General features: G+C 41.3%; 2 protein-coding genes across 5 annotated transcripts in view; one reads left to right on the top strand and one right to left on the bottom strand.

Annotated features, from left to right (window-relative positions):
* The window catches only part of SHH (sonic hedgehog signaling molecule), a 13885-nt gene extending 67 nt beyond the window's left edge, over positions 1–13818 (top strand). The window contains exons 1-3 of the mRNA XM_030943969.1: positions 1–469; positions 5180–5441; positions 8940–13818. The exon at positions 1–469 is cut by the window's left edge and continues 67 nt beyond it. Coding sequence (XP_030799829.1) covers positions 161–469; positions 5180–5441; positions 8940–9649 — 1281 coding nt within the window. The 5' untranslated portion in view covers positions 1–160 and the 3' untranslated portion in view covers positions 9650–13818. The remainder of the gene's footprint in view (positions 470–5179; positions 5442–8939) is intronic.
* Positions 13819–32910: 19092 nt separating this feature from the next.
* Positions 32911–134848, bottom strand: RBM33 (RNA binding motif protein 33). 4 transcript variants are annotated; one of them, XM_030943752.1, is made up of 19 exons: positions 134628–134848; positions 122953–123031; positions 119241–119289; positions 117307–117383; positions 114526–114817; positions 113349–113459; positions 106468–106639; positions 101521–101726; positions 99405–99711; positions 93802–93860; positions 77789–77948; positions 76560–76891; positions 75691–75933; positions 74610–74897; positions 66010–66651; positions 52531–52734; positions 50967–51155; positions 39837–39925; positions 32911–39654 (listed from the first exon to the last, which is right to left on the bottom strand). In XM_030943752.1, exons 1-19 carry the CDS (start codon positions 134653–134655, stop codon positions 39606–39608), a joined length of 3576 nt encoding a protein of 1191 aa, XP_030799612.1. In that variant the 5' UTR covers positions 134656–134848; the 3' UTR covers positions 32911–39605. The 4 variants fall into 4 exon arrangements, with proteins under 4 accessions (XP_030799612.1, XP_030799613.1, XP_030799614.1 ...); XM_030943753.1 differs by having other exon boundaries at positions 52531–52731; XM_030943754.1 differs by having other exon boundaries at positions 99405–99561.
* Between the last annotated feature and the right edge of the window lie 9331 nt (positions 134849–144179).

The following is a 144179-nucleotide window of genomic DNA, read 5'->3' as shown; positions in this document are numbered from 1 at the left end:
TCCGTTATCAGCGACCTAAAGCCTGCCATTCCAGCACCTGTCTTGCTAGGGATCGGTGGATAGTATACGATTCAGAAAGCAGACAAGGACATAGGAGGAGAGAGAGCTCTAGAGAGACAGCCAGGGATAGGCACAGAGAGCTTTGAAGTAATTGGATTCAATGGACGAAATGCTGCTGTTGACAAGAATTCTCTTGGTGGGCTTCATCTGCGCTCTTTTAGTCTCCTCTGGGCTGACTTGTGGACCAGGCAGGGGCATTGGAAAAAGGAGACACCCCAAAAAGCTGACCCCTTTAGCCTATAAGCAGTTTATTCCCAATGTGGCAGAGAAGACCCTAGGGGCCAGTGGAAGATATGAAGGGAAGATCACAAGAAACTCCGAGAGATTTAAAGAACTAACCCCAAATTACAACCCTGACATTATTTTTAAGGATGAAGAGAACACGGGAGCTGACAGACTGATGACTCAGGTAGAGCCACAGAGATACCTGTATTTGTGTTTGTTAACCTCTCTGAGCAATCCTAAAGGACGCATCTGTCTTAGTATTTTTGAAAGCCCCCCCCTTTCCCTCCCCCCCTCCTCCCCCCGCCCCTCCAAACTCGACTAGTTTTCCCATTGAATGTAAATACCATCTATCCAGCCAAGTTAGCCGGGGCTGGAGCTGGAGATGTTTCGATATTTGGTGGGGGAATCTGTGTGATACTTACAGTCATTACCGTGCCATGGCGTTCCCTGTAACTTGGTTAGAGATTGCTGTTTGCATTTGTCCCCAAGGATGCACTTTGATCAAACGAATTGCATACAGCTCAGAGGACCCCAAGTGTATAGTGACCGCCAGGCCACCCACTCATTATTACAAACGCAGTCCGCGGTTGCTGCGCCTGCTGACTTGATTTTTTTCCTCTATATATTTTATTTAATTTCTCTCTTTTTTTCTTTTCATTTCATTTTAACCTTCATTATTATTATTGTTGTCGCGAGCATATTCTAAATTTAGTAGGCATGCAGTCGTGCACTCACAAAAGGCAGCTGAAGCCGGATCGACCATTCCTCATCTGATTCCGTATTATATAGCTCGCATTGCAATACCATCATTTGCAATTGCGCCCATCAGAGAGTAAATATATTGATATTTCTTTAAGGATGCTCGCCGCCAATGCTCTGGTACTTCCATAGGGGAGGGACTTGTAACTTATCGGCATTGCATCACCTTCTGTTTTAAAAAATCTGATGGCACAAGGTTTACAACTGGGTAAATATTGGATTTCGGGTGGAATCGGGTTGCGGAACTATTTTATGAACAAAAAGAAAGAAAGGAAAAAAAGATAAAGGCTAGAGAAAGAGAGGGAGAAAGAGAACCGCTCCGAGTCACCTCGTAATTATAATTCATGCTCAACAGAGAGCTCAGCGAAGTCAATTGCTCTGCTAATCCCGGAGTTTCAGAAACTACATGCAATCTAGACACTGGAAATGGGTTTCCTCCAAATATAGGTCAACAGCGCTTTTTTAATATTAATACATTTAAGCCCCACCTTCAGTGCTAGAGCAGGACTCGCCTGGAAGGACTAGGCGGGGAGTGGACGCGGGGAAGGGGGGTGAGGGGTGGAATTTCCCAAACTCTCCCCGTTCCTCGGCCTGATTTTCCGCACGTTGCCGGGTCTCTCGGGGCGAGGGACCGGCGGCCGCCACCATCTCTTCCCGACCACCTTAAATCGCACCGCACCTCGGAGCGCGGCGGTGCCTCCGCCCGCCGCCGCCGCCGCCCCGCGCAGGGCTGCGGAGCGGAGCGGAGCGGGTGCCGGTCCCCGCTCGGGCGCGGCCCGCGCCCCTCCGCGCACCCGCGGTCCTCCGCCCCGGCTGCCTCCGGAGCCGCATCTCTCGCATTTTCAGCTCCACTTACTCCCCTCGCGTATCGATCGCGGCGGCTCGGGTTTCACCCTTCCCTCCGCAGCCCGGCGGCAGCGGCGGCGGCGGCGGCTCCCGCGGGAGACGGGCTCCCGCCGGGGCTCGGCGCATCCCTCCCTGCGCGGCTGCGCCGGTGCGTGTGCGCGGCGGAGCGGAGCGGGGGCGGCGGGCGCGGGGGGAACCGGGGCACGGTCGGGAGCGGTGGGCTGCGGGCCGGGGGCGGACTGCGGGCTGACCCCGGCCCCGCGGCTCTCCCGGGGCACGCAGCGCCGGCTACGCGGCTGGCCGCTCCCGCTGCATTAGCTGGCAGCGTCTGAACTCCTGACCTTCTGTCAACTTCCCTCAGACGAACGAAACGAAAACAAATACTTTTCCCCCCCCCTCTCCTTCAGTGCTTGTTCCCGTGCCTTAGACACAAAGGGGGGAGGTGGGCTGAGAGCGGCGGGGCCGGGGAGGCCGCAGGGCCGGGTACCCGGCGGCAAAGAGGGGAGCGAGCTCGGGGAGCGAGCGGGGCTCCGGCACCCCGGGCCGGGCAGGGAGCGGGGAAGCGGAGCGGGGCCGGGCAGCGAGCGCGCTGCCTGCCCTCGCTCCCCGCTGCCCGGGCACGGCCGGGTCCTCGGCGGCCCGGGGCGCGGTTCTGCCTCTGGCCTCCCTGCCTTGCTTTCCTCTCCTTCCCTCTCTCGTTCGGCCGGCAACCTCTAGTTAAATCCCAGCCTTTAAACGCCGGCTTCGGGAGCCCTTCAACCATGGAGAGATCTTTCATGGACAGAATCGTTAAACTTGCAGAGTGGTTGCCGAATGCATTAGTCGCTAGTTAATATTAACTTCAGAAGGGTGGGGGGGAACGCAAACAGAGGTAGGTAAGTCAGGTTCTCAACTTTGCAGGTGACACCAGCAGTTTGCTAAGGGCTCCCCCCTTCCTCCCTTTCCTCCCCCCGCCACCCCGGCCATTGGCTGGATTGGGGAGAGAGATAAGGAGGCCAGGTCAGTATGATAAAGCTGGAATTTGTATGAAATAAAATAGCAATCTCGTGTAATGCAGGCACACAACCAGTGCGTGATGTGAGGAATTTAGAGATCAACTTGGCATTTAGGAAGCCCACCAGGTTGTTTACACTGACAGGTACCTGTTAAGTGTTTCCTTCAAGCAATTCATTTGTGAAGAGATTAGGAGCTGGCAGGAGAGGGCTTGTTGAACAACTTTGCCTCCACACAAAGCGTTAGTGGAGGCAGCCCTGCTGAGCTTCACGGTGGCTGAACAGAATTGGGCTTGATTTGTGGCACACGACCCGATGAATTAATAAATAGTCTGGGCTTCACGGCTTTTGACTCTGACAATCCAGCTCAGGCAGTATAAAAGGGAGAAAAGTCCTTTAGGAGGCCGTTTCTTCTTCTTTATTTCGCTTGGAGCCGGGGAGTGGTGCTGGCAGGGCCGGGGCGGCCAGAGCCTCCCGGCGCTGCCCGCGTCCCTGCCCGCGCCCGCTCCTCCCGTGCGGGGCACGACATCGCCGTGTCGCGCAGCGCGGTCACCTTATCAACAGCTGAGACGTTTGATCCTTCTCCCCCTTTCCCCTGTAAATCAGTGATGGAGCGTATCTATCCACTCAGGTGTGAGAGGGAGAGAGGGAAAAAATAAAATAAATCAAACTCAACTTCCTTGTGCCACTGCACTTTGCTGCCGGGAACGGTGCCGAAACCCAAACACCCGTCTCTCTCCATAAAACGGTAGGCCAGAGAGTCCAAAGTGAGCTCGTGACTGTGTTTTATATCTCTCGGGGATTTTTATATCTCTTTATATCAACCTGTATGTTGCTGGAATCACTTTTATGGCTGTTGGGGAATACATGGGAACTTCCTTGCTAAGCAACCTTGTCACGTCCCTAAAAGTAGCGTCGTCGGAGTAATGGAGGTGCTTTGCGTTCCTGGGAGCTGTGAAAGGGGAACTCTGTGGTCTTTTATTGACTGTGCTGTGAGCACGCTGCGGAGAATAGTCCTGCAGAAGGCCAAGCATAGCAGTCAGGCCAGCAGAAGTGTGGGAAGAGCAGCTTACTGCATCCCGCCGTGGCTTAGAGCCACATCGGTATTTGCATCAAGAGAACTACGTCGGGTAGATGCACCTAAGTTGTTTTCCTCTCAAAAAGGAGGAAGAAAGCTGGCAACGTGTGTGTTTCTAACTGTACCTTTAGTCAAGTGCTTTTCAATGCTTTCGGTGCTGATTTCCTGTTTCTGCCGGGTTGAGAGTCCTTTTTCCCTGACGCCACTGTGTCTATTCCCCGCCTGGCAAAGATGGGAAACTCCCCAAAACTTTCAGGGTTTCAGCTCACCTCTTTTCCCCACTTTCCCCTGTCCTGTGTCCCTCATTACTCGATCCCTACGTGCTCCCGGTGCTGCTGGGCCCAGTTCAGCCCAAGGAAGGCTGGTGACTCTGGAGGGTCAATGAAAAATCCTGCAGTATTTTCTCCACGGAGCTGGAAGGGTTTCACTCCACACAAAGGGGGTCCTAGCTTGCATAGCATCCCTGCTCCGCTTAACTTCCCTCCTTGGCCCTCCCTTGCTTTTCATCTTCCCACTAAGAGCTATATTATTGTATGGATTTGCTCGGCTTTGTAGGCGAGCGCCGATGTATGTTTGAAGCAGAGTGAATGCTCCCAGCCCATGCAGCTTTGAGGGCTCTAATGAGTGATGGGCGAAGGGAGAGAAGAAAAAAAACACCCCTCCCTCCAGCACATAAAGGCTGTTAACATGTATTGATACCCTTTTCAACACAGAATTAAGCTGAAAAGACCCGCAGAGACATTCCGGGGGGGAATCCGTGACTCTGAGATATATGGCGAATGTTTGTTCTGAGCAGAAACTTTGCTCTCGGGAAGGGACAGAGCACTTAGCGGCAGGAATTTGCTCCGTGCAGGTGCCTTTGAATCGCCAGCGCCGGCAGAGGGAGGTCCCCTGTCCCCGCAGCAGGTGCCAGGGCAGGGAAAAGGTCCGTCCTTGTGGGTCTTCGTGGTGTTTGATCCTCTGTTCATCCCGTGTCCCCAGGTTTCACTCTCCCCCTCCTCACCTACCTCCCCGTCCTTCCCTGGCAGTGGAGGTGAAGATGCTCAGCCCTGGCTGAGCCCACCCTGGGGTGAATTTGGCGGGAGGGCAGGAATGCCGCCTCTTTGGCGGGAGAGGGATGCAGGATGCGGCCCAGTGGGTATCGATAACGAAGGGGGGGTGTTCCCCTGGCTGCAGCACCCCCACAATGACCCCTTCCTATCTGCCCGTATCCCCGCAGCGCTGCAAGGACAAGCTGAACGCTCTGGCGATCTCGGTGATGAACCAGTGGCCCGGGGTAAAGCTGCGGGTAACCGAGGGCTGGGACGAGGACGGCCACCACTCCGAGGAGTCCCTGCACTACGAGGGCCGCGCCGTGGACATCACCACCTCGGACCGGGACCGCAGCAAGTACGGCATGCTGGCCCGCCTGGCCGTCGAGGCTGGCTTCGACTGGGTCTACTACGAGTCCAAGGCGCACATTCACTGCTCCGTCAAAGCAGGTAAGGCGGGCAGCCTGCCCAGGGACGTGCCGAGGTGGGGAGACATCCCAGGGCAGTGACTCAGCGCCCTAAAGCCTTCTGTGACCTGTCTCTGCCGCCGGGCTCCCTTCTCTCGTCCCTGCAGGGTCCCCATCGCCCGGCCTGCCCTACCGGGGCTCCCGCAGGGATGGGAGCAGAGCCCCGAGGGCGCAGCCGGCCTTCCCCCGCCTCTTAGCGACCCCGTCGGAGCAGAGGTGGGGGAAAGGAAAGAGTGAGGGGGAAGGAAAAAACAAAGCCCAGCCAGCTGCAGCAGATTTTCACAGCACTTTTATTTGGGTGATTTGCTTGGCCAGCCTTCCCACGAGAGCTGCGTCGCAGCCACACACCCTTCTCCTCCCCCCGTGGGGTCTGACGCTTTCCCCATCCAAGGAGCATGTTCAACACAAACACTCGTGGCCGTCTCCAGCCGCCCCGCTGGCTGCACGCCTTACTCGCGAGCGCTAATCTCCGAGGGGAAGCCGGCCAGGAAAATAAATAAGTAACGTGGTCCACAGCCTCCTTCAGCGGTAGCCGCTAGGAAATTCCCAGATAGGGATACACATACACATAATTTTTTTTCCCTCCCCTCCCCTGTGCTTACAACGCCACACGCTGTCTCAACTCGGGAACAGCTCGCAAGAAATCCCCGACTCGCAGAGTTTCTTTTCTTGACACTTGACACGTTTTTCGGTGGAGCAAATCTGTCAGCGAGTGACAGCCCCCAGCTCCACCACCTCCCTCCATCCAGCTGCATGACATCGAAAGCTCTTTTTAAGAGCGTACCCTAGCCCAGCAACCTGCTGGATGTGTCAGGAGACACTTGGTTGCAAAAGAAAATAATGGGCTTTCTTTAAATATAGCTGTTTGCTTCAAACCCAGCACCCCACGGCAGGGAAGCAGCCCAGCCCTGCCTTGCTCACCTGCAGGAGGGCTTCATGCCCCCCCCTCCTGCCCGGAGCTCCCCAGGGGCTGAGCACCTCTCCTGGCCCATGTGGGCTTTGTCCTGAGAGCCTGCTACTGCTTTTGTTCAGCTCCTGGGTCCTTTCTAGGCAAAAAGAGGCCCTGCAAAACTGTCAGCTCTGTGGAGATCTGAAACTCCCCTTTCAATAGCCAAGATGGGCTTTGTAGCGCAAGGTGTCCGATTGTGGTGCGCGGTGACCTTAGGCCAGGCGCACCTCCTAATCCACCCCAGGGGTGTTTCACAGGAGGGGAGCCACCCCAAGCTGCTCATTGAGATTCGGCACACAAGGACTTGGGGGCAATATTTGGAGGGTGTCAGGCAGGGTCGTGTGACTGTACGAGGCAGGCTGAAGGGAGCAGGCTTGAATTCCACTCTCTCAGCCTGATCTTAAACTGTCCAAACCTCATTTCATGACAGAGCATCTCATGAGAAGATTAAATCCCATAATGCCAGCAGGAAGATTCTTTATCTAGATCTCTGTTTGCAAAAAGTATGATCCAGGAGACTGGAATGCAAAGAAGAGTTCCCCCAAGGCCTGAATTATTGTCACCAGAACAGAGGAGGGAGAGGCAGGGGTGGTAAAAGGGACATTGATAATGCGCTACAGCAAGTATTTAGAGCAAGCTTCTACATTTAAAATTCAAATACAGATCTTGAGTGCCTTGGAAAAGTGGCTCTGCTGTGCAAATAGTGCTTGGAAGGTCCTGGGTTTTTGGAGAGTATGTGTGTGAATTGGCACATAGGGTTTCTGCACCTGAACAAATAGGGAGGGGGAGAAAAGGGGGGGAAGAAGCTGGGAAAAAATGGAAGTGTCCTCTCTTCCAAGAGTGTCTGCATTTATTACATGAATCAGAATGACAATGCTGATCCTTTATTGGATTTTAATTAGAGAACCCAAACAAGCGCTGCTCAAAGAAGCAGATTTTCACACCTCTGCCAATTCACTGGCATGTTTGTAGAGCTGCTACACTACTACATCTATTCATCAAGTCCCTGAATATGCAAACAAAGCTCTAGCCAGACCTTTACTGCCAGCTTGTAGGAAGGTGTAGTTTACTAGCAGAGGCCTCCACATAAAGCACATAGCTTGTTTGTTGCCATATCCTCCCTGAAGAGGGAGGCCTTGGAGATCTTGCTGCTTCATTTCTGAAGGAGAAGTGATAAAGTCATTAGCAAATCAATAACAGTCTGATTTTCACCCTTCCTGTCCTTCCTGAGAAAGTCATTAGGAGACACTACAAGGACTTGTCTAAATCATAGGAATTTCAGTAGCAGCCACAGAGGCAAAATATAAAATCTGTCCATCTTTAGGAGCTAAATCAGCAGGTCTCTTAACTGGTATAGGGAGTAACTGGGAGAAAGCAGAGAAAGGCAAGGGAGGGATGGGGAATCTCAACATTTGCTACCATGACATAGTATGGGGTATCAACCAATATTTAAAAAAACAGAGTGGTTAGGAACAATACAAGTCCCTCTGTTAAGACAGAGATCAGCCTGGAACACAGCAGACTTTTTTTCCCACTACCCCACAGGCGGCTGAGCTTCCAAAAAGTGATTTGCAAGAGAGACATATTCTCATTGCTACTCTTGCTTTCTTTAAGTCTGAGATTGTTCCTCTCAGTAGCCCAGGAAAGCAGCAACAGCTGCTCTAAACTCTGAGTAACTCCCAAGAACTAGAGGAGGAGGCATTTGCTTGGGCCTGGCACAGGTGTTGGGCTGCTCTGGGACCACATGCTCTGAGGCAGGGAAGATCACGCTTCTCCTAGGAGGGAGGGAGAGGTTTCTTTCTTTTTGAGAGAGGATTGAAGCAGAGTGCTGGAGATGCCAGGCAGGGGTGCTCTGAGTGTGGGATGTGCCTCGGTAGCCACCATGCTGAGCAGGAAGGCTGGAGGCAGCATGGGGGCTTGTGCAGCATTATGCAGGGGGATTTGGGAAATTTGGGTTGTTGCTTTGCAGTGGCAAAATTTGTGTGCAACCTGGGGCAAAGTCTCCTCCTGTTCTCTGCTGTTTGCTGCCCTAGATGTGCTCCTTGAGTAAGAGCTGATTGGGGACCCTGAGCATTGAGAGCACAGGCACTTGCTTAGAGAAGAAACTTTATGCCAGCAAAACCACTCGGCTTTGAAAGCCTGCAAGTTATCTGGCATCAGGTGTCAGTGCAGGGTAAACAGTAGCCAAATGGGAAGTTCTTCCAGAAGAGATTTTGTTCTGGAACAGTTTTCTCAGTGGAAATATTTTGGCTCATTTCCTTTATGAGACAAATCACTCTTGTAACTCCTAACCCAGAGAAGATTTTACACTGACTCGAATCTGGCAGGAAGGGGATTCTTACTTGACCCACTGAGTGCAAATGGGGCATGCTCATAGATGAGGGTGGAGGAATTTCAGAGGGGAGTCTGGCCGTGTCCTGAGCTTTCTTGGTGGGTTGGGGTGGCTGGGGAAGTGATAAGTTCCTGCATACCCCCATACCCCAGCCTGGCATGTGCCTCCTCTAACCCTGCTGTGCCTCTCTCCTTGCACAGAAAACTCTGTGGCGGCCAAATCCGGCGGTTGCTTCCCTGGCTCGGCCACGGTGCACCTGGAGAAAGGTGGGACCAAGCTGGTGAAGGACCTGAGGCCTGGAGACAGGGTGCTGGTGGCCGACACCGAAGGCCGTCTGCTCTACAGCGACTTCCTCACCTTCCTGGACCGCGAGGACGGCTCCCACAAGCTCTTCTACGTCATCGAGACCCGGCAGCCCCGGGCCCGGCTGCTGCTGACGGCCGCTCACCTCCTGTTCGTGGCCCCCCAGCAGAACCAGTCCGAGGCGGGGAGCGCCGGCAGCGGCCGGGCGCTGTTCGCAAGCCGCGTGCGGCCGGGCCAGCGCGTCTTCGTGCTGGGCGAGGGCGGGCGGCGGCTGCTGCCAGCGGCCGTGCACCGCGTGTCGCTGCAGGAGGAGGCGTCGGGAGCCTACGCGCCGCTCACTGCCCAGGGCACCATCCTCATCGACCGCGTGCTGGCCTCGTGCTACGCCGTCATCGAGGAGCACAGCTGGGCGCACTGGGCCTTCGCTCCCTTCCGCCTGCTGCAGGCCCTGCTGGCCGCCCTCTGTCCTGCCGGGGTGGGGTCCCCCATGGGAGACCCCACGGCCCCCGGCATCCACTGGTACTCTCGGCTCCTCTACCGCATCGGCAGCTGGGTGCTGGATAGTGACTCTCTGCACCCGCTGGGCATGATGGTGTCGTCCAGCTGAGGGGACCCCGCGCCATCCCGGCAGGCTCCAACGGAGAGATAGACACACGGAGGGGGAGAGAGAGAGAGAGAAAGGAGAGAAAAAAAAAATAGAAAAAAAAAAAAGAAAAGAAAACACTAAAAGGAAAAAAAAAAGGAAAAAATACATATTTTTAAAAGAGAGCACGGATTAAGACTTAAAAATAATAATAATTAAATAATAATAAATAAGTAGGACAGTCCAAAGTAGACTTAAAGGGAAACAAAGACCCCTGGAAGTTCTGTTCTGTTTAGTTTATAAATATATATATATTTTTATTTGTTCTTTTGTTTTGTTTGTTGGTTGGTTTTTTTTTTTCCTCCTCTCCTGGATATTTATTTCTTTGGTATTTTGAATAGATGTTTTAAATGATATGAACCGGACCTTCAAGAGCCTTAAATAGTTTCTTTGATAATTTATTATCATGTGAACTGTACTCACAGGAGAAAAAATTATTTTGTGAGGCCAAGCAAAACTGCGCAGAGTCTATTTTTCTACGTGTCACGTGTGTCCTGACTTTCAGAAAGCAAAATTCTGTACTTTCCCATCTCTCCATTACATCGCTCTTTCATTTCAGCAAGTCTAAAAAACAATCAAACAAACAAACAAACACACACAAAAAAGACAAACTTCATGGGGGTCCGTAAATTATATTTTTATACACAGAATTGTAAATTAGATTTTTTTGAGAGATCAATACTTAACTGAATCACATTTCGTTTTTTGAAATAGTGTAAAATATGAGAATATATTATTTTAATTTAAATAGTTGCAAATGTAACATCATTTCCTGTATTGTTTTCCATGTTTTGCTTTGTAAAAACATCATTTGGCCACGTTCATGGAAGTTCATGGAAGTCGAGACTGTTACACAAACTTTTTATTTGCAAAAACCGTAAGAAACTTTGTTATTTTTAACTTCAGAAAAAGTTTATTAGAAAATAATATTTTTTAAAAAGCGCACATGGCGGCAATTCTGTGACGATGGAGATGGTAGTTTGTACAGAGGGGGGAAAAGGATGTTTTGCATTAATAAATTGAGAAATAACTGCTGTAAATTTACTAAAATGTATTTTTGAATATTTTGTAATAGTTTTAATAGTTTTATAGAAATAAAATGTGCCATGCACAGTTTGGTTAGTATATAATAACTAAGAGTTCCTGGTGCATCCCATTTATTTTTTTCCTTTTTGCTTGTTGGTTTAGGAAACATGATACCTAAATGAGTGCCCGTTATTTTATTTAGATATGTTGCTTATAACATTTAATTTTGGTACTTTAATTAAGGAAACGAATCCATCACATCTGTGCATAACCTGGAATCTCTTGTACTGACAGTAGAACCTCACTTATTTGCACGAGTGACCAGGAGATGGGTTTCCCTTTGCCAGAGCCCTGGCTCCCCATCCCTGCTCAGGCAATGCTCCTCTCTTCCAGCTGCAGCTGACTCCATGCCCACTTCCCAGTCTGGAATGGAGACTGTAGACGGCTCTGAAAATTGATTTCTGAGGATACTAAATCAAGTTTTCCCTTTGAAGGGCATTAATGTGAAGGCAGGCAGCTGCCTTTGCCTCATGGCAACCCTGGGATTTCAGTGGGCTTCAATCTGGGTGCCCAGAAGATGGAAATCTGAGGGAGAGACCTTGAAATCTGAGAGAGAGACATTGGCTTTGGTGAGTTAGAGGGATTCCCATGGCTGATGCTGGAAGAAGGATCATGAGATCCACCAGATTTCACTGGCTGCTTTGAGTTACAGCACAGAGCTTGGGGCCACTGAGAACAGAGCAAAACACCCTTTGCAAAACAAACAAAAGGATAAAGATTTGTTCATTTATGCTGAGAGACATTCCTTAGCTGTAATGCAGGAGTCTGTCCCGAGCCACCCATGGGTAAATGTGCTGGAGATGTATTTTAGAAGCTGAGTGGTGGGGCCAGTGTTGCATCCCCTGCCTGGTCCCAGCCTCAACCCACCCTGAGGGAATCATCCTTGACAGGTGCTGATCAGTGAGGTTCTGCTGCACCCTGTGCTCCTCCATTGAGGGTTTCCAGGATCCCTTTAAAAATTTTGCAAAACATTGTGTGTGCATGTGTGTGCGCGTCTGCGACGGGACCGTGCTGGAAGGGAGCTTGCCTTGAATGTCTTCTCACCTTTTCTTTGGTTTCCATTACTTGCCAGTCTAGGATGTTCACCCTCCAGGCCTTTTGCTCCAGACACAGCCATGTTCTCTGCTGGGATGGATGGCATCTCCACGGCCTCCCAGAATGTCCCTGCCTGGGGCCATCTCCAGAGAGTGTCGACCATGCTCTTCCACGCTGAAATCCCAGGAGCTTCTGGAGCGCTGTCAGGAGCTGGAGGCCGAGTTCCACGCACGAGCACTGCTGTGTGAAACCCTGACAGATGGATGTGGTTTCTCCTTCCTGTCAACCTCTAGTCCAGCCCCACTTCCAACCTCCAAAGCTTGGACATGGCCAGGGTGATGAAACTTTGGAGTGACCCAGTGTGCTGCAGCACCAGGAGAGGAACCAAGCCACCCTCATGCCTACCCAACAAGAGGTATCACAGGGGACTGTGTACTACCTGGTGGGTGCTGAGGACCTGCTGCCCACCCCATCTTGGACTCTGCCACCTCCCTGTCTTTGGGGTGTGCTGAGGGCTGCAAACCCAGATGATCTGGAGCATGTTAGAATGTGATCGTGGAACAAATGAGTCTCTGCTGTAAGAGTCTGGCCTTAGTTTGGCAGCATCTGGTGTCTGAGCTCTCTTACCCTGTCTCTGAGAGGTGGCTGCCATTTTTTAAGGCCTCTAAACTCAAAGAAATGACCGTGTTGGAAGGTGCCTTCTCCAGAGGTCGGGTGGTGGAGGTGTTTAGGGGTATCAATGATCAAACTTAAAACCACTGGCTGGAGAGCTTCAATTTGAATTGCAACTGAGATATTAAAGAGCCATCAGACCAGAGCCCACATTTGTGTCAGGGCAGGCACATGCCTGGATGGGACCACACCAGACATTGCCTCATTTAATCTTCACCCAAAGGCCAAGATGAGCTCAGATCTTTGTGGTGTGAGAGAAGCTGAGATGCTCTTACACCAGGATCAGCCTGTTTCACTGAGCAGAGAAATGCTGTGCCATGTTCTCCATCGCACTTATTCCAAGCAGCTTTACCTCTTCCACTCACCATGTCTGAATTCCACCTCTCCCTCTGGCTCCTCTCATCAGGATCACCCCTCTGTGGTGTGTTAGAAGTGCTTCCTTAGATGGGCCAATCCGACCCACAGCCACAGCTCTTGTATGAAGGATGTACTGTCATAACCTTGTGCAAAACATCTAGGAGATGTCACTGTCCATTTTCAGGGTCCGAGTATGGCAATAGTTTGTATAAAATGTACACATAGTGGTGGCTACAGAATAGTTTATGACTAAATACATATCTATTACTGTCAAAATAATGTATAAGAATGTACTTGAAGCTATTATCCTTGTGCTCTGTTGTCTGAATAATTAAAGAAATTACAGAGACTTCCTGAAATGTCTGATATGTGATGGCATTCCTATTGCACACCTCTGAGGATTTTATCCTGATGACATTGAAGAGTGGGGATCCTGTGGGATTTGGTATTGGACTATTCAAACACACCAGGAATTGTGCTGGTGGGGCTTCATGTGGTGGCCACAGCCTCCTTCTCCTCCCACCTACAGCCATGTGGGCAGTCTGTCATTTACCTGTGAAATATTGCGTGGCTCTGCAAAGCCAACTCATTTGGAAGGGTTCTACGGGGTGGCAGAGGTGCCCTGAAGGGCAGCCCACCAGCAGCTGCCTGTCCTCTCCACGTCCCCCAGCCAAGCCAATGTGAGAAATGACCCTAATGAGACCGGGGCTAGTCTGTGTTTACCTGACCAATAGTTCAAGCAGTGCCCTGGTGCTCAAACCCTCCAAAGGAAAGCTGGGATGTGCCATTAAAGAGGATCACATCCACAGTGCAACTAAAATCCAAGCACTGGGGTGAACCAGGTGTTCCCAGCCAGGTAGCTGTGCTGTGCCTCAGCTCTTTGTGCCCTCACATGGGAAAGTTTGCCTAGCTGGATCTTTAGACATACATGCACATATATGTCTACATATATAATATTATTATCCTGATATTAGGAGCTCAGCACATCCCACCAGGACATTAATATGTTTACATTGGCCCTCCTGAGCATTTCCCACCATGCTGAGGCTGAGCAGGAGATGTAAATCAGCCTGGCTGGGTGATAATTGGGCAGCAGTTTTGCAGCTCCAGTACAGCATCTATTTCAATTACAGGGGGAAGGAAACCAGAAAGAGCATTTTATCTTACTCATTACTGCAAGCCATAAGGGACCACTAGATTTCTTAAGCTTTTGAAATTCTCTCTTCAGCAGTTTCTGCCTTAAAACTAGTACAAACTTAACTGAAAAAAAGGTCAATTTTCCATGTACAGAGCCCTTCAGAGCTTTCAAAGGAGCAGTGTTAATGTGATCCTTGGCCCAGGAGGGCTGAAAGGGAAAAAAATAATCTTTAAAAAAAAGCATCTTTACAAGCAATGGGATTGTCTCAGATTTGATAGGGGCCCCACAGCCACTGTTTGGGCCAAGATTGTTAAATATAATTTTTAATGCTTTGCATTTGGGGTGTTTGGACTTACGTATTTAAATAATTTTGGTTTTCAGGGATGAAAAGGAGTGAACAAATGCCAGAAATATGAATTTAGTGATCTTGTCCTGGTTCCAGTGAAATCAAGAGTGGCATCCAGAGGTGATTTGGGTGCACAGGCAATTGTGCACCTTAAAGCTGAGTGCAAGATCCTATATAACTTCTTTTCCTTTCATTTTTGAGTGAGAGTAAGACACCTCTTCAGAAAAATATTACTGCAAATCAGGAATGATTTGCCACAAAGTCAGGAAATCTGTTTGGGGTAAAAATATTTGTTTTGATGTCCTGTGACCTAAATGTGAAATAAATATTAGATTTGCTCAGTTTGGTGTGAACAAATGTCCGTTTGTATTACTGGGGAGGAGAGGTGACAAGGGATGCTCTGCGTGGTGTGACTGTGGAGGGTTCCTTGGCCACCAAACTCACATCTGGCTGCTGCCCAAGGGCAGGAGGGGTTGGGCATGGACAGGAGAGCAGGGATGCTCTGAGAACACCATGTACTTTGTGCAGCTCTGCTCAGCTCACTGGACTCTGGGAATGGCACAGGGACCCCTTCCTCCTCAGCCCATCTTTGGGGCAAAGCTTGCCTGGAGCATATCACTGGGACATCAGGATGCCTCCCTTGGAAAGGGGATGTGCTCACAGGGAAACCATATTTGGGAACGCTGGATCATTCCAAGTTTTGAGACTTTTGATGGCATTGTCTGCAAGGGAGTGGATGATCCATCTGTGTGCAATTACAGCAACTTCCTTTTGGTCTCATGACAGACAGACACTGTGTCACAGACCTGTCACAGGCTTTCCCTGGGTGGGGGAAACTTATTTACAGGCAGGATACAGATCAGGCTTTGTCTAGCTTGGAGCATTAAAGCATTTCATGGGCCTTTTGTTCTTTTTGAGCAGTATAGGCTGTAAGCAGCCCCTGGTGGTCCCAGGTCTCACCTCAGCCCACACTGGGCCCGCTTAGAACAATCTGCTGGAGGCCACCCTCTGTCAGGTCCCACATGTCTGCAAGGATGGAGGGGCTCCATCCCTCTGAGCAACTGGCATTGTTAAATAAGCTAGCAGTTTTCCTAAGTACAGCAGCCTTGCACCCCATCCACCAAGAATCTTCCTTTATAGTCTCCTTGCATTCATTCTGCGACGAAGAAGACCAAAGAGTTAAAACAAGATTAGTTTTAAGAAATCCAAGACTCAGAATCTGGGACATTCAGAACTCTGCCAAGCTCTGCTGCTGCTCCTGCAGCCTGCCCTGAGCACAGAGCTGAAACCTCACTCACCCAGCTCACCTCTTCCTTGTAAGTCAGCCCCATCCTGTTTTCTACAGCAGTGAGAACTGGTTTTAATTATTAGACAGTAATGAATGCAAATAAATATTAGTCTCAGGATTGCTCATGAACAATTCTCTTGGAGTAGTCACTGGTTGGGTGTAAGCTTTGTTGGCTTTGCCAAATGATGCCCTTTCTACTCAGCAAAGTTCTTCTGGAAACAGGAGTGTAATAAATGTTCAGTATCAAACAAGTCTGTTCTGGCAGAGTGTTTGTGTGAATAACCATTTTGTGCTAACACCAATGGAGGCTATGGGGTTCACAGGCATCAGAAAGTTCCAACTGCCATTCAAATATTTGCAAATAATGCATATGTGATCCCACAAATAACAACAAACCAACCTGGTTGCTTTCATTGAGGAAAATGATTATGAATCACTGTGTACTGTGGGCTCAATCCAACAACCACCAGCGTCAAAAGAAGTTTTTCCACAACTTCAAACAAGCAGGGAGCTGAGCTGTGTTTGCTCAGCTTTACCTGGTGTATCCAACACTCTCATATTGCACCATCAAATAATAGGATTTATCAGGCCAGTAAGAATTTCCTAGAGCAGCCAAGAGTGGGCACATTTCACCTTCTGCCTGCAAATGTGCAGCTCCCACTGATGTCAGCAGGGTTATGTATGGGCAAAATGAGGTCAGACTGTGTTGCCCTACTTTATGTGCCCTGTGGTATTACACTCAATTAAGTTTTGTCTCCCAGGACACAGCCTCTCTCCCACTTAAGTCACCAGGAACTTTGTCACTGCACAACAGAGCAGGAGGAGGCACGAAATACCAGTCTTTGATCCAGAGTGCAATGAGTTTTAACCCATGTATTCAGGAACTTTCAGCTGCACTTTGAAAAGGGTGGGTTAGATTCAGAAAAAAATAAATACATCCATAAAAATCCAACATGGGGCATCTTCAGGAGAAGGTAACAGCTTTGCAAACTCATCCAGAGCCTCGCAGAGTGTAGCAGACTCAGCAAGAGCTTCTTGCCAAGGCAGCAGGGCATCTTTCCTGCCCTCTGCCAAGAGCTCCCCACTGATCCCTGCAGAAAGATCCTGAATACCATGGGCAACACCTCTTAGGCAGCACAGCAGAATCAGTCACATCTTCTGTGTGGGTGACCACGTGCTTGACTATTTTGAAAATATTAACCACTGCTTATGAACTGAAACTATAAATAGCTGTAGGAAGGAGAAAACAGTAAAAAAAAAAATTTCCTCATTGCAGACAAACAAGTTGCCAGAACAATGCCAGGCTTTGAGTGAAACAGGTTTGGTCCTTGCCCCTTTGATGAGGTTTCTTCTGATTTTGAGCAAGTAGCTTGTTGTCCCCCTGTCTTTACCAAAGATGGGCGGAAAAACATCTCTGAGGATACTTTTCCACAGTCTGTGGGGTCAACATGATGAGAAACACAGTGAATCAGATATCAGATATCTACTGCCCATGTGCCACTCAGAGGGATCTCCTCTGTGGGCACATGGTGAAATGCAGGGACTATCCAAAACCTTTACTAACAAATAGTCAGACTATTTGAAAGCCCTCTTAATTTATACATTAGTAAAAATTTCATTTAATTTTTAGATGTCTCACAGCTGCAAGTATTAGGCAGCTTATTATCCTTATACATAAAATCAGCATGCTTCCTGCCAGATCTTTAATTCCATTCTAAATACCTTTGGAAAAGAGGATAAATGGCTTTTTGCACGATGCTAAACTCTGCATTACACACATACATCACAAGGAGGACCCACAAGCCTTAGCCAGATCAAGGGTAAGAAATTATTTTGGCTTCTGATTGTGTCTCCACCATGGAGAGGAGATCCCTGCTGGCTGGAGAGTCTGGCTGGACAAGATCTCTGTGGACCAACGAGTGAGCTGAGACACCAAGAGCTCACAGAGACAGCTGCAAATATGCCTGAGCGCAGGTATCCTAACCTTACTTCTGAATCCTGCCTAAAATGTCATGTCAGCCTTCTGCAGAGGCTCCCCATGGAGTCCCAGGCTACATTGGGAGCATCTCTGTCTCATCCATGGTTCTCATGTGGGGTGCATATAGACTTTCCTTAGCTCTGCACAGTGACCAGGCTCTGGGCCCAGATGTTCACCCCTCTCTATGTTCTGTGCTTGGGTAAGCCCAGTGTAGCCCAAACCCAGAGCTTTATCTGGGCTTCTCCACTGCAGGATTAGAACTTCAGAGAGGCCACAAACCTCAGTGCCTCTCTTTCCAAGAGCAGGGCACACTTGTTCAGCCTTGCCTGTGTAGGTATAAACACCATGCACATACAGCCCAGTTAATTAAAACTATTCCCACTCAATTTTCCCCTGGGGGAAGGAAGGGAGAAGATAGATGCTCATGGGAGGGGCGCTCATCACATTGCTTAATGTGAACTGGAATGGGACATGCAGTGCTGTGGGGATGAAAAGCTGTGGGGGGCTGAGAGAGCATGGTGGAGAGCTGTCCCTGAAAAGAAATTTCCCTTAATGTGTGCAGTGTGGAAGGGAAGGAGTGATGTGTTTCCAGGAGGGAGAACAGGAGACCAAGACCATCTGCACCCCAAGACAAGGAGGCAGGGATGGAGGCTTGCCCTGACACTGACCCAACACAGGATTCTTGCTTGGGACCTTTGGGGATCTTGGGAACCTCCCACCTTCCAAAGCGCAGTTTTTGGGCAGCTCATGGAAAGGACAGGAGAAATCCCCAGGGCCTGAGTGTGGGCAGGACACAGCCTGGTCTGTGCTCTGGTGCAGTCTGAGTAACTCAGCTCTGCCACCAGGAGCTGTCCTGGGCACCAGCCACAGAACAGCCCCAGCTCTCCACACTCTGCTCCAGAGTCACTCGTGGGAGTCACTGGGGACACTCCAGGAGTCACTCACAGACACACCAGGAGTCACTGGGGACACTCCAGGAGTCACTGGGGACACTCCAGGAGTCACTCACAGTCAGTCACACTCATGGACACACCAGGAGTCACTGGGGACATACCAGGGCCTGCCTTTGGGGTGTGTGGATGTGCAAGGGCTCACAGGGAGCAAGTGCAGATGCCTCAGGAGCTCAGGTGCCTTCCAGCAGGTGCTGAACAGTACCAGGGGCAGAGGAAAAGCTGCAGCTTTGTGGGATCTGCTGGCTGCAGCCAAAGCTGACCTATGTGCACCACCAAGGTTCTGGGCATGCCAAGTGTTCGTGCCTTTCCCAAACCAGGGTTAAACCAACTGCATTTAGAAACAGGCAGGATGCTGCCACTCCTCAGGGCAGGGGGATGTCTCTGTGCAGCCCCTGCCCCACCAGGGACTCAGCATGGAGACATCTGGACAGCAGTGGTGCCATTCCTGAGGGGGATGGGCCGTGGGTTCCTCACCTGGGGCTCAGGCTCTTGTGGACCTGTGACTAAAGAAGCTTGCAGGGTAGGACCAAAGTGTCCCCAATGTTCAAAATGAGAGAAAAGTCAGATTTCATCCTATAGGTCCCCAAATTGTTGCTTTACAAATGTAAAAAAAAGGCCAAGTCAGGACTCCCCTTGGAGCTGCTCCTTGCACCAGGGAAGTGTTTTGCCTGATCACAAGGTGTTCCTTTTTAGGGATGGTTTTTTCTCTTAGCAAGGAAATATCTGTACTTTGTTTATCAACTGGAGCAAGGAATCAAATACACCTAAATGTTTCTTCTCATTTGGATGCAACTGAATAAGCAGGAAAATCAGAATATCTTCTTGTAGATTATACATTGGAGCTATTTTTTCCCTATTTATATGGATCTTGACAGGACAGAACTATTTATTGAGAGTTAAATAATGACATCTGCTATCAGGAATATCAAATCCGGTAGAAGATGTTTCATATTAAAATAGAAACTCATGGCCAAATTTCCTCTTGATGAATACAGACACAGCTTTATAAACTTCTTCAAAGTTTCATTCTCTACACCAGAATAAAATTCAGCTCAAGGAGGTTCTGTTAACACTTGTCCACATGTGCAGAAAGAGTCTGCTTTAAAAAAGTGTCTCACAACAACAACAAGAAGAAAAGGCAGAAACAAACCCTCAGACCTTTCAGGCTTTGTTGCATTAGGTGGAATCAAAGTGACCTCTAGTGATTCCCTGCTAACCGTGCAGCTTGGCAGCTGCCTGCGCTGAGCTCAGGGGGCGACAGGGGATGTGTGCTGCTCTCTCAGCTGCTAAAAATGCAATCAATACCTGATTAATGCAAAATTACGGCGATTAACAGCCCTTACAATAGCAATTCTTACAATTCAAGTGTAGAATGTTTTCCCAATCTCTACCATTCCTTTCCATGCAAGCTGTGCATTGTTAAAAGGGGTGCTTTTATCAGTCTGCTAAAAATCAGCAACACGATGAATTTATTAGTAACTTATCATCCATGTGTCTTCTGGCACTGCTGACGTGCTGTTCTGTAGGAATAGACAGGATAGGAAGTGCATTAGATTTGTGATTTAACTCATTTGTTCCTATTTTTTGGAACAGTCACAGGCTGATCACAAAATTATTACCAGTTGTGTAGGGAGGGTTGCTGTGGGACTAAGCCATCCCCATCCCCAGGTTCAGCCAGAGAGATTATCACCTCTGCAAGGTCATCTTTCCTCCCCCAGACTATTAAGGGTTTTTTTTTTAAAAAGAGCATAAGAGAGAGAGGATGTTACAATTCATCAGCGGTGGGGGAAATGAAAATTGTGTATCAGCCAAATTATGTCAGTTTACCATGAAAATCAATACCAAAGGGGGTTAGAAATGGGATGTCATCATTCAGAGGCAATGCAGGAGAAGATCTGTCAGCAGCAAGACGGCTGTGTGCTCTGTCCTTGTGTTCCCCAGGGATATCTCAGGGTTGGGGAAGGCAGAAAAAATCATTGATTCCTCTGGCACAGGAGATTGGGATGGGCACAAAGGAGATGCTCAGGAGATGCTGAGCTCTGCTGGGACTCAGAATGTAGATATTTAAAAACAGGCCTTTCATAGATCAGATGTGTCAATCTCTGAATCAGAGCTGGGTGAAAACAAGGACCCTGTTCCTACCAGAAGAAAACCCACCCAGCTGCTTTGGTTTCCTTCATGAATCAGAGAATTTATCTCTGACCTCTGTTTTTTTCCTGCCTTACCTCTATGTCCATTAAAGACCATGAGGTGTGACATCTGCAGGAAGGAGAATAGGAACATGGCTTCTGTCTTGCTCTCTCTCCCTGCTCTCAGCTCTCCACGATGGCCATACAGAGAGCAAAATGCAATTTAAATCATTCCCAGGGCTGATTTTGCATTCTCTGTAATTTTCATGGGGGCTGTGCCACAGCCACTGCAATGGAATGAGCTCCCTTGTTGTGGTCAGTACCAGGCTGATCACCCACTTGCAATAAAGATCCTTTTTTTCTCCTGGATTTGTCAGCACCTTCCACTCCCACCAGCCAGCACTATTTGAGACATTCCTCAGACATATTTCAGAAGGATTTCACATGGAAATGAGGAGTTCTGCAATGGGAGTTTCCTGACTCACTGTCTCAGCCTGACCCTCTGCCTGCTCACCAGCCCTGTCAGGGATGCTGGGGACCCTCCTGCCTCTCTGGGGTGTCCATGGTGAAAAACCCAGCTGTATTCCTAAAACCCTCTGCTTTCTACCCCCAAAATGCAAGGCTGGACCTGAGTGTTGGGCTGTTATTGCCAGAGTATGATTTCACCTGCCACTGCTCAGGAGCATCTTCTGAGTTCAGCCTCCTCCATCCTGAGGCATGAAGCACTTGGAGGAGTAACATGATGCATGTGTTTGTCCAGGGCTAGAAACCAGCCAGAGAAAAACTATTTGTCTCCCAAAAATGAATCCAGCCACCAGAGAGTCCCAGCCCAGGCTCTGCTCTGCCTGGGCAAACCTTCTGTAGAGCCATGACTGGGGGCCAAGCAACAGGTCCCATCCACATTTCTGTGTGAAGTCAAATATGGCTCAACCTCTGTTTGCTTTTAAGGCTTAGAGACTGAAGGGAAACATTTTTATTTGTTGTGAGCAGCAAAAACAATAAAAACAGGTGGATGGGAACAAGCAGGGGGCTCAGCACGGGATAATCTGCTGCTAACTCTGAATTATCTTTTAGGCTGAGGCATCTTTATTGGTGTTAAACCAAAACAGAATCCTTCTGTGCATCAGTTAATTTCTTTCACAAAGAAACATGCACATTTTATTAAGCGCCTTATAAATTTCATTTTCATTTTGGATTAAATGAAATCATTTTAATGAAAGGCAGCAGCTAGAAAAATGCATTTTGTCTTGAAAGAATCACTTTCTGGTAAAGCACCATTTCCTATTTTTTAAAGCCAGGACTGTGATAATCCAAATACTTGCATAGCCTTTGGTTACCAACCCTGAAAGCTGTAAAAATATGATTTATTTTACACATGCATGCTGTGGGTTTATTTTTCCAGCTAAGGAATGAGAATACAGAAGCTAGTTTCACTTTTGTGGTCTAATAGGTCAGTGCAGATTTACCATTTTAAACATGTGCAGCCATAAATACAAAACAAAACAAATTGTTGCTGCTGCTGTGATCCAAACCCCAAATTAAAAACAAATACAAATTAGAAATCCCCTTTAGAAACCTCATCTGTCTAAAGCTGCTGAAATATTGTCTTGATGACAAACTTCTCATATAACAACACTGCATAATAGGTTGACCATTTAGAGTATTTTCACTAAACTTTTGTTTGTTTTGAATACCCTCAGAGGCATTTTTAAATTTGACTCTGTGAGCATGTGTTTGCATGTCAATTCCAGATTGTGTTGGTTTTTTTCAAGTTATCTTCCAGCCTTCGTTGTCTGCAGCAAAAATGTTAAACATGTGAACCTGAAATGTTAAAAAAAATAAAATAAGGAAATTTAAATAAAACTTGCTCTTGTATTTATGCCACGGTAAAGTTTGCACAGTTGAAATTGGGATCAGGAGATGATTCAAAAGTAGCAGAGTGGAACATTTAAATTCTTTGATACTGGAAACCATAAAAAAAGTGTAAAGCAGCCAGCTAGGTGCCAGCCCACCCAGCTCAGCCTGTCCACAGGAGAATCTCACCCCAGCCTTCCATGGGCACTTGCTTGAAGAATGAGAAACATAGGAATATTTTGAATATTCACATAGTGAATATATTGAATATTTTACAAAAGGTTCACTGCTGCCTGAAGGAAAGCTTTCCTAAGGGAAGGAGTTTGGCAATCTGTTCCTTAGAAAATGTCTTGCTGAGTTCATTGGGACTGGAAGCAATGGTGGGTGCAGGAACAGAGGCTGCCCAAACAGCCTGGAGAAAGCAGTGCTGCACATTGTGCTCCTGCAGATTCCTCACAGCCATCTCTGCAGACCTGGGCTTTCTGCCTTGCTACCCCAGAGTGGATTTAGGAATGTCAAGGGAGAAGCAGGAGAGAGGAGGGGCAGCCCTGGGGCTGAGGAGTCCCTTCAGCTCCTCCCCAGCATCTCCTGCAGGGGCTTCCAAAGGGAGGAACCTCCAGACTTCCCTCATGCCAGAGGGCAGTGAGTCAAAATATTATAACTACACAAGGTTCCCTGGTCCTGGTGGGGCTGCACAAGCTGCCAGGCACATTCTGGGTCCAAAAACAAACAAACAAACAAAAAAGTGTTTACCAACAAAACCTACAGTAATGGAAAGGACAATGCCTGAAAGCAGAGTGAAGCCCTTTGAAGGTGTTGAGATTAATGGCTCTTCTTGCTGCATCTTCCTGTGGTTTAACCAATTTTGTGATAGCTCTGAAGTGTTGAAAATTCATTTCCAGTCCTCTTCAAGCCCCCTTGCACAGGGCAGAACCTGACACGTGACTGCAGGCAGATCTCACTCCTGGAGAGCAGCTGGCAAGACCCTGAGTAGCAAAGAAGCCAATCTCTTTGGAGTTTCACAAGGAAAATGACTATAAACCAGGTTTTGTAGCTTGATTTTGCATAGGAATAATCTGAAGGCTGTTGAAAAGTCCAGGTAAAGCTGTGTAGGGATAGTTTCATCCACCCTGCAGAGAGGAGCAAGTCAAAACTAAACTGAATGTTGAAAAGCACTTTGCTGTGGTTTCCAGGAAAATGCTGATACTGGACATGGGAGGGAGAGAGAAGTGGCTCATGGATACAGCTGGAGAATTACTGGAACCACCACAGAAATTCAATTTGGCCCTTTAAGCCCTTACCCAAGCTGCTCTGCACCCAGGAGCAGATGGGAAGCAGCATTTGGGATGACACATCCAGAGGGGATGATGTTCCACAGGTCCATCACATCAGCTGTGTTGGCAGGGCAGCTGGGAAAGGAGAAACTCGAATTTGTGGTAGGAGCAGAATGTCTGAGCAAGCACAAGCCAAATGTCTTGACCCTGGTATTGTACAAAAAAACAGAGCAGGTTTTTGATGAAAAAAGGATCAAAGATTGAGAGGCAAACAGAGAATGGGATTTATGGTACCAGAATGGGTCAGTTAATGTAGAACTGTTCTTTGATAAAGTCAGCAGTTTTATTTTATTTTTAGAGAGAACAATTGATCTAAGGTGAGTTTGCAATGATGTTACATTAGTATGTGCCACCTCAGCCTGGGAGGGTGGAAACAAGCAGGGCTGATGTGCAGGCTGAGGGCTTGGCAGTGAGGGGCTCTGGAGAGCTCACTGTGAAAATGGAAGGAGGAGACAAATGGATTTCCTTACACATTGATTGTTTCACTTATCTGCTCCAATGTCCTGGCAGAAATTTAGGAGTGTGTGATGGTGGGTGACAAGAGCTGACACAGTCAATAAATGTGACAAAAATACTCACCAGGAAGCCTGAGACAACCTTGACCAAATAATAGAAATTATAAGAAAATGATAATCAGAGGTGCTCCTTGTGAGTAAAAACAGTTATTCCTGTTATAAGTGCAAGGCAAGAAGGGAGACCAGAGTCCCTCAGGCATTACCCACATCCATGTATCCATCAGGAATGCATCATGCCTGTGCAAAAATCCAGCATGATGCTAACAGGTGTCAGGTGAGGCATTTCCACCAGAGCTGGGGGGAAAGCTTCGGGAAGAAGCACATAGGCACAGGAAAAAAGGGGGTTTGAAGTTGAATTGCTTTGCTTAGAACTCAAGTGACTCTGATGATGATGGAAATATTCTATTCTATTCTATTCTATTCTATTCTATTCTATTCTATTCTATTCTATTCTATTCTATTCTATTCTATTCTAATTATGGAGATATAGGAAGGAAGTCAGGGGTTGTGTGCTCTGAAAGAGGAAGGACTGGAGAAAGGCCCTCTGCTGGAAGGCTGCTCATCCTTTGTGTACATTTACACTGGTCAGCCACACCACCCATGGAAAAACAAACATTCAGCAACACATCACATCGCTCCAGGAATTTCAACAGGTTTCACACCTATCTCTACAGCTAATTACTTGTTACTTAAAGCAGTGTTTTGTCACCATGATATTTTATGAAAAAATCCCTTCACCAGGATTTCTTCTCCTGGGAAGCTTCAGCTTCTCCATGTTTTGCTGCTTCGAAATGTGATTTGGAGAATTGTTTACCCAGCATGTGAATTGTTTTTAATTAATGACCAATCACAGCCAGCTGTGTCAGGACTCTGGTCAGTCATGGGTTTTTATTATTCATTCTTTTCTAGCTTTCTTTAGGTATCCTTTCTATTTCTTTAGTGTATTTTTATAATATAATATAATATAATATAATATAATATAATATAATATAATATAATATAATATAATATAATATAATATAATATAATATAATATAATATAATATAATATAATATAATATAATATAATATGTAATATAATGTAACATAATACAATAGAATAGAATAGAATAGAATAGAATAGAATAGAATAGAATAGAATAGAATAGAATAGAATAGAATAATAAATCAGCCTTCTGAGAACATGGAATAAAATTCTCATCTCTCACCTCATCCTGGGGACCTCACAAGACCACAGTGTTTACCTTGCCCTTCCACATCAGGAGAGGTTTCCAGGCTGACCAGCCTGACCTCCGGGTGTTGCAGTAGCAGGCAGGAGATGGGCAGAGCTCAGGGTCACATTGAAATGCCCATCCCAGCCCAGGCTCTGGTCCATCAGCCCAGGGAACAGGGGTTTGGCAGGAGAGAGCTGCAGGACAGATGTGCACACCTGGATGGGTGTGCAGGTGAGGTGCCTGGGCACTCTCACTGATGGCTGGGGGTTTTTGGTGCCTGCACTCAGGGCTGGTGTGGTGTGGGCAGGAGGTGAAGCTGTGGCCTCAGCCAGTGTGGGCTGCTGAGAGCAGCCTCAGGCCAGCTCTGCTCCTGCCCAGGAGCAGCACCCCAGCACCGAAGGGGGCACAGGGCAGCCCCTGGTGCAGGGTCCAATTTTGGGCAGTTCCTGCATGGACAGAGTGCACAGCTCAGAGCCAGGGCCCAGTTTCTCCACAGTATGATGAAGGGACTTTTGTCTGGCCAAACTTGAAGCCTTTCCCTTGTCCTCTTGTCCACTTTGGCGCCCAATTCACCATTTCTCATAGCAAGTTTCCTTTGGTTCAAGAATCTGCTCTTTAATATATCCACAGTTATTATTGAACTAAAACCTTCCCTTTTCCCAGCTTCATTCCAGGTAAAGAAACTGACAATTAACCTGATTCGGTAGTGAGTTAATTCATTTAATCTCCAGGTGTCCTTAATCTTGAAATTAATACCCCTAAAACATGGCTAAGCAGCATTCAACCTTCTTCCTTTAATTATGTGTATAATGAAGCTCATTTAGGGAGCAGCCAGCAGTATGGAGACCACACTGCAGGTATTGCCTCTCTTTCCCCCCTAATCCAAATCTCCTTTTCCAGGTTAATATGAGAGTCAGGACTTCACTCAGCACCAGCTGACAACATTGGTCCTAAAATGTCTAACATGGCACAGGGGCCTGTTAAATTTTGGTTCTGTGAAATATGAAGAAGAATCAGTCTCAGTGGACCCAGCTTGTGGTGTGTTATGGTTTTTGCTGCCCTCTGACTGCAGGTAAAGAAATTTCAGAGGCAGCAGTCTCCTCCTGCTCCCCCCACCTCTCCCTGCATTAATCTGCTGCTCTGCCACACAGGACCCTGGCATCCCTCAAACGCTGCCAGATGTCATGGCATGGACCCTTCACCCACCAAAAGTCCTGGGAGTCCCTCCTGATGGAGCTACTCAGTGTGAAAAAGGTGTGTGAGGGAAAACCCAGGGAGCTACAGACTCTGAGTTCAGTTCCTGGAAAAGTTATGGGGAGGATTATACTGAGAGCTACTGAAAGGCATTTAAGGAATGATACAATCACCAGGAACCATCCCTGTGGGTTCACATGGGGAAATCCTGCCCTCAGTGCTCATGTTTGAGCAGACAATGAAGCTGGGAGAGCTGCTGGGCCATGCTGGTGACCAGGAGCTCGTGAGGGACTGATGGTGGGTGGGGAGACAGAAGCCTTACCTGGCTGGGGCTTTTCATCTGATGGGTGGGCTGGGTTTGCTTGCAGGATTTTTGGGTTCTTTCAGGGTATTTTTAGGCTTTTGGGGGTATTTATTGACACTATTTTGATAAGGCAAGTACTTCTGTGCTCAGTAAATCACCTGCTTCACTTCAGTGCTGTGAGAGGAGGGGAAAGTGAGGATGCAGCAGCTGCCAGGTATGAGGTGCTCAGAGGATGCTGCCTCTGGGGCTCAGCAATCTCTTACACCCTGCCTTGTGTGCCCAACCTGTCGGGACCCAGGACATTCCTCTGGCTGCCCTGGAGGACTCCAGACCCTGGCAGGGGGCTCAAAGATCTTGACACAGAGTAAAAAACACCTGTGGCTTCGATTTTAGCCCATGGAGACAATTACCAACTTTGTGTGAAGATTTACAAGCCACAAGAGTTTGAGTAGAATGATAGTTAATTTATCAGAGGGTGAAAAAGTAGAATTGGGGGGATTTAGAATGGGGGTTCAAGAGGCAAGATGGAGGAATCTGGGTGTGTCCTGTCCTTCTTCTCCTTCTTCTTGTCCTCCATCTTCTGCTGTGATGGTGACACTTCTGGATTGGTTTAGAGTAAAGACAGACTGTCTAACATAGGTGATAGATATTGGAAAATTATTGTAAATAAAGCACACGTAGTTCGTAGTATAAAAAGATAACACCACCCCAAGGGCAGTCACTGTGCCACAACCCGACCTGCTGGACAGATCTCAGCAGGTCAGAGAAAGAATGGAATGGATAAGAGAAAATAAACAGCCTTGAAAGCCAGAACTGAGGAATCTCGACTTCTTCTTCGGTCGTGGGGCTGGGAAAAAAGAGACTTTCTAACACCTCAAAAGTCATCTCAACCACAGAAACCTGAGACCACCCCATCTCCTGAGGCCAAACCGAAGGGGAGAAGTCAAGAAGGCAGCACCTCTGAGCAGGAGGAGCCCAAACTGATGACACCCTGCACTCACTGTGACAACCCACAGGACCTCGGACGCTTCACGGGTTAAATTCTCCTCTCAAAAGGCAGAGTCTCACCAGAAACAGCCACAGGAAAGAGGAGCAATGAAACAGAGAGTGATGCAGAGCCTCACTGAGCTGCTCCCCCATGCTGAGGCTCCACCAAGCCCTGCTTGCACCACGGTGGCTCTCGGCAGGCATCTGGTGAGCAGCGCCATCACCTTCTACAGACAGGTGAGGGATGGCAATGACAGGGACAGAGCTGTCAAGCTGCCAGCAGAGCCTCCTCAGCTGCCCTGAGTTGGTGCCTGTTTCCCTCAGGCACACAGCACAACCCTGGATGGGCTGTTGTACAATAGCAATTAATTAGATTTCAGATACATCATCTTCAACATATCCAAAGTGTTTGCACTGTCATCAAATCAGTGACTCAGCTAATAAAGCCAGGGAAATATAGAGGCATTCAAGCCATTGCCATCATGCTCTTGTGTTTGACCTCATGTTTCTTGCATACTCAAAATATTTAGGGTTTGGTTTGTGTGTGTGTGTTTTTTAAGGGTCCAGTATAATCTGTGAGGATGCAGGTTTAAGACTGGAGCACCACAACCTTACTTTTCCTTTTCCCTTTCCTTTTCCCTTTCCTTTTCCCTTTCCTTTTCCCTTTCCTTTTCCCTTTCCTTTTCCCTTTCCTTTTCCCTTTCCTTTCCTTTTCCTTTCCTTTCCTTTCCTTTCCTTTCCTTTCCTTTCCTTTCCTTTCCTTTCCTTTCCTTTCCTTTCCTTTCCTTTCCTTTCCTTTCCTTTCCTTTCCTTTCCTTTCCTTTCCTTTCAACAAATGCACTCATCATATTTGTTCCTTGCAATTGATTGGACAAGAAGAAAATAAGCCAGGTGCTTTTAGATCTTAATGCACATCTCTGCAATAAGAGACTCCCTTGCTTTGAGATAAAACATGCTGAGAGCCACTTGCCAGTTTTAATCAATAATGCAGGGAATATCTTTAATATCTTCGCTCTGGGCTCATCCCTGCAGGAAGTTGTGTCAGGGTTTTGAAGCTCCCTGGGAGCAGAAGGGCAGGAGGGATGTGCTGAGTCACTGAAGGGCATCACCCTGTGCAAGAAATCCCTGGAGCAGGATGCTGGCACGGGGCTCAAGCTGCCAAAATGTGCCACCAAATCTGCCAGAGAGGATCCTGCCTGCTCCGGGACAGCCCCTTCATCAGCAGCATTCAGTGTGAGGACCCATTTCACCTCCCTGAGAGGGGGTAATTATTTCTTGTCAGTCAGACTCAATCACTGAACTCCCCACAGCTGGTGGCAGAGAACCATTTAGCCTCATTTACCACCCTGATGGCCTTTTAGCTCTCCCACATTTCACACGGGCTCTGCCATTTCGCCCATAAATTCTTCTTTAAAAAAAAAAATCATAAAAATTTATGAGGAGGTAAAAAAAAAGGGCATAAAACGGAGGCAGCTAAGAGAAAAGGTACTAAAATTTTCAAATGAGATGAGGTTATGTACCCCCAGCTGTTTCAAGTGCAGTGATTGAGGGGCTGGCTGATGAGGGATGATTACATTCCTCCTGCCCCTCACCCCCATTAAAAGCAGTGTGCATCCTCCCCCTGGATAGGGCTGATTAACAGCAGCAGAGGGAAGGCTTGGAAACAACCACATCTTCCCCATTTTGATGCAATCTTTGAATTTTTCTGAGCCAAATTAACAAACACAAGCCCTTTGCAATAAGCCAGAACCTTTTAACAGTCTGAAAGGTCTAAAGCAGCAGGAACTGTGGATATCACTTGGCAGAGAGACCCTTTTGTGGCAGTATTTAAGATGGAAAATATATAGAGAAATTATCTTCTCATCAGTTAATTGGGATTTGGCTTCCAGGACTGGTTTTGCCACACAAAAGTCCAGGCTAGAAGCAGAAAAGAGCATATTTACAATGCCAGGGTTCTCAACCTGTATCCAGTCCCCATGACTCAGATTCTGCATCCAGCTGCTGTTGGCAGAAGTGCCAGTTTCAATAATAATGTTAATAATTATAGCAATATTTTTTTTTAATAAGCAAATTATAAAAAGTGATGAAGAATTGACTGAGGGCTGAAAGAGCAGCCAGGCATTCCAACCCCCTGAATATCTTTTGTATCTTATCAGAACAAATGAAAAAGCTGCCTTCCACTTTTTTCCTTGGAAGCTTTTAGCTATTTCCCCATTCCTCAAGTCCTGCAGTGGGATCCATGGTGATGAAGGCTGTGGAAGGCACCTGACTCACTGCACAGATAAATGTAGGAAAAAGTCTCCCAAACCCCCCTCCCTCTGCTCTTACTGCAAGTAAAGACTGTGCGCTGCTGTACAGGAGCACCACACTTACAGAAGGCACAGCCTAATTTGTTTGAGACCCTAGAAAACATTCTAGACCCTAGAAAACAGGATTGGAAAAGGTTGTGGGGCTATTCAGTCCATCCTCATGCTGTCTAAAAATCCTTCTTATGAAAGGAGAATCCTCTCATCAGTAATTTAATGAAAAGATTGTTAATTAGGTAACAATCAGTAGCATACAGGACTAGAATCAGAAGAAATAGAGATGCTTAACTCCCATGTTCTCCCCACAGCATCCCCAATGCCAACAGCATCTCCACAGAACAATTTTCCTGGTCAGCATCTTTAATTTTTCACCAGTTGAAGGCACACATTCCCCTGGGATCTTTTCAGAACAGCACAGATGGGTGAAAATATTTAATGTATATTCAGCAGTTACCAGAATTGACATCTGAAACCAAGGAGCAGTGGCACCGTGTGACCAGTCAATTCTCATTGAACCCAACTAAGGATGTTTTCTGTAGCTTAAGCCCTGGTCTTTGAAAGGCTGAATGTGTAGAGCAAAAGCAGAGGAAATCTTTGATAGATGAATCATTCAAAAAATCTTCCCCAAATAAATATTCACAGGGTGTTACTACTTAGGGCAGTAGGGAGGTGGTTGATTGGGCTGCAATTTTTGAAGTCCAGCATTAAATCTTCATGCCACACATCCACATGCTAATAACTCAATTCTGGAAGTGCCTGATGCATCCAGCCTAAAAAGGCAGTAGTCTTTTTCCTCATAGATCACTTAATCTATAGATCAGATATCTGCAATTAATTCACTGCTCTTCTTCTTTTCTCAGTGACTCTTACAGCAAAAATCCTTATTTAGTAATACCAGAGTGCATAGCTTTGCACTTTGCAAGATTAAATTTAATCTCACCTCTATTATTCTAATTCTCCAGCTCATCCAATTCCTTTAAGATTCTCTGTTCCTCCTCCTCAGCTGAGCCCTCCCTCATCTGTCTCCCAACACGCTTGGTGAGCACGCTCCAGCTCATCCTGCCCAAATCATTACAAATTAATTAGGGTCAATCAAGACCAATTTCTGAAGCACACAACTAGGCATCTCAAGATTTGATTTTAAAGGTTTGTTTGCACCTCCCTTGGTCACTCCCTTTTTATCCCCTCAGTAACCATTTTTTAGCCATACTGATTTCATCCCTCTCTCCCTGGCTGTCAGTCTTCCAGCTCCCAAAGCTCATCCCTGCATGAATCCTGCAATCCTACAACATTACAAATTAATCAGCAGCAGAACATTTTAACTTCTGAAGACCAACAGACTTCTATGCCCAATCCCCACGTGCCCCCTTGAAAAGGGAGCTTGTTCTTCCCCTGTGCTGTGCAGTGTTCAATCCATTCAGTTAAGGGCAGGAGTGGACTGGAGTCAATGCTCAGTGGTGCTTCAACTTCATTAAAACACAAATTCCAGCCCCAAGACTACAGACTGCTAGGGGCAGGGAAAGGTGGTCCAAGAAGTGAGGAGACAGGACTCATTAAGTTTGGATTTTGAGGGATTTTGGTGAGGTTTACTTTGGTTTGGAACCTTGTCCAAAGGAGCAGATGTGGAAGAGGTGATGCAGTCGGATATTTACAGGGTGCCCCTACTGTTAATACATGACAAAATCACAGGCTGAAAACTAAGTTGTAATTTTGCTCACAAAGGTGGCTATTCTTACATATTTATTCTGAATTCCCTATTTAAATCACTGAATCAGAGGCAATTTTTTAACCCTGATGAGCCTTCTGAGGTCACTGTGTTGCTGGTTGCTGGTGCCCTCCATCGGGCTAACCTGGGGTGTCCTTTGTCTGCCCACATAACGAGGTTCTCCTGAGATGCACCCCAGTGATTTTGTTACAAGCTAGCAATGCTTCCCTGGAAATGCATACACTGGATCACAGGTGCCACTTGCAGTGGTGCCATGATTTTTACATTTAACTATGTGAATAACGTTATAAAACCCCTATGAAGTGCAAGACAGCTGATTCTGACCTCTTTTCTTGATCTACAGCAGACCAGTGGAATTAGCCTCCATTTATGTTGATATAATTGTGTTCAGGAAGTAACTGATGGTTACCAAACTCAGCTTGCCAAGAGTTCCTCTTTATGGCATGAATTAAGCAATATTTGAAAGTACAGATCTTTCATTAGACATGTCAGTACGGCTACAAAGCACCAGGAAAGCTTGAACACTCACAGGCTTTCCTCCTGTATGTATGTTATCTCTTTAAAAAGAGATCCCTCTTATCTTCCAGATCCTTTGAACCAGCCACACAAGCACAAGTTCCTTTTACCCTCAGCCACTTTTGTTTCCATCTGGGGCACCTTTGCACAGCTGGCAAAGAACCCTGTGCTACGCTGCTGATGTAAAAGCAAGCCCAGACATGATACCATAATAAAAATGGTAAAACAATCCAGTGTGTGAAGCCTTTTTTGACAAGTTTGAAGTCGTACATCAAACAACAAGAAGCAGGGAATGATAAAGATCCGGTTTTATTGACATATTTTAGGTACAATAAATATATTTACATGTTCACATTTCAAACATGGAAATACATGTAAAAAAACTTGTACACGAGATCATCTTTGTGTTTCCATTTTTACATTCACCCAAATAGGTAAGACAAAGATCTCTTATGCACGTGGAGGATTTGGTATAGTCCAGTTTTACACTCAAGCAATCAGCAGTGCACACCTGGTGCAGATGATGCTGTAGGAAACACGAGGCAGATGCACTCCCAGTGCAGTCAGTATGATACAGTCGGCTGCTGAATTTATATCCTGAACTGCTAATAAACAAACTCTGCAATCCAGATTAGAGCAGTACATTTGAAATGATTCTCAAAACACCCAGATACAGATAAATATGTATCTATATATTTATATAAACACTGCTTAGGACTTTACAGGTTAGGAAGGATCACATTCAGTAATAGTAATAGGAGGCAGAATCGTGTCGACAGTGTTGGTATTTCTACGTGGCAATAACAAAAAGTGCTATTACTATCACTGAATTCAAGAACAGAGCTCCTGAAAAAGTGAAAAGGATAAAACAGTTGTTAATCCTGTTTAGCCTGGCTAAATGCTCAAGCATGTAAAGGAAATGTCTACATTCTCCAGCATGGGGAAAAACTGCAAAGCAAAAGTGTTAAGTGATGTTTCTCCAGTGCTCTGGGACGGGCAGCACAGCCTAAGGGGTGACACCTGTACCAAAGCAACCTCAACTTCAGGCACCAGAGTCTGCAAAGGAAAGTATGGTAGGGTGGATTTCAGAGCAAGTCATCTAGGGTTCAAGTACTCTCAAAAGAGCTGGAAAAACAGAAAACAGAGCAAAAGATTGAATGCAATGCACTCAGGGAAAAAAGCAGAGAGATGAACAGGGAGTGAAAAGAGCAGGAATATAACAAGGACACAAATGGAAATGGAAAAATGGGGGTAAATGAGATGAAAATGAGAAAAAGCACAGCAGAGGCAAAGGGTACCACAGGAAAAAAGAAAGTTGACTTAATCCAAGGGCTCCTTTATAAATAAAATTATATGCAATGGTGCAGAAGATCAGCTGTGAATAAATAACGGTTAGCATCTGGTCTCTGCTGGATCTGTAAGTAAAAATGTCTATTAATTAGAAGTTAAAATGCTGAAAGAAGTTTCATCATCTGAAAAAGAAAACCTGCAAACAAATGGTTTTGTTATTCTCAAAATAGAGATAAAACTGCAAGGTTCCAATCTCAGCCTGACAGACACTAGGAAAAAAAAATACCATGCATATTAAAATCCATTCGATGCACACAAAGAAAATCCTGAACAAACACAACATCAATACAGCAGTGTTGGAAACTGTGATCTTCCATGTGACTACACACAACATTGCAATACAGCTACATTTAACTGTACACAGGTTCTTTTACAAAAGTATTTTTAATCTGCAATACTGTTTAAAGTTTAGATGGTAAAAACCACTGAACAAAAGTGCTGCTACATAAAATAAAAGCAGTGTAACCTGTTGAAAAAGTGTATCTATAAAGCCCATTTCCAGTTAGTTAGAAAAATCAGTGAACCAAGAAAGCAGAGAGCAACACAAGAACCTAAAAGACCCTGTGAGATTAACTTTCACCTTGAGGTTTTCTTTAGTGCAATAAGGACCACACTTTCCACCAAAGTAGAGAAGTAGAAAAGGGAGTTTGTTTGTTTGTTTGAAATTAAAAAACCCAACCCTGCCAAAAGCAGCATTATAAAGAACAAAATGATCCTTCCCAACCATATTGTACCAGAAGTTGGCATACCCAAGGATCCAATATGAATCTGGTTTTGTACACAAGCCCCTGTGCTCATGTGGACAGTAAGTTATCTCCATGCTTAAAAATCAGGTTACAAAAAAACCTTACAGAAAATCCTTAGGATTTGATACTAATTTAAGATAAAATACTTTCAAGTATTATGGTTATGAATTAATTAGAGGACAAGGCATGATTTAAGGTAACATTGAAACAAAAGCTCTATGTTACCCTAAATGACCTTATTAATACAGCTAACGTTCTGCAATCTGTTTAGGATTTGTTTCCTTCACATTTAATTTCTCATCTATCATGATGCTAAAAAAAGAAACAAAAGCAATAGCACAAAAAATGCATTAAAAAAAAAGGTTTATGTCTCTCTGAACAAAAAATGCCTTTTTGACAGTGAACAGGTGACACAGATTTCTACCTTCAAGTACCTTGACTCAAATCACAGACACAGTACTACACAAAGGACAGGAAAAGCACAATACTATGCCAGAGAACAAATCCAGGGTATCTCCCAAGCAGACAAAAAAACCCCACAAACAAACAAACAAACAAACAAAACAAAACAAAAAACCCCAAAAAAACCAGGCTAAAAAAACTCTCAAAAGAACCCCAGAGCCTCCCACCCCCTCTCAGCCCAAGTACAGGGGTGACACACCCACACACACATACAGCCACACAGTTATGAGTGCAGAAGTGCCTGCAGCAGCTTCCAGGGAAACTGCATCATTTCAAACTACACAGATAAAAAATACTGTGTGTAAAAAAAGATAAAAAATACAGCACCAAGTTTTTTTTTTATCCCCAGTAGCTGATGTTAAAAAAAAACCAACTTTGAGGACCTCCAAGGTTATTCTGAAATAACCTTCAGTTTTACTGTCATCTGTGCCCTTGCAGAGCAAACCTAACATTAGTGAATTAAAATGCTCAGTCTGCTGAGCATTTTAAAGGCTAGAAGGACTTCTTTACAAAAAAATCAGAAACCTGAAGCAAATCTTCAGATTTAAATGGGGGGAATAAACTAGATATCCAAGGATACCTTGCAGAGGGGGTGCCTGGATCCACTCCTCCTTCCCAAAGTCACACTGGGGATATGTGTGGGCTGAGGACAGCATCCCTCTGGCCATGGAAATGCTACAGACCTGTCCTGGTCCCCCTGTCTGCAGCAAGGGCCCTGAGCATCCCCAGCACCACACCACAGGCTGGTGTGGCACTGATAAGGGGTGGCACTGATAACACTGGGATGCACCAACGTGCCACCAACCTGCCCCACATGTGAAATCCGAACTGTGCAACCAAAACAGCCCCAACTTTTGAGGACAGCATTACACCACAGACCTAAATTTGTACCTGCAAACAGCACAATGGAACAAACCCAGAGAGACCCCGTGCCTTGGTCTGACAGTGTTTCCCCTCAGAAGTTAAAGGACAGAGTTGTTTTAGGGGTTTTTTTAATTAAAAAAAAAACAACAGAAGTAGAACATTCAACTAAAATACCACAGATCATATGGGTAGTTCAATATTTTAGTCAAGGCAAAATATGAATAGTTATAAAGTGAATTTTCCAGAGGTACAAGATGGAAATGAAATAATTTGAAAAAAAAAAACCAAAAAAAGCTGACTTCATATAACCACCTACTGGAGTTGCCTATTTAAATAATTATAAAATTATGCTAATAAAAGCTGAACAAATAATACACAGATCAGGATATATGTATTGACTTACTAGCATCTTTATAAAAATTTGGAGATATACACAAAAACACATCAACATTTATGGAATCATATCCATTTAAATTTAGATAAGACAACACAAAAAACTAACAAATAGCTAAGATGTGGTTGACTGTAAGCACTTTTGAGTAGCATTTTAATTTTAAAAGTTCAATATTTACATACTACATTAAATGCCTTCTCTTTTTTTCCATTTTGCATCGTATTGTGGATTCACTACAAAGAAAGAACAAGATAATGGTTGCAACAGATCTTCCAAGAAAGTTAACTTAAAATGCTCAGATTTAACTCTGTGCTGGAAGAGAACACATCAAGAACACGTCTGTCTAGCTTTACCTCTATTTCCTTTGGGTGTTTTTGGGAGGAGACAACAAATGGATCTAAAGGAGCTGTATCATCCAAACCAATCAATGCCAAGAGATCCACTTTTAAGTTATGATTTGAGAAGTAAGAGAACACAAACATTTTAAAAAATGACTCACCTAATTGCTACTTTTGCTACTGAGTTTTTTAGGACATTAGAGAGATATGGTGACAACACAGGGGGTGAGTATGTATGTATGTGTATAATAAAACAAATATAGACATACATACATAAGGTAGGTTTACATGGAGGAAGGTACCCAGGTACTGCAGTAAGCAGCTGAATTAATCCCCAGCAATCCACCCATACCCTGTCTATGCACAAGCATAAATCTCCTGCAACTGCTGTTAAAGAGGATGCATCTACTCATTAAACAGGCATTGCTCACGTCACTCCTTCATTTAAACAGATATGAGGCCATTTTGTGTCTTTATTCCAAAGCCACACATTTGTCTCAAAAAAAAAATTTTAAAACCCAACTGAATAAAAATTTTTAAAACTTAAGTTGGCTGAACCTCAGGCTCTTTGGGATGGATTCAAAACCCAAAGCAGGAGTGTTTCTACAAACTTCTTTGACTTTTGAATCAAACCCATATTCTTAGGCTCCAAGAAACCCTCTAACCCCAATAATGTTTGCTTCTGACAGGACAGCTGATCAACTGCAGATGTTCCTACTGCTGAACTCAGCTGCTGGCCTGTCTGGAGTTTGCATCTATCCCAGATTTCCAGGCACGCACTACTGTAACTCCAGAGATGTTTCCTTGTCCTGCTCACTGCAGAGAAACTGCTCCCTAACAGGGGGATGAGCAACTGCTTAATGTCTTGTTTTAAAGATCATCAGGTATTTCTTAGGAATAAAAGTGACATAACCTGAGGAGGCAGTGTAGGGGTCCCAGAGCTAATGGTGTGAGGAGTTAAACAGCCTGGGGCTGATCACCCTGCAGGTCCTTGGGGCTGGTCCCACTGGGCACTTCCTATCTGCAGCTCTGTCCTGGGCTTGGCTCTACCCTGAAGCACTAACAGCACTTCATGTACAGCAACTGTGGCTGTCATTAAATATTATGCATGAATTATACAGGTGGGTGTAAACCCTGCCTCCACAAAAAGCTCCTCATTCTGTTACTGTGTCTTGACACTAAGTTTTAAATGGACTTCAAGAATATTTCCTAAGCACCATGTTATTCTAAATTATTTCAATGAACAGAGAGCAGGTCTACCTAGAAGTCTTTTGACAGTACTTATTCCCTCATTATTTTTGATAACTTTTACTTAATTGAAAATCTGGACCAAAAGTGGAAGAAAGCCAATTAGGTATCTGTGCCATTAAATCATCAAAAAAAAAAAAGATACTATTAAAAAAAGGTTCTATAAATTTGCTTAGCTCATCCCTTCCAGCTTGGCATGCCTATTTTGGACCCCATTTGCAGCTCTTTTATTTCATATCCATAGTGTTCTTCTGCAGTCACTCAGGTAACAAACCTACATTTCTGCAAGTCCCCCCCTTCAAAAAGCAGGTGGAGTGCTTAAGAGTATTCCTAAAATAAAGCATGAAGCAAAACATCATGGTCTAAAAACTAAGGAAATGTTCATAAAAACTGGAATCCAATATAAAGATGACATTTTAGTAAGTTTATTCAGAAGTAACTGAAAAAATTGTTACTTTGGCAACCCCGTCTGGATGGCTCTAACCAAAAGGAAATATTACGAATTTTACTTTGAATAAAATATAAGCTCCTTAATGTTTTCATGGCATTTTTGGGAACTGACACATTCATCAGGAGATCCACAATGTCCTTATAGTCCTTTATGTATCAGGAACACCACATCAAAACAAGTCCCTCCAGTTATGAGTTTCTCACGGTTCAGCATTAATGACAAAATAAATCTCAAAGAAAAAAACCTGATCAAAATAAAGCATGAGGCAACCATGAAACACTAGGCCAGAAGAACTATCAGGAATGCACCACTCTTCCTGCATAACATTTTTGAAGTGACCCACAAAATACTTCTTTTTCCTTGCATCTGGCAGAGTTATTTAAAACAACCTAATTACAACTCAAGAGTTCACTACCCCACGATGCTACTGAAAGGTGAAGATCCTTGTTTTTAAAAACCAAGGGAAAATACAGCAGTGTTATTCCTCCTACACAGGGTTTTATGGAATAAGTGGAGTTGGAAAGAGAAAATGGAAGTCTATGTTGGAATAGAAAAACACACAGACTTATTTACAAAGATCAAAACTACAATTTTCCAGTGTCACCTCCAAAGCTTCTCAGCAAACTGCTATTCAGCAAAGCAGACCATGTTCAAATCTATGTAAGAATACCTTCTGTGCTCTCAGGTATACAATGCAACTAATTTGTTTAGAAAAATGAGTTTTCATTCAAATACCTTGCACTGAAGATAAGAGCAACCATTATCAAATATTCTTTGCTATTCTTTGAAAGTTTTTCAAATCTTTCGCTGTAACCGTTCTCTCTCAAGTCACTGTGGTCACACAGTAGGATCCTGAAGAACAATGTCTACATGCATCAAAAGCATTTTGGAAAAAAAAAAAAAAACCTCTATAATTCCATGTGGTTACAACAGAATGTGAAGAAACTGAACAGAAATTCCACCTTTGCAGATCCTCTCGAATTCACCTCTCCTGGAGGTCACCTTGGTGCTTTCTGGAGTTCAACAGAGCAGTTACAGACTGAGCTGACAGGGTTCCAACCCGATGGATTTTCCTCTGTGAGTCTGTAGCTCCACAGTACACTGAGGCTGGTGCAGGGGCTTCTCTCAGCAGACATCACTCCACAATCAGTGCCACGTTGATGTGGGACAGATCTATCATGTGCCTGTTAAGAGTTAAAAGAAAGTTAAATGTGATGCTCAGACTGATTCGGGCATGGAGCTTCCATGAAGGTCACTAATCAACAGATGCTTGACTGGATTAAAGAAACACTGAGCCAGAGGAGACTGATTTTATCTTCTGAAAGGAAGGAAGGACCCATGGTGGCAGCAGTGCTTAATTATTTACCTGTGGAATTTCTGTTGAAATGCTAAAGCATGTGCTGGCTCCTTGAACTTTGCTATGGCTTTCCGTTGCTGAGGAAGCATCTGTAAACTCTGCAGAGACAAAAAAGCCAAAACATATTTTTAATATTCACTCCAAGATCCACCTCACAACAGCAGGAAACCGACTGAAATTTTGTTGTAGTCTTTATTCAGAAAGATATTTCTGTTTTCTTTTTTTGGGCAATAAAAGAATAGATTGGAAAGAGACTTCTGAGACTGCAGTTGGGGTCCCATAAAAGAATAGATTGGAAAGAGACTTCTGAGACTGCAGTCAGGGTCCCAGCTGATGGTGTTTGAGTTGGTGCTTTAAGCAACTGTACCACCTGGAAAACCCAGACTATCACTTGTTAAGCAAAGGTGACAATTCTTCAATTCAAGAGCAGATGAGCCAAACTCCCACCAAGTAAGAAGCATTCAACTGGTCAGAGATCAGCTGCCCACACAAGCACCCGGAGTCATTTAGCTGATGTACATTAAGGGATCAGGGCTTTCCACAGGTTAGGCAGGACAGAAACAGAAAAAAGTGATAAGTTCTCTCAACTGCACATCCTCATGCTGTTTTGATAAAACAAGTGGCCAGCTTTTGGCAGACACCACCACAAAACCCCACTGAGATGGATTAGGTCACCACATCCAAGTCCTCCACACAACACACATGTCCCCAGACAAGTCCATCTGAAACGTGCCTCCCAACCATGAGAGAGCAGTTCACAAAGCTCCAGCTCTGACAAACCCCCTGCACAGTACTGAGCCCTCCAAAACTCCAGCACACCTCAGCCAGGACTCTGGAGAACTCATGTCCTTATTCCCTGCTTGCAGCAGGTCAGGCTGACCCCAGAGAGCAGTCCTGTGGCCTTGGTTAAGAGATGTTATCACACCTATGAAGATTAGAGCTTATGCTTTGAGTTAGCACTTCAGTTAAAATAGAATAATTTTCCAAAAGACACTTGAGAAATTCAAGAAGATGAAGATTCACACATTAAATAGCTACACATCCAACAATCAGTGAGAACATCCAGCAAGTATCCAGCGTCACAGAATACTCAAGATGGAAATATGATCCTGAAATCCTGCTGCCTGTGAACACAGGCCAGAGATTTCAGAGTAATGAGGTTAAAACAGATCTGAAGGCTTCAAACAAAATTTCACAGTACCACAGTGATTCCAACATCTCACAGAAAGTTCTGGATATTTAATAGCCTATGCTGCAGCACATTAAAGGCAGAATTGCTCTGATTCAGCTTCCAGTTGTTCTTACAGCTTTGGATGCAGAATAAAGAATTATTAATATTCTACTTTTCTCTGAGTTTCTGCATAATGGCAACACAGTTTTACACTGAGATATATATATACACACACACAGACACACAGACAAATGCATGTATATGGACACCTTAAAACTGTTCTAGATTATGACCTCCTGATGGATAATATAAACATAATTCTTTGCTCCTGTATTTTGCCTGGAACTCAGCTGCATCCCCCACCCTTGGATGATGGTCAGTCCTCAGGATTTTAAACTTTGCCTTCAAAAATTCTGTATCACCATCTAGACTGTTAAAAAAGCACCATAGATCTTTGGAGGAAGCAAGGATTCCTCGGGAAACAACATACAACCCCACTCAACACATTTTGAGGGTGACACACTTTGGTATCTCTTAGTGAAAGAATTTTTAATCCCACTAATCTGTTCCCTGTTCATTCAATCTAATGGAGCATTTTAAGCAAGATGTCATATGCCTAGAGGAAATTTGCTATTAAAATTGTCTACTTCTATCTTTTTTGAACACCTAAGACTCTCTTGGTAAATGTGTATTTAACAAGAGCCATGGCACCTGATAAGTCAAATTTCTTTGTATCTAAGCCTGACAATTCAGCTTTGCCACTTTCTGTAACTTACCTATCTGTGATTTTGAAGCAATTAATTTTGCACCTTCTTCTAACTGACAGGAAACTTTCTCCAGGAAAATCACAGATGCTTAGTATTTCCACCAGCCTGTGATTTCAAAGTGAAAGCTGAGTAAAAGTTAAGGGATTCAGCAAATCTGATAAGCATCAGTAGGTTAATTTGCATTTTATAGTTTTTAGAAAGCTGCTATGATGAAAAGGTATAGCTAAGTCACTGCAACTTCTCAAATTCTGAGCTGGTAGAAATAGGATTTAGCTATAACAAAATCTACTCAGAGGATGATCTTTATTTCTTTTTAAATCAGAATGCTCTTGACACAGTTAAGCACATTTTACCAACAAAAATGCAGTCATGCAGCAAAACACAGTGGTGAAAGACCCTGGATAAAGCTCAATTCACCTGCAGGTTTATCTGCAGGAATAAGTGACAGAGATGCTGAAGTTTGTGTTCTCCTCCCTTAGTGATCTCACTTTTTAATGATTTATAGAACTAGATCTTAACACATGTTTTCCTGACACCAGTTTTCTTGCTAAAAAAGAAAGAACCATGAACTAAGTAAGTCCTATCACTGAGGACTATGCTTTGAAGACTAAAAATTAAACACAGCCTTTAAATAAGATTTGGAAAGAACAAACTTTAAGAGTTGCTAACAAAAGTATCTCTGAATTACAACTGAAAACAAACCAAAAATCTCTTCTGTTCAAAGAAGTCAACACTTTTAATGAGAGAAAAACCTGTTTGAACCACTGAAAGGATGAATATTTCAGAGAACAGTTCAACAAGAGGAGCTGTACAAGAACCTAGGGATGCACCCTGCATGTCCTGCTGCCAAACTGATCCTCCCCACAATGTCAGGTCTCACTCAACTACCACAGCAGACTCTCCCAATGCTTTATGCTCCAGACTCCTGTTGTGATCAAGTGAAGAAGAGAAGCTGCTTTTGGTGACTTTTCCCACAAGAACTGAGATATTATTGCATTAATATTCTGGAGAGGTGCAAAAGTAAAATTTGATTTTGCAGTTTATACAAGCATGATGATGAATCATTAACAAGTTTCTCAGTAATTAGCATGTAAAAATTGACTAAAGGAAGACATTCTGGTGTAACACAGACTTATTAACAAAATTAGGCAAAGCATCTAAATATTATTATAGATAACTTATTTATACTTTCTTATGAATTAATATGCTTATCAACTGACTAATTTGGGTACTGTGTTCTTCACTGTATTACTGCTTTATTTTCTAAAGGAAAAAAAAACCCCAAAGCAATCAAAACACTAAATGCATTTTAATACTCAACTGCTTCGGCAACAAGGCATCAGTTCTTGGGTAAGTTTACTGAAAAACATCTTTATCAGATTTAATTTCACTGGTCAATACAACTATTGAAACAAAAATCCACCAATCTGATCCTTCACTGAACTGCCTAAACACAACCCATCACCCAGCTTGGGGTAAGGCAGCATCTTCTCAACTGCAGCTGCAGTTACACATGCCTAGATTTAAGACTGAGAATTAAGAACTGCAAAACTAATGTTGCACAAACAATACTGCTCCAGTTGGAAACTGTCTCAAAAAAAAATAATTTAAATGAGTTTGATTCAAATTCTCAGCCTCTGCTGCACTCAGACTATGTCAGCAAAAATGATGCATAATTACTTCATGTTTATTAAGGTACATGAGGTATATACATCTTCCTTGGGTATAGATAAAAACCCCCTTCTGGTTCTGTTTTAACAAGAGACAATTACTAAGCCAAGTTAGTCTGAAGCTGTGACCATGATCTGAAATGCCACCATCTTTGCTGTGTTTTCAAACAAATCCTCATCTATCATGACTTGCAAGTGTGAACATTATGCACCCAGCTAACAAAGACTTATTTATGTTCTGATTTTGGGACAATACCTTCTTACTCACTTAACGACCTAAGCCCTGAGCTTTATGTTTTAAGAACATTGATGATAAGGCACACAACACATTTGACACAGGTGCAGGGCCTGAGCTGCTGCCATCCCATCCTGAGCAGACAGGCTATGGGCTGGGCACAGAAATTAAGAGTTCCACTTCAGCAGAAACTTGAAGTAAAATAACTGCATTCTCATCCTACTGGATTATTTGTGTCTTTTTGAATTTGGGGTGATTTGCAGTTTAGAGCTGATCCTACATCTGGATGATGTTAACAGCTACAACCAGAAGAAAACTCCCTTGCGTACCCTGTGGTATTTTATTATCCCAAAATTTTCAAGGCATTATCTCAAAGACTTACTCCATCAGCTTCTGCTTTTGTTGATTCCAAACAAACAAGCTAGAAAAATACATCCAAAAATTAATTCATTTTAAAAATCTTAATCATGTATCTTGCTAGTTTAACACACTTAAACTTCATCCTTTTTGAATAATTTGGGAGCTTTTTTTTTTTCAGTGATAACATTCAATACCCCCTCTCCCCTTCTAAAAACACATTATTATTTGAAAACACAGAGGCACAAACACCACTGCTGATGGGCTCAGCCTCAGGCAGTGCTGGGTCCATCCTGCAGTTGGTTGGCATTGACTCAATCAGACACAGGGGAACCTTCAGGCAACTACTCACAGAATCCACCCCTGTAGCCCCCCTACTATAAAAACACAGCCATGCAAATCCAACACCCATTTCTCAAAATGTAATTCAGTGTGCTGTTCTTAGACCCGAGGCAGCACCACACACAACAAATGCCAGCTGCTCTCTCCTTTTCAAAGAACAAACATTCCTACAGCAATCCTTGGTCTAATGATCTCCATTGTAATGACAAAACACATGGTTCTATGTTTCCCAAAGCATGATACCTCAACAGGAATTTGATCTGAGTTTAGTATTATTCTGTGACCTACAGATTTTGAAAGGCCAGTGGTGGGAGGCAGGGGAGGATGCAGCTCTGCCTCTGGAGACCAGCTGGTCCTAGTGAGCATTGCTTGATTTACTGGGAGGGCCCTCACTCTTCCTCCACAGGAGACTTCCCTACTGCCAACTGTGCCACACCAGAACCTCCTGTCATGAGCCCCTAAACTGAAATACCACAATCCTCCCAAACGTCACAGCTCTGAGAAAACAACTTCATTCACATCTTCTCTTTAAGTTGACCTAGTCAGATGTTCACCAGAGGATGAAAACCTCTCCTGGGACCCACTCAGGTGGAAAGGATTGACAATACACACAATAACTTCCAAGGGATTTCAAGTGACTGGTTACTTCACAGATTTGGCTGTACAGATCTACTTGCAGCAGCTCCTGATAGCAGCCTGAGGTCACAGGTATTCTGAGCATGTGTGACTCTGGAGGACAGAGATTACATTCTGACATATTTCTAGCATTAAAAATAAAAAGCTAGTTTAGAGTGAGGAAGAGTATTTTACATGGAAGAGATTTAGGAAGCACAGAGCTCATATTGATCTTGACTGTCTGCTTAGGAACTGCCATGGAAAGATGCAGATCTTAGGCTGAATGGAAAATTCAAGAAGCCCAGTATTTCATAATCATACTTTTGATTGAGAGTTTGCTTACATACTATTTAACTCAAAACCTTAAAAAATAATCAGCAGCTCTGGCTTTTTCTGCAACTGAACTACTAAAGCATGAATATCATAAAAGGACCATTCCTTCTAAAGATATTTCCTTAGGCCTGAAGATCTACACTGCCCTCAAATATCTCCTCTATCCAAGGTCTGTAATTAAATTTGCACTTGTACAATACTGAAATAGCCAGTAGGATCAGAGCAGCACATTAATGTCTAGTAAAGCTTCACTGCAGAGACAAAGAGCAGGACATCCTCAAGTACAAAGCAGGAGACTGCAGAATGCAACACCTTGGACACCAGAACTCTGAGAGGTTACACAGAGAGCAAGAAGTGAAAATGGAGATAACAGAGCACTGGGAGATGGAGACCAAGCAGGTAGGAATGAGACTGGAGCAAGCACTTGTTTCAACCATAGGAGACACATGGGAAATGAAGGTTTCCTCCTCTACTTAATTTCTCTCACTGAAGTAAATGTACTGCCCAGCAGGCCACACTTTCAGTTCACCAGTGGGTTTGGGATTAGGGGTGCCAGTTCATATAAACTATTAAAAACCAGGTCTGTGCAAAAAGAAATCAAACTTCCCCAACCAACATCATCTCTAGTCTGTGATCCAAGCTGTTCTGCAACAAGTCAAATAGCAGCACAGCAGGCACTTTCTAAACAGAACAACCAGATTCTATTTTTTCTTCCCTCCCATCAATAAATGCAGACATGTTTTTATTGTCCCCACAGTCTCCTGATACCTGAAGCATCTTTCCTGGCAGTGACACTTCCCAGCCATTACCAGCAGGCACAGAGGCTGGGACAGAATGTATTTATTTCACTCTCAGCTGTTGCAATTGATCTCTTCCACCTTCTGTTCCTCCTTTCTGCTTTTCTGACACCTTTGACTTCCTATTATTTGCCCTTAAAAGTACTCAGCTTTCTTTTTCCATATGCAAGGTCTCATGAGGGGAAAGGCTGTTCTGTGAATGACTGATTGATGATTTATGATCATGGTTTATATTTTTGTTTGGTTTTTTTGGGAGGGGTTAGTTCTGGGGTGGTTATGGAATGGTGATGATGGTTGGTTATTGTTTTTGATACTAGGAAATATAGAGGAAGGTTAATTGAAAGTGTATTGATGATAAGTGATTTGGATAATGTAGGGATATATGGTTTAATTGTTGAATTAAAAAAATTAAAATGTCAAGATAAAAAGAAAATTATATGCGTAAAATGGGATTTAAAGGGCTGGCTGGGGCTGCCTTTACAGCAGCCCAGCACTAGGTAGCACTGTCACTCCAGGAAAGCAAAGGCAGGCACATCAGCACTGGAATTGCTTTTCCTTTCCCAGACCAGAAATGACAGTGTTTGCAGAGCAAAACCCTCATTTGTAGAACTCCTCACAGTACACCTACAATCCCAACACTCTCATCACCTCTGATAGACAACAGTCTGCTTTTCCATTTCCTCTTTTTTTAAGCATCAGAAGTTATAATCTTAAATCTTCAAATACTGAAATTTTGCACTGATGCTTTATGTTTGCACATATTTGATGTACAAAAACATGATTAAAGATTATGATGATAGATACCTCCATAGAACAATTCCCTCAGTACTCAAATTATCTGAAGATCTAGAAAACAGTTTATCTGCCATCATCCCAAAAAAGCTCAATTCATCTGAGGGTGGCAATAACTAGCTGAACACAACTCTCTCTAGACAATACAAACATTAAACCTGAATTTAGGAGCACAAAAAAAAAAACCAAACACATAAGTGCTGTTTCTCATGACCTTTGCAACTTATTAGTAATCTACTTTATCCAGTGGTTCTGGATGGATGTGCATTGAATGTCACTGCTTCACCACCATCCTCAGGAGGTTTTAGTCTGGTGATGTGCACAGAAATCTCCTGAACTTTCCAACACTTTGGAATACATAATTTTATTTATTTATTTATAACATGTAATTATTTTAGAATCAGCAATGAGATTTTACTGGAGGCACATTATTTGCTTCTGAAAACTCATCCTCTCCAGAAAGAGCATGAAAGCACAGTGTATGCTGGAGGAAGCACTTCTGCTAATTTCATCATGTTTGAGCTGGAAAAGGCAGCTGTAACAAAGAGGATGTTCCTGAAGCCCCGAAGATTTTCTTATATTCAATGTCTTGAGAATCTTAATGGTATTTTTTTTCCTATGTCAATAACACCTTTAGTGAAGCAGGGATGAGAATTAAAGAGTTTCAGTGATTAGGCAACAGAAGGTATTTCAAAGGTTATACATGGGAAAAGATAATTCTATCCATTTCTAGGGTATAGGAAGGGAAAATGCCAAATTTCCAACTTCAACTCTAAGTTTCCCCCATCCTGTCTTATGCATGCCCAGTTGTTCCCAAACTGTGACTCACTGACACCTCAGTGAAAGCTGATGGCAAAGCTGGGAGCACTGAACATCATAAACTGAGGGAAGTTTTCAACTTCCCATCCCAAGGTTTGTGCAAGGTACTTGTACCTCGAGAATGATACTGACAAGGAAAAGCTAAAAATAAAACCCCAAGCCTTTTGGACCCAGAAAAGCAAAGTAACCTCTTCCTCCCTGTTAACTCCATTGATAGATTATAGACTTTTTCCACAACTTTAAACTGTTATGCCAGCAAAGATTCACTTTCTGAGGAAAGACACACAGGATGATCACACTGTAAAACAAATTGAGGATATTTGGAACCAAGAGCTGGTGTGGGCTCAGTTGCTTTACAGATGCCCCAGCATGGAAGGTGAAGATGAAGCAGAGCTCCTCTCCCAGGAGGGACAAGTGCTTGTGGTCTGTTCTTCTTGTCAAAGAGCAAGGAGCTCCTTGGATTTCTTCCTCCTCTCTGGGAACTCTGTCTCAGCCACTCCCACCTCCAAATCCTGACTGCAGCAGAAATTGATACATGAGATACTCAGATTTCTGAGCTGTGTCTGCATGCTGCTCTAAAGCAAGGTGCTTGTTTAGCATCAGAGGTGCTTGTTTAACTATGTCCCACAGTTTGGGAATCCTTACCTTTAACTAGGCATTTGGGGGGTGGATATGTGTCCTTTCAAGACACTATCCAGGCATGAAGAGAACTCCCTAAGTTTTGATTCAGATTTAAATTTCCTTTACAATTGCAAAACATAAGCATGAATTCAACACACTTATTTCCCGTGGAGACAAATGAAATGAAGAATCTTGATCTCAAAAGAATTCAGTTCCTTAAGGAAAATTTTGGTGAGTATAATCAACAGCTGAAGACAGGATATTCTACACCTTACAGACTGAGTCAGATAGAACTGACTCTCCTTTCCCTTCCCCTACTATTTCTTCAGCTCCATCAGAAACCAGCTAAAAACCTGGGCATCTTGGCCTGATTTCAAAAAAAGCAGCTAGAATTTCACACTTTGCTGTTGTCTCACAACTGCCATCTCCCCAAATACCTCCTATTTCAGTCCATCAAGCTGCAACACTTCATCTTAGAGGACCAGAGCTGTGCACTACCCAAGATCTGTTTGCTGTGGTCCATGCCTCCCACACACACTGTCCTCACACAGGAACCCCAAAGCCTGCATGGGAAGAGCCCTTTCAGCCACTGCTGGGCTCTTCTTCAGCAGCTCCCTTCAGCATTCCTCCCTGCAAGGCCCCTTACATGAAACACATATTCAAGGAAGAATGAGGAAATAATTGAGTGTCCCTTTGCTATCAGAACCTCCTGACCCTCCCAGCTGCAGGGGATTTTGTGCAGCACTGAGCACAAACAAGAGTTAAAACATTAATTTACAGCCAGGAGAAAATCCACTTTTGTACTTCAGGATATTGACCTCTTTGAAAATCTAGCACCACCTGTATAAAACTAATTGCTGTGGATAGCAACAATGCAGATTTTCAAACATTCTGTTTTCCACTTTTGTCCTTCAAGTCACTTAAAATTGTTACTGCATCTTCTTAATTTGGTGCATTAACACTTCTGTGGTGGCACTTCTCAGGGTATCATTAAAAAACAAAATCAAAAAGCTACATATTACAGATGGTGGAACCAGACTCATATTCCTCCTACAAAAGCATCACTTTTTTCCTGCATATCTCACCATTTGTACTTGTGAAACATCATTTAGTCTCAAAACAAGCCAGGGAATTTCAAGCCTTCTACAAGTCAGACTTGAAATTCAAGTGCAGAATTAGTACAAGATCATTCTGCATCATTAGCTAAATTCAAGCATCATGTTGAAGCACTACTTCTAGATTTCTTGTAAGGAAAATGGATAATGATTCAGAAAGCATAATTTCCAAAGGTACAGTTGATGCTGCTGCAAGAATACAAGTTCTGGAGGGCACAGATATGCATCAAATCCCACTAGAAAATGAGTCATTGTTTTTTTTCCTGTAAGTACATCCTTCTAAATTGGTCTGTGGCATTGAATTGAGAGACCAGGGTTTGGAGTCTGCTATGAAACAGCAAGTACTGAATAAATTTTTTAGCACATTCTCAATAACTTCTCTCAATTGTGAGATTTCATTGCAGGGTTTCTATTAATCTCCTTCTAATATTCTCATGCAAGATTTAGCAAGTAAACACTGAATAAATGTGCTTTGGAACTGTATGAATAATTTCCTAGAGTACTACAGAACACAAAGGCACAAAGTATTTTGTGAGGCTAGTTTTGCTTTCCCAAACAAATTAAACCTCTCTGAATTGATGACGTAAATAATTCAGCATTATTCCATTTACTAAATTAGGAACAAGTGAGGCAGAATGTTCATTTTTAGGAGAGCAGTCTGTTTTGCAACAGAGAGATGATCCTAGTAATAAAGAATTCTCACAGAACACCTCCAATTCATGCATTGCATTTGTCTGAAAATGTTGTTCCTGTCAAAAGGCGATAAATTTCTCACCTGTATTTTTCATTATTCATTGACTGATATTTTTAAATGCAGTAACAATAAGTCAGAGAGGGCCTCCTAAGCCTTTCACTGCTTTGAAAACCTCCTGCTTTCCTCAAGTCATTTACCTGACACATCAGTTCCAGGAGGCAGTTTGTGAACAGAAGCTGCACAGCAGATACAAGTGTGTGCATGTCATAACCTTGCCCGCAGGCCCCTAAGGAAGAGAACCTTCTAAAAAATTAAGGATCAATAAAATTTTCCAAAGAAGACTGAAAAAGTAGAGGATGCTGCACAGTATAAAATGTCCTCTGGGTCATTAGGTGCTTGTACCCCAGGGCTGCAGTGACAGGAAAAGGTAAATGTCAAAAAGGAGAGTAGGTGCAAGTCAACGATAAACAAGGACAGCACCCAAAATACATCTGCTCTGATATGACCATCTGGCTTCAACAACCTCACAGAATGGACAGGCTTGTATTACCTATGAAAATAACAGAGGAACTCCAAAATGAAGGAGAGTTTTGCAGCAGGAATGTGATGGTTAGCAAAATCCTGCCGTGCCTCCTGTGCTGCAATATCATCACGTGCTTGCCTTTGCTACCAGGTGTAGCTTGTGTGGGTGGGGGTGCCTTCAAACATAAATTACCAATAAACACGCATTGTATTTAGTGTCAGGGAATTAACTGAGCTTTCTGGAATGAAAGCCTTTTGGCACAAAAATGATAAACCAAGGTTGACCTACCTGAATGGGTCCCACTGACATCAGCAGGTTTTTCAGTTGGACATCAGTAGTTGATGAAGAAAGCCCTTCAACTGACACAATACAGGGCTGAGGTTTGCACTCCACCACTCGCAGGTTCTGTTTATTTGGCATCAAGCGTCCTCGGCCCATCTGGCCTGCTACTCCTCTGCCTCTGCCGTGCATAATGACCTGCCAACAACAAAAGTAACAGTATTTTGATTTACTTACCCACTGACTCTGTGTGCTGCACTTGACAGAGGATAAAAAAGTTGGCTATTTACTTGAAGACTTGATTAAAGTACACGTTGATTTAAAACAGCTTGTTGCTGCTTGCCAATTTGAAAGGCCATTTACTAACATATTCCTCCACTGCTTATGCAAACCTCTTTTAGCAGGATAAGAAGTTATATATTGAGTTATATATACTGCATTCATCCTAGAAGCCTCAGCTGTAGCACAGATTGATCAACCATGCAGTGGAGGATCTCAGACAAAAATATATAACCTAGTTTTCAACACTGATCACATCACCAGCATGTGTTCAGCTCCCACATTTTGAGTATGGACAAAAAAACCCAACAGGTGATCCCTCTCCTTCTTCTATTCTTAACCCATAGTTAAATTTAATGTACTCACAAGATCAGCAAAGTGTTTCAAGCACCTTCAATCTCTACTGCTACCAAATCTTTGTTTTATTTGCATAAGACTAAATAACTTTAAAATAACTTTTTTCAAAGTTCCTTTTTCCTGTACTCTGGAGAAGGAAATGCATGGATTTAATTCTTGCAAATTAAATGCTGAACAATAAGAGAGTGGAAAAATAACAATGAAACAGAGTAACAAACATCAAACAGAGTTAACACTTAACACTGAGTCAACATTCAACAGAGTTTCTTGATTCCTACTTGGAAAGCCTATGATGGGTAATAACTTTTCATACCCTTCACATCTGCAACAAAACTTTATCCTTATATGAAACAGGAAGATTATGGCCAACAGTTCAAAACCAAGAACTTAAAAGCCAAAATGCCAGCTACCTTCAAGGAGTGTGCCAGCTTGAAAATGCAGAGAAGGCACACACTGCTGCCACCCTGACCCTTCCCTGCCTCCTACCAGTGCATGCTCAGGGCAAAAATCAAGTTACAAGATCACCAACTGTTCTGAGTGGATCCAGCAAAGAGCATCCTGAAACAGTTACTGTGTGCTCCTACATAAGCAGCAAACTGCTAAAATGACATCTTAAGCACAATTTCAAAACCCACTTGGTTTTAAAGCTAAAAAGCACACTGGTTACCATCTCTTCCAGTAGCTGTCTTGGGACACGTGCACTTCCCCAGGGAGTGCTGAGCTGGCCAGAACATCAGCAGATAAAGCAACCTGCAGGCACAGCCAGTCTGTGCTGGATACAAACAAATCTCTCTAGATTAAAAGCTTTATATGCAATTATGCATCTCCTGGGTCATGCAGCCCTGCGCTAGCAATTGACAAACAGAATGCTGGTTATTAATAAAGCAACACAGCTAGACAGTGAAACTTCTAGCACCAATATGCATCTAAAAATCACCTTTTTAGGTTGATGGATTCCCTGGATGTTTTTGACTCCTTGAGGAGCTGGTGAATGGATCTGTGCCTGCTGCTGCTGTTGGTGCTGCTGCATTCCCTTTGTCAATGTGACCTTCCGCACTGGCGGCTGTTTCGGCTCCGGGGGTTGCTGAGGCCGCTGGGGTTGGCCCTCGGGGTGAAAAAAGCCAGCATCCTCTCCCCCCTGCTGAAATCAACAACACAACAGCGGCTCAGGGTCCAGGCACTGCACACCCTTGCCCTGAGCAGGCTCCTGCCACATTCAGCTCATTCAGAGAGTGTCCAGGGCTCTGCCTGCTAAAGCAAACTGGTGGCTGCGGCAGGCGCGTGCAAAGGCTCAGCCTGGAAATTGCACTTCAGCCTAAAATAAATCTGTGCTAGCTGAACAACAGTTTAATTTGTTCAGGTTTTATTATAATTACAATGGTCAATCATGTCTTTTCATGTTTTCACTTCTCTTTCCAAATTATTCTTCCTTCCAGGTTACATGAGAACTATGGTGTGTGTTATATTTTTATTACTTCTCTTTTTTTTAAATATAATGAGAGACATACACATTACAGAAGGAAGAGCAAAGAACTGTGAAGGCTGGAAGAATCAGGAAAATGTTCTGCTCATCTTTAAGCCTCCGACCTCTCTTTAGTTAAAAAACTGATACTTATTTTTAAGTGCATACTCCTTCTCCAACTTCTATACCAGCAGCTTTTTAAGCAGTCCCTTTCCTTGGACACTGTCTGTACTTGGAACAGTTCCTCAAGGTGGTTTTTTGTTTGCCTTACAAAGCTCTTATATTTGTAATCACAAACACAGTGAAACACCATCTCAGTGTCTCTCTCATCCAAGGTAACTCTTGCCACAACATCTCTTGGTGCAATCAGGCACAGTACAACCATGAGCTTAAAAGCACTGAAATTATTCCCTTCCACTGCCTCTACACAACAGTTCATTTTTTTCCTAGAAACAGGTGATTCTTGAATTTGTGTCTGCCTGTCCAGATTACAACAATCACTGAAAACTCCATGGAGCACGAACCACAGAGTCTGACAAAAGATCAGGTACTTTTGCATCCATGACCTGCATTGTATTATTGCAGTTTCAACAGCAGTATCTATGCCTTGACAGGACTTCAACTTCAGACCTCAAATACTAATGAACATTTTATTTGCAGGGGGAAGGCTTTGACTAACTCCCTAACCAACCTCTGGTAACCACACAAAAGCTCTCAAATAGAATGCATGTCTAAGGAAAAAAAGCAAAATATTATGAAAGCACCTTTATTTACACAGGATTTTCTTTTTCCCTTCCCTTAAATATTCACAAAACTCCTTTTGCACCTGTAACACATCACAAACCAGAGGGTTTCATGCTAACTGGCACATGTCTCGTGGATAAGGAGACAAACACAAGGGTGCAGAAGGAACAGACTTATGGTCTAATAGCAAAATTACTTTCATTGAGAATACAAATTAGTACCTCTTCATTAAAGAAAAGCAAAATCAATACCTAGTGAGGACTGGTTACTAAGCCTCAGCTAAGATTTGGTTAAGAAATAATCTGTGGTACGAGGGCCAGTCTTAGGTTTGATAGTTCAGTAGTTCAGAATTTACACCTCAAAATCAAGGCCTCTGCATGATAAAGTATATGCAGGCTACAATTTCTCAAGAACTCAAGTATTTAAATCCCAGACAAAGGAGCTTCAAACCTCCTTTCACTACAACTCAAAAGCCTAAAGCTCATCATAGCATTTGTCCACAGTGTCCAAAACAAGAAAGCAACAGAAATGTGCATCAGTCTTTTCCACCTCTAATCACAAACAGGTTCTTTTCTCTGCTGAACTGAATGGCACCAAGTCTTCATGGAAAGTTTGGTATATAAACCTTTGAGAGCAGCAATTAGTGAGAAATTACAAAGCTTTCCCTCCAGTTTCTCTTCAATTTGTATTCAAAAATACAAAAGCAAGAGCACTCCTGAAAAACCCAAACATATGCACAAAACCTTACCAGCATTAAATCCTTGTTTAATATTAGTTCTGATAGCAACATCACCATAAGCTATATGCCTTGATCAGATAATTTCATTTATTCAACCCTACAGCACCTGGAAAATGATGAAACTAAAAGGAACAAAAAAATTCTAGGAGGAATTTAAATGCAATAACTGGGAGTTAAAATCTAATCTCTGCTAAATGCCTGCTGTGAGAACCATAAATATTTGCAACCATTTCTTTCCAAACCAAAAAGGGATCCCAGCACATCGGAAGAGCATCTGAGAGCAAAGCCCTCAGGTACAAAACACATCCAACATGCTCATTACTGAAACTTCAAAAGCAAACAATCATTTCACATAAAAGTCTAGGATGGCCAACAACCACCCAATATTTAACTACCAAGCTCAATTATCACCAAATAAAACCGTATAAACTGAACAGAGTCCAAAGGCATTAGCACTCCGCATTGGTTTGAACTGATGAAAAATCTGATGGGGTTTGTTCCCTGCTGGGGTCTCAAATGCCACCACTGGTCTTTGCTGCTACCAAGATGCTTCTGTGAGCCTGAAAAGGTGGAAAGCTCTGGACTTTTTAATGACTTGATCCATTTCAGAAGAAAACCTTCAGAAAACAATAAAGAAAAGGGATGGAACTAGTTTTGCTTGTTCCTGCAAAAAGAATGAAAGGCAACTGGATCAACCAATCCCTTTTTTAATATTACTGCTCTGAACATTTACTGGTTGTGAGACGACCTGAAGAGGGGAAGCAGAGACAAAACTGCAGCACTGCTTCTCCAGAGAGGTCTGTGAGTCAGACATGGTGCCCCAGGTCTAACAGAGCTGAGCAAGTCAGCAAAACATTAATTCCTGTTCCAGGCAGTCTGGCTTCAACTGAAGATAAAAACTTGGTGGTTTTTTTAAGAAATAAAAACCAAACGTGACTGCTAAATGGCATGTGCCAACAAGCAAAATGACCCAGAAGAAGCTTTTCAGCAGTAATTCCTTTTTCAGTGGTTAAAGACACAACAGTGCAAGGACAAACCCTGTCCCAGCCAAAATGAACAACCTGTGTAGTACCACGTAGTGGTGAATTACTCTCACCACCACCATCATTCTTTAAATTTCTATGCAAGACAACAAGTGGCTTTTCCAGGTACAACAATGAAGAACCAAGTCAAGCAAAACACCTGAAAAGAGCTTCTTAACTTCTGGACTTAAAGCTACAAAACCTCAGAACATTATGGACAGGTCACCTGCTCATAGGAGTACACTGATCTATTTTGGAGGAAAGGACACACAGCTGTAAAGATGACTGTACATATGCTGACTCCTGATGTTCCCTCATCACACAGCAAATTACAGATAAGCAGGTAAGCCCACTAAAGCTGCACTGCAGTAGCTACCCCAACTGACATCTAAATCACAGAAACTAAATTGCTAACATCTCTTCTACTTAAAATGTCTCAGGTCTAGCTCATCTTAAATAAATTTTTGCTTTTCCTAAAGACAACTTCTGTATTGTTATTTTTATCAGCTTACATGGCTGCCTTCCCCAGATGCAAATATGCAGCAACAGAGGGAGGTATTAAAGTTTTAAGCCTTCTCATGTCAAAATACACTTTCTTTCCTAGAGTATTTCACAATGTGCAGGGATGCACTAAATTCTTCAGAGATGCATCTATTCATCATCATGGCCTGTCTCACACAATTTGATGTACAAAATGCTGTCCCCAGTAAAGACCTTAGTTGACCACAGAGACCTGGGACTGATTGACACAAGCTCTGATTTTATACTTCAAATTTCCTCTAAAGTCCTGAGCAGAAAATGAATTTTCATTCTTTGCAAATTAATGACAGAAGAATGATTTCCTCTTATTGTTTACTCCTTAATTTCTAGATTATAAATCATCCAGAGTTTCGAGCTCCAAATTTTGAAGTTTTACAAAGGGTCTGCCTTCCTAAGATCTGGCCAGGAAAGAGTTCTCTTAAAAGAAAAAGAAAATTTTCTATTATTCAATTAAAGCTGGAGTAATGGAAACGCCTTTTTTTAAGTTACAGGAGTTCTGTTCAGGGGAAAGTATAAAAAGTATCTTTCAAATTTCAAGTACTGAAAGATTGTGAGCAGCGCCAAAACAAGTTAATTTCAAATACTGTGTATAAACAAAGCTCAAAAGATTGAGGTAAAAGGATTTGATTTACATGGTGAATGTTTTTCAAACCTCTGCTCTGGAAGAATCTGCAGTTTGACCTGAAACTAGACTAACAAAAAGAAGTGATGCCATTCAATGGCCATGACTTTTAGAACCAATCCACTGATAACTATCAAGGCTGGTTTTCACCAGCCTCTCACTATACAGATCTATATATAGCCAGTGTTGTGTTTTGAGCAACTTAGAAAGAATTCTGTCAAACATGAGATCACAAATTCTAAAAGCAGAATTCTATGAAGGACTCCTTGAATTTAGCAAGCTGGAGCCTCTGTCATAATCATTATGACAGTTTTATGATGAAGTTTATTTGCCACCAACATTAGCAGGACAAATTTATTTATAACAAATGCTTTAAAATGTACTGATAAAAATGCCTATTGATACTGTCAGAGCTGCTTGCAATTTGACAGATCAAATCTTATTTTCATTCTTAAACCCCATGAAGGAATGGTATCACCAACTTGCATTCTGTAGTGAGCAAATTGATTAATCCCCCTCTATAGAAATCTCAACTCTTGATTACACCTATCAGACGTTAAGCAGCATTATTCTAGAGTGACAACACTTGACAAATTCCCAAACCATTTTTCTCAGCCTTTGTGGCCCTGCTAGCTTGCATTAACCCTGATGAAAAATTAATTTTCCTTATCTTCTGCTAAACCCCAAAATCCAAATCCGCCAAACTGGCAACTCTTTCTGTAAAGGTATTATGAAAACCTCTAAAAGATTAATTGCATGTCTTCAGGTGACATTAAATTAATTTCTGTACTCGTGACAGACATTTGATACTCCGTACTGAGAGGACAGATAACATTGTCAGGATACACAGAAGGACAGTGGTGCAGTGTCCCAGGGCAGCCTCTTATGAATTCTCCTTTCGATAAGGCCATACTTCACTGTCATTGGCACTGTTAGTGATCTTGCAGCCCACAGACCTCACTGCACAGGTTTCTATTAACCACCACAATGCTGGCTCTATCCATGTAATCTTTGTAAAGCTAATTCAAAATCGTCCAATAGCAAAGGGATGTGCAAGCTGGATAAGGGAATAAATAAACTCTGGTTGATTTGTGTAAAAATAACATAGAGAAGCAAAGTGTTGTCAGCTTTTCTGAGATGCTTTACAACTCAAATTCTCTGTAGCACGATGAAGACTTAAATCTTGTAGGGAAATCTCAGTCCAAAACTGTATTGTGATTGATTTCTTGTAAGAAAGGAGAAACCCTTCATCTGTTACCAGTTTAAGTCAATACTTCTAGAAATTAGTACCTTTAAAGTATCACAGTAGTTGAGGGAGGAAAACATCCTTTTAGTTATTAAATTCATCTTTACTTTCAGAAGAAGAGAAATTTCTATTCATGAGCTATATAGGTTTGCATAGGTAAACTTGTATTTTACTGATACTGCAATTGACTGTAGAGAAACAGACATCTACAAAGACAGCTGTGATCCCCATGTAACAAAGATATGTAAGGCAAAACCCACACAGAACAAGTGACTTTCATCATACAAGTATATATGTATATATCATACAATATACAAGTATTTTTTCACTATAATTATCAGGAACACATATTAGAAGCAAACCCCTAATAATGAGCTATTTCTCTTTGACTGGTGCTCCAAATGCTTTACCACTTTGATACAGCTGGCTGACAGACTGGGGACCTGGGAATAGGAAGCCTGATCACTTGCCAAATATCCCACAACCGAGTGACATGACCAAACACTGTTTCTGAACAGTTAAAGATCTGTTTTCAATCTGTCAAATGCCAATGAGAAACACCTGGAGACTTTTTTTTTCCCCCAGGCATTCTAGGACCTTTAAAAGGTTCTTTTTTTTTTTTTTTTTTAAGAACAGCAGTAGTTAAGAAAACTGCTCTCCCACCAGGCTAGAAAATGCCACTCTATCAAATAGACAACTCATCATTAACAACTGGTTTAAGACATATTAATGGGCTAGTTTTGACTGAAAGTACATACAGCAATAAGCTACATCAGACTACAAAAGTGATGAAAGAGCCAAATCATTCCCAGTTCACACCAGAGAAAAAAGACACTTCTGATGCTGGTCAGTGATTCAGTTATTTTTCCCAGCCTAAAATTTTTGTATAGGCAGAACTTAACCCAAGCAAGAGCATCCAGACTAAGCAATAAATAAATATAATGCAGAAATAGTTCCCTTCCTGTGATAAAAGGACACTGCTACACTGCTTCAGTGAGCCATGATGTGATGAGCATCTTCTGTGCCTAATGGTGTATGAAAAGGCAGAACGGGAAGAAGAAAACATCTTGCAGAAAAAACAGCTAATTCCATTTAATCCCATGTACTAACAGAATTCTTAACTGAAGTAGTTCCTCATCCACCTGAAAGGAGAACTAAGGCATGGAGAAGGACTGGTCAAAGAGAGTCCCAGCCACACACCCATGCATGAAGTTTCACTGGGATTGACAAAAGCACAGCTTGAATCAGGCTGAATCAGTGTTGAATCACAACTACATGGTTTTTAGTTAAAGCACCCACCTGCTCATTATGAAAAAATAATAAAAACTATAAGTCAAACCTACAGCAAAATCAAGGTTCTGAATGGACATGTCTAATACTCTCAGAAATACCTTCATTTTTATGTGTAATCTGCAAGATATATAATGTAGATAAACAATGTTGAAAGCAAATTTTCCTGGTTCGCTTTTCAGCTGCCAGTCTGAGAGGTTTTTGTACAGAGAATTTTAGCAAAGACTGGACATGCACAGAAAGGCCAAGAGAAAAAGCTCCTGCTGGAAAATATCAGTGATACAAAACTTGTGATGGCCCAAACTCCAAGAGGAGCACTTCCCAGCTGGACACCACAGAAAGCCAATACTGGATATCAGAAACCTGTACAATTAGAACTTCCCTTCTTGTGCTGTGTCTGGCCTTTCTAGTTCATGTTCCTTGAAGCTTGAAACTACTGGCAAGTCAAATCCCTTTTGTGTCCTGTCTGAAGCTCCTGGTAAGTCTTAATAAAGACAACTCCATTCCCTCCCACCCCAAATGCTCCCCACTCAAGAGCCAAACCTCTGCCCAAAAGGCCTATTCTAAGTGGTCTAACTTCTCAACAGAGGGATGTGACTTCTCAAAATATTAAACTCTACAACTCTGCAAGCTTGCCCTCCAAGTTAAGAAACTGCATTTTCATATAAAATCTGACTTTCTCTTTGCAAAGCACTTTAGTGGTGTCACAGCTATCTTTTTCAGGAAACTGAGCTCCAAGACACTCTGTAACACCAAGATCTCTGTAACACAGACACAAATTCTGCACTGTAACATTTACCATGGCAGAGAAACTCTCCTTTGAGACTTAACAAGAGTGACAAGCAACAAAGCTCTGCTTTCTGGGTGGCCAGGAGCAAGCTGCACTCTTCTTCAACATACAATTTAAAAGTCTCCTGAGGAAAAGGAGAAACCTTTTCTGCAGTCTACAATAGAAAATACTGCACTTTATATCCATGTTATCCATAGCAAAGTCAGATTCAATTTAGGTAAGTATCTCTTCCCCCTTTCATACATTTCATGAGAAGCCCATAAAATGTATTATCTGTGTCTGGTTTGGCTGTCACCTTAATTCTCACTTTCTAAGTGTGCCCACACATGTCCCTTTATTTCCTTTTCCCAGTAACTGAATATGTCCTAAAGAGTAGAGCACACCTCCTGACCCCAGTGCAAGAAATCAGAGACTTTGTCTCTACAGGGACTATCTTCACTGGAGGTCTGGGAGGACACAGCTTATTATTAATTTTCAAATCTTCCTGCCATGGGCAGGGACATCTTTCACTAGACCAGGTTGCTCAAAGCCTCATTCAATCTGGCCTTCAGCACTTCTAGGATGGGGGATCCAAGCTTCTCTGAGGCACCCTGTTCCAGTTCCTCACCAGGCTCACAGGAAAAAATTTCTTCCTAATACCCAATATAAATCAACCCTTCTTCAGTGTGAAGTCATTGCCCTTGTCCTGTCACTCCATGCCCTTGTAAAAAGTCGCTCTTCAGGTCTCTTGCAGCCCCTTTAGGAAGGTTCTGTAAGGTCTCCTTGGAGCCTTCTCTTCTCCAGGCAGAACTGCCCCAACTTTCTCAGCCTGTCTTCAGAGGGGAGGTGCTCCTGTCCCCTTGCCAACTTTGTGGCCTCCTCTGGACACCTTTCAACAGTTTCATACAATCAAGTAATTAATGTCCACTTGTGAAACATTTCCAGAGTGAAATCTTGCAGGTCATGGCAGGCAGAGTCCTTCTTCAACAGCACTGACATTAATGCTGCTTCAGAGCTCATTTTGCCATGGAACCTGGGCACTCAGAATGGCTCCTGCAGCTCCCCCAGCCCACTCCTAGGTGGGCTCTATCCATGCCTCCTTCAAACTCTGGCATACAAATGAACATCAAACTCATTCTCCTGTTTCTTAAAAAGTTATAGGACCATACAGGGTAAGAGTTTCTTTGTCAAGGGTTGGGGAAAGGGCTTCATGAACTTCCCACACAAATGCCACATTCTTGTGTTTGCAATTCCTGACATATTTAGATGAAAGGCGCTAAAGAGCTTTCAAGTCAAATATTTTTAATTAAACTTGAACACATACATGCAAGTAGAAACAAGTACAAACATTAAGCAAATTTGGTTGATAAGGTTACATTATCAAACAACAATCATCTCAATCAGTATTTTTTTCCATATTTAGAACTCCATATCAATCTCACACTTCCAAGTTGCTTGAAATTCGACCGAAGTTGTCTATCTTCCATTTCCATCTTGTTTTTGCAATCCAAGGACATTTTTTGGTGACAGGCTTTTCAAACAGAAGAACTTGCCAGCTCTTTTTCCAAGCTTTTCATATGAAGCATTTCAGGTTTTCAGGAATTAGGATCACTTACAAGATACTGCTTGTAATTCAACAGGGAACACCAAGATTTTCATGTATTTTTATCTATGTATTTATGAAAAAACGCTCATTGTGCAGCCTTCCACAGAGACAAAGATTGGTGTGTTCTTGGTGCAGCATAAGAACCAGCATTTTCAGGCCTTTGGGACAGACACACAGCTCTCTGAGCATGGCAGGACATTTTCTGGCTAAGAGAGAAATCATCCAACAACAACATAAGACGACAATAACACAGAGATTTTACGACATTGTAATTTACCACAGAACCTCCAACTAAAAAGGAAAACAAGTTCAGCACATATTTAATATATCTTTAGATATCTAAAGTTATAGATGGTACAAACCTGATCTTCCAGGATGAAAACAACTCTGAATATATTGACTGAAGGAATTCAATTACATTTAGTACTAGGACTCTTAACAGACAGATTGATGACAGAGAGCCCACAGAGCACCACAAACAGCCAAGGTGTTAAAAAACATGATTCATCAAGAAAGAATGAAAGATATTAGAGCTCAGAAACAGTTAAGATATCCTTAAAAGGAGAGAGAAATTCTTCCCCATCTCTCTTCAGGTATAATACAAATAGTCAGAAATTCAAAATTATAGCATGAAAAAGTAATCTGGTCACTAAGAAAATTCTTCTAAATATACACATTTGATACTAGAATAGATGACCTGGGAAATCTGCAATAATGAGATCTCAGAAAAACACTGGACAAATCTGTCAGGAATACTACAGAGTTCATCCCCTCCTTTCAAGACAAATTAGTTCAACAGTCTTTTCACCCTTATTTTCTATAATTTTATGATTAATTTTCAAGTGATTTATTGGGGTGTTTCTTTCCTACACTCTCATTGACTTTATACTTACAAGTAACTTTAGGATTCACTTCAGGCTCCTCAGCAAGCCCAGCAAGTCTCAGATGCTTTATTAGTAAAATTTACAAGTATGAATGCTCAGTGAATACACTGAGCTCTTGTATCTGAAAAGGACAGCTCTGAGGAAATGCCACAAAAACAAAGCACACTGGATTCATTGAAAAGTATCCGGGCCTCCTTGGAAAAAAATAAAACCAATAACAAAACCAAAAACAAAGCAACAATAAAAAACCAAAATCTCCAAAACCCACTCCCCTTCCCCTCCCCAAAAACCCAATCCAAAACCAAACCAGCAACAAAAAATTCCCAAATCCATGTGCTAAACACTGCCTAATTTTCCAGGAACATAACATTTAAAGGAGTAATTAAAATGGAAAACTATTCACTTTACTGCCATTCCTGTGTAAATTATGTGTATATTAGAAAGGGATGGGCAAAGTATTGGGGGGGAGGTGAAGGGTGGGATTTATTTAAAAAATGAAAAAGCATCAACAGACAAAATCATTACTGACAGTACCTAATGTGTCACCTTGATACACAGACTTAGTCTGACATACTGAAAATGCTGAATCATTTTCTACTTTCATTTTCCTGAAGAACAGAAAACGTTAATTAAGGCATCTTATGTATCAGGAAAGCTGAACAAGTTAAAATATTCTTGGAATTTACATTGTCATTCTTAAAATTTCAAAAGTAAAATCTTCTCACAAAAGAATATTGTGAAAACAGATGAAAGACCAATTTTGTTCTTTAAGGACCCAAGGGATATTTCTACCTGCAGGTCAGAGATCTTCAGTAGCACTGCTGTGCCCAGCAACACAAACAGACAAAAGCTCAGCCTGGTAAAGACACTGCCCTCAGGAAAAGAAGCCATTCTCTTCTGACAGTGTTTGTACTCCACAGCTCTCACCAACACACCACACTGCTTAAATGCAGCTCTTGTAGTTCTTCACAAACAACATCAGCAGCAGCACCAAACCACTGAATCCTGGTTCTACAGATGATCCTACTGAATTAATAATAGTCCTTGTTACTAGGTTCTAGTTTAGGCCAGTTTGGTCTAGAGAGAGAGAGTGAGTTAGAACAGCTCTGGGCTGGAGCAGCTCCTTCAGCTGAGAGCTCCCCAGTGGTGCTGCACAACAGGAGAGACTTGCCAGGTCTCCACTTGAACCCAGGAAGCTGCAAAAGGGAACCTGCATTCTGTCTGATCATGAGCCATCTCACTTGCACAAATGTATTCAAAACAGCTCTGCACAAAAGAGCCCAGGAAAGGAGAAGAGTACAAGGAATTAGATAGAGAGCAAGGTCAGGGATGCTAACTGCAGGATAGAGCCAGTGCATACAGATAAGAGAGAGATACCAGCAACCCTTTGGCCAAAGGCAAGGACTAAGAGGAAGCACTATTACATGCTAAGGAGAATGGCTAGGGAAAATGAAATGTTGCTTTTGCTTTATATTTAGTGCTCAGGCAAAAGTTGTGAAAACAAATTAGCATGTGGCAGGACTAAAGCAGTGGAAACCAAGTATGATCTCCAATTGTGGTAGTCTCCAATTTGGAGCCCACGCACCTTTTAACTCTTCTTTTAAATCCTGTCAAAAATGGACTAGATGATTGACTGTCCTGCTGCTCAATTTATATTTCTTTCCTTGTGTGGTCCAAGAAATAAAGTCACAGATTCAGTTTGTCACTAACTGATTAAAAATTAATCAATTATATTGATCAGTGTTAACAGCCAATTGCAATGCTTGCTTTCATTCTCCCACAGCTGGAAGGAAACTTAAATCCATGGCAACATGAAAACAGTGACAAAGGCTACATGTAAAGAACCTGCTCCACCTTGCTGAAACCTCAGTATCTGAAAGTTAAGGAGGACAGAGTAAATCTGCTTCTGTACACAATTAAAGAGGAGTTACACATGCATTTAATTAAGCTAATTGTTCTTGCTTACCATGACACTTATCTGAAACAAATCATTAATGGCCTTCTGAAATGGAGCATGTGATAAAACCAATTTCACTGTGAATGCTGCTGTGGGCACTGATAACTATTTGTTAGGAGGAGCTGTATACAGTTGTGACTGGCATTGTTTTGTTTCATCACATAATAAAAGAAGTTGTGCATGACTGCTTTACTCAATTATGCATGAATCACAAACCTGTCATACCTCTTGCAGGCCACTGGGATTCCTGCAGACATACTTATATATAAATATTTTTAGCTCAACAGAATTAATTTCTTTCAGTTTTCTGTATTCTTCTGCACTTAAGTTACCATGTCTGAGGAATTAGAACTGACAACAACCTGACATGCAGGATGTCTGTGTAGTCAATAATGCCCTGTATGTTAATACTTGGAAAGACCATACAGTCATTATGCAATTCACAACTCTGAGTGCAATTAAGTTTTATGAACTGTAGAAAAACATTAATAAAAAGTAGTTAAGACTGGCTTTTCAACTTCCTCCCCATTTCTACAGAGTAAAGCCTAGCCTCCAAGGCCTTGTTCAGTCCCTGATACACACGGTTTTGTTTTACCTATAAAATTCTCCAAATAATTTAAAAGCATTCTTCCAGAAAAACACCTCCAATGTGCTGCTACATCAAATCATTCTTTCCTCCTCAGCACAAACCCAAGGACAGACTTCAAACACTGACAACATGATCTCCATGTCCCCTCATCTTAGTTTCCTTAGAGCCCTAACAAATTAACTTGTCTTTTCATTAAGACAGAAGAAATTTGATCGAGAGAATTTCTCGCCAAAATACAAGATTTTAAATATGCACACTGTCCTCAGCACCATCATTGTGAGTCCTCCACACCAGTGCTCAAGGGACACACAGCAGATAAAAGACCCCTCATCAAGAGATAAGGAAATCTCATTTAGATGCAGAAGTGAAATGGTAACGTTTTAAACCCAGCCTGTAACAGAAAACAACCCCCTCCAACACACTGCTTAAATTAGTTTCATAACATGCTTCCTAAAAAAATAAAAACCATCTTCCACTGAGTAGAAACCATACTAAGACCAACAACTGCACACAACTAAATCAGGTGGCCTCACTTACCAAACAAGCAGGTCCTTTTTAATAAAACCTTTGTAAATAATTAATAATTAATTCACCTAAATTCTTTTCTCTGAGCAATTATCAGACCTATCAACCTTAAGCAAAAGGAGCTCAACTGAGCAGCCTTTCAGATTTTAGCCTCCAAGTTACATCTTAAAACAAAGGAGTATTTCACTATGATTTCATTGGTAACTGCCTGGCAGTAAAGCATTAAAGGAAACACTAATTGTTGATTAACTGCTAATAAATTATAGTTCTGCAAATATAATATATAAACTATTAGGTATGCTAAACCTGTTACCTCCCTCACCAGCTCAGGCCCATCTTTTATTTCGGGATTCCACAGAGTCAACCACACAGAAACAAACCACGAGGAGACACAGAGATGAGATGAGCCTTGTACACTTACCCCTCCTGACAACTTAATCACCCTGACTTTGCTGCCTCCATGGGGCCCATCACTAGCACTGTTTGTCCGCTGCATCACTGTCCTTTTCACCCCCGGCTTCTGCTCCTGGGGCCGGCCAGGGACAGAGGCCACGCGCGCCGCCTGCGCCGTGGGCAGCGCCGCCGCCGTGGCCGCTTTGCTCGGTAACACTTTCTGGGCTGCCTGAGGCTGACTCGCAGGGATCGTTCTAGTTTGCCTCAGCTGCTTCACCGGCTTCATCTGCTGTCCTTGGTACGGGCCGTCCCCTGCGCCCTGGGGGAAGTCTGTGGGTTTGGGGTGGATGTTTGCCACTACTGCGTCTTGTTTTCTAACCAGGAGTCTGCTTTTCACGTTGTGCCGGGTCTGCAGGCCGGAGTGGGGGATGTAGGGGCTGCCGTTGGTGGGGAACTCAGAGGAGTCCTCCTCGTGCTGCATGTAGGGCTGCTGGGAGCAAGGCTGCTGCTGCTGCTGCTGCTGGGCAAGTCTCTCCAGCAACTCTCTCTTCCTGGCCCCAGCCTGCTGCTGCCGTCTCAGCTCCTTCTGCTTCAGGATCTCCTCTCTCAGGCGCTTCTGCTCTTCTATCTTCAAACGGTACAACCGAGTTTCTTCATCCTCGTCTGGGTACTATAAAGGAAAAAACAAATGAATTTACAGAATTCTAAACAGATGCCCAGCTCGGTCAAAACAACATGAAATTGTTTCAGATGTAGAGCTTTTTACATTGTCCCTGATACACTCCACTAATAGCCTTGCTTTGGTATCTGCTGCTAGGGTTTATTTGCTATTCATTACAGACAAACAGCTCAAATCTGGTTTAGGACTTAGATATACTATTTCCTAGACAGAAAAGCTTTAATACCACTTGAGAAATCTGATCAGAATACTAAAAAAAAATAATAATAAAAAAGTTTGACAAATTGGAATTAATTTAAAAGTTTCCAAAACCAATTAAACTATTAATATAATTCAAGATATCAAAATATGTTTCAAATAGAAGGTAACAATACAGAGGCAACCCACTGTCACACAGGTTTTATCTTGCTCTTTTCTGACAAAGTAACAAAAGGTAGGGTGGTAAATGACCTGAAAGGCCCTGATTAGAACTATTGATTTTTCTCACAGAATTTTAAGCTGATCTCAAACTCATTTGTCACACAATAATTGGTTATAATGAACAGCACAAGTCAATCTCTCTGACCTTGAACTCATGCACTCTCTTCAGAATCAAAATGTTGCCAAATGCAGTGTTGGAATATTAATGGTATATAGAGAATGCCTTTAATATTCCAGCCCTGGGCCTCTCTGAAAGTACTACACACCATCAAATAACCTTCCTAAAGATTCTTCAACTCTGGCAGAAGGGGTTCTTATGAAAAGCTGTATAAAAATGGACAAGAGGCAAGGAAATGCAGATTCTCATCACCCCGGAAAAGAAATCAAATGGCTCTTGCAATAAAATCACATATATTTTTCAAAATTAGGAAGAATACTTTTTTATTTTATTATTTCTCTCTTTTTAACCATTTGAAATATTAAGTTAGACTTATGGAGAATGCTTATAAATGGTAATGAGCACAACATTCGACTCAAGATGTATTAATCTTTCCTAACAACAACCTCTCCAAGTAATGATACTTTGCATGCTGGTAAATTAATGCATAGAAAGTGCTAGAATATTTCTCAAAAACTGCCATTTTTTGAACATATGTGACCCAAATGTGTGAATTGAAGGTTTGGGGTTTTTTAAGAGCTTTTAATCCTATTGCACCTAGAATCCTTCCCAACCCAAGAAAAAACCCAGCAGAACAAATTCAGCCATAATGTTGGTTCATGGATGTGAGAGCCCAGCAGAGTCAGGTTTGCACTCACAGTACCCAGATGCACAAATCCTGAATGTTTGTTTCCTTCAGCGGTAGTTGCTTCTTCCCTGAGCAAGTATTGACAGTATCTCAGTCACTAAAACCAGCTCATTGTGTCAAAAAGCATCTAATTAGTAGTCTAATTAGAAGTCAAAAGAGTGGCTAAATAAGACTAACCAAATTGCATTTTTGAAATCTGTATTTATTTTTTAAGTATAGGTTGTAGTTCAGGGACGAGATCTAACAGAATTCTTTGCATGAGAATGCTACATCTACCCCAAAGTCCTTATCTTTATCTATACTTTGTAGAACATGATGGTGGTGATTAATAATCACTGTGACAACTGAATTAAGATCTGTGTTGATAGATGGTACAGAAACATACTTCTAGAGGAAGAAACCCAGATATTTCGTCTTGTATTGACTACTGGAGATGCTGGATTGTAGCAAAAAAATAGAATATTACCCTTATGAAATACAGGGAAAGATTAAGACCCTTAAGAATAGTTTGCAAAGGATGAGAAAACATGTAAGCTTCAGCTGAAGATGTGCTGTTATGCAGATCCTAATGCAATTAATAAAATTTTCAGTCATTTTCAGAGACACTAAATATCACAATTACTACAATTGTTCAGAGGGAAAACTTTTTTCACTTAACTTATTGAATTAGTTTATCCACCTGCTTTGGTTTAGATTGTAATATTTTACAATTTATCTAAACAAGCCTGATGGATGCCATGAGCCAATACCAAGTTTACTTTTGGAGGTAGTCCTGTAATTTTTTTCCCTTATGTTCAACTGGAACATTGCAGCATGAGTCTTCAGGAGACCACTTCTATCAGTGCCCTTTATTATGAGGGATTTGCCTGCTCATTTTATCACGTCACAAGTTCTGAAGGCCTTGGGAGACAGAGATCACGATGTGGCACGCTCAGAACACAAACTCAAAGGTTGCACATAGCACAGAGATGTGTGCTTTGCAGCACACTCAAATGAGTCCCGCCAACACACAAGGAATGAAAACCCCAAGGGACTCTGACTAATACATCCCTGCAAGAGCCCTTGGACAGATACACTGATTCCAACTATGCCAGAATTAAACACAGAAAGATGACTGACACAAACTAGACATAAACTCTATTACCAACACACATGCAGTTCAAAGAATGCTTAGTAGAATATTCAGGCAATTTGATCTCAAATAAAATTTGAAACTTTCCTTTGTGGAACTAGACTAAGGAAATTAGTAATGATCCTAGGAAGTCAATCCCTTCTTAGAAGTTAAAATCAAGCATCAAGAGCCCTGAGGTTATATGACAACTGCAGATCAGTCTGTTAGTAGGCTAGAGGTAGACCTAAATCCTTCAAAAGCAAGGTACTACTACTACTGTTAAATTCTAAACAAAAACTCCCTAGAGCTGGAGGAAGACCCTGTGATGATTAACAAAGTATCTCCATTAGAAGTCAGATTCAACTCAATTTAGTTGTACAATGACCCAACAATGACTCAGATTGAGGAGGACAGCAAACTCCTTATCAGGATGAAAACAGGGGCACTTAAATCCCCTTCTCCTCAGCTCTAAGAGCACCTTATATACACCACCCTGGAGAGTGGGGGTATATATGTGATGTATAGTACATATAAATGACCTGGAGTGTGTAATAAGGACATTCAGCATATGGAACAGGCAAGAGAGGGTCAGGTTGAACACAGGACACAATGCCCATTGCTAATGACTTCCATCCCATTAGTTTAGTAAGCCCAGTATAGATTTCTCCAACAAGCAAAGCACTGCCAAGGAAAAAATCAAAAAGGCAAGGCAAGCAAGCATTCTGCCTATAGAATCAACTGGGAGAAAGTACACATCCTTCAAAGTTCAAACCACTGTAATTTTCACATCCTGTGTCTGGAAACAATATTATCTGTAGGTAAAAAAGAAGAAAAACATGGAGCAGCCTCTTCCCTAGACAAATTATTAAGCTTCACATGTTTTGGGTAGAAAACTCCCCAACACGAAGAAACGGCACACTGCACATGTATATGGCTCCTCCTTTTACAGGAGGCTGCAGAGTACAAAAGGCCAGACAGCCACTTGGTTTTGTGGGGGTGGCTTTTTTCTACCAGGTTTTGAGTTTGTTTTCTTTTCTTTTTTTCCTTTTTTTAAGTGGAAATTCTCATCCATCTTTGAAGAGCTTTAACACAATGCATTTCACTGAGGTTTGAAGGAAGACTGAGCCTTAGCTGCAGGTTTTTCTTCTCCTTTCAGATCGAAGGCAGTTTTGATGGGAAGTACCAAAAGAAAACATTACAGGCTGTTCTCCTGAATCTAGCTGAAGAGCCCCAGCAAGAGAGAGAAGCAGCAGTCCCACATCCTTCGTCTGGGGATCCTAGAATGGCACTGTTGACTTACAAAAAGACAGCAAGGACACATTCTAAATCAAGGGATTAAACTTTCTACTGAAATTTAAGTCCCAGTACCACTAGCTTGCTTTTCGTGTAGTAAATTAAAAAGAAATAAACCCATATCTTTTCAGAAGTCTGCAGGATTAATTGCCAATTAATATAACTAAATGCTGAGTCATAAGAACCAGACGCTGTTATTGTTCTGGTTGGCTCCCAAGGAACAAAAAAGGAATCATGCAACCAGGATCACTTGTGTCTCAGTAAAATGGGTTCAAGAACAGAACATTCAAAATGGTTTGATCTGTGGCATAAACACAAACCTATCCAGGAGGCCTGTCTTTATTTTTTTAAATTGTAACATTAAGAACATAAGCTAGAATAATTTGTCTAAAAATTCATACCAATTATTTGCAAAAGGCACAGTCAGATCCAAATTGCATCATTTGGCTGCTTGTGTTCAAACCCACAAAATACCTGAATTAAAGGGTACCTACATATACACACTGTACACTGCACATTGCTGATAACATCAGCTCCTGAACCTGAGGAAGGTATGAGACACCCGACAAAGCAGAGGTGCTTGAACAAAAACAGGAAGAGAGTGAAGAACGAGGTTACAAGTTACTCCAAGAAGCACACTGCCCCCTCTTGCTAATTTCCAACTAGAAAACAAAAACTGTGATACGACTCTTACAAGCACAAGACAGGAGGCACCATTACAAAAATCTGGAAGTTACTTAAACTGGAGAAAATTCTACAATTTTCAAGTAGTTCATAACCAAAGAGATGAAAATATTTAGATACATTTGATCTAGTAATTTAGTGCAGCAACTCTTTTCCATATTGCAAGCCTTGTTAGAAAAGACAGCAATGTAAAATCCAACAAAATTAACCATTCACTGGATTTGGAAGAATGGAATACAAAGGTTTTCTTTCAGTACATCAAGGATATTATCCCCAGTGTAAGTACTAGCATCAATACAGTGATGACTACACAGTGCTCTACTAATTTCCCTCCTACTCTGAGCTGCAGTATCCATTTCACCTAAAGACACATCACCTTTCTCCATTCTCCTTCTTCTTTAAACTCAAAAATGCTTAATACTGCCTCAATTCCTCTAATCCTAAAATGACTTCAACAGGAGCAGAATTAGGCCCACATCATCCAGACTTTTCTATTTCAATGACAAAATGATGTTTCAGACTAAGGACATACAATTTAAATCCTGGGGAGTAAAAGCTATTCTGAACAGGCATTTAAGGTCAGTATTTTGTAGCCTCACAGGAACAGGAACACGAGCATTCCGTTAATATACAGTTTTTAATCTCCTATTCATTCACATTGCAAACCTTTCAAATACCTATATTTAGGGTGAGCAAAACCTCTAACAGCCAATATTGCTATTTTTTGGTGCTTCCTGAATGATAGGCCACTCATAAATACAGCCATTGACTCTTTAGGAAGAAAGATGCAAAGAAAAGTCTTAATTTTCCAGTTGAAGACACTTGCAAAATAACCTGCCCAATTCAGTTATGTGCCATACACCTAGAAAAGGTGACAGAACTTAACTCTTTCTCATCATCATCAAAAGCAATAGAACAGGATGAAGTCAATTAATTACAAGAAAAACACAAAAAAGACTGCAAAACATTACAATCTGCCTAAGGAGAGATATGTAATAACCTACACTATAAAAACAGTGAAGGAAATCATTAAATGCTTGTAAATGAACACTTTTTAGTGCAGCATTCCCATCTGTAAGAGTGACAATAAGCAGCAGCAGTGACCAAGACCACTGCAGTGGCACAGCAGAAATGGGACAAAGCTACTGCACTGTTTGCAGCACCAGGCTCTGTTCCAGGTGTGCTCTGGAAGGACAAAGCTCTGTGAGCACACAGCCACACTCTCCTAATGCCTGCCAAATATAACTACAAGGGCTTTACTAGGAGACTTCATTGGTTCCAAGACAACCCTGGTTTTTTTCCTGCTTTGCAAAAACTTGCATAAAACAGGTATCAGAATTTTATCAATGACATCTTTGACAGAGAAATAAAAAGAAAGTTGTATTTGTAATACACCAAGAATTCACACAGGTAAGATTAGTTGGTTTGATAACCAACTAGAGTATGTTTAAAATGTAAAATGGAGACAACAAGATGACTGCTTTGGGGTTGTTTGTTCGTTTAGTTCTCTATTTAATTAAAAGAAATTCTAAAAATTCTTATCTTTTTCTAAATACTGCCAGAGATATTTTGGAACTAATGTCTTAATTTTCCTATGACTACACTACAGAATAACTTCAAGATGTTTTAGATGGGGAGTCCTGTGGCTGATTTTTCAAGACTTACCTTACTAATGGCCTGAAAGACAAGGCTTCTCTATGAAGCACTGCATTTTGCATTTTCTGTGACTGAAATTATTCCAAGAGACTGAATTGAGGGGGAAAAGATTACTTAAATATTTTTTCAAAAAAGGTGAAAATTAAAAGCTAAAAAAGGACTTTTTTTTTCATTTCCATTGAAAAGCAAGTTTGCAAGGAGGTCAAACACTGACAGCTTTGGGTTTCTTTTGTGCCTGATTTATGCAAATTAGTTATGACCATCCCTAATTCAAGAACAAGATGAAAAGCTAATCATGAGCAGCTTAAAAGGAAGACAGCATTATCACAATTAAAGCTTTCAATGGCTGTTGAAGAAAACCTGTTCCTTGAGACAAGATTCATGGTTAGCTGTAACTATGAAGATTTACAGTTCCTCACAGAATAGCCTGACAAAGCACACAGGGCACATTTAGCCATCATGCTCAGGATATAAAGAGCACCATCAGTCCAATCCTACCCACTCTCTCAAAGCAACAGAGCTCATGAAGAGTCTTCTCTAGCTTCCAGGAGATGTGCTCAGGGAAATGGTCATCTGTTCACATGACACGATCCAGTGGAGCTGAAAACACTGGCACCTGATTTTTTCAATTGTGCAGAACACCAGCAGAGCAAACAGCATCACTTTCTCCAAAATGGAAAACTTAAAAGCATCTCCTCTTTTCCCTCACATGAAAAGGTTTCATAAAAAAGAGATTTTCTTTTTCAAGAGCAAGAGGAAGGCGCTCCATGGACAGCACAGCTATGATCTCTTGCATGAATGCTCAAGGTCTAGTAAAGACTGAACAGCCTAAAGGAAAAGAGCATGAGGAAGACAGCTCTCCAAATAGCCTTCATTTTTTGCCTTTGAGACATACAGCATCATACAAAACGACAGAGAAGAGGCTTTCAGACTTAGAACAATATAATCACCTGAAAATAAATTGTAATTCCCAAAGATAAAAATGGGCAAAATGAGTATTTCAGAGACTTGTATCAATGATCACCTTTACTCAAATTCTGCCTTTTCCTAGTAGAAATGACAATTCCTCCCACAAAACAAATTCACCACAGCCTTGCCAACCTTCCTGACCCTCTATGTCAATGGAGACTATTTCTGCTGTTACAATAAAAAAGAAAAGTGCAATTCAGAAGGGAGGCCTCTAGTGGCACCTAAAATATGTGGTGGATAATACATTAAGTGTGCTTTCAATTCATAAATCAGACTAGAAAAGTCTTTTAAAGGTGGGAGCTTTGTGGTGGGAGCTTTGTTTCTTGTTGTTTGGTTTGTGATCTTTTGTGCAGGAGCATTGGGGGGTAGGACGGCGGGGACAGACGGAGATGAGAGATCTCTGCAGCCAGGTTGTGGAATTTGGGGTTTATTGTAAAGGGCCTGGGTGCAGGGCCCTGCTGGAGCTGCCAGCCACAGCTCAGAGCAGGCCTGAGAGAAGAGAGGGGTAAAGAGGATGAGAGAGAGAGAGAAGGAGAGAGAGTGGGAGTAAAATAGGATAAGAGTGCAAGAGAGTGAGGTTCTCTTTACAATACAATAAATCTTCTGTGTTGAGTATTTTAATTCTCACTAACCAATCTAGTACAATATACAAATCCTACAGCATTTACATACAGCCTATAAGAATCATTACATTACTATACTGTGTTACATTTTAAACTCTAAAAACTCCTCTTTGGACCACTTCTGCTAAGCTAGTAGGGTCTGCTCTGACCCTTGGAGCTGTCTGCAAGCAGAGGGTATTGTTTCATCAAAAGGGGATTACCTTCAGCCAGCCACACCATTGTTTTCCAGTTGTTCAGTAACTGAGGTATCTCAAAGCTTGCTTTCATGTCAATCTCACTTATAGTTTCTATATTCTCAAAATCTTTTGCCAGGCAACCATATTTATAAAGCTTTCCTGTTTCATCTTCCCCAACACTTTTGTTTAAGCAAAACAAAAAATCCCTTACCTCTGGTTCACATTTTCCTTCTGACTTTGCCTGGCCCACTGGGGTGATGGGTTTAGCTTTCATCTCAGGCCTTCCCTGGGAGTTGGAAGCAGCAGTGGCAGGCTTGGTGGCAGGCAGGGTGCTGGGGATGGGTTTGACCTGGGCAGCAGGGGTGGAGCTGCGGCGGGTGCTGCCCATGTCCAAGGCGTGGGCCGGGGCGATGGGCAGCTCGCGCAGGTTGCTGTTCCTGGGAGCCGCCGGCTGCAGCTGCTGACTGGAACGCTTGGCAATATTCTGGGATGGGGTACTCTGGAAAGAACAAAGGAAAAGAACTGCTGATTTCCACCACAAACCAAGCTGAAGTGATTCTGATTTCACATTTTCCTGATTTAGCTCCATTTGGGAAAATAAGCTTTGTGAAGAGGCACAGTATCATAAATATCAGAAAAGAAATACAGCAATGAGAACATTTTAATAACCTTTTTTTATAATTAAAAGCAAAACTTAATCTCACTTGTTTAACACCATTCTCAGAAACTGGATTCACTGTGTGATTTCCTTTCCTAATCAGAGCAATTATGCTAAACTATAGTTATATTGTCTTGAGCACTGCTCCAGGCTGTTGTCCTACCCAACCTACCAAGCAGCAGAATATGCTGCATTGAAGGAAACTCAGAAGACAGAAGAGGCATTATCTGAACCAGAAAACTGATCAGCAGTGGTACGGAGAGGCCTTCAATTTAAAAGAGTGTCACAAAACTGGGCTCCCACACAAGCACAGACTGCCAGCAGTTGTAAAGCCTTATAAAGCAAACCTCTTCTTCACCACCCCTTCATTGCTAGTTCTTGGGCATCTGCAACATCTCCTATTGCACCCAAATCAAAAAGAACACTGAAGACCAGAGGAGAAAAGAAAGATACACATGGTATTTTTCAGTGCATATTATAAAACAATCAAGGCAGAAAACAAGCAACAAATGGTAAAAGTAGAGGAGAGAGTAGGAAGGGACTAAATAGAACTGAAAATCCACGTTGGTGGGTTTTGAAACCTGTGCTTACATGCCTGCTACTCATGCAGGACACTGTTGTATGTGGTACTTACATGCCTTGGCTTCATTGGACCCTGTCGTGGCTGACACTGCATCCTGTTGTTATTTGGCTGCTGCTGTGTGGCCTGCATGTGAGGCCTGAACTGCGGCTGGTTCATGGGCATCAACGGCTGTGGAGGCCCTTGGAGATGGTGATGCTGCTGCTGCTGCTGGTGATGGTGCTGCTGTTGCTGCTGGTGATGCTGCTGATGAGGCTGTGGTTGTGGCTGAGGTTGTAATGGAGGATGCATGGGACCCTTCACATGAAAAAAAAATATTTTAGTTTCAAGGTAATAAACTCTGGAAAAGCACCTCCAGCCTCCTGAGTCCTGAGCTCTTTCTCTTCAGTGTAGCTGAAGTACTCTTTTTCAGGAGTGCAAAATGCTAGGTCTCTGATGTGGTCAGAAAACCCATTGTAATGAATAAAAGTGAATACATATCTCCATTCCTGACTGGTCTACCTTGACCAAGGTGCAGAACTATGAGCAACCATGAAGCAGGTTACACTAGGAAACAGGAAAGAACAGACCAAACAGAGAGGTGCAAGGTCTACCCTTAAAACCTGTGTAAGGCAACGGTGAAGTAAAAAGAAAAATACGAATTCAAGGGTTGCTGTCCTCTACCCCGTTTTCTAATGAGGTTTACCCTGGGCCCCTGCACATCCCCGAAGCGCTGCCCCGCTTCCAGCGGCCGCAGCCCGCTGCCGGCAGAGGGCGCTGCCGCCCCGCGCTGCCCCAGGCCGGCACCGAGCGAGAGCGGACACGGCGGCGGGGGGGAAGATGCAGAAGATCCGTCACCCTCCAGGCACTGCAGCGATGGCACTGCAGGGCCATGCCCCTCGGAGCTGCAACGCTTCGGCTCCATCACTCCCCCAGGCCTGTACCTGCATGCTGGGCTGCGTGTGCGGGGCCAGGAAGGGCTGTCCCGGCGCCTGCAGGAACTGCTGCCGCGGGGGGATGAAGGGCCGCGGGGTGGCAGAGCCGGGCTGGTTGAAGTGCAGGATCCCCACGGGGCCCTGGGGCTGCATGCCGGGCCGCACCGGCCGCTCCCGGGGGTACACCGGCTGCTGGCCCTGCTGGGTAAAGGCGGGCCCGGGCGGGCTGAAGGGCATCGGGCTCTGCGTAGGAACGGGATGGGCGCTGTTCAGAAGCGGAGGAGGCGGTGGCGGCGGGGGACTGCGCTGCTCAAACAAGGGGTGACCCGGGAACCTCGGATCTGCGGGAATGAGAGAATTAAATCACTCACAACCTTCCCAGGACACAAACACATTTCAGAAACATAAAGCTCTAGTCTGATTCGGAAAGTAACCTCAAATTTGCAGAATGCAAAATTCTGTGGGATGTTTTAATTATAAGAGCTACCCTCAAGGTTATGTTTCTCTTGTTCCTGTAATTTGTATATTAAAAGGAATTGATCCTTGAAAGACCGGCACAACTGGTACTCTGCTGGAATCAGCAATACCTTTTGGAAATTCTACTTTAATAAAATCAATGAAGGATTCCAGTGATTACAGTTTAAACCACAGAAGAACTCATACAGCATTGACACCATTTGCTGATCAGGTATTTAGCACATTTTAACATACTGTACATGTGTAAAAATATTGTGTGTGTGTGTATATATATATATACACATTACATATATGTGGTATAAATATAACTTACCCTCTCTTTTGTTTGCTAGGCTATATCATTTTATCAAACCTTAACAGAATTTCTTACACTACACACACAGTCCAGGCAGTTTAAAAAGTTACAAGAAACCCAAGTGTATGGAGAGTACTTGTTATCCAAATTATGACAAAATGCAACAACTTTATTGCAACAATCACGTAGATATGAATTATTTTTGTGTATATATAAATATCTGGACTCATGGCAGTTACAGGTGAAGACATATTAAAAAAAAGTAAAAATTCACATCCAAAAATCCAAAGTAGTAAAAATAGACTGGACAACCAGAATTTCTGGCATGGTCCAGCCTGGCTACATCAAATGGGATCTTCCAGCCTTCAGGTTCTTCTGAATACTTCATGTTGTGGGATATGCAGTGACAGTGCAGTCACTTTACAACAGGTGGGTGTTAATTGTTAATGGGATTGAAAATGCTCACCTGCTAAGAAGAAAGGATCTCTGTCCTGAGGAGGTGGAGGAGGGAGTGGTGGAGGTGGTGGGGGTGGCCCTCTCCACTGGTCCTGGATTGGCAGCCTCGGGGCTTGGGAGAAGTTGGTAGGAACTGGTCCAGGTGTATGCTGCTGGAAGTCTGGAGGGCCCTATTTAATAAGGCAGAATTAAAATTAAGGCCACCATCCAGAAATTTATGTATTGTCTGCTATAACTTTTTTTCTCTCAAAAATACAATTGCTGTATGAATTATCTCCTATCACCTGTACAAATTGACAGCCCTTACTGAGTCATTCCTTCACAATGGAAGATATATTAAACCCGAGTACAGTATCTTGAAATGAATTCACAATGTTTTAATAATCACTAGCACCACAGGAATGCCATTTCTTCTCAAGCTTATTTCTGAAATCCATGCAATTATTGACCTTCTTTCCCATTAATCCAAAAAAATCTGAATGTCTACTTTAGAAGACATTCCTGACATTTATCTTCATAAACCATACTATTCTTCATCATCAATTTAGCACAATGTAAGCTACAGAAGGGAGCAGCTTTACTTAAAAAATGGGGGGGAAGGACAATTTACAACATCCAGAAAATTAAAGAAATCATCTTTCTAAAAGAATTAAGAGGAGAGTAACATTTCTGGCTATTCACAGTTTAGCATCTGAAGCATTTTAAGAAAGAAAATTTTGTACTCTTTCTTCCAGTAAGGCACTGGATTTTTTTCCTTTTTTAATGCCCTTTTTAATGCATATTGCAGGAAGCAGTATATTAATACAAAACCAGAACTCTGCAGAAGACACATTTAATTGAGTAATTCACACTAGAATTTTTTTCCTATCAAGAGTTGACAAAATACACTGGCAACCTCTGATATACAGAGTAAGCTTTGCTTCACATATTCTCAACCATTTCCTTATTATGTGAGTAAATCAAGTAAGAAATGAAAATAATCTGTGAACATCCTTGCTTTCTATAAAGATTCTGAAATCAGTGGTGGGATCTGTTCTGTCTACATGTGATGCTCACCTTGAGGCTTAAAACTTGCACTGCTGAAGACAAGCTTTTCAAAACAGATTCCAGACCAAAAGCTCCCTGCTAGACTGAAGTATTGACATCAGGAAAGGACCAAACAACTAAGCTGCAGTAGATTATCTCTTATCTCTTGAGTTGACCTCACCAAGGGTACGCACAGTCTCACCCTATCATATTTGTACTGCACAAAGACTGGAATTTTAGGATAAGAATTTCTCACACAGCAACAATGGCCCTGAGCATACTCACTATCAAAGCAGCACAAGACAGAGCTGCTTTTACAGCCTTCTACCAGCACAATACACCGGGGATTGGCAAGGCCCAAATAAGTAGATGAGAAGCACCAAGGATCAGATCCATTATTAAATCTGTGGCCTTCCTGAAACACCTGAATGGGGATATGTGAGATACTGAAACCTCTTATTTAGGACCAAGACTGTGACTACTTATGTCATTATACAGCCATCAACTGTAAATACATTATCATTCCTAGAGATTAAAGGGTCTATATCCCCTTGCTTCCAGTCAGCCAGTCTCCTGTGGATATTTCATTTAGTGAAAAGACATTATATTACACTCAAGCATGACAGTCATCATAACATACACACTGTTTGTAGGAGGAGCTGTACACTTCTGCAAGTGAACAGTCACAACACACAGTATTCCTGCCACCTTGGAACTGACTACTGCCTTTGAATTTCACAGGCTATCTGCAAACAACAGCAGTTGGAGCAAGATGGAGCTGTTTGGGATGGAAAAAAGTGACATTTATTTGTTCCATAAAAACCTTCTCAGGTTTAGCAGAACAAGGATGTTGAACAGCTTTGCCCTTCCCTCATGTTGAGCAGGACAGCGCTGGCTGCCTGCCAGAAGATCAGCTGAACACAAACCTTGAGGATCCTGACCCTTCACTCCCAAACCACACCTCCAGCATCACTGCACATAGGAGCTGCCAGAGCTACTTTCAATATAAGGTTAGATGCATTCCCTCAGCTCAGAAGCTTTGGTGACAAAAGCCTATTTGTCAAAGTATTGCTCTTACAGCAATCCCAGGGAATACACACAGAGCCCCTCCACATGCTGCACACCCTTGAGGGAGGCACCCAGCAGACCCACTCGTTTTTAGCTATTTATATTATAGCTATTTAGTTATTAGTTTACCAGTGGATAATGCATAAGGCCATTGCAACAGGAGCATGGGAGAACCCAGTTCAACAGGGCACTTGCACACAAGATGGTTTTAACCTTGCATCTGATTTACAGCACGTAGCCACATGCTCATCTTGCATCTCGGGACAGAGCATGGTCTTGACAACCTTTTTTCCCCATTTTCAGAGAGCTTGACTTAGAAGTTCTCAAATTCCTCTTAGTTTCCCCTAGACATATGCCTACACATATCTTAGTCATTTGTAAAATAGCCAGCAAAAAACAAATTACGTGGAAACTTACTGAAACCTGGGCTAATAAATCTTAAGTGTCACATTTCTGCCACCCGAGCTGAAGAACTGGCAGCAGCAATGAACTGTCTGGGCTTGGTTCCAAGCACCAAATGCCAGTGCAGTGATCATGGTCTCCTCTACCTGCTTCTTCCAACTCCATGTATTCTAACCTGGTTGAGGTAACAGATCCTTATCAGTCTCTCCTCTCACTCCAGACTTCAGTTTTAGTGCTAGGCTGAAGGGAACAGGCTTAGGCTACAAACTAAGCAGCCATCTCTGCTTCTCAACCACATCTGTAACCTGGTCTCAAGCATCTTCCTCAATCATCAATTCCTTGCCCAATCTGCCTTTTTGTTCTCCTGGTCCTGCACATTCCTTCAGACACATTCTGTCATCCTCATCATGTCTTTCACTCTGGCCACTGGTTTCTAATCCCAGCATGGATCCAGCTTCCCAATTTCCAGACTCCAAGCTGGTGGTCTTGTGTGGTAGCAGCTGGTCAGGAGCTCCTACTTGCCCCCCTCAGCCCCTGATTTCTTTGTCTGTACACTTACATCAGGCCATCTCCCCTCTTTTTCTTGCCAGGGAAGCAGCAGGCACAGGTTGAAAAAAACCCAGTATGTTTATTTCAAATAAACAATTCTTTGTACCAGCCTTCTCTCTCCTGCCAACCTGTACCCTCATTATTATGCCCAGATTTGTCTCCTCCTAAGGCAGCCCTGAATTGCAAATGCATGGAAAGTCCTGTTGAATTTCACACAGCCTTCATGTACTGAAACATCCTCAGTGCAGCCAAACTCAGTTTTCTTCCTTGGAAAATGAGCAATAATAAAACATTTCTAAATAACTCACTTGGGCATAAAAGTATTTTTCCACCATTTCAGTTTTAAAATGAAAGTATATTTGGAAAATTTCAACCAAAAGGATTGAAAATGAGGCCACCAACCAGCACAACATCTTGGTTTAAGCCACCAAAGTCTGTTAGTATTACACACACTGAGAGCAGCTTTATATTTCCCATCATAAAGAAACAAACCTTTATGAAATAAGCTTTAGGTGAGTTTTAGAACTGAGTAATGCAAGGTCATTTTAAGTCCAAGAAAGCTCACACTTAAAAAAAAAGCAAACAAAAAAACAAACAAAAAGAAAAAAAAAAAAACCACAAACCAATAACCATCAAGACATTTTACTATTAAAAATAGTAGCAATGCTGATTTCAAGCTCCCTGTGATCTTCTATACCAAAGGTGTCCAGCCTTTGGTACAGAAGATCACAGGGAGCTTGAAATCTGCTTTGATTCTTGTTTAAGAATCAAAACATTTAATGTCCTCTCAATATCTGCACTGATTTAACAGAAAATAACAGGTATCCAACTGTTATCCAAAAGCTAGTGTCAAAAAATCGCAACAAATGCTCACTAAGATACATTAAGAATTTTTTCCTCTAGTTAGCAGTACATGTCATGTAAGTACGTGCCACAACACAAGTTTAGGTCAAAATAACTCTTAAAACAGTCCAAGAAAGAACAAGAAGGACATATCTGAAGTTTGGAACTCTTCCTATTGGCCTCTCTTTTTTCTGTCCCTAGCAGTGAAGAACTCTGAGGTTTTTTCCACTTTTTAAGATTCCAGATTCACTAACAAATATCTACTTATTCGATTGCTGAGCAGATTTAATGTTTGACATTTTGAAAAACTACTAAATTATGACTGATCACATTTCTTGGCTGATAACCAAAGGCCAATCATGCAAAATTAATTGCAAAGACATTTGTTATTTGCTGAAAAATGAATTACTAATGTTTGCTTCTAAAAAAAAAAAAAAAAAGATTAGATTGATTCTTTCCCTTCTTACAGTCATGATAAACTGACCTCCACTTTTTTCCTAAACCAGCTTTGCTTCTATATCCCTACAGATAAAAACTTCTGCCCTAAATAACAGTATAAACAGGGAGGGAGAAGCTTATATTTTCGTATCTTACATTGCTGAGATTTTTCTTCAGAAAAAGCTCCCAGGATAATTGCAATAGGAATTCAGTTGTGCAACTGATTCATATCACACACTCCATGTGAAAACTCTAACATTCAACTACTTCCAGACACACAATACTCTTTTTAAAAAAGAAAATACATAAATTATTATGAGTGTTTTTCTAAATTATGAGGTCTTTGTCTATTGTTTTCAAATGACATTACTTTTTTTTCCAATTCAACAGAAATACAGTACTACCACTTCAACTTTTACTTATGTCAAATTCTAATTGCCCTAAAACCAGTACAAAGTAATATAACAGTTCTCCATTGCTTAAAGCTTTTGAGGGTGGGCTTATTTTTTTGGTGGTTTTTTTTTTGTGTTTAACAGTAGTTAAACTACAATTTTAGTAGTGGATTATTTTACCATTAATGTTAAACTCTACATTCAGCAAGTATTTGTTGCTAATAACCCCCAAGTGCCCTCTGGTATTTGGTGGAAAAGACCACTCAGAGCTATTTAACTTCAAAAATTAATGAAGAGCAGGTGCAAAAGCCAGGTTTCATAATGGTCTATTTTTGATAAAATAAGCATACTGTAACATAGATGCATAATAAATCTTTATATGCACAGTAGTTACTCCCATTTTTCATGGTTTTGCTATCCGGACAGTTTCAAATTACACCCAACTATTCAGTACACACATCAGCAGGAGTCCCTGCAAAAAACATTTTAACTATTACTTCACCATTATTAAATCTTTCAGGAAACTTCCTTACTAAAGTGTTCAGAGCACCCATTTTTGAGCTAACAGGTTCCAACTTAAAGAAGAAAATTGCAAATTCATAAGATCAGCCAGGGCTCCGAGGTTCTACATCTCAGTCCAACACTGGGGCCAACTCTATCACTGAGGGAAAGGACAAACATTTATGTGCCTTCCCAGTGAGATCCCACAAGGTTGGTTCACATTCATACAGAAATGGTTACCATGACAGTTACCAAATGTCCCTAAGAATGACCCAGCAGATATCTGTATCTTCTCCTGTTTTTAAGGAAAGCTCTGAACTCCATAATTTAATTGATTCTCCTGCAATTTTATTTTCAAAATTCAAGAAGAAAAAAAGGTGCTGCTTAAGAATAAAAGACCTGAGGTCTAGAAGGAAATTACACTGGAAATAGGATTCTGTATAGATTTCTTAAGAGAACACCCTCACAGACATTTCAGAAATACTTCAAAAGAGAAGATAACACCACAGTGAAGTGCTGCTGACAGGTATTTTGTCTTAAATCTTTGATTTTGTGATGTTTACTCTTACCAAAAAATGTACCCACTCTTCCTGCCACACACACCATAATTTACTGCACACTTCAGACTGACATTTTTATAGAGTTCTGAATAACTGCATGTTGTACAATTTCCCCTTCTACTAATTTCAATTATTCAGTATAGCTAAGGCATAACCTACACCTTATCAATCACATTTGGAAAAAAAAAAGGCAATGCAAACTTGTGTCTACAATTCATTAGAGTTGTGAATAGCTCATTGAACATGACTTTCACACACTCATGCAATCCCACCTTCTGAAAGAACACGAGATAAGGTTACTTTAATCCTTTCAAAGAACTGCACTATTTTGCCTTCCTTTTATCCCTTTAAATATCCTTCCTAGTTAAGAAATTAACATTTTCTCTCATACAATTCTTACACAAATTGTACTTTTACTTTTCTGCATCTCTTGTTAATTACATGATGTTATCTCCAATAATCTATTCAGGAAGCACAGATAACTTTGGTTACCAATAAAAGGGAAAACTTAGCATAAATTGCTTAGCACAAAGTTAATCTTATAAAGCAAGGAATAAAGAGGATCTAACAGCTATTATATGATTTATCAGCTTCTCTAAAGGGGTCACTCCACTTTCTTCATGAGACTAATTAAATACCTTAACAATGTCATTGAAACGTCATGAATCTTTCAATAAAATACACCCTGCCTGTACAACATGTTTTCATTTATTAATCTCACTTAAAATGCAAAGAACTAGGAGAACCCCATTGACAGTTAAGCAGGGCCACTCAGTTAATTCTTCTTATATGGTTTAAATGCAAAGAATAATGACCACTATAACCTATGACAATTAAAACTATAGCCATCTGTCACAAGATGTTAATCCTCTTATTTCAGCAGCCCCCAGACTTTTCAGAAAGCTTTCCTAAACTGCCTACCTCCTGTGCAAGAAACTGACTTTTCAGCCTCTTGTGTAGGAAACCCTGCTCATATATCTTGGACATGGTTCAAAAATTTCCAAGTAGAAATATGTATCTGCATCTTCCATGAAATATGGGTCTTCAAGTTTCACAGTATTTTTTTTTTGTTTGCACAGCATACAGAAAGGAATGACTCATGGAAATTCTTTATTATAAAATTAATTTTTATACTTTTTAAATACAGTTTCAATGATTCAGTATTGTTCTTCTCAAGTCTATAACAATCACCTAAGTCCATCAAGGTGAAATAAAACCTAGCAAGCACCATGGTTTTCCCAAAAGATTTAGGAAAAGATCACCTAATATAAAAGATACACCTTGATTCATGCCAATCATGGACAGAAAAAGTTCAGAGTGCCCATAAAAGTCCAGACAACAGTTTTATGCCACCTATATAAGTATTTTCAAAGTTTCCAGAACATGTTTTTTGAGGGGAAAATATATAGCTAGCCAAGCACTGGTTCAAGTCTGTGGACTGCACAGATGCTGGCACTACAGGCAGACTGAGTCACAGAGAATGGGTTGATATTCTCAACTGAACTGGAAGTAATTTTTAAAATTAAAATGTACCACACAACTTGGATATGCTCCTCTCTTACACTACACAACTCCAAGACACAAGAAAGAGTGTTGGGAGGCTTAGGCAGAAGTCCAGGTCATCTGTAGGAGAAATCACCAATGCCTTATTTCACTGTTTAGGGTCTCAAAGTAGAATTTCCATGTCAGCCAACATGGTAAACCACTACAAGCAAGGAGAGAAAGGCATGGAATCCCCTGTTATTTAAGCCAATTCATGATCAAATAGCTAACATAAGTAACACAGGCAATGCAGACAGAGATGGGTATTCCCAGTCAACTGACAATCCCTAACAGTTCTGGAGACTAAAGCTAAAAATTTTAACAGTTGTATACTAAAAGTGTCCCTTTCCAGCAAGTTTCAGGGCATCCCTGCAATACATCCAAGAGGAAGATATTCATGCTGCAAATGGAGACAAAACCACTCCCAACTTCCGTGTGTCTCCAAGAGAAGCACCAAAGCAGATGGGCCCAAAGGCAACCACATCTCCACAGAACTTCTGCTTCAGAGAGCCTTAATGAAATACAGACAGAGAAAATGTACTGGTAACAAGATCCCAACTCTAGATTTAAATTCCTAATTTAAAGTGCTGATCTGCAAAAAAACCATACTCCCATCCATCTATTTGGTATGGATGAAGGAAGAGTGCCTCCAGCAGAGACAGGCCATAATGAAGAATATTGTGACAGACAAGCTGTTGCAACCTGCACATACTGAGGGGGAAGAGTAAACCCAAACCTCTCAAACCACAAACCTAAGGAAGTTCTTTAACACTAAATTGTTAAACTAATTCATCTGGAAGATTCAGTTTCACTTAAGTTTGCAATCCTCTGCAGGAGTGGGGTGTGGAAGAGAGCATGATCATTTTTGTTTGGTGCCCTCTAACTTCTAAGGTTAAGTACAACACAAACAAATTGGGGAAAGAGTGTAAGAGACATTAATGTCATTTAGAACAATGAACCCTCCCTTGAAAGATGAGGACTTCATCATCATTTAGTAAAAGACAGTAAAATCCTTCAGCATACATTTTGTGTTGACAGCTAACAGTTTTATGGATGTATAAAAAATTAGGAACTTTTCCTGTTGTCAGAACTAATGTCCCTTGGACTTTGCAGAAACTACTCCATGGAAATGTTATCATGGTGTTTATGTGTATCTTGATGGTCTGCAAGTCACTAACAATTCGAACAACTTGAGGCTACAACTAAACTGGATCATGAATATCAAATTCAAGATTTCTACATTACACTCCAAGCTTGAAGTTGCAGTTACAATTTATTTAAAAACAATCTGAGGACCTCAATGTGACCTGGGGATGATGCTTCTCTCTTTAATAAGAAATGGTCAGGTTGCTACAAAAAAGTCAACAAGCAGCCAGTTCTACAGAAAACAAAAATGAGAATTGTTGCTAACCTGGACTTTGAAAAGGACCTAATTACTTAGTAATCAAATTACTGGATTGATGGTTTTTAGTTCTGTTAGGAAATCTCATTTTTGAGATGTTCTGCACATTTCTGACCTTACAAACACACTGATGTGATAATTTTACATACTCAGAGTTCCCAGTATGCCTGCAAGTACTATTCATGCATTGGATAAGAAATCCTGAACATTTTCATAATTTTTGGGTATCCTACACTCAACCCATAGTATCTCTCTGAATTGCCTTATTTTATTGTAACAGTAGTGACTTACTGCTTTATAATAAAATGAAGCATTTTCACTTCCACATTCTAAAGAATTAGCAAGAAATGAAGGCACAGAAGGTGAACAAACACCAGTTTATAGATTTACTCTTTTTCATATTGTGATGATACAAATGTACTGAGTTATCTTTTAAAAGGACATTTTCCCATGTCAGTGAAATAGCTTAAGATAACTATACTATCATCTAATACTCTCTAGTATTACAATAGATACATTTTAGTTCTCTATTCAGTGTTTAAGCTTTAGATTACTCTTACTGTATTGCACTCAGCAGACTGCGTATTTTAATTGGATTTCTTTGTAAGTCTTGATTTCTGCAAAGCAACTCTAACAGTGCTTAATTAACAGCAAAATAGCACCTACATAATACTTTTCCCTCTTTGCACTGACAAAAGTTTGTGCTTTGCTTACAATGGATTTTTTAAAAGCTTCACATTTCATTCACAGAAATATACAAAAACCAAAGTACAACCTATATATCCAGATAAACAAAAACTTTTTTACTGTAAGGGTGCCTGAGCACTTGCACCATCCTTGGAGATATTCCAAAGCCATCCACATGTGGTCCTGGACAACTGGCTTCAGGTGGCCCTGCCTGAGCAGGGGGATGGACCAGGTGACCTCCAGAGGTCCCTCTCAACCTCAGCCATTCTGTGATTCTGTGTTTAGCAGGTACTACAGCTGAGATTGAAGAAAATCTGTCGTCGTTAACACAGGGAAAAAACCCAACAACACTGTTTTTTCTTGGCTATGCTAAACAGCAATCACCTTACAGAAAGATAAATGACAGTAAAATATAAATGCACAAGTTTTCTGTTCCATTTTCCTGTCTATAGAGCACGTGCACACTGGAGCCAACATGACAAGTTAAAGGGTTACTGCATTTAGAAACCAGCTATTTCTCTCTTATTTAATAGCTGTTACCATCATGTTTAGCTGCTGCTGCTCCTCCTGCAGATGGGAATTCATTGATATGATTAAATTTGATGGTATGATAATGTATGGTAATCGTGATTAATCAGAAGCCCACTAGCAAATGGAGGATGTTGGGTATTATGTCACCTGCATTTTAAACTGCTTTCCCTCCATGGCAGCCTGACAATACTTGACAGCTGGAGAGATCTCATGCTGCATTTGCTTGCTACTACTTATAGATCTGATAAGAGAAAGTGCCCATCATTCCTTCACTATCTTAAGTGCTGTAATTACAGAGCTTTGCAGTCAAGTTGTGAAAACTGTACCTGTTAAAAACCAAAGCCTTTTTTTAGCTGCTGAACAAGCTCTGTCTCACATCTGCAAGGGCTATAATCTGAAAGAAATGTAATTTGATGCAGCAGTCTCATTCAAACATGATTTGCATGAAATGCTGTGTAAAGCAGTATCCAAGAAATGTCAATCAACACCACCTGATACCATGTATTCTGTTAAATGGAAACAAAATGCTTTCTACACTACCTGTGATCTGCCACTACTACACAGCAATAGAGGGAAAATTTCATTTACTGCTACTCATTATAGTGAAGCCATAGCTAAAGCAAAATAATTGTGAGGAAGTAAGAGAATAATTTTCACAAGTGGCTTTTTATTTTCATTAACAGTTTGTCTCCTACACAGGTACTGCTGCAAACACACACAGGTTACTAAATATCAGTTTAAAATGACTGCCTGTGGTCAGATGCAGGGCTCTAATTTGTCCTTACTATGTGGACTATGAGTCCACATTAATAACAAGTGCTAAAAAACCCTTACTCACATGTAGCAATTCATGACTGAATTTGAAAAAATGGGGAAAAATTTCATCCCTATTTGCACACAACATTTTTGCAAGGAGTTTTGTTTTCCAAAGCACAGCAAATTTCTGCCTCTACATCCTGTAAGAGGTGGTGCAGCCACAGACCCAGGCCTACTATAATACCATTAAGCCAACCCATGTTTGCTAAAATGATGGTGGGGTGATCTATGTCAGTCCAAGGATCAGCTGGGAAAAAATAAGTAAGCTGTATTCTAATGTACCTCTTATAATTAATTTGTATAGCATTAATATATTGCTTTTCTAAAATAAATGTTTCAAACAATTGATCATGAAGGACAGCAACTTCTGTTTTGAGCAATGACGAGTCACTTGTTTAAAAACCTTTCACAGATGAAATCAATAAAGAAGTGTTTAAAAACAGTGGCTGGAACACAAACAACACTTGAAAACTCAGAAATAAAACTACTGACTCCAGAAAGGATGGAAAAATTAACCAAAACTGGTCAACTACCCTTCACAGCATCCATTTGAGACACCACCAGATGTGCTGGAGATCAAGTGGAACCATGTTGAATGAGAACATGAAGAAAGTTTACTAAGGTTTTTGCTGTTTAAGGAAAAAAAAGTATTCTTTGAGATAAAGATTATTTCAAAAATAAGTTGTAAGTTCCAAAAGCAAATAATGTCAAATCCCCCTGGGAATAAGAAAGACATACAACACTGGCTATTCACAAGGGCCTGAGGGTAAGTCACCTGATAAAGTCTTAAAAATACTAAATAAAATGTAATTTATGTTTTACAATTCAGCTTCCTCAGACATGAATCCAAGAGTTAGCTGAAAGACACCCACCCAGTGCACTAAGGTGTCCTATCAAAAGAGAAAAGCTTTGTGCATTAAAAACTAGCAAAGCCTTCCTGGCACAAATTAGTCAGGCAGACACTGGCGCCACTTCATCTTGTGCTTGGTACCACTTCAGACTGTTCCCAACTTCAGCTCTGAAACTCCAGCTGACCAAAGGTGTCTGTGGGCTGGGCACCTGCCCAGGTGACAGCTTAAGGACAACAGGCGAATGAGAATTCATCCCAAGCTCCTGAGAGCTTTCCTGGCCAAAGGCACACAGCTCCATTAACAGGCTCTGCTCTCTCTGCTGCAGCTGCAGAGGAGGATCCAGGCCATGGGCAGAGGTGGAATGGCCTCAGACCTGAGGAACCCCTCTCTTCTGCCTTTAGCAGTGGGAGAGGCAGGGTCTCCCCAGCTCCCTCTTCTCTCCAAATGCCCACACTCCAGCCACAAATCTGGATGCTAGGGATACCTCACAATTTCTGGCTGAAGAACACTGAGACCCTCCCTCTGCCACACTCCATCCCAAAGTGGGCATGACAACACTTCTTTCACCTCTGAATGTCCATAAAATACTGCACATGTGTCTCATGTAGTATTATTACTTTGGTGTTCCTAAGTTAAATAAATGATGTTTGAAGCCAAAAGCTTCTATACATTTTTCTTCAAGCAAGCACTGAAATATTTCAGACATGAAATGTGCTGGTGGACTCAGATAAGCTGATGGTCCAGATTTTTTCATTCCTTTAACTTCCAACTTCACACTCACTAATGCTCTGGCCTCTGTAACAGTCAGTTAGCAGCAGCCTTTATATAATAAAAAGTGTTTTGAAATACCTCTTCCATTTTCTATTTAATCTCTTCTTCCCTTGTTTTATCCCATCTTTCTTCACAGAACGCAGGAAGTGAAAGAGAAATTAGCCAAGATAACAAACACTGGATGAAGGACAGAAATCACAGTGGTCCCTCTTGGGTAATATAAAACCCTCCAGCTCCTTCCCCTGCACTGGGGCATCCACAAGAATTAGTAAATTGGTCAGAAAACACATGAAAAGTTTAGAAGAGCCATATGAGCAGTCTGTGAATGAAGTCTCCTGTGACCTTCCAGTAAATGGATCAGTTTGCAAAGTAGACTGTTGTTTGTGAGATACCAACTGTGACACTGGGACAGGAACTCTGGAAAAGGCCTCTTAACCACTTTAAAGCAAAGGCAGATGATAAAGCCAGACCTTCAGAAGGACTCTGCCAAAGAGGTTATTTAATCTATTCTTTAAACTGTTTAAAGAAAACATTCAGTTGGCACTTGCACAGGTCCAGGTTAATTCAAACCATGCTTTCAGACTGGATTACTGTGAACTACAGCCACGAGGACTGTGCAATTCAGGCAAACAGAATTCACATCCTTAACTCCCAGATCCCACAAATGCACCGTGTTTCTCAGCTGTGACACAACTCAGATCCACCATTTATTCAGGCCTTATCAGTTACATATAGATCTCAAACACCATTCACACCAAGTCACCCCAAATGCTTAGAGAGTAACAGGTAAGGCAACTTGATTGCTTGATTCAAGATTACTGTAAGTGTTAAAGTAACTCTGTGCACACAACACAGATTCATTCCCTTGTATCTTTTCCAGTACTCCCTCTCTAAACATTCCAGGAGTTAAGTTTGAAGAAAGAAATAACTGAACAATGAGCTCTACCTTGAAATACTAAAATTGAGATTCAAGATTAAGGGAATTTAATCAGCCTCCACTCTAAGCAGGTTCAGTCCTGATCAACACTAGCCTGACACAGCACTACATTATTTCCTATAATTTAGGTCTCACACCATATGTTAACACGCTCATTACAACTTTGTTCAACCCTTCAATTACATCCTTCTGCAGAAGGTTGTACGAATTAACCATTACATGGTTACAAAGTCATTTCATCAGCCCTAAATTAACAACACCTGGTTTCCAATAGATTTAGGACTAGCAATTGATTAGCTCTGATTGAAGTTCTTCCCATATTTGGAGCACACAGGCTCTCTGCACTGAGAGGTTTCTCTCCCAGATAAGACAGAAACTCAGTGACAAATTTTTCCTTCAGTTATGGCATTGCTCACTTCTGATCTCCTCTTGCAAGAATTTAATTACTCTTCATGTTTCCACTTCTGTCACATTCAATGAAAAGAAACCATCCAGTTCAAAGTTCAAGGAGAAAGCAGACTGCAAATATTTAATTCTAACCCCACTATCTTTTAGAAGCAAAGCAATCAGAAAAATCAGTTAACTATTATCCTTCCATTACGCAATCTTAAAAACAAGAGCAAATTTAAGTTCTAACTTAAATATCCCGAGATTCTTTATACAATGAAGAAAAGGCTGAATGAACTGCACATAGTCTGGAGTAAGTCTTTGATCTTTTTCAAATGGCTTGTCAGAATTGTCTAAGCACTGCTGCATTGCTTTAAGTCAACATTTATACATAAACAAGTGAATTATAATAGCACAAAGGCGTCTGACATGTAACAGCAAAAAAGGTAGTTCTGCGAGATAAAACGTTAGTCAGAAAGTAAATTTGTCTTCAGCTCAAGAGCTAACATACTACATTTAATAAAACAAACATGAGATATGTACACAGTGACACTTAATTCCTAATCCTAATATGACTGATAACCCATGCAAAATTTATAAAGTACTTCATAGGGGAAGTCCACTTTATAACCCAGTGAGCCATGGTAAGATGAAGCAACTTTCTCAGGGTCATGCAGCACCTTAGTGCTGAAGCAGAAAAAAAAACAGGGCAACCAAATGGCAGTGCCAGACCCTCACAGTTAAGTCAGCCCTCCTCCTCCTCCTTATGAAAATTTAATTATACTGACTCTTTTCTGGTGCACTGCTTATATAAATAAAAAGACAGCAAGCAGTCAAGTTTTTCCTGTAGGCTAAAGGAGTAAAGGGCCAACCAAAAAATGTCCAGTTTACTTTATTCCCTTTTAAAAACTGCTGCATATATATCAGTTAGGTTTGCAATACTTCTCAACTTGCAACCCCAAAAGTGAACAGAACTAAAATCTAATTTCACACTCAATTTAAATAAAAATTAATTTCCAATTTTTCTACGCTGATGTAAACACACTTCAAAGATGCCAATTACAATGCCTTTACAGATACTCCTTATTCTCCAATTTCTTTCCATCCCAAATTGTGTTTACTGGCAAATCAACTTAGTATCAAAGAAAAACAAATGCATGACACTTGTTTTCATAAAAAATAACAAAACTACTTTCAAAATGTAAATAAGGTCTCCCCATAATACTAAAGACTGCTGAAGAAACTATTTCTTCTGAAAACCACAATATTTTTAATTTTTAAAAAAGCTCAAAAATATTTTCTTGAAGATATAACATGAATATACTTAATGAAACAGTGGGTTTACAACTTAATTTTTTAAGACTTCATAGAAGAAATGCAGGAATGTAAACACTGTTTCTCTGCAAAATACAGGTATCACAATTCCTCAGTCATAAGTCCTGTATGAAAAATATTCTGCATTAAAAACAACCACAGGTTTCTGAAATTTGCTTCTTTCCTGTACATCTGATATCTATGCCAGAGATACTACACAGATGTTCAGACATCTATTTTCCTCCTTCAGCACTGCACACATCAACACATTTTTTGTGTGTTTTATATATTTGGGAAGTATAATATACTTGAAAATACTTTATGTAATATTGCAACCTAGGTCTTTTGCTTATTTTGATAACCTGCTAACCATTTCAACTAGGAATTTAGTGTAACAAAACAAATGATGAGAAAAGTTCTAGAAGCATATACTTTTTCCGTTCATAGAGTTTAAAATTATTATGAAGTGAAATTAGCCTAGTGAGGCAGCTAAGTGTCTGGTTTGTTTTCAGAATGAGAAACATAAAAGAAAGCAAGGTCATGCAATCCAGGTCTATTTTTTATATAAAAAACATGAGTGCTGAAATACCTTTAGTAATGATAAAAATGATTGCTGCATTTCACAATAAATACATATTACTGCTTTTTAAGCTTTGGGATTATTTCAAATAGCCTTTTATTATATCAAATAAAATAAGGATTCTATTTATACAGAAAGAGTCGAGTAATAAAATAAAGCCCATATTCCTTAAGACAAGATGCATTCATGCCTTTCCCACTGGAGAGACTGGTTCAACAATTTTACAGTTAAACAGAATTAATTCTACTCTCAAAAATCCATTGACCTTAAGCTTTTAACAAACATTTTCAACTGCAGAGTGTATTGTCAATATTTACAAATCCTTAAAATTATATTTCACTAGAACAGCTTTTATTTGCTATATTAATATTTCCTTGCAAATGTATGCTTATCCATATCAGAGAAGAAGAAACAGCTGCTACTCACAGGAAATCTCTGGGGTCCTACAGCAGGTCTTGGCTGGGCAGGAACTGGCAGCAAGGGCACTGAAACAAGAAGCACCTTTTAACACCATTTGTTTCACCTAACAGTTGTTGTAGTTATTTCCAAAAGCATTTGCAATAAAAAGCCATGATTAAAATCTGCTACTTTTACTCTCACATGTCACAGTTCCTACAATTAACTTTGAGCAACCGTTCCCTCCCCTACAACATGCAACAGGGCAATTAGGATTCTCCTAGTTAATTTGCATAATTTAGTTCTGCTTTTTCCAGAAATAAATTGGTCCTTGTTGCAGGAAGGCAAACTAGAATAGTTATTCAGCCAAAGACATGCCTTAGACAAATCTGACAGAGACACTAACAATAATTTCACGTTTCAAATAGAAGGATACATGATTAATTTGCCTTCTCAAGTTCATGCCACTCAACATTTCCAAGGCAACTCCCAGTCTCACCACCAAACTACCACAAGAAGCATGAACATGAGAGATACTAACTGGTAAAAATCACTGCTCATGAGGGTAAAATGAGGCAGGCAGCTGCAATTAACAGCACACAAAAACTACTTAGTCTGTCTGGCCTTGCCACCACAGTGGTGTGTGCAACTGTGATCACAGAACTGCTGATCTCAGATGAAAGACAGTGATTGCACAGAGATACCAAGAAGAATCAGGAGACCTTTTCCTGAAAAAATAACCTCTAAAACTAGTATTTCAGAGGGATTAACATGGATGATTTGCTCTTACAACTGCACTTTGAAATGCTAGTCACAAAAAGCTATTTCCCAAAACATTCACTTAATGTTATGGCAAAATGCACAAAGTGCTACAGCTGGATCACCCTGGGAACTGAACCTATATTCCAACCTCAAACACCAAGTGTAACAACAGTTTTCCTGTTTTCCAGAGCACTTTTTATTTCCTCTCACAGTTGTGTAAGTGGTTAAAAATACAAACATTTCCATGTTAAATGAAAGGCCTAGAGAAGTTCAATAAAGCATTTCCAACCACACAATGTGTTTGCTCATTTACTAAAATCTTTTAGTAAGATTCTTCTCCAGTTTGTTTTTAGCACTTCTGAAAGTGAGAGGGAAACATTTCCCAGGCAGGGTTAAACACTGCCTTTGCAGACAGCTACCGAGTTACACTTCAGAGCAGGAAAGATGCTAAGAAATGCTTCTAGTTTGAGAGAAGTTGGGTGCATTTCCCAACACAGAGCTGGCTAAGATGCCTCAAAAATCCCTTTTCCCTTGGTGACCAAGGCACAAGAACTAATGCATTAGTGGGGGTTTTTTTTCAGTTCATGTCCATGTCTGGCTTCCATCCACTTTCATTAAGTACTTGTGGTTTGCTGGTTCAGAGACTGATGGGGTAAACTAATTGCAGCAGTCTATCAGCATGGGAGGACTGTGTGCAAGCTTTGTATCACATTACACCAGAAAATGACTGGAAGAGTTTCATCCTGGCTTCTAATGAACATCTGTTGGTATCAAACAGCCATGGCCACACAGAAAAAAATTGGTAAGATGCTCTTGACAGACCTAGTCCTAAAATAGCTCAGGTATTATAGGTCAAAGAGGCACTGAGAAAAATAGCGTAAGGTGGGAAATGTAGAGAAATGTCAACTGAACTAGAGTCTATTTCAGTATCCTGCCTCCAGCAGTAGCATATAAATTCATATATTTATATATTTTCAACAAATTAATTTAATACTCATGAAAGATAGTAGCTCAAACTCTGTGCCCTTTCAATCCTTGGACACTTGCTTAAGCAGCAAAGAAGTCTCAAGCCCTCATTTCCTTGATGTCAAATATTCCATAGGTGTGAAAAGTATGTTTCAAAAATAATACACAGCATGTTGTAAGGCACTATTTTAAGAAGATTAAATTGCTTCTTGCTATAAATTCCAACACTATACTGGAAAAGATGAAGAAGCAATTCCCACACTGATTATTCAGGAGAATTACAACGTGATTGTTCCCAAGACACCAAACAGTTTTCAAAAGGTAAATGGCATAGTGAGCTGCCATAAACTGCTCATTAGTTCATGTCAATTTTGGCAGCACCACAGGACCCCTGAAATAGCTACCGGTGGTATAAACGCTTAAGGGGAAAAATGCAACACCTATTATCACAGGTTAAATCAGTACTTCACAGTACATCTATATACAGTTCTCCAGCATTAATAAATTGATCATACTCAAGTTTGGACACATGTCGTCGGTTGGACACAAGGTTTTCGGGGTGAAGGAAGAGACGAGATGGGCTCCATGATCAGAAGGCTTGAGTTATTATGTTATGATATAAACATCTATTTTAACTATACTAAAAAGAAAAAGGAGAGTTTCCAGAAGCTGCTAACTACCTAAGAATAGAAAGTAAAGAATGATCAACAAACCTTGCTCTCTCGGACTGTGTCCAAGAGAGCTCAGTTCCGGATTGGCCATTATCTCCAAACACTCAATCTGGGACAATCCAGAACTGACCTGCTGCATTCCACAGAAGCAGATAACCTATTGTTTATGTCTGGTTGCTGAACTTCTCAGCTTCAGCAGGAAAATCCTAAGAGAGGATTTTTCAGAAAAGAAATGTCTGTGACAGACACACATTCAGCAAAAATTACTACCTACAACTCAAAAGTAATTTGCAGAATAGGACACAAAGAAAAGATAAAACTCTGAGACAAGCTAAAAGATATGAGATTCAAATGCCACAGGAGGCACAGCTGAACACCAACTGCACAGTACCTGCAGCAGGTATCCACAGAGACTCATCTTTTAGGGGCTTGATAGACCAAGTCCTTAATCATTCATGAAACTTCAAAGACTAAAAATAGTACCCATCCATTTGAAACGAAACTGACTTGAAAGTAACTGGTTTTTTCAAATCAGAATTCAAGGCTGGGCAGGGAGATGGTGGTCACTGTAAAGAGATTTACCTTTGAAACATCAAAGGAATAGGCCTATGGTAGGATTCTTCAACACTGTTTCTACTCCTTTTCAGGCTGAAGTAGCTGTCTACTCAGAGCTCTTACATATGATATTTTATTCACATGAAAATTTTCTAACAATTTACAGGAGGTTTGAGTCTATTTTAGAAAATACTGATACAGTTGAAGCATTTCAAGATTAACTCAAACCAAAAAGATGTTTAAAAAGTGTATTTCTATGATCTGCAGTTAGGAAAAGTGTCCCTGGTGCTGACAATTAGAAGTGTGTGAGCTTTATCCTGCCATAACATTAGAGAGGAAAAAATGCCAGTCTACACTAAAACATGACAGCACACCATTAAAATTACCAGAACCTAAGTGTGCATATCATGCACTTCTAGACATGGCATTTTTAGCTTTCAGGCATTACATTTTCAACAACAGAATTCCAATAAACTTTGCACCTATCTGACTGCATTCTCCAATGTGTAAAGGCCCTCATGTATCTGGAAATATGTTCAGCCAAGAAGGGGCAGGACATCATCAAGAACACAAAGTCAATCTGATCTTTCACCCTTCCCATTACTCTGAAAGAAATGAGGTTGCAAGTGAAACACATCCTTTTCTTGCCAACCACCAGTCTCTGCCTACTGGGGCTTCAACCAGACAGATTAAAGGAAGACTTTTTAAGAGGAAGCTTGGAACAGCACTTCCTACACTAGAATTTCTACCTACCATTTGCCTGCAGTGACTGCTTTAAAATTCACCTTAATATGCAAAAAACATTGAAGATGTTAGAATTATGTTCATTTACCTACAGAAAGCTCCTAATTTCCAACACATTTTCACATTTTCTTTATGTGTGCAAGTGTTTACTTTCATGTAACACAACTGTACTGCTACAGATTAAGACTGAGATGGCCACTACTCTGAGTCACTGCAGGAGACTCAGCTTCCAGTACATGCTCTCTAATCAAGAAGATGAAATTCCTACAATTACTTTAAAGATCATATTTAATACTATGCTGCACACTTATTAGCAGAAAAATTGAGTAGTCTTGCCAAGGACTCTTTCAGTAAAATGAATGGCACAAAGGGATTTCATATGAAGCAGCTGCCATCAATACACAGAGCAAAGAATACCATTCAACAATCTCAACTCACTCTCCAGGGCTGCTCAGTCTAAAAGAACATCTGAACTTTTTTACAAGTCAAGAAATGAATGTGCACATAAAGTCAGCAGATGTAAGATTTAAAAAAATCCCAAGAACACCCCCCCTTTACAAATCCAATACTGAAGATCTCCTAACTTGCAGGAAGTACACAACTTTCTGGAAATGAGGATATGCACAAAGACTGAAAAACAGACTGTGAACAAGATCAAGCAAGAGACCTGCAAGCTACGGTGCCACAGACATAGTGGTAAAGCTGAGAAGAGCCTGAAGCTGCCCAGCAATGTGAAAAAAGTCTACTCAGACAAAAGGAAGAAAATACACTGGGATACTTCTGACATTAGGCAAAAGCACAACCTTCAGTAGCTATTCCCAGGATTATGATCACATCATTGCTTACCTAGATAGAAAAGATCTGGTACTGTTTCACAGGGACAGAGAAAAGGCATCTAGAATAGTCTAAAAGCAATTTTTGCTTCTCATTAAGCAGTAACTTACTTTGGTAGTGCTAGAAAAATGCACAGAAGGTACAAATCCACAAGTAAAGATTCTTTTGGAGTGTTTCCAGATAATCTGTCCTGATGCATAATTTTGAGGGAAGCACCACAGGGAAAAGCAAAATAAATTCTCTGACAAAGCCATATGTGCGCAGCATAACAGACGTCCATACTCTGGCAATATTCTACCCTGCCAAATTCCTGCTTTTCATTGGTCAAATCATTGAAGCAAAGATAGCACTGGCTTGGAGTTCTGATGATGTGAAGGGGGGAAAATACAGAAAACCTAATGGCAAATATGTATAAATATTTATGTATTTCTTTAGTCTGTCTTGTCCCAACATAATCAGAAACCAGTGCTATGCAGGTATCTTTTTTTAAACCCTCTTTGGGATTAAACACTTCCTAAATAAGCAGTAGTATGAACAGCTTTGCTGAGAGCTACCCTAAGAAGTGTAGCCCAGATGATTGTGTTAACTTAGAGAAAAACATATTTGCAAATCAAAACAATTACAGATGTGCTTCTGTGAAAGGAGAATTGAGGGCACGTATCTTGTCAAGACAGGACAGCAACTGGTATCTTTCACAGAGCAATCACATTACAAGGAGTGCCTCAGTACCCTCTCACCAAAACTGGTAAATGGTCCTGGGAAATTCACAAATTACAGTACTTTCCCACTTCTGAAAAATGACATTTATTGTTTTTTTAAAAGCACATTCTCTTTTCAGTTTCCATTTTTCCTGCTCTTCTCAGGCTTTACATTAGAACAGCAAACATGGTAAAAGCTGAAAAGGCTTTGCTTGTTCAGCTGGCCACAGTCCAACAACATTATGTCTTACTTCAGGCAAAACATTTGTTTCAAGCTTCAAGAAAAAAAACAGCAGCCTGAAGCAGATTTCCATGAAGTGATAAACAAACAAATTGCTCCATCTCTGGCAAAGAATGAGATGAGTCACGCTTGCATGACTGGCAAGGTGTTGAGCTCGCTCACCTTGTACAGGCGTCACCACCGTCCCCTTGAAATGCGGATTGATGTGGATGTTCTTCGGCTGCTGGGGGGTCACTGGAGGGGGAGTCATCATTATTCGAGGTGTTTCTATCTGAGGGGGCATATGTAGCCCTGGAGGAGGAGAAGAATGATGCTGATGCTGTAAAGGAAGCAGAGATTGTAACTGTTGCTGCTGCTGCTGTTGTTGCTGCTGCTGTTGCTGTTGTTGTTGTTGCTGCTGCTGCTGTTGCTGCTGGAACAGACTCATAACAGGTTGCTGGTGTGTTGGAATTAACCTCTGTGAGTGAGTCTAAAGTCAGACAAAAGAACAGAGTCACTAGGCTTTAAAGTTAAAATATCCTGACATAAATGAGCACAAAACCAAGACATCTCTGGAGAACAATTAAGGCCAATTATGAACAGATAAACTTCTTTTTCCTATAATCAACTGGATCCACTAAAAAACATCAGCACAGGAAAACAAAGGAGCAATCAAAAACATTCACGTAAAGGAGAAGGCAACAAAGAGCAAAGAAGCACAGGGAATGCAGAAACATTCACTCATTTTTAACAGTGAAACTGCTTGGTTTCATATATAGTCAGGGCTCTGCATAGGTCAGTGTTATTAACTGCAATAAGGCTTATGTGGAGATCACTAGAAATCTGAGTCCTAGTACCAAAACAAATCCACTGCCTTTTGTCTCATGTATACAACAGCCTCTCTCAGATAACAGACCTAGCACTAGCAACAAAAGTCAAAATACAAATTCAGATATCAGTGCAGCACAAATTCAACTACTCTTCAATATCAGTGCAGCACACCTATCCATACTGCTGGAAGAAAAAAACTCATCTGAAGACATCTTTCAAAGGTCTCCTTCCAAAGAAAGTCTCTTGCTGCTCAACTCTCAAAAACAAATGGTCAAAATCAGTGCTAATAAAAACAAATAGTCTCTTTTCAGAGACATTCTTCTGCCTCTCAAGTCATTGTTACTAGATCTCAGTCCTACACCAGCAACTAACTTTCCAAGTGGCAGTGCAAGAAGAGAGCCAAAGAGGCAATCTTTTAGCAACAAAGGCGTGACAAACTTTTCTTGTTTCTTTCAGCAGCCCTATAATAAACCAAAGCAGCTACATAGTATGCACAAAAAGACACTGTGATGGACACTAAAATATTTACATTTAAAATTAAAATAGCTTGCAAGGACTGCAGCAAAACAGAAAAAAAATTATTCAACCTTCACTGCTTAAAAAGCACAAAATTTACTACTGCAGGGCTCTCAAGCACTGAGATATCCACTGACTCCTGCCAGTGACCAGCACCTACTCACTGCTGTTGGAAAAAATCACCTTTGCTTAACAGAGATGACCTTGTCCTGCAAAGATATATAAAGACTTTGTTCTACAATCTCAGCTTCCAGCACATTTTATGACAGTGAACAAAAATAAGTGTTGACCTCTTGATCACTTGCTGGAGATGGTTTTGGTTTTTGTAAGGTTTTTTTGATGGAAAAAGTAAAGTCTTAATATTGTGATACAAAGCACAGCGGAGAAACAGAAAGTAGTATCAAAGCTAAATTTCATTTGAAATCCCAAAATAATAACTTATCTAGTAGTGAAGTGCTGATTACTGTCCTAGGGTTTTATTTACCTCCACAGTAACATAGCTTATATGCAAATAGATTTTTTAAAGAAGTATCAGCAAAAATATTATCTTGACAGAACCCAAGAAGTATTTCACAGAATTGTATTTTTTAAACTACATTATTATAAATAATGGGAGACTGAACATGTTTCCATGTTGCATGTAGACTTTTCAGAGGAATTCAGTTTTTCCTCATGCAAACCAGCAGTTAAGTCTGACTATGATTCATCAGTCAAAATGCACTTTTCATTTGGAGGTCTTGAGATTGCTCAAGGTGAAGCCAGTAACAGGACTAAGCACATACTTTACAACCATCACGTCACACAAAGCCCACACTGCCTAAGAGTGCCCTGAAAGAGCAGAAGGTCTACATTGGAATATATATTCCATCTTTGCAAAGATTCATGACTTAAAATGCATTTCTCCACAACTTCCTGCAAGGAGGCTCAAAGAATACTAAGGATTGAAAGGTACCATTGATGGCTGGTTTGGCAGCAGTGCAGGCCTGTGATCCTTCATTCTTCCCCTATCATTACTGTCTCTCCTTTGATCTCCCATTCCATGGCACATGACTGAGCCTCCTCTTCTCCCTCCTCTCCTGGAGCCATATCGCCCCTGCTTGAGCTGCCTTTCCCTCTCTTCAAACTCACGTAGTGCTGCCTGGGCTTCTGCAGAAAGCTCTGTTGAGAGAGAAATGGGGAAAATTATTTTAGCTTTGTGCTGAAAAGGTGGAAAACACAATGACAAATAAAACACTGCCAGAACTACAGAAGAATCCCTGCAACTAACAAATTTGCAGGCACTTTGATCTCCTTTAGGCGACATGTTAACATTTTGTTAAAGACGTCTTTAAAAGGAAAAAGCACAGATACTTCTGTCCTCTGCACAGGCAAAAAAACAGCAGATAAATGAAACAAACATGAACAAAAAGGTTTGGTTGTTTTGTTTTTCAAGATGGTATTGAAGCCTGCATTCTGCTCTAAGAGGAGACTGTGGCTCCCCTCAAAGTATTGTTATCTTTAACATCTCACTTATCTGCAGATGTCAGGCAAGCCAATGAATCTGCAGCAAACTTTACAGTAAAGGATCTGTTCAGTCTTCCACATAAACAGATTTTATGCACCAGACTCTTCTGCACATTGGCCTATTCCAAAGAAGGACATTCTGCTTGCTGAAGTCTTTCTAGTACATAACTACTTATTTTTTGTTTTACTGTCTGTGGTTTAAGAACCAACTGTACTTCACAAGTGGTAATTCCACTGAAGAGAGAGCACACATTAAAATCTGTGCCCAGAAAACACGTGGCACTTACCAAAGATGACAAATTTCCTTGAAGCCTTGGATAGTGCTGACAACATTAAGCAAGAAATGATGCAGTAATAGACCCAGGTAATGGAATCACTTGAAAATACAGAAAATGTCTACAACAGACCTCAGGAAACACACCATGAAAGTAAAAGCAGAACCACTCACCAGGTTTCAATCACTTACAAGTGGTAAAAAACTCTAACTCAAACATGCAGCTGAATCTTTTTCCATGTGCTAGTCAGATCCTTTGTTACCCTGAATATTGATTTCTGCCTCTAACAAAGCAAAATTAAATTACCAAAAACAAACGTACTTGTGACAAATAAAAACATATTTTGAATTAATATGCTATTTACTTGTCAATAACACACACAGTAGTCATAATATCAGAATTAAAGTAATTAGTATCTGGCAGGAGACATTACTACTATGTCTCCATACCATAAGACATCTTCTCCCAAGAATACATAACTAAATCAATTAGAAAACTCTAACAATTTCTTGTGAGTCTAAAGGACAAAGCTACTTAAACCAGCACCATCTCAAACATCTTCATAAGTAATCTCTGTTAGTCTTTGAAGTTGAGGATTGACAGAAGGGCAGAAAAGGGTGAGCACTGAGCATTCCCTCTGCGGCAGTTGTTCTTACTTTGCTACAAAAACTACCTGCATGACTGAGCTGCAAAGACTGTAAATTTGCATGTCCCAGTTTTCAGAAGTATTTAGCACCTTCACAAAGCAGGAGCTTTTCAATTTTTAAAAGTTCTGAACTTGCTGATGGTCTGTAAGAACACAGCAAACATGACAGACTTCTAAAAGCCCAGGATCTGCCTGAGTTTCCTATTTCATTTTTGCACATTGGTGATGAGACAAGTTTCTCTACCTCCTTTTCTCTCCACTCTGACACCACAATTGAATGGCATAAAGCCTTAACAAATACTCTTATGAAATGCTACCTTTGCCCTCAAGGCACAGCAGAGCCCAAGACAATCAGGCTTTATCAGGAAAATCTTACAGAATGCTTAGAATGAGGGAAGGAACCACAGTCCCTCAAGTCTTAGGTATAATATGCGCATTTCTGACAAAAACTAAGAGAAATGTACTCTTGCCCAGATCAATTAAAAACATTAGATGCAAGTAAAACAACTGCCATAGCCATCTTTGGCTGCCAGGGATCAAAAATGCTGGTTAGATGGGAAAAACCATCTAGCTTTTATTTCAAGTCTTCTTCCTCTCCACACCTGAAGCAAGTTGTGTTTCTTCAGAAACCCACAAACATCGAGGGGCAAATGTGGGTTTTGACCTGACCTGCCTGAAAGACAGACTCCTACTCTCCATACATTCAAGAGGGAAAACAGTGTCACTGTGCTGCAAAAGAGTCTCTCTATCCCTTATCCAGAAATGATCCAAGTCCTGCAGGGCATCCTGAGCATTCTGCTCCTTGGACAGCTGTTTTCCCAGGAATAGAACAGGCAGGGCAATTTCTCTGACATCTTCCACACTACAACCCTGAACTCAGCAAGGCTGGAGTCTGGAAAATAAAGTTCAGTCATTGCAACAAGTATCTACCAATGATGGTCAAGCAAGATGAGAAGCAAGTTTCTATTAAATAGCTTAGAAATCAAATGTGAGGAAAGCAATTTTTAATGAACCTGGGAAAAGAGCTAGGCTTCCTAAAAAGCAAGACTATGGCCAAGTCTCTCAGCCTCTTGAGCACACATTGAAGGACACTGAATAGAAACAAGGATGGGCTGCTCCTAACAAAATTACTTCAGAGCACTGTGCTGATTAAGCTTGGGGAAGGGATGACAGCGTCCATGCAAAGTCAAGTCTATCAATCTTGGATGTGCAGAATCACTCCCTTTAAAATACATAAATTGTTTTCCTCCTCGCTTTCCACAAAATTTCTCAATTTTTAAGCCCATGTCCTTAAAGGAACAGTCCACACTCCAGGTTTTTCAGCCAGAGTAGGGACCAACTTTAGAAAAAATAATCCCAAACAAAACCACACACACATTCATACTACATCTGTGACCACAGAAGTACAATATAACCACTGGATTTTAAAATTAAGAGGATTACATCAAGTATATTTCCTCCACAACATGCCACTGAAGGCAACTGTCTAACCTGTGAAGAATTTTGCTTAGGCACATAAATGCAGGTTCAGAACCCTCTTGCAGAAGTTAAGACTGATGCCATGAGCACCTCAAGTGCTGCATGTAGCTATGTATCACCACACATCAAAATATCATCAGCTCTTCTATGAGAGGGGTTGCATATTGAATTTGAGAACACTGTGTCCCACACACAGAGACCAAGTAGAGAAGAAGGCATGGGAGATGGTTTTGCAAGGAGGGAAGCAAAACCAGTCCCTGTTTCCCTGAAAGCAACCTCAGACTGCACAAGTAAAGAGGTGATGAGCAGAGGAAGAAGAGATTCTCCTTCCTCCCCTGGGTTCTTGCAAGCACAGCCAGGTGTTCATTCACATGAATACAGCTCCTCCCTGGCTAAGAACTCGTGCACAACTACAAATACATATTAATTTATATATATATGCAGTATGTTGTCATTTCTCCTCATCATCCAGATCTGCAAATTGATTATACTCTGTGCTTCAGGACACAGAGCAACTGGACAAATTTAGAACACTCACTTTAACTTCCCAGCCCTGCCTGAAATCTCAGACACAAGGTATCACAGTGAACATAAGCCAACTAAGCAGGGCATAACAAGTACTGCCACAGCAACTGACCTTTGTTAGCACTTTGCAATTGGGTCTGTCTAACAGTTTTAATTATGTATTTTTGATTAGATAGAAAGGGAATACTTTAGTTTGGTAATACCAAAGACATTTTTACTCTTCACGTTCTTTAAGATATAACTACATCCAGAGAATATGCCAAAACCCACTCTGAGAAGGTTTCACCTACATGCACTGAAAGAAGAAAATGTACTTCTTATCAAAGGTGACAAACTTGGTATTGCTAGAAATCAATTGCAGAGCTGACCTACAATACCCATCTTCTGAACTTTGAAAATTCATTCTTTACATTATCTTGGATGAAGAAATGTTTAGGAAAGATCTTAGCCACATTACTGTATTTTTACATCTTTTCTACCAGCACGCATTTGGTCTCATCTTGACTGTACAGTTCTCACACACACAGTTAATGCAGTGAATCAGCAATTATTTTTCTAGTGTCTCTAAGTGTCAAGATTAATTTCACTATTGCTGGTAATAAAATGGTTTCAAATGACATCTTTAATCAGTAAGTAAGAATGCACTCCTCCAATAGAGACAAGCTGTCACAAAAGGTCACCAAAATGTGACAGGATGGAAATTACGTTTGTAACTTCAACTGAAATGTTAATTCCTCTTTAAGTGTTTTCTGAACTATGTTCATATTTTAGAGTAAGGAGACGTAGGTCTGCAATGGAATTTTATTTTTAAACCATAGCAGCTGTAAAAATTTGCTCTATAATCTTAAAAGGAAGCAGATATTTAGATATGCAAACAGAATTTTTTTGTGGTTTAACCTTCTAACACATGGTCAGTTATCTGGTCTCTATCAACAAATTATTAAGAAAAACTAGCATGAATAGAAACCATTTCACAACAGCAATACTGTGGTTTTGCCCAACATTAGTTTGAAAACCTCTTTATAGGATCATCCACATGTGCCCTCATCTTTTCCTTGTATCTCAGAGCTGCATCCCAGATCACTTAGAATTACATTTAGAAGTCTAATTCATCACTGCTCCCTTAACAGTCAAGCTCCACTATAAGGTTTTCTCCTTATTGGCTAGTCTTGTTTCTATATTAAACTAAAGAATAAACCCACAGATACACAAAAACAAACGCAATTTTCCTTTATCTTGCAATTATGTCCAGAAATTTAGTTATTCCAGTGCACTCTTGTTTTTAAAATATTCTGTTTTGTCAAGCCACCAACACCTTTTGTATAAACAAGATACAGTTTCTATGTGGTTTGTAGAAATATGGTCTCATGGCTGCAAACATATTTGGAATGCACCTCAGCTAAAACACTCTTTGCCTTTTACTATCGTTCATTACAGCTCTGCAGAACAATCCATTGCCACAAATCCTCACCCAAAGTTTCTGGAATGTTTCTCCTTTCTCTTGTCACATCTGAGAGCCTGATGATGGTTCCTTCTTTCCGTTCGGTTTTGAAACGTAATCGTCCAGACTCTTCATCATCATCCTCCTCTTCATCAGACTCTTCTTTTGTTTCTTCTTGAAGTTCCAGAGACCCAATAGCTGCCTAAATCACAAAAACCAGAGGACATGTAGCCTCAAAAAACCAAGTCTCTTGTAAACAGTATCAAAAGCAAAGCTTTCCTTAAAACCCCCTTTCTACAAACTTTGCTGGCATTATACATTGTGCTCATATTTAATTCAGGGAACATTTAAGAGTTGGTGATTTTTTTAAAATAAAAACATATGTACTACATAATAAATAATAAAGTAAAACACATTTAGAAAATAAATTTGCTGTAATATTTAAGGGATTATTCAAACTCCAGCTAGAACCTCCATCTGATTAGTAGGTACTTCTGCACACAGATTTTTATCACTGAATTGACTGTGATGAAAACCTTGGTTACTACCAAATTCAAATAATAGGAACAGTAAAATCCTATTTTTTTTTCATCTTTTAACAACTGTCAGTACCATGCTGTTAAAAAAACCTAACCAACCAACAATAAAGATAACCTTGTATCTCAATCCCATTCCTCTAGGTATGTATGCCTTTACTTTGCTCCTCAAATACTTCCCCGTTTCAATTCAGTAATTGATGGGGAGAATAAGAATAGGATTGGATAAATCTGAAAATACTAAATTTGTATTCTGGATGTTATTGGAATACTTCTAGAATTTATTTTCCAGTTCTCTCTAAAACAAAGAACATTTATTTAAATAAAACAAAGTTCCAAATGAAAATGGATCCATCTCCTTCAAATGAATAGAAACTAAAAAAAGAAAAATTCATTTTCACACGTAGGCCTGATGAAAATGTCCAGAGTGTTACACAAGTTATACTGGATTTCTACAGCATTAGAAGTGTTCTAATATTGTGTGATTCTCCACAAAAAATTTTAATTACTGTGTATTTGATTATTTCTTGTACAAGCCTACTTGTTCATTTCTTAGAGCCTGTTAAATTAAAATGCACATGCATTTTAATTGTATGCAAAGCCACTAAATACCTCATAAATTTAATGCTGCTTGAGGATAGTTAAAAAATGAGCCAAATCTAACATGCAAAAACGGTTTAATCTTCTAATTAACCAGATCAGGGCAGAAATTTATATCAGAAAGGCACAGTAAGTGTGACAGTCAGGTGGACAGATATTAAATCACAAATCAAGAAAGAATTAATAGCATAATTGTGCAAGTGATTGCAAATTTCCCTATCCTGCAGCCTAACTTCATCCATAACCAAAATAAAAATGTGTGAAGCAGGACCAGAAACAGGGTGACCTGGCAAAACAGTTTCTGCTTTAAAAAAGACAGCAAACCTGATGAACTCAAGCTCAAAGTTACTCCAGCTTTGGTCTGGTGAATAAATGATCTGTACACTTAGTTACAGTGCTTTAATGGGCTACTGATGCCAAGTTGTGTTTTATCCATTCCAGACAAACTTTTAAGCACTCCATCTCCTGACCTCACAAAACTGCTTTAAGATACAGCTAAGAGAACAGGCAAATTTTACAAAAGGTTTTAAGGCTTTCATGTTACAAATATATTTATTTTGGTGTAACAACTTTATCATATTAAAAAAAAAAGCAGGTAAAAACAACAGGGAAAGCAGGAGAAAAAAACCACCTTCAACAAGACTGAAAGAAATCCAAACCTCAAAAGCAAACCCAACTGAGCACAACTGGTCTAATTAACATATCCACATATAATCAAAACACCTTTGAGAGCAAGCATTTGATACTCGTGGAACAGAGGAGGGATGTTAGCAAGGAAAGAGATGCTAACATGGTTTAATGAAAACAAACAACACCAAGAGAAAGACAGGGTTGGCATTTTAGTTGAAAAGAGGGACTCCCAAAAGAGCAAGGAGAAGCAATATCTCTATTAAATCTGTGTTTCCATAAATATCACAAACTCCATAATTTTACTGTCTCACTTCTTTTTAGAAACTTTTCCTTCAGGATCAGGATTCTGAAGTCAGAACTGCAGCAGCTGTTTTGCAAGACATGCTTACTCTACACTGAGCCTCCTGCTTTACTGTAAAGCACAAAACTCCAGACACATCCAGGGCCTTAAAGGCAACATTGGAATTCTGGTTTTTATTAATCAAAGACTGGTCTCAGTCCTGTAATCTCATCTGTGAGTGCTAAACTTAATCATGCAAGGCTCTATGTGTAGCTCAAACTTCAGAATCAGGACTAGAATCTACAACGTCCTGAAAACTTCTGCTATGTTTTAATGAAATGCTATTAAAAACCCTGAAACTGTGTTGCATTTTGACAATTATTCATTCTGGAAAAAAAAATCTATTCTAAAAACAAAATATAAGAAAACATCCTGATTTCTGACAGACTATCAGACTTACCTAGAGAACCATAAAAAAAAATTCCAAACTTTTCTAGACTAGCATTATTCTACTCTTACCGACTTACACCAATTCTGAAGCCTTGGTCTGATTTACTCTATTCATCAGTATACTGCTCATGCCACCCATTAACCAGCAAAAGCCATACAAGCATTAAATATCAAAAACAAAAAAAATATCAAAGGAGCCAATGAAAAAGCAGGCACCAAGGCAAGGCAGTGCTGGAGAATGGTAAATGACCCATGTCCAAATCTGATTACACCTTTTATTGAGGGATTTATGCAATGGAGACACAAACATTTCTGACAGCCACCCATATGTTCTCTCCACACAGCTCCAGGAAAGGTTGGCTGAGCAGGGTAGGAGCACACACCCTTCCCCTGCAGGTTGTTCTGCAGTTGTAAAATGCAATATTCCTACATGATCTTTTCTACCTTCCAGCCAAACAGAAGCTGTTTTGCCAAGATACAGCATGAATGGATTCTATGTTTCAAAAAGACAACTGCAGACACAGAATTAAGCCATATTATTACTTACAGGATTGGCTTTAATACCTGCTAATCATGAATATCTCTGCACAGATATTAACAGCCCCTGAATGGCCACTTGAGGTCACTGGACTGGACTCACCAGCCCAGGCTTCCCAAAGGGAGCTTTACATTTCCCACCATGACACCTTGCACAAAGCTACCACAGAGCTTTGCTGACCCTTACATTGAAACAGAATGACCTTTCTTCTGCCACGAGGTCAGGGGTTCCTGCCATCCTCATTCAATAACTGTGCCCTAAATCCCACTAAAAGCCACTGAGCAGGACTCCTCACACTGGGTTATGATCTGCTGTGGAGAAGGGCTGAGTGCTCCTGTCCTGAGCAGCTCACAGGCAGCTGCAGGAATGGTGTCAGACACAGCCCAAGGGATGCTGCAGAGACACTGACACAGCATGATCCTCCCAAACACAGGATCCTCCCAAACACAGGATCCCCCCAAACACGGGATCCCCCCCCCCACCAAACACGGGATCCTCCCAAAGTGTTCAGGAGAACTTGGTGCCAGACATTCAGAAGATGTGCAAAAACAACTAAATTAAAGGTGAAACAAAGAACTTTTACTAACAAGTCATAAAAAAGGAAGTGGAGGCATTTGCTACAGGTTAACACTGAAGTAGATGCAGTTGTTCAATTCCAGGGGATCAAGAAATAACAGGGGAGATAGGAAGAGATTATACCTATTCCAAGGGCACCTCAATTCCACAGATGAAAAATGGAACCAAAAAACATGTCTAAGTGCCTTAAAATAGGTTTAAAAATTGGCTGTTTTGATTTGCACTCTTTTCACCACTTTCTTCCAGGCTGGCAGGTCGTGTTTTCAAACTCCAACAACAGAACTGAAGTGCGGAAGTTTTGGCTAAGCACACATGCAACATATCAGACAGACACATTGGTCTTTTTTTCCCAAGCCTTTATTCTACCAAAAGAAAGCAGTATGCAGCACTTCTTCATGAAATGTTTTCTTGACTAAAGTACTCTTCACTTCTAATTAGTATAACCCAAGAAACAGTTTAAATAATGAAATTATAAATCCTCTATCATTGACTTCACAGATCACTTTCAATATAAAACAAAGACATTATGAATTCTAATTTCATGAAATTTAATTTTTATGAACACTTCACAGAAGTAATTAGTGATGTTTTCCCTCTAAAACATTTAGGACATGATACATCATGTGGCTGTTCTGTCACACCTATTTGCTGCTGAAACTTCTGGGTGCTGGATTTTGTTTTATACCTTGGGAGGACAAAAATATTTTCTGAAGCACTACTACATTTTTCAAGGAAGCCATACAGAGTGTAGTTTATTTAAGATTCAAGTTCTGCAATTTTAAGCACTGTTTCAAAAACAAACTTTACTGGCCTATTCCCCACTTCTCCCACCTGAGTGCCACTTGTAACAATTGTCTCACCTCCCTTATTCACGTGTTTCCCCCATCATGTTCCAATTCCCCAGCCAGTCAGCTTTTCTCTTGGTTTACAAAAAGATTTCTTATTTCTTCATGCAATATAGTAAGAGGCTTTAGCTGGTTTCAAGTGATAACTGCTCAAAATAAAACATTACCCAACATTCTCCTCTGTTACTCAGATGACAAATTTCAACCAAAAGATAATAATGTTCTTTCTTTGTACCACATCCATTACAGCTCCAATCTTGTGTTGCAGAAGAATGCCAACCCTTACCCCCATTTACAAGCACTGAATGTTATGAGATTTAAGGAAAAGTGTTGCTACTTAACACTTGAATAAAGCAAAAAACTCTTCAGAGCTGGAGGGAGGCATCTAACCAGGCAATGAACAGAAGTGAATACTCTACAAAGGTTCTCTCCCATTCCTTAGAGAATGCAACTGTGAACCTACTGCCAAATGGAAGTAAGATCCATACAAAATAATGAAGGAATAAAAGATGGTACTGCTCTGGAAAAAAGAAACCTGTGACAATCTACAAACCATGAGAATAAAGCCAAAATGTAGAGTAACTGAAGGTATGGCCAAAACATTCACCTTATATAATGAACAAATTCCATAAAAGCTCAGTTTACAAAATAAATTTAAAACTTGCATTGACGGTACCTTTTGAATAAAACAAATTTAATTCTGAATTAGACAAATTTAGACAATGTGATTATTAGAGAATTCTCACTCTGGAGTTCATGCTCCCAAAATGAAGCTGTGTTTTTTTTACAGCAATAAGTTTGCCAGAGAGTCCCAGCTATGCATTTAATTTTACATGATGTCCATTGTGTCCATCATCTCAGACTGTGGCTGCAGACACCACAAATTCATCAGTTCACTTCCAAAACACCAAAACAAAAGTGTGCATCATCAATCCAGTGAAGGAATAAAAAATGCTCAAGGATTTCACAGCTCTTTTCAAGGGCAGATTTAACACTTGGGAAGTAGGAAATTAATGACCTGAACGTGTATGCGGTACAAGATGTTACACTTGCAGCAGTGGAGGCTGAAGGATGCAGGTGGTTCCTTTCAATGGAGATCTCCACCTACCAAAAAATGCTGTTTAACCAAGATAGGTTTGATACAACTGGAGCATCACAGCACACCCAGTTGTGAGAACTTCATACAGTAAGCCTGCTGTGTCTTTGAGGAATTAATTTCCTGATGAGTTAAAGCTCCAAAGAGGAAATACACTCTGACTACACTTCTCATCAGGTAATCCATTCAATCCTATTTAATTAAGAACTGGAATAAAAGTAATATTAAAGCAGATTCCTGGTGGGGAAAGGAAAAAAATCTTACATCAAAAACTTGCTGCAAATTAAAAATGGTTGTGATACTCTTGCCTAATAACAAAAGGAAAAACCCTGCAACACAGTTGAAGTGGTAAGATAAAAAAGCAACTCTTTTATGAAAGCTTGCAGGTGCACAAAATACGGCATTGCACAGGCACGACACGGGATTTCTATTATTTTTAGAAGGTCAATTAATTAGTTGATCTAGCCAGTACATCCAATAGTGGATGTAAATCAGTTCTGCCAGTAACCCAGCCCTCTGGGTCAGCTAGTCCACGGGCTTCTTCCCCTTTTTTCTTGTTATGTCTCTTAGGTTCTGGTAGAACATAAGATGTCCTTGTCAGGAATTATCTTCTTAAGAATAAGACTAAACAGAATTTCAAGAATGTAGAGTAAAGGTTTGTTAAACTGTGAGAGAGGGAAGGAAAAATACTAGAAGCTACACAAATATATATTAAAAATCTGCAATGCTACAGATATATGAAAAACATATAAAAAGCTAAAAAACCTTTTAACATCACTACCATGCTATAATTAGTGAATGCATACTTGGCAGACTTTGGCATAAGCTTTCTCATTGCAAAGGAATGAACTCTCCATTATCCTCACTGAAGAAGGTAAATCTCACAGGAATTTCTGTCTCAACACAACTTTCAAAACAATCTCTTTGCCTGTCTAAAATACCAAATCTTCCATGCTTACACTCCCCTCCCTCAAAGGGTGATACCCAAGAACTGTATGTACATCCCAACAGCACCAATGATCAATCTGGAAAGGGAAGCGCCACAGCTCTTGGAGATTGAACAGACTGTGCAGTATTACTGTCATTTCCTACCCAAATGGGCCCCAGAAATTTCTAATGTTGAAAATTAAATATGCACATTTAGGGCTTTCCCTTATGATTCTAATCCCAAGGGGGAGAAAGGATCTGATGTATCTGACAATATAGATGCTATCACAATTCATTTTATACACAGAGTACTACCACCAATAATTCAACACTGGAAAAGTTGCATGAATTCTTACCAGCAGTAGGGTCAATTCTACAAAATTAATTGTAACAGCACTAATTATTTAAAATTTCCATTAAATTCATTACATACCTCTTCTGATTCATTAGCCATTGTCTGGGTTTCTCCCAACTCTTCATCAGCTGCATACTCTCCTTGTTCTTCCATTGCTTGCTCATTATAGGATTGCATGTAATCTTCATCCTAAAGCAGTACACAGGAAGGTGAAAAGACACAAGGCCAATGAATGGGTGGGGTCTGACTGCATTGCTGCAGCTTCCAGAGTGGAAGAGAAGTATTGCATCTCTGGGAACAGTCAACTGTAAGTGATATGGCACACATACAGCATAATTAGCAGGGTTTAAAGTAAACAGTGATTTCAATATTATCAAAACCAAAACAGTTTCCATTCATATCCCAGCAATGTCATCATAAAGATCCCATTTAATACTGTTTGTCCCAACTACTTCTATACATCAGCATCCACTGATTACAAATTCATGAAGCAAACACTGCAGGACTTTCTGGCCATAGCACACTAACATCAGATTTCACCCATTCTTAAAGCATTCTGCAGTGGCTTACATATGCGTGGGTTCAACTGTGAAAAATTATGAACATAAAACAAAAGCAAAATCTTGCTCAAGTTTGCTTGTATTTTGAAACATGTCACTGATCACATACAGTTTTGATTAAGATTAAATCATTTCATTAACAATTAAAGTCAGTGCATGTTCTCTAATATGCTGCTTAAATTAAATTGAATTATGCAGGTGACATTTTCTGAACTAACCTCCAATCTCTTTATTCAGGTTTAGACAGCTCTCAGTTACAAAAAGGATGAACAAGCAGGACATCAATCACTTTGGGATATTAGCACCTTAAAGATGTCTTTAGCAGGTCAATAATCTTTTCACCTTGGAAGGACTTTATCAGATCTTGTCTAAAGCCTGGATAAAAGCTTTTGCATTAAGTACTTCTAACAATTGGCAGTGTATCTCCACCACACAAAGCAGTTTTCTTCCTTAAGGATACAACCCTCAAGGTCATGATTCTCAACTGCTTTCCAGCATGACAAAGGAGCATTACCTACCGCCAAACAAGCTGTCAACACAAACTTTGTCACAGCCTAGATAAAGAAACTGGCAGACAGTGATAATAGGTCTAATTTCCCCTCCTCCCCAGGGAGGTAAACAGATTTTAAATCATTCTAAAACCCTATGCACGTGAAGCAATGTTATCTTTGAAGATACAATAGAAGGAAACTCACTGGAAATTCATCTAGGGGTTCATTGATTTCAAGGTCTAACACTTCATCTTCTTCTCCAGGCTCTTCCCCATATTCTATTTGGTCTTCTGTCAGCTCAGGATCATTGCCTTCATAATGTCCTTCCTCTGCATACTCTGAGGCATATTCTTCAGGTGCTTCAGATTTGTCATAACCAATTTCATCTTCCCCTTGGTCATACTCAGACTCGTGTTCCAGTGAGGGGTCGTTGATGGACTCGTAGGATGTCAGGATGCCAGATGTGGCATTGAGGCTCACTGTGACACCTGGAGAGCTGTGGGACAGGGGCACAATTCAGAGGCTCAAGTCTAACTGGCAACTACTCACAAAGATTCAGCAAAACTAAGCCAACAAACATAAAATCTCCAAGTTGGTGGATAGAATTATACCCCATATACTGTCTGACTCCATGCCATGTTCTCATAATGCATACTAAAATGCAGCTTATCACCAGCTGCAGGCTATTTGACCAGGGGAATCAAACCAACCAGATGGTTTAGCAGGTCAAACTGGCAAAAGTCCTGCTTGGTAACCAAAGCAGACCAAATTCAATTTTAATTCCAAGAATAACAAAAAAAAAATACACAAAATGACTATAATTGCATCTGTTTTCCCAATCTTTTAGAATACACAAGTAAAATACTTTTTACTAAATGTATTAACATTGTTCATTCTTGATTATCTTGAATTCAAACTTGCATTTTAATGATAGATTTAATGTTCTACTTAATATAAAACAAATAGTCAAAACTGTAATGTAAATGATTAAGACATTCTTAACTAGCACAGACACTGAAAAAAAACCCAATCAATAGAAAAACTGTCAAGTTTATAATCTTCAGGCAGGCAAAGCAAAACTCAGGGCTTACTGTTTACAAAAGCCAGTGCTATCAACACAAAAAAGCAACTAACCAACAGCAGACTAGCTCTTGATTTGAGAGCTCTGTGTATAAGAAACACAAAGAATTTTTTTTTTAAATAACATTCCTATCATTCTCCATTTTCCCAAGTTTGGGGGAACAAGACCCAGGCAGCTTTGAGCTATTTGCATCTCTAAGAGAGAGATTTAAAACAAAAGTGAAGACATTATGCAGGATTATCATTACCCTCCCAACTACAGAAACATGAGGTTGACTGGAAACATAAGGAGAAGGGAAAGGCTCTCTCTGGCAATAAAACTGCTAAAAATGCTAAACTTGTCTACAGAAACCTGTTTCCACTGAGCAATATTATCACATTTGAGCTGTTCTATCATCATTGTGTTTGCCCACACAGCCATCCCTGCTACCCAGGTGTCTCAAGGAGGACATACAGCCTAAAAACAGCCAAGAACTGTAACTGGGATTCCCCTTTTCGAAGGGAACAGTCCAACCCTCACTCCTGCAGAGAGGAAAATGGCAGCCAATGAAGAGACTGATGGTGGAGCATTTTATCACACCCTCATCAGTCCAACATAAGGACAGGAGTCCTTATCCCCATTACAGCTAATACAGGAGATCTCAGAGATGGAGATACACCTATGCATGTTATACATATAGGTACATTCACAGCCCTTCAGATGGCATGCCCTGCACAGCATGCAATAAGGGAAAGCTGGAAAAACAGGCCAGTAAAAGCAGTAATGGCACTGCATCACTTTGGCATTACAAGCATCTTCTCTCCTACTTCACTCCAGCTTGAAAAGCAAAAACAACAAGATACTAATTTTGACTTGTAATGCCCAAAATTCAGCTGAGAAACTGTATTACTACAGGGTATTCACAGGGCAGGATTCTCAGTAAACTCCCATGGAAATATCTTAATCCTATTAAGTCTGTTCAAAATTTTCTGCTGTGTAATTGTACACAAATATTTAAGTCACAAATTCCCCTCCTTGGAGTTTCAGGAGGTAAGACAGATTTTTAAAAGAAAGATGGCAGAAAAAGACCATACAGGAGTGATGCCCTTGGTCCTAAAAATTAAGAGCCAGACACAGTTAAGGGATAAAGGGATTTTACCTTGGTATTTAATAAGGATCCTTATGGTGCACCACTTCACCAAGGTGGAACGTACAAAATGCACACAACACATGATAGATCCCATCTACAATTTACAGACCTTACAAATCAGCATATCTAACAAAGATGTCCCCAATGAGAGGTTTGAATGAATAGTGTGATATTCTCCCATCCTGAGGAATTCCCCCCTGGCTGGGCCAAATCTCCAATCTACAGGATGGATTCTAGAGAGGACCTTGGTTTTCCAAGATAGTGTAGGGTTTTCCAGCCTCCTACTACAAGGCCTTTAGGATGTTTGCTCTCCTGACCTAACAGAACTAAGACTATGATAAATTATCAGACTTCAGGAATTATAAGTATGCATGCTAAGTGTACTGAGCATACATAAAAGTGATAAAGAAAAGGCAAAAAATCATCAGGCATAGGAGAAGGAAGCTTACCACAGCAAGCAATACTGAGGCAGTAAAGAAAGCTCTGTAAGTGCTTATAATTAATTCTATATGCACAGCAGATGACATTATTTCTTCTTATAGGTTTTTCAGAGATTTGAATAAATTTATTAGATCAAAATAAACAAAAAATAGTTTTACTGAAATGTATATATAATGTACTCAGTAGCATTGTTAACATCACTAAGCTGGCTAGGTAAAAAGCAGAACTATTTTAAGTATATACCAATAACTTTAGTTTAGTAGTTATTAGTTATCAGTAACAGGAGTCATTCGTAGCTTTGAGTTATCCAAAACAAGATTCAAAAAAGAAATACCGAAATTCTTGTTCCTCTTCATTGTCACTTTGCAGAAGGTCATCATTCAGCTCTTCATCTGACAAGTCTGACTGATTCTAGGTTTCAAAAAAAGTCAATCATGAACACAAAAGATACAAACTTTTAACTAAGTACTGAAGGCTAAATATTTTTTATGAAGAATACATCTCAAAGTAAGACCATATCTTCAAAGAAATTATGTAATTCAATGAGGAAAAACACACAACACACAATCACAAATCTTAAAATATCTTATACATCTTTGACAATCCTAAGGAAATTTACAGAACTCAAATTTGTTTGTTTATCAACACTTCTTTTTCACTGATCCATTCTCAAATATGGCCAAAGATGACACCTCACTTAAGACAGACCATGAAGAAAGGCAAGCTCTTGTACACAGCCTTGTGACCTTGATGCATTAGACAAGTCAAGAAAACAAATGAATTACAATTTCTAGAGAGAAGAGATCGGAGACTGGAGGAAAGGATATGATAAAGAAAACTGAAAAATCATTATTACTTTGTAAGAGAAGGAAAAAAACCTCCTAATTTGTCTCTCAAATTAAACAACTTTCAGTTGGGTTTTTTTTTAATAATTACCCCCTAGGGAGAGATAACTGCAGTTCTGCTGAGCAACATTTCCAACCTTTAAAGTAATAGGGCCAGAAAGGTTACACAAAGATAGATTTATCTACAAGTACTGGGATGAGATTAAACAGAAGGAAGTTTAGCCTAAATAACTCAGGGAAAACTTTCTAAGAAATCTAAGAAATTATTACCCCATCACATAAGTCCAAACCCACAGCTACTGCCCTGTAACATGGTAAATTAAAAAGAAGAATAGAAAAAGCACAAAAAAACCATAATACACTGGAGAATCAAGTACTGGTTAGTACTCACATATATAATTTTTAAATACAAGTAAGTAGCTTTATCACCTCCATTCAATGTTAACTGCTTCTGGTTTTGGTAACTGTGTAACAAACACCTGCAATCATTATCCTGGAATTTTATTCTCTTTAAACCAGCACATAAGAATAAGGAACTTACTATCTTTAATAGGAAATGCTTACAGAAGTTACAATAATTTCAAGAAGCTTAATTTCCACCACTTAGAGTATGGTTATAAAAACCTACAACAAATAAAGCTCAACTGTTAATAGAGCTGGGTTTCTTAACAACCTATTGATCTCCAACTAAAACTTCAAAAACTACTCTTAAAACTACTTTCAACACTACTTTCAACTACTACTATCTTCATTTAGAAGATAAAATATAGAAAGAGGTGACCTGTCAATTTGATTTCTCAAACATAAGTCCTGTCTCTCCTACTGATATCTGGCAAATCCAAAGATACATTTAGCTCTTTTCCCAGAGATCAATCCTGGAAATAGGTACCAGCAGGAATAGTCTTATAGCAGACATGGGGAAAACTTGTTTATGTTCCCCAGTTTTAGCTGCTGCTACATTTTTCCCCTCACTTTAAAGGGGAAATCCTCTGTTTACTCATCAGGCAATGAGCTGGCAGATAATGCAGACTGAGTGTGAACTTTCACAGACAACAATGACTGCTTTTTTATTTCCTCTCTGGTAAATACTGCTGGTACTTTGACAAGTGATTTTTAACAGCCAGAAAACTGGCACTTGGATTAAATTCTCCATCATGCTAATTAGCATTCAGGAGACCTAAATGGGTTGAAAACAAACTTTTCCTCTAAGTTTTATTTTAAAAAGCCACCTTGGAGGTGTTTCACAAAAGGAAACAAAGCCCTGGGTGCAGAATGCTCTGGCAGTAAGGCAGACCTCAGGTACCTGTGGCTGTGCTTTGGGGAGGTGACTGTAAAATACACAAGGTCAAACCAAACACCTGAACTGTCTAAGCTGAACAACATTCACATTTTAGTATCTGCAATTTTAATGCATAACTCTTACCTTTTTTCCAGTTAGCAAATCCTCTCCAAGCAAGTCATCATCAAGTTCACTGTAAAACAGTAACAAATTTAAGAAGCTGAACTTTACAAAACAAACCCAAAAACCTTACAGGGCATATGCCTTAAAAAACTGCCTTAAGGAGGATTGTTGCCAAGCCAAAACAAAGCCTATTTTAGTAAAGCACTCAGGAAATAAAAGGTATGTCTTTTCAGTGAAACAACAAGTCATACATATTAAATAAGTCTGTATTGCACAGGCATTTCATTTCTGTATGCTCTCCTTTCCATATCCCCTCAACTAAACACAACAAAGGAACAGGCACAGCCAGCCAAAACACAGCCATTCCAGATCCTTCACTCCAAGGCCATTTGGACACACTGTCCAAACCCCAAACTGCTGATTTCCAGCTCCCCAGGGAGGACATGAGACAGCAATGTCCTGTGGGCAAGGCTCAGTCCACAGGTCCCCATGTGGCCCAAGGGGCACTCAGCAAGGAGCTGGGAGCCTGGGAAGCTGCCTGGCTTGGGAGCCTAGATCTGTCCTCAAAGCCAGGCTTAGGCCTTGATCTTGCATAAATACTTCATTTCCTCCTCCTCAAGTTAAGGGTAAGGTCAAACACACATTTGTAGGGTGACAAAATCAAATGCATGTTTCATCAGTTCTATATTTGTGCCCCAGAATTCAGGAAGCACAGAAATATTGGCTTACAACATTTCTGCCATCACAGTGCAACTGTCCCAATACAATTCAGCGCAAGGAACTACATCCAAGGTGAGCTAAACTTCAGAAAAATTGCCTAATTTCATTTCTCCTTCAGTGAAAGAATTATCTAGTGACAGGGATGACCAGATTCCCCTTCAATAATAAACACTTGTTACTGACAAAAACATGTATTAGAATATGCATATCAATACTAAAATGAGATGCCAGTGATTGGAAATATGAGCTGTAATTTCAGAGGAGACTATTTGTACCTGCACACCTTAAAAAAACCAAAGAGAAACAAAACCCACCACCCCTTAGGTAGTACATAAAACCCAAATCATCCCAAGTGAGAACAGCCTATATGAACTGAAAAGGAATTCGTGTAAAAGTTCCTTAAAACTACATGGCAAATGCTTGAAAATGGGGAGACAATCCCAAAATGTAAATCAGTTGGTTTTCATATGGATCAATCTCTTTCAGAGCTAATTACTGTACAGATAACATAGGAGGGAAGGGGTAGTGAGGGTTGTAAACTCTTGTGGGGCTAGGAAAGAACAAATGATACACCAAATAAGTCCTAAATAGGACATTAACATCAGTATACAGAATTTATCCACTGTTACTGGTCACAAATATTTCCAGGAATGACTGAACATTAACAAATAGCAATTGTTTTGTGCTCAATGTAATATTAAACAAAAACTGGGAGATAAGACATACCACACATTCCAAAGAGCAAACTGACTAGAATTTCAGCCTTTTCTTTTAGAGACAGGAGACTCTATGGAACAGAAATGGCTGCAGAAGAATTTCCTACTTCAATTTTGTCTCTTAAAAAAACCCACTAATCTCTCCAACTGTCAGTTATCTGACAAATGCACCAAAATGTTTGAAAATATTTCCCAGCACTATGGCCAACCATCGACAGCTTTTAATAAAACTGCACTAGAGAAATTCCAAGAGATGGCAAGAGCATATGGTACAACAGCATTCAAAGATAAAAACCAAGCTCAGTAGCAAGAAATTCAGATTAAGGAAAGGAATGCAAAAGAAACTGAAATATTAATTTAATTACCTAAACATACCTAGACCTATTTACCACATTACTAAAAACCATTCCTGAAGTGATTGTTTAGAAAAAAAGTTAACATTTGATCTCCAGAATTAACTGCAAACATATTCTAAATTTTCAGAAACTTTAACCTATTGCTTGACAGTCAAAAAAATTAACACTAGGATATAAATGAAGTTTGTATCAGAAGCAAAAAGTAGTTCACAGGGTGCCCTTCACCTACTAAAATATTCAAGGATCATTCAGTATTTTCATTGATAAATTAAAAGAAGAAAAATGACCATGAGTAACTTTTTGAGTACACAAAGTAACAGTGAAAAACCTGCAAGTAAAGTGGAACTATCTCAAGCTCCTTTGTAAGCAGCCAAATCTGAAGCTCTTCTGAAATGATCAGTAAAATAAAACTCCAGAATCTTCTGCTCTGCAACTGAAACCACTTCCCTCACAATTTCACTCCTGAATTTCTGATCACCTCTCTTTAATGAAATACAGCTAATAATAAACACATAAATTAAAACATTTTTCTAAAACTAAATCCTTGTATACTTCAAAGTCTCAGCTTGGTGAAAATAACTCTAAAACTACTGTCAAGCCCTATTAAAACCAGCTTTGCACAAGCAGTTTGCCACTGGGTAAAAGCTTCCAACTTCTGATGTAACAGCTGCTTGACTCTTTCAGATCTTATCAAGTGATGAGTAGGGCAGCTAAACCTGAATGTGACCAGTCAGCAGCTAAGAGCCCACTCATTTATGCACCAAAGGCCAAAAGTTCAGAAAATATCCGAACACAAAACATTCTGCTTGCAATTTTAAGGTTTCTGAACAGCCCATCCTGGGTACAGGAGGCAGCCCAGGAGAGACCCAGCCTGACCAAGTTATTTTAATTCCACTTTCAAAGCAGAGCAGCTCCTTGGTGCACCTCAGCATCCAACCCTCTAACAGCTGCACTGGGCTGACAGAGAGCAGGCACTGCTCATCAGCAAACAGCAGAACACCCTGGATATACCAGAGCTACTGGCAAATTCCTCAGTCACACACTCCTGCAGCAATAAGAACTACCCACTCAACCTAGCAGAACACCAAGGAAGAGGAAACTAATGCCTCTGGAATGACAATAAATGTAGAGCAGTTGATTTACTCCAAAGGCTCAGCTCAGTGGGAAACTACTTACAGTAAAATTTGTTTACTACAATCACTTGAGTGATTATTAGAGAAGACAGAAACCTACTTGGAATATTTTTTCTTCCCTTTTAGAGTGAAAACCACTGGCAAAGTCTGAACAAGTCTATTACTAAGAAGGAATCATAGAAAAATAACAGAAATAAGTGAAATGTTTTCTCCCAGAAACAGCAGATCAGTGTAGCTATAGCAGCTTGATTCCTGTCTCATAAAAGAACAAACATTCTCCCCCAAAATAACCCAGAGCACACACACTTCTCTAGCTTTAGAACAGTCATATTGTTGAAGAAACCCATGTCTCTCTTCCTCCTCCCCAATTTAAAACTGAAGTAGAACTTCGAGGATAGGAATTTAAAGACCAAAGTAAAAAAATTTAAACATTAAATTAATTTAAACATTAAAGTAAAAAATATTTTAAAAATTAAGTTGGGCAAATTCAAGTACTAGCAAATTATATTTAAACCACCTAGCTTTGCTAAATATTTAAAAGCAAAACCAAAACATTAATTGCCAAATTACACACCACAAATACTTTGTATTTATCCAATTTTAAAAGGCATCCCTTCATAATGCTCTATACTCCTCAAGGCAAGTACATGTTTGGCACATCCTAGCCCTGGCTGACACATGCAAAACAACATCTTCATTAGAATCTAAATGTGCACTGCTCTAAATGTTAGAGTACAAAATGCCAGAATGGGAAAACAGAACAATGCAATTCAGCATACAGAACAGAACATGAAAATATTCTACCTACCTGTCCCAGTCCTCATCTCCAGCTCTTCTTCTCCAAGACCTTTCCGCGCCAGGCTTATCAAACTGATCAAAGTCATCATCTGTAAAAAAAAATGTGACTACATTAAATAATCCTTACTGAAACTGAAGCACAGAATAGAATTCTCCAACTAGTTAGAAAGTGGTGTGTTCATTGACAGCACTGGGCACACTTTGGGAGTGACTTCCCAAAGATGTACAAAATTCACAGAGCTCTGGCTCTCCATTTATTCACAAAAGTCTTACAAATTCCTATAATTACCCAATACACCTATACAGATGCATTACCTAACCCCACGTACCACCACTTCCTATTAAAATGTATTAAAATGAGTCCAAAGTTCTTTTTACACCTGCACAGTCTCTTGGCTGAATTAAGTCAGTGGGCTTCCAAATGGGTCTGTGGTCTTCTGAGAGCACAGTGACCTTTAACTTCTGCCTTGCTGGCAACTTTGGACCCCCTGGCTATAGCTCAAGTTTCAGGGCCCAGGTGTAGGGCACAGTTTCTTCATTTTCACAATAGCTCCAAATATTTATCCTGCTTCTTCAAACACAGTAAGACAAGTAAGTGATTTATATCTTAGCCTTAACTACTCTATCTGCTAATAATTAACTATTCCCCATTACTTCTACTCTTCTTGGTATAGTCTTAATCATTATAAATTGTTTCTATCCTCCTAACTAAATCCAGCTAAATTCTTAACTCTTTCAGTTTCTTTAAACCTTTGATTCAAAATGAAAAGGTTGCCAAAGCAACCACACAGATGGGATTTTCTGGGTGGGTATGGGGTGTGCATGTTGTCTAGAATATGCAAAAATACCTTTTCCTACTTTTCAATTAGCATGAAGAAAACAAATACCAGCATAGAATTACAGAATCATTAAGGTTGGAAAAGACCTGTAAGATTGCCAAGTTCAACCATCAACCAGTTCCACCACCATGTTCACCACTAAACCATGTCCTCAAGTGCCATATCCGCATGTTTTTTGAACCCTTCCAGGAATGATGATTTCACTTCCCTTTGGAAACCTGTTCCAAAGCTTTACAACCCTTTCCAACATGCAATCTAAACCTCCCTTGGCACAACTTGAGGCCTTTTGCTCTCATCCTGTTATCCCTTGTTACCTGGGGGAAGAGACAGACCCACCTGGCTATAGCCTCCTCTCAGGTGGTCCTCTCAGAGAGATGAAGTCCCCCTGAGTCTCCTTTTCTCCAGGCTGACTCCCCCAGCTTCCTCAGCTGCTCCTTGTCAGACTTGTGCTCCAGACCCTGCACCAACTTCCCTGCCCTTCTCTGGACACAATCCAGAACCTCAGTGTCTTTCCTGTAGTGAGAGGCCCGAAACTGAGCACAGGATTTGAGACCTCACCAGTACTGAGTAAAAAGGAATGATCACAGCCTTTGCCTTGCTGGCCACACACACAAACCAAGATGGCCCTCTTGGCCACACTTCTGGCACATGGTCAGCTACTATCAACTGACATCTCCAGGCTTCAACAATAAAAAACCGCAGAATGTACTACACAGCTTTGCCTCTTCTCACTGTTGCAACAAGGATCACCCAAAGGAAACAGAGCATGAGCTAAATCACTGGCAGTGAAGGACATTCCAGAAACAGCAGCTCCCCAGAAATGCATGGAACTGAGATACAGGGAAGGTAAAATCTGCCAAATCTTTGCCTGCCTTGGAGGCCACAAGCTCAGCCACTAACACTGAGGCTGCAAAGGCAATGTGAAAATAGGAGTAAACATCAGGACAGCACAGGGCAGGTCAGCACCAGCAACAGCACAAGAGAGAAGTGGGGTGGAAAAACCATCAGTCATCTCAACTGGGGCAGTAAAACCACCAGAAGTCACTGAAGCAGGTTACACTCTGTACCTAAACACACACTTGCCTTCCAAGAAACAACTGCTGCTCCATATTTCCCTCAATAAATATCCTAATTTAGCCCACCACTTCCTCTTGCATAGCTTAGTTTGCAAATGACAATTTTGCTACTTAAAAATGTAAAAACTTCCATTTCTCTGCAAGAATATGCAAAGGTCATTTGCTCTGTTCAGACATCGTGTCTTGTCACCAGGAAACTGGAAGCACATACCCTCATATACACACAACCTCCTCTCCCCTTCTCTGACTGCAGCCCAGCAGAGAATGCACAGCTGGGTTCACTCTCTGTTCACACATTTTAACAACTTGGGTAAGAATCCAACAAGTGGACAAAAGTTATGCTCAACATGGAGGGAAACCTGCTGCAGTTGAACGGCCTGCAAAGTATAGCAGGTCAAACAATCCAGTCCTTGCAGTCTGACACTGAATTGGGATTGCTAAAATGCCATAAATCCACTTGCCCTCCTGAGTCTACTTGCATTCAACTCTTTGACCAAGTACACTGCCAAGGAACAACGTTTTATTCAACTGAGTTTTTTTGTTTGGTTGGTTTCTTTAATAAACCTCCAAAACCAAATCTGTCTTCAGCTCTTTAAACTCAGCCCAGTATCTTTAAGCGAATATTTCCCATATACAATGACAAACCTATTCACTCCTCACTTCATCTTATCAAAATATCAGGGTTAGCGACTCTTGGAAGCTTACAAGAAGGTAAAAACATTAAAAAGAGAAAATCCAGATCTTGCAACAACATCACTATATTAAAAATATTCAAACCAGAAATTTCAATCATGAACAGCTATGAAAGAAAGAGTGCTCAGTAAGAATCATGATGAAACATGAGGCAAGTGTAGCAACTCTTTTGTTTTGAAACAATAGCTAGAAATAATTCTCCTTGATGAGGTTCTCTCCTTTACTGTCAACAGATATGTCTATATTTTAATTTATCTTTCATATTTTAACTGACTTGCATAATCTAAAGCCATTGAGAACAGTTGTTTTACATTTCTCTGCTCAAACATGGACATATTGCAACCTCCTATTCCAATCCCTATTTCACTCACAGAGGAAAACCAAACAAATACACAAGTATTTCCCATCTTCCTCTTGAACACTAAATTAACTAATTCTGTGGTCACTGTGGGGAAAATAAAAAGGTCACATTGCTCTCTTTATGGTCACTCAAAACCATGCTGCAGTGCCTGTCTTAGTGCACTGACATTTTAAGGGCACGAACATCCTACACTGACACTATTCTTACAGCTGGATTACAGTAATCCACTCACTTGATGTAACCACCACCAAAGATTATTTTTTAAGGTAAAGCAACTGGTTTGGCAGCAACCCAAATAACAAGTGTCTAAATATTGCCTAAGCTCAAGAAAATTACCATCAGGAAGACTGTAAATTCTTTTTAAACTATGCCTGCTTGCAAGATATATTTTTTTTCATTTCAGGCATCCCCTTTAGCACTAGAGCTGCATTATAAACCAAGAGCACTTGAAGATCTGAGCTCTTAGCACACAATCCTTCCAGAGATGGACCTTCACATCAGCCAGGTTTAAATCTAGACAACAAAATTACACACCAAACCCTTCTTCTCTCCACAGCACAGTGAAACACTTTTTGATACAACTCATGGCTGACTTTTCCAACACAGATATCAAAGTTTCACAGCCATAAAAATATTTCAACCTATTACTGCTGCTAGTGATGAAATTACAGCAAAGGACGGTCCAAGTTCTGGCAAGTTTCTGAACCTGGAAAGTGTGCACCTGAACTGTCACCACTCAGCCAACATCATGAACCTCCATGATCCACCTCTTCCAACCCCTCCAAATTTATCACATCTTATTCCTTGTTTATGAGAAACTGCTACCAAAATTCAGAGCTGAATCACATCCAGCAAAGCTCCTTTCCCAAGTGCCCTCTAGCAGGATGCACACAAAATCCTCACACCTTGCAAGAACTGCTCCACACATTCCCTCCGCCTCCCTGTTCTCATCTCTTCTCTCCCCATCTCAACACACATGATATAAAGATCTTTGGGACAGAAGGAGACAGCTTTTCTTTTTTATGCTTATTTGTTCTGTGACAGCTGACACTGAGTGTTACAAATTATGCCAATTTGACATTAAGGACTGTCAGAGCCTGGAGCAGGTTGTAGCTTTCCTTTAGAAAAGGAGGTCACAACAGTTACACACACCTACAAACAGCATTCTGTGTCGGCTTTATCTGTGAGACAGCAGCTCTGAAATGGACTCAGGCCTTGCACCTGCAATGTGCTGTGATACCTAACAGTCCTCATGACGCATCATTTTCTCTCAATTTCTGAAACCACACAGACATTTATTTTTCTTTGACCTGTCTAGGCAATAACATTGTAAAATACCAGTAAATAACAATCAATGTTATATTTATAGCTGCTTCTCCTTGAGAAATTTGTAAGTCAATGTTTTCATCACGGGTGGTTAAATGCCTGTAAAACATTAACTTGTACAGAAATAAAACCACTCACCATCAGTAGAGTTCACAACCACTGAGAGCAACAGCCAAAGTTTAATTTTTTTTAATAATTCTCAGTATTACTGTGTGGAAGATAGTAGGAAAAAAGTGGATGGTGAAAATCCATGAAAATAAGGGTTTAAAGCATTCAAATGCCTATGGCAGGGAAGAAGTTCTGTATCTCTTGCAGCACTCGTACACAGCAACTGTTCTAAGACATGCCAGGCACTGGCCACAGCTCCTCCTCCAGCTAAGCTCACCAAGATGATGTTTGTGCATCATCTGGGTAACAACTGGAAGATGCTGATAGGTGATCTCTAAACACATTAAGCCCCCTCTAATTTCCAGACAAAACTGGTAAGTAAAAAAAAATAAACCACAGCAAACCAAAGGAGACCTATCGAGCCCCAAAAAAAGCATTTAGTGAATAAGGAAGCAGAACAGGCCAGTTACAGAGGGAAAACCAAAGCAGTCCTCCACTTGGCTCTTCCCAAAGTGGCAGGGAAGTTCCAGGATGCTGCAGAGGAGGACTAACACTGGCTGATTTGTCAGACCAGCCTGCCATGCAAGGCTCTGGCCAGCTGTGAAGCACAATAAACACAAACATACTTGGGCCCCCGTGGCATTCACATTCTCTGAAAAATCCCTTTGCCCAGGATTTTTCTCCTGGAAAGCTGGGGAGCCTCAGAGAAAAGGAAAACAATTCTTATCTCATTTGCTTCTCTTGTGTTGTGCTCACATGTGGAATGTGTTTGGAGATTGTTTCATTGGATTCTGATGTGAGTTGTTTTGACTCTTTGGCCTATCAGTGACAAGCTGTGTTGAGACTCTGGAAAGAGTCACGAATTTTCATTATTATCTTTTTAGCATTTAGTAAGTATCCCTTCTGTATTCTTTACTATGGTTTAGTATAATATTCTTTAATATAATACAGTATTATATAGTAATAAATTAGCCTTCTGAGAACAGGGAGTCAAATGCTTCATTCCTGCCTTCATTGGGGCATCTCCAGCAAATCCAACAGGCCCCACACTAAAAGGTTCCTATTTTATTGATATTTACCCTGGTGCTGCACCAGCAGTGATGCAAGCTGTTCCACACAGTTTATGTTCTTGGTTTTGTGATATATGGCCAAAACTGGTATCTGTTTTCCTGTTCAATGAGAAGAGATCATCCACACCAGAAATCCACAAAACACAAGCCTCATTTCTTCTCTGGTTGTGCTGATGGCAGTTTCTAACTCTGTGGACACCCTTTCAATAAAATCCTCATTAATTTTTTTGTGTAAAATGGAAGTCTTAAGCTGCAGAGCCAAGTCTCACAAGCGTAGGAGGTGAATCAGCAGAACACTGCAGAGCTCTTAACATCTTAAAATGGTACTAAGAGCCTAAAAGGTAGTCACACATAGCAACTGTTGCTACGATGGAGTATTTTACTGCAGTGACATGGCCAAGACTTCTGGAGGAAGGAAAACATTTGACAACTGCATTTTTAGTCCTCCTAGACCTTCACCTAAAAGCTTTCTGGAACAGTAACCAGGTGCTGTCTCACAAACCTGAACTCTTCAAAATTCTGTGTTCTGGTTTGCTTCAGCATCACACTTCCATGAACATAAAGCTTATTATTGTAGTTTTAGACACTGAAGGCTTCTCCTGATTGAAAACAATATGGACATGCCACAGTGATCCTATAATTCAATGGATAAAAAAGTCCTACATACTCTTTATCCAACAGGTCTTTCAATGAAGTGACTAAAACTCACTGCTTTGGGGCAAAATAAAAATAAACCAAATATGATTCTTTGATAGGTAAGGGAGCCAGTAAAATTAAAAAAAAAAAAAAGAAAAGAACAGAAAATTAGAGGAGAAAAGGTCATTTACCACATGAAAAATACCATTTCTGTGTTCTTCAAATAATACTGAATATAACAAGCCCATCTTGCTCTATCCCATTCAAAACACTAAACATGACAACTTGGCAGCATTTCAAGAGCAAGACTCCAGCTTAAAAACATTTTACCAGATTGTCTTTATGTAATAACATATTTCTACAAAATATTTTTCTGCATATTTTATTGTTAAAGGTTACACAACACATAGGAATTGTAAAACCTTGATTTTCTGCACCTGAATACACCATGTAAAAACAACTAAACAGTGAACTGAATTTTGGTCTCTCTTGCCAGGCAACACAAAATAACAGGTTTCATGAGCAATGTGTGTGCTTGTAACACAGGCTGGCAATGTAACTGTACTGTTAACATCAGTTTAACAAAAACTTCTGGTAACAAATCCTGACAGCATCTGGCAGGAAAAAAAAAATGACATCAACAGGAACTTCTGAATCCAAATCTGTGCCACAAACCCAACACTTCATGAAACCCACTATGAATCCAGTCCCACTTATTACAAAATAATCAACCCTTCTACACCATCACAAAAATCATGTTCAGCCTTACTCCCACATGATGCACAAATACACCACACTCAAACACAAACAGTTCAGTTTATCTGTTCAGGGACAGACACCAGACAGCCTTGATATTGGTAAACAATTACTCATAGAAGTCCTAAGTACTTGGTGACTAAGTATAACAACCCAACAACTGCCTAACACATTCCTCAATTAGTGTATTTCATGTTTTGCTTCCAAATTATTTCCGTAGACAAAGTTTAGCTTCCTCAAAGAAATAAAGCAAAAGAGTAAGTTCTACAGGAGAGAAATTATTTTTATCTTCTTATAAGCAACTTTTTTTTTAGAGTTTGTATGCAAAGCAAGTCACTAGCAGTATTCAAGATCAGAACTAATTATGATATGCTGTCTGGAATTGAAATTTTCTAATCAATGCTTGAAAGAAACAGGGCCTCTTCTTCCTTTTCTTTTTTAATTAATAAACTGCATCTAAACCCAAAATCACCAAGTCACAAAAAAAAAATACTTTCAAAGTCTGATTGAGCTAGAATATATATTTGCTTTGGAAAACCAAAAGTGCCATAGTCTTTGTATTACAAATGCTGAACAGTGAAGGAAAACAGAGTTTAAATGAAATTCACATGAGCTTGGTTCCCAAATGGATTTGGACACTGATGAGAAACTGCAACTCTCCAGAAACTCTCCAGTATCTTTCACGGCAAACTAAAGTTATAGTTAAAACTGAGACTGCATTATAGCACAACATAACACAGGATTAATCATGTCACTTGGAGGTTTTTTGGTCAAGCCTGTGACAGCCATCATCTTAAATTATTCTGACAACAAATTCTATGTGATCTAAAATCGGAGGCTTAGTATTTGATACAAAAAAGTTTAGCCTGGTTATTGTAAAAACAACTGATACTAAGGCTATGCTTATTTCAGATGACCTGAAAAAGAAGACATTCAGAAGAGTGAGACCTTGTCAAAAAAGCAGAGATTAAACATTGCTGTGTTTAAAGGACATCTCCCTGCCTCAAGCACACTGAAGTGGCACTGGTTTTTGGCACTAGTTCCTAGTACAATACTACATGTCCTACAACACAAGTGCACTGGTTCTTGGTACACCCTGAGCATATTATTTCATGAACTATAAACTCTTTAGACCAAGACATGGAGGAGTTTTAATGTGTGCATCACCCAGGCATAAATGTAGAATCTATTTCCAGTCCCTGGAGGCCACTGCTGAATAGCCTGGAGCACAAGTTCAACTGAATCTGTCACCCTGGACAATTTCTCCTGCATCCTTGGACAGCGATCCACCACACACAGGAGGTACCACACATGCTGTGCTAGCAGGATCAGCTTTGCTCCACTTTTTATCAACTGCTTCACAAGAGGCTTTTAAAGCCCTGACATTGCTGAGAGTGCAACAGCAAACCTCAGACATGCTCAAATGAAATTAAGCTGCTGACAGCCTCAGAGGTAAAGAAACACCCACTTTCCATGCAGGACTTCCAGCAGGAAGGGACACATCTGTCAATGGACCCTCTCCAACCCCTCCTCCACCCCATCCCATGTCATGACTCACAACCCCAAGACATCTCCACCCAATGTCTTCCAAGCCACTGATGTTCATCAGAAGTAAACTAATCTGAAAAGAAAATTTACAATAATTTTGCCTTACTACAGTATGGCTGACAATGAAAATATTCTCCTTGCCTTGTTCTGAACATGGTTTGCTGTTTAACCTGTAACCATCTCACCCTAAATGAGACTAATATCTAGCTGCACACTGACTCCAGAAATATCAAGATAAATATCAAGAAGAAAAGTCAGCATTTATACAAAATGGTTGTTACCTTATATGATCATTAAACCATGTAATAGTCCAGGTTTGAAGGCACTCTCCACCACCATCTGGTCTCCCATGAAAAAGGGAGCCTAGAGGAGATAATTTATCTAGCACCCTGTCCAAACATATCCCAAAAGCATCCAGTAAAGAGGTTCCATCATGTCTCTGAGGAAATTTTTCCAGCGACTGATTATCCTCCCTGGTAAGAGTCTTTCTTGAAGCAAGTGAAACCTCTCCTGGTGCAATTTGTAGCCACTGTCCCTTGCCTGCTCTGCATGGATCCTTGTGAAGAGAAAAGCCTCCATCCTCTCTATACTCACCTGTTAAGATTATGTTAGTTGATATTCAGTGTTTCCTCAGGTTCTGTTTTTGTATGTAAAATTGGAACAAAGTTTGGGAACCAGTGCCTTATCAATGAGCAACTAGGAGCCCTCAAGGTCCCTCATCACTTGTACACCCACCTCAACTTTTCATGTTTCAACATACAGCCATTCTACAACTTGAAGCAGGTTGGATCAGGCTGATTAGCTAAGGAATTTGCAAACTATTATGCAACTGTGAATTACTCCCAGAGACCTCACAGACCATCACTTCAAAACTTTCTAGTTTGCGAAACTCAACACCAAAAGAGCCTTAACCTTCATCCTCAGAAAGCTCTGCTGCACCAACACATCTGGTCAAGTACTTGTGAATGATTTATTCTAAAGAATCACACCACTATTTCCACAAAGCTTCAAAAACTATAAATCAGCAATGAGTCCATAGATGCTCTCCAACAGACACATCACCTTCCTTCCATTAAATACCTTGAAATGTTCAGCCAACACAGACATTCCACATTTCATTCTCAGTCCTGTAACATACCCTTCCAGAGGACTTAAACTTTAATCTGCATCCTCAAAGCCAAAACTATCTAATTTTGTCAGCTGTTATGCTACAATGTCAAATTAACACTAATTTATATTCCCAATACCTCTTTTGTACTGTTTCACCAACCATTAGCCTTTTTTTTAAGAAAACAGTGGGGTGCTCTTATGTCCATATTTTAAAGTCTTTTCCTCACCCCAAAAATTCAAAAACTAAATCCCGAACATTAATTTCTACAGTTAAAGCTATAAATTACCAAAATCACTTAGTTTGGAGCTTCTTTCACATGCTACCACCACTGACTTTAGATAGCAGTCCCCTCCCAAAAACAGCTGCATATTCCATTTCTCTAAGTCCTAGGCTTTCTTGACTGGGCTTTAAAAGTGTATTTAACAACCTCAACCAGGAATTTTCCCTGAGTAGTCACATGGACCACACAAGTGTGTGACCTGTGGGTTCCTCCATTCAGCAAGTGTTGCACCAACAGTAAACAAACACTGTCTGTATGGGGCAGGGATCATATTTAAGTGGCCACCATTTACTGGTGAGCACAGTGTGAACGCTGAACAAACAACTGCTTGTGCCCACTTAAAACAAAGGGACCCCAATTCACCCTTGGGCACAAATGGAACTCCACAACAACAAAAATCAGCCTTGAAATGGCAGTTTCACCACTCTGTTGAAGGCTGCCTGCTGCAGTACATGAAAGCACGTTCATTCAACTTGAAGCAGTTTTAAACACAAGAACTAAAATGCTTCAAAAGTGAAACTTTACTTAAATTACTCCATCCTCACAATACCACAAAAACTTCCACCTAGCACATGAATGGCAACCTTACTTCCACATCACAAGTGGAACCACAGACCTGAACCACACAAATAAGCACAAAGACTTTTGAAAACTAACTCTAATATTGCAGTATATTTAATACTATTATAACAATGCTCAAGGTATTAAACTATTTGCTGTTTTACCAGTAGTGCTGTCCTTTCTAGCCTTCTTCCCAAACTGAACTCCTAAATTTGGGAATTTCTTTGTAACATTTACCTTTATATATGGCAAGACTTCCCATAAAAATGTAATTATGGATATATACCTTGTTACCCATCAAACCAACCATGGAGCACAGTCAGACCCCTCAGCTGAGTGAGCACTGAACCAACCACCCCTCTCCTCCTCGACAACAACTTACAGAGACTAAATCACCAAAAACTTTTGTACAGACAAGGACAAGTGGGTCAACAGACCACTCTGATCAGTCTTTATCAAAAACTGCTACTCCTAATGAAAGCAAGTACAGAAACACACAAGTCCTTTTAACAGTATCACTCCTGAAGACTACGGAGAGACCCCTGAAAGACTTTCTTTTAATCACCCAACCAAATATTCTCATTTTAAAGTTTGCTTAATCAGAATCACAAAGCTGTCTATTAAAATGCCGTGTGCAGAAGTGTCTGTGTTCATGCAGAAGCACAGTGGAACAAACACCTGAGAGTCTTGCAGTCAAACACTGATTTCATTTTACACTTCTCAAGTGAGATCCTCTACTTCTGCATAGTCTATGAAATAAATTACAACTACACCGCAGATTAATGATGTGTTACTCAAGCCACACACCTGTACCTGTAAAAACTATGTGGAAAAATACCAACCATCCCCAGAGGTGTTTAGAGAAAGACTGGACGTGGCACTCAGTACCATGGTTTAGTTGATACGGTGGTGTCCGGCCATAGGTTGGACTGGACGGTCTCAGTGATATTTGCCAACCTAACTGATCCTGTGATCCTGTGAATGTCTCGATAACACCCACCCACGTTCCCCGATCGCCCCGCACCCGCGCAAAGGCCGCTGTCCCTGCGGGCCCTGCCCCGCCGAGCGGCCGCAGCCGCTCCCTGCCATGGCCGGCCCCAGGACCGGAGCGGCGCTGCCGGGACCCCGCGCTGCCAGGGCCGCTCCCGCTGCCCCGATCCGCGCCCCCAGCCCCCGGCCACGCGGGACGCGCCGCCCCCAGCCGGGCCCGCGGCGGCGTCTTCGCCCCGGGCGGGCCCCGCCGAGCCCGCGGTGCCCTCACCCCGCCGGCCGCGCCGCCCCGAGCCGGCCCCGCTCCCCGGGCGCGGCCCCAGCACCCACCTGCGCCTCCTCCCAGCGCGGCAGCCATGGCTCTTCGGCCGGCCCAGGCGGGGGTGGGTCGCGGCAGCGCCGCGGTGCCGCCCGCCGGAGCGGCGGGTGCGGGTGCCGCGGCGAAGGGCGCGGGCAAAGGGCCGGGAAGGGCTCGGATTCAGCGCCCGGCGGGCCCCGCTCCCGCCGCCGGAGAACAACAAACTAGCACGACATGGCGGCCGCCACCGCCGTCGCCGCCGCGCTGCATGCTGGGACGGCGGCGGACCTGGGGCCCTCCCCCTCCGCGGCGGGGGCGGGCGGGCGGCGCGCGCCGCTGGTTGGTCAGGCCGGCGCCCCCCCGCGCGTGCGCGGGGCCGGGAGGGCCGTGCGCGTGCGCGGCGGGCGGGGCGCGTGCGCGGGGGCGGCGTGAGGGCGGAATGGCGGCCGGGGCGGGGCACGGGGCACGGGCAGCGCTTGCTGTCCCGGCGACGTGCGGGGCGGCAGAGGTGGTGCCGGTTCCCCTGGCCTGCACAAACAGGGGCAGTGGGAGGGAGAGGCTCCCTCACGCGGGTATCTACGTGTCTCTTGCGGATGTGGGTGACTCCTCGTACCACCGCTGAAATGCGCGGCCTGCACTGAATCACGGGCTCAGTTAGGTTGGGAAAGACCACTGAGATCACCGAGGCCAGCCCGTGACGGAACAGCAGCGTAGCAACTACAGCCCGGCACTGAGTGCCACGTCCAGTCTTTCCTTAAACGCTTCCAGGGACGGTGACTCCTCCACCACGCTGGGCAGCCCATTCCAGTCTCTAATCGCGCGTTTTGTCCCACCTAAACTTCCCCTGGTGCAGCTTAAGACTATTTCTTCTTGTCCTATCGCAGCTTGCTTTAGAAATTACATCGACTCTCCGCTGACCACACCCTCCTTTCAGGTGGTCGTAAAGAGTGATAAGGTCCCCATGAGTCTCCTTTTCTCCCGGCTGAGCACCCCCAGCTCCCTCAGCTGTTCCTCTTCATTCTTGTGCTCCAGAGCCTGCACCAGCTCTGTTCCCTTTCTGTGGAGCCGCTCCAGCAGATCCAATATCCTTCCTGAGTGGAACGTCCCAGAGCTGCACACATGGGGCTGTATTGAGGCCACCGAGTTCAGCTGCCTGTTGGGTGACAAAAAACCTCACAAGTCAATTAATTAAATATACCATGAAGGGGATGGGTCAAGGTGTGTTAGGTAGATCTGTGATTCCCCATCTTTCAAGGCTTGAGCATGCAGGGAAGGTAACCCGTGTGTTAATTGAAGAAGTTCAGATCCTGTGGTTCTTGCTTCCACACTCAAACCTCACCTGAGTTCTCCCTTTATGGTTCACAGTTACAACACGCTCAGTTTAGTTCGCTGCAAGCTGTGAATCCCTTCCTGCTGGCACTCCAAGCACTGCCCTCCTGGCCTGGCTGCTTTGCTACTTGCCCCCTCTCATTTTCAAAGTACCCTGTGTGGCTACTGAGTATATCAGTTTGGATCACTGATCAGAAAAGTAATTACCAAAAAGTTTCCCCTTCAACTTTTCCTTCCTGACTTCTCCAAGTTTTAACAGGGAAATACCCAGACTTTTGCACAGGCCAGGTTAAATGCAATATAAAATTATGCCATGATATAAAACAAACTTCTAGGTTATACTACTTGTAAGGAAACCAAATCTGACCTAAAACAATTTAATGGAGCCTACTATAACAAGACTAGTTCAAGTAAACGGCAAAACTTTCCCAGGTGGACAAGTCCTCATGGAAATAATTAACAATGTTAGTATTTAAATTATCAGCGTTATCTGATTAAACCCTCGCTAGGAGAATAGGGAAGTTCTCATGTCACTTTGTTCTGTGCTCCCTGCAGACTTGTCTCTACATTGCATTTGATCTCATTTTTCAGGTTTCTTCACAACCATAGAGCTAGAGCTTTATTCTTTATGTATTCCTACAAACTCACAGGCAAATTCTGCTTTAATATGGGAAACAGGCCATCCGTAGGTGATGGTGCTGATAATTTAATGTGTAGTTCATCAGTCCAGCTCTGACTGCCTGACATGGGGGTGATGAGTGAATGCAACAACTACCAATGGTAAAAACCCATGAGGATTTCAGTGGGGGGGTCAGGAGTTCACCAATTGCTTCTTGGTATTGATCTTCCTTTCCTGAAGCTGGTTTGCAGTACAAAAGGGTTTCCTGGCAAGGGAAGGAGTTTCCTGGACCCTTTAAAGGCTGTGTGGGGCAAGACTCAGCCAGGCTTAGCTGCAGCCTGTTACAATTCACAGCTCTCCTGTCAAAATTCTCTGTATCCCTTTTGTTTGATGCTGGGAAATTGTTAAAAATAAACAGTGTTCACAATGGGCAGCTTTGTGGAATTCACATATGTAGATTTTATGGATATTTTATACCTTATATTTTTGCTCATTTTAATAGCAAATGTTTTTGACTGATAGTCCAAACAGAAATCAATTTACCATTTTCTTAACAGACCAGTCCAATGTTAAAGAAGAATAACAGGACACTTAACTATTATTTTGTTAATATACAAACACTTAGCCACTTTGCACAGCTCTGGTACAAAAAAGTGGCCATTCCCAGGTATCCAAACTTCAGCAGGTGTGAAACAGGGACCTAAATGGTAATGACAGAGTCAGGTATGGTGACCCCTTCTCACCTTCACTCAGAACTTTCTATGAACTTTCAAATTCCAGGAACTATCTGGATTCTGTATAAAAAGCCCCAACTTTTTCTCTATGCTTCCTATGCCATGCTATCAATGCAAATGTGCTCATGTCTTTTCAGTAAGTTAACATACAGCTTCTGGAACCCATGAATTAAAATTATTGTATGTGAATTAATCATCATCAGTTTTAAAAATACTTTTGGAAGTTCTGCATAAATAACATTTTTGCCTGTGCATCTTCCCAGCAAATCCTGTTGCAGTCAGAAATGCAACAGATTGTCTTGCAAGGGGATGATATAAATGACAAAGAGAGAACTCAAGATCCAATAATCCTGGTTCTGCATTCACTGCATTACTGGAGCAGGTTGCTTTGCATTTCCTGTCTCAGATTTCTTCTTTTAAACCTTTCAGTAAAAATTGTTGTGTCCTAACTTCTCCTACTTCTCTTAACCTGTTTCTGCAGTAATAGTCATTATCAATTCATTTACAGTGGGTTTGGATGTTAAAATTTTCTTTTCAAAATAATTTGTAACTTATTTCTGGAGCAGACAATCTATTTTAAAATCTTTTGTATACTTAAATCATTATTTATTTTTGCACTCTAGCCTGGTTAAAAATTGGTCAGAAAGCCAGTACAGCAACCTTGCAAGTTTAATTCCATGGAACACTTGGAATTAACATAAAGGTGTTTAGAACAGTGTTGGTTCCTAATTCCATAGACAAAATATAGTTTTTACTTACTTTTGAACCACACTTACCTCTTTGTGTGCTTGCTTTCTAGTCTGGCAAAACCAGACTGAATTTTCACAGCATGGCAGGCTGGGCCAGATGGGTGATCCAGTCTGGGTTTGGCTCATAACCTCCTTGTGCTGAAGCTCTCAGTGACACCTGACATCTTCCATCCAAAGTTAAACCTGTCTGGGTGAAGTCCTCCAAACCTTGCACTTAAGAGTTCATGGGTTATTTCAGCAACATCCTATGATGCACCATGTTCTGTCACACCTGACAGGAAATTCTGGATTTAAAGTGTACAAATGAGGGGTGCAAAAGCAAATTTGCTCTCTTGTAGGTGTCACTGGCCTGATCTAGGACCTGTTGGCAGTGACAGCAATCACAGGAGGCAGTACCTCTTGAAAGAGAGACACAGGTGAAAGGTCCTTTTCCTTTGAGCCAATCCCTGGAAGGGCAGAGGCAGATTAGGAAATTGCAAAGACTTAAATAAATGTCTTATAAGGAAGGAGGGCAGTATGAGGATTAAAACAAAGTATATGAAAAACACTGGTGATAAACCTTGAACAGAAACATTTCTGAGTGTGTTACAGCCCCATGACTAACTGTAGTTTCAGAGCTGTGGCCAGCGTTCACGTGTATCCAATTTTGGTTTCACTGCAATTTTTTTTTCTGTTTTGTCCTGCATTCTTGGTACATATTTATCCCCTTGTTGCAGCTTATCTGCCTTGTAGTCTGCAATCCACTTGATGCATCTTATTTCAACTGTAATTTCTTCAGAGCAACGTGACCCTGAAGCAGCTGTGAGGATGGAGAACCGGAGAGCTTGTGGGCTGAGAAATGGCCTGAGCAAGCAACGTGTCAAGTGTGGCGTCCCTAGAAAGCTGGTCAACCACCAAAGACCAAAATCTCAACAGAACACATACCTTGTTGTAGTGTAAAATATATACAGTTTTATCAGCTCCAACTGGGCTGTACTTTGGGTTCTGAACAGAGAGCAGCACTCAGAAGCCTGGGTAGTGCTCTGGACCCCAGGGTTTGCAATATATTTTAGGAATCTTGTGAAAAGAAATCAAGAAACACCAAGGAAATCCAAGTGTTAAATGTTTCACAGTGTTTTATTTCTAGAGGGGTGGGTTTCAGTCTGGATGCTGGTATCTTACTAAGCTTTGCTTCATTTCGCCAGGATTCCATCTGGTGTCAGGGATGGCATGTGAATCAGGGTGAAGCTGACAAATGTAAGGCAGTCCTTCCTTTCAAGAAAGACTCAATGTAGTGGCTAATGTGTAAGATCCCCCATTCTTAGGTAAAGGGAATGGAACCCCATAATAAACACATCAGAATAAATAAAGGTTAGGAGTGTTTCCCAAGACTTCCTGACAAGGAGCCAATGTGCAGCACTTGGCCTTGCCCAAGTGCTGAGCTTTGGGAAGAGCTTGCTTTCTCTGGACACAGGCCAGGCTGTAAAAGAGCAGAAGGACATGTGATGGCTCTAGGCAAACCTCAGGGCATCACAAGGAGCTCCTGTGGCTCAGATTCCTGTGACCTGTACCTGTGAGCAAAGCACAGTGCTCTGTGGAGCCCTACTGAACACTGTGCACAGGTAGCAAATGTCAGCAGTCATGTACAAACTTCCAGATACGAGCTCATGTTCCTAAGAACTCCTCGTGCCAGAAGGCTATAATCCCGTTAAAAGCCTCTGGGAACTGCTGCAATGCAAATAATAGTAGCAATAATTAGCTCTGCTTTAATTGATACTGTGTATTCCTCAAATGTCAGTGAAAATTTGCTTTGCTAAGCCAACAACTTCTCCCCTGGAACTCTGCTGTCTTTACCAGAATTACACGAGGGGTGAGTTTGGATCATTGTAGGTTCCTGGCATAAATTATCAGCTGTTGATTCCTTGCCCTTTAAAACTTGGCAAGCATACAAGAAGAGTTTGCCAGACATGCAAGAACTAGGTCTATGCATTTATGGGTAAATCCTCTGGGACTATGCACAGAAAGGAGTACAATTTGCTAGAAGTAGCCAGCTGTGAAATCCAGGAACTCTTGCACACAGCTCAAGCAACTTAGAGCACATTTAGCCTGGCGTCAATACCAGAGGTTGCTGGAAGCAGTTTTTGCACCCTCAGCTTTATGAAAGCAGAATGTGATAGCAATAAACCCTGTAAATGTGTGGAGATGCTAAATTTACAGAATAATCCTAATGGGGGTGATTTGGAGTAGCATAATCTAGAGTAGGTTTGTGGTTTATCCCAGTGGCTAGGAGTTGTCTCTGCTTGATGTTGAGAGTGCAGGTCTGAGCACATCATTGGCATAAATTAGTAAAGATAACACACTCCAAAGCTCTCAGCAATCTTCAGCATGAACCATGTCCTCATCTGGACCTTTTGTCTTACTAAGCACCTGAGAATTTTAATGCCCCATCCTTCGTGGACACACGTCTTGCCTTTTGGCCCTGGTACAGCTCCATGATGAGAAGTCCTTGGGGCTTCTTCTAAGGGGAGGATAAATATTCTCTGCTCTGGTTGTGTAAAGGTCAGAGCTAAGCTCATTGTGTAACCTCCTTTGCTCAGTTACATTAGATGGGCTGAATGGTGCCTCTTAGCTATGGGAGACCTCTCTTGGTCAAAGTGAAGGGAAATAAATCCAAGCCACAGAGTCTCTATTTTTATAGAACTGAGCAAGGTTAGTGCCATAGCAGATTTTCCAACATTTTCCACATTTACCAGGGCAAGACTCCTGGCTTGGACAGCTTCAGTGTATTATAGAACCAAGTCATTTCTTTGTTTGCTTGGCCTAATGGGTAATGGGTTTTGGCTATAATGGGGTCCTCCAAAGACTCAGAGATGCAATGCACCTGATTTTATGGGTTTTCCATATGTACAAAAGCGTTGTTGCCAAACAGACTCAGGAACAGATCAGTCTAGCACATTACTAATAAGCCAATTAGTGAAATGAAGCATTGCAAGTATTAGACTGCTTTGTGCAAATATGTTTGTGTGGAAAATAGAATCATTTGAACTGGGTTTACATTCAGGAAGAGCTTGCCAGTATGATACGTGCTGATAGTTGCTATAGCTGTTGTTGATCAGTTTCTCTTTTCATCCTGATATGTGTGGATTCAAATGTAATGAGTGACGTGAGCCTTAATGAACACAAGGATGCTCAGGATTTAGACCTTATCATGTATTTTTTTTTCAGTAGCTACATTTGGTCCACAGGTTTTGCAACACCTTCTAACATTAACTTTGGTTATACTATTTTTCCAATACAGTCATTAGCAGAACCAGTCCAAAATCCACAATTTTTTTACATTTAGCTGAATTACTTACAAGGAAGAATGATAGAATTAGGGCTTATGTATCAAATTAGTTTGATTTGGGAACTTTAATTTATCTAGTTGATCCAACAGATTTATTTATCACAGCCTGTCCACGTTAAGCTGGGTACCCTTTTTGTAATGAATTCCTGGCAGCCCAGGAGCAGGTTATGGAACATGACCCATTACAGTGGGCTGAGGTACAGGGAACCCATAGAGATGCATTATCCAATGCACAGGCTGAAGTGCTATCTTGTATAACAAATTATTGACTTCATTGTACATAGTACTAGGATTTAATTAAGCGATAAGACCCATCATAGTGGCCCTTTATCTAGCAGATAAGGATTTACCAAGCTTACCCAAGAGGTCTTTATCTGAAAGATAAGAAAAAGGTACATAAGGTGCCTTCTGCTTTTAAATCTTTAATTGAAAAGACCTTATTTTTTTAGGTTCTAGGTTGTTTTTTCTTCATGACTTAGTATTAAAGATTCAGATGGATTTTTGTGAGGGAGGTTGTAGTAGAGAGGAATGTTACCAGTCACCTTCCCTGTGTGAAATTAATAGGATTTATGTCATTTTTATTCACTAGGTACCAGCTCTCAGATGAAGTAGAAATTCAGCATCTGATTTCCAGGAGATTTTCCAGTGACTTCATGATCCCATGGTCATAAAAGAGATTCATTCATTGACAATTTCAGAGAGTTGTAATTGTGATTATGTTGTGAAGTTTAGAAAAAATTGTGATTTCACAATAGACAAAAATGGAAGAAAAATAATTTTAAAACAGTTCTTTTAATGACTGTGTTGTCAGCTAAGCTAAATGATGCCTAGTCCTTTACCTATGTGATGTAAATATATGTAAGCAGAAAACATATAAAGAAATTAAAGCTAATGCAAAGAACTGGCACTTAGAATGAAATTAACACACTGGAAAACACAAAATAATACTACTGCTAATGCTCAGTAGAGAAAAGCGCAGAGTAAATTCCAGAGAGAGAGGAGCATATGTTTTTTATGAGAAAGGCACACATAAGGGCCACTGCATGGTTGAAAACAGGACAGGATCTTTGGATTTAGCTGATTTAATCCCTAATGTTACAGACACTTTTTAAATAGAATCTTTTCATAAAGGCTCAAGCTCTTTTTGGGAGTAGCTGGGCTGTTGCCTCCCTCCCCTTGGAGGAAGGCTGTTGTGCAACATCCGTACACTCATAATTACCTGGCACCTTCCAGTTTACAGTATGACTGTATCCCTGGCCAGTCCATACTTGTTTTGTCTTCCCTGCTGATCCTATGTTTTAGCATGGTGACATTTCTTCCTTCCCAGTGTTCTTCATTCCCATCCCCATGTAAGCCCAGACATCAGTCAGCCTTTACCATAGTCCATGGACAGAGCCCTCCTTGGGCCATTCTGTCCTTGCTGGTCCAGAAGTGACAACGACCAATTGACTCTGTGCCCCTTCTGGGACCAGGGACGTATCAGACCCACTGTTTGTTCCACCTCAAGTTGCTTTGGGTATGCTCTGTGAAATTCTCCTGAATTTCCAGGCATCCAAGAACCTAAGCTGCCACATACTGGAAATCCAGTAGGTTACTGCCCAAAGCAGTTGTCTACCACATAAATTGATAGCGTTGGCAGCTCTGCTTGTGAAAGACCCCCTGTTCCCCAGATTGTTAATCATCCTGCTCTGCACCTGTTCCAGCTTGAATTCTTCATGCTTGAACAAGGGCAGTAAAGCAGAGTCTGAAGGGATCAGATTGTATTAGAAGAGCTTGGAGCAATTCAAGCCAGGACCGAGTAGCAATTATAATGAGAGATACCCTCCAGGTTACACGAGAGGCAAATTGCCTCAGCGGTGAGCAGGAGTTTGTAGTGCTGCTTTGAGGCTGTTTGTTCAGGAACCAGGGGATTTCACTGCCATTGTTGACAATATGACACCTTTTAGGGGCAATTGATTCCCGTTCTTAAAAACTATCTGGCACAGAAGCAATAAGTGAGTGGAAAGGTGTGAATTAAAATATGTACATGGCTAAATATAATCACTCAGGTATTTGCTTAGATCTGAAATTCCAGCTGCAAAGCTGGTATTATTCTCTGTCACTCCAACTACCCTCTAGTAATTGCCCCATGAGCAATTCTGCTGTGTCTTTTTACTTATTTATTTGCAACTTTGAAAACTGATTGAGCTTTCTGCCTCTGAGAAAGCTATAAGTAGGGTCCCTTCATTTTAATGTACCCCACATGGAGTTCCTTCACATTGGTGTAACCTTTCATGCCTGCAAGTCTTTGAAACAGGTTTTTGCTGCCTCATACTCCAGAGAAGCCAATGAAGCTGCATCCACTGGCTTCAGCAGAATAACTTTCTCACCACACACTTCTCTTCATGTTTATTTCATTCAGAAAAAGATTTTGTCTGAGTGTTGCTTGCAAGCACTTCTGCTGTCCTCTTCTTCTCTGACAATGTGGGAACAAATTCAACAACCCTTCTCTTACATGTATTTAAAAATGAAAATTATTTTGTTTAGTACATTTGAATGGTATCTTATAAAAAGGGATATTTCTTCCTTGAAATCACACTCCTGTGGGAGCTGCCCCAATCAGCAATGTGTGCTCTCTCTCCCTGTAGTTGTTCCATTAAAGTAGTGTGAAAGCTACAACTGTGTGTCCACTGTCATTCTGTGTTAGAAGTCAGGGGTAAGGTAATGATATGCAAGGTTGATCCATCTGTAATACTTTCCTTGGAAGTACAGTTCTGCTGTTTCTGCTGTCAGCCTGTATTTAGAGTGCAGAGAGTGCTGCATGACTTGAAAGCAGCAGTAGGCAATTC

The sequence above is a fragment of the Camarhynchus parvulus genome, chromosome 2 (assembly GCF_901933205.1).
Source record: "Camarhynchus parvulus chromosome 2, STF_HiC, whole genome shotgun sequence".
NCBI classification, from domain to species: Eukaryota; Metazoa; Chordata; class Aves; order Passeriformes; family Thraupidae; genus Camarhynchus; species Camarhynchus parvulus.
This window is presented reverse-complemented; position numbering and strand designations above follow the sequence as displayed.

What these genes read in the sequence shown, in the direction of transcription:
- RBM33 (XM_030943752.1), bottom strand. Translation starts at nt 134,655, where the DNA reads ATGGCTGCCGCGCTGGGAGGAGGCGCAG. An exon ending in TGCCAAACCAGCCATCAATG is followed by an intron (nt 99,712 to 101,520) that starts GTACCTTTCAAT and finishes GTCTGACTTTAG; the next exon opens with ACTCACTCACAGAGGTTAAT. An exon ending in TAGGACCCCAGAGATTTCCT is followed by an intron (nt 77,949 to 93,801) that starts GTGAGTAGCAGC and finishes CTTATTAAATAG; the next exon opens with GGCCCTCCAGACTTCCAGCA.